Here is a 144,179-nt window from a genome sequence, read left to right as displayed (position 1 = left end):
GTCTGGTGAGAGAATTCTTTAGCACTGAAATGATTTAATTGGAAATTGTTTGAATGTTTAATTATTATGAACGCAAGGTATCCAAAGAGAACAAAGGTGACATATTTAGATGGGAAAACCCTCATGACTATGCCTGTCAACTGAGGATTGTTAGGCTAGATCCAAGAGTATCCCCCGAACTATACACTTAATTCAGATGTAGTGCAAGTCCTTTCAGAGTAGGTCATCCACCAACAGAAGAAATGTTTGACAGTGCTATTTAGATCCATCCAACTTTTCCTTAGACCTCAGTCAGTTCCAGTGAGATTCTAGAGCATGGGACACTTATCTTCATAGTGTAGATTTAGGAATCATAAGCAACACTGTTTCCATTTACATAACAGATAAGCAACTTGGTACCCTCCAAATACTGGAGTTGGTGGATGGCCTACTTGCATAGTTTGTTGTACAGTACAAAGTTTTGGTACTACAGCTGATGATACACTCCAGTGAGTGGCAAAGGCTATCCCTTAATGCCAGAATTGAGATACTACTGTATTAGCCCTAGAGACCCTAGCAATAAATCCCATTCTGTGCAGATATTATATGGTAGAGAGCCAGTGTGGTGAAGTGATTTGAACCTTTGACTGACTCTGGAGATCAAGGTTCAAATCCCTGCTTGCTCATGGAAATCCACTGAGTGACCTTGAGCAAGTCCCATTCTCTCAGCCTCAGAGGAAGGCAAAGGCAAACCCTCTCTGAAAAGATATGGTCAAGAAAACCCTGCCACAGTGTCGCCATATGGTCACCATAAATCAGAAATGAGCTGAAGGCACACATCAATCACAAGAGCTCAGTACCAGGCTGTCAATGTGCAACAATAAAGCAACATCAGACATTATTTTTAAAGAAAGAAATTAGTTATAGAAAGAAATTTACTCACAATTCATTTTCGCTTTTGTGATTTAGTGCTATTATGTTCAATAGCTGATATGCAAAGTTTTTTGCTTTGTCACACAATCCTTGCTTGAGGTCTTCACACTCTAAACGCACCAAGGGGAAATGAGCTATCATTGGCAAGCTCATTATTTCCTTTGCAAGAGTGAAGAATTCATCTATAAACTGCAAAGCAAAATTGTATTTCTTAATGTGGGGTTCAATCTTTAAAATTTGAGCACTCTTGTAATCCTCTACACACTTACCTGGGAATAAGTCCTACTGAACTCAGTGGGTCTTACCTGTGAGCAGAATTCTTAAATTATTTATATTAAACTGGTTAATGTATATAACCAGATTAATGTACGTACATTCAGAAGCTGCCTTAACAGAACATCTATTTTCATGTCATTTTAAAAATTCAAGGTCTTACAACAATGGGTAACATGTACCATTTTATGGGCAGTCTCCTTTCATGTAAGTGACAGAAAAATAAGATGTCTCTGCATGCTATGACATGAAGTACAGACCCTGAGATATCATTTTGGATACAGTAAGTAACATATTGATTGATTAAATAAAAATAAACATTCTAAAAGCAAAAACCCTTATTTTCCCCAAAAATATTTATTGTTTTCATCCTATGTATATTTATGCATTAACTGCTCATAAAATTAATCAGCTATTATTTGAAATTAAGAGCTGTATAATGACTATAACCTATAAAATAATTTAGCTACAAATATAAACATCCCCAAATATTGAAAATAGTAGTCATAACTGACAGATATATGGTTTGGTTAAAAAAAAGAAAGGGGGGGAGGCTAAGTCTAGTATCACAAAACTGACACATATAACATTGTGTTTAGAGAAGGCAATACAAAGAATGAGGAGGCTTGACAGACCGTCCCGAAAGGGCAAGCTGGAGCCGTCCATTTTTGCTCCTGAGGGAACCCGCAGCAACCAAACCGTGCGGGCTACCTCTGCACCCAAAGGAACCTGCTAAAAGCAGGTTCTTCTTAGTGTGCGTGGCTGCCACACCAGGAAACATGTCTTCCTAACAAAGCTTCAATTCTCCCTCAACGCATGCAAACACTGTTTCTTATGCTACTTTTTCTTCTGCTACCTTTTTTCTCAGCCTGTCCAATAAAAGAAAGCAGCAGCATGGATCCAACCTGCCAGTCAAACCTCAGTAAAGCTTACAAAGCTTAAGCAGAGGCCCGTATCTGAAAGCTCATTTTTACAGCTGCTTCTCTTGTTCTTGCACATGCTCCAGTCAGTCAGCCTATGCCAAAATGGTGCTGCTCTGAGCTACAGAAGCAATACCCTGCACCAAAGCTATGTGAGAGTTTTCCAGCCACCACTGCCACTACATTTGGTCACCACATCCAAGACCTGTATACCCAAATTGCTACAGATATCCGAAAATATTTTTTTTAGTTTTAACAGTAAAAAAAACTCAATAAATTACACTTCTCTCCTAAAAGAATCAAGCACTGAATGAGCCAAACCACAATTAAAACAGAACATGGTATTGTAGAGATTTTGCACTGTCCTTAATCTCAATTAAGCTTGCAATGTGGAGGGATCAGGACTCAAAGAGTAGCCAAGAGATTTTATGCATGGTTCTGTGATGCTTGCCAGATTTACTTGAACATTATACTTGAAAATTACCTCTGCATATTCATCAAAGCTGTGCTCTTCTGCTACAAATGTTCTTATTCGGTCATCTGCAGCACCATCTACAAGCCAGCCATACTTCTCTACTGCAAGTCAACAATCACAACAGAAGTTCACCAATGTTAGATACTTGTCAACATTATTAAAGAAGGTTATCTTGGAAGGCTACTTTAAACACATGGAAAGCTTTTAAACTACTCACCATAAAAATCAAAATGTGCTTTTGCACCTTTCAAGTTTTCTTGAACGGCTTTCTTCAGTACAGATGATGCCCATGCTATAACATGTTCAGGAAGTTCAGTATCAATAGCCGTGACTGTAGTTGTACCTCCTAGCCAAGAATGTATAGTCTGGACATGCTGTTCAAAACACACAGAAGTTACCCATATCTTTAAGATCTCATAACAAATAATAACATATATATTTTCCTGAGATTCCTAAAAACAAATTTGACAGGAAAAATAACCAGCTCTGTGAAACTTTATTGTGCCTTGTTCTGATTAATGTGTTACTTCTCTGACTCAGGATTTCTCCCTCTCTGCAATCTTATGTACACTAAATGAATACAGTTGAACTGCTACTAAGGAAGCATGCATAAGATCGTTTTGTGTATCTTTTATTTTTAAGAAATTATCCTCCTCTAATTTGCTTTGGAATTATTACAATTTGTTTGGAATCTGACTCAGTCAATTATTTTACTTTCTCTACCAATTCTACCATTTCCCCCTTATTCTCTTTCTTGTGTATATATTCAACTGTGGAGTTCCAAATCAGTCCTCTGAAGATTCAGTTATGAGTAATGAATTTAACTACTTTCCAATAGCTATTACACATCGAAATACTCTGGGATGGATCCATCCTCCTCTGTATACTTCATACCAATATCATCATCATTCCACCCAGCACCAAGACCAAAATGTGTCCTACAAAATGAGGGGTGCCAGGTATCACTTCAGGGTTGTTAGGGAGGACATGAACAACTAAACCACTCTCATACTGCATGTGAAAAGTACTTTCATGAATGGATAAAGTACAACATATTCTTCCAGTAGCCACTGCACCTCATGCAATCTTGTTCTGAAGAGGCATCTAGCAATGGAAGGAGGGAACTTTCAAAGAGCAATGTTCTAAAAAGGAGTTTGAATTTACTCAGACATGAATGAAGAACCCAAATCCAGTGGTTTGGATCCCAGTGGCTACAAAACCTTTTTATCTGGATCAAATCTTTATTTAGACATAGATGGTATTCCATGCTTGATAGCCATTAGTTATATCAGGATGTGTTTATTTTTTTATCTCTTTTACATTTTTAGAGGATTCTTATAACATTTCCCTTTAGCTTTGCAATTGCCAGAAAAAGAGATATTTGGCCTTTTTCTAGTCATACAGCCACATCAGCTTTCTAGTAGTCTGGTGAATTGCAGATGATGAAACAATTAAACTAATAACTAAAGCAGTGTTAAAATCATTGACGGTCCAACTGATTATAGGAAAGAAATCAGTCTAGAATTCATTCTGAGCTGGACACCAAAGCTTTGACAGAGGCATATATGGATGCAGCCAGGATACTGTCTGGTCAGGTTGTGTCAGATACCTTTCAGTTTAGATAAACTACATTGAGGCTTGAAGCATTCTGCCCATACGCCTTGCCTCTCCTGATTTTGAAAGCTGTCAGGCTTCAGGTTGTTATTAAAAACAACAACACTGGAAATTAAGATATATTATAAAACTTCATTTATATAAATCTAATTTCCTGTATTATAAATTTTCTGATAGCCCAAACCTTGGGATAATCTCAAAGGGAACATTTGACATCTATGCTGACCAAAAAGGTGAGCTCTGAGGAACTCTAGCTAGATAGAGATGTATAATGTGATATACTGTATAAGGCAAAGTACTTCAATCTTCTGAAATAAACAGCAATGGAGGAATGACATCTGTGTCATACTAGTTTCATAGATCCCAGCAATTCTTCTTTGTTTTGTGGCCAACATCAGTACAAATTTTATGCCTCTCTCCAAATTTCTAACAACTGTAAAAAGCCATATTTATGAACACTTGCACAATCAGTGCAAGTAATGATGATTCACAAAGTAGTCCAAGTTGTGGGTTCTACAGAGACAGATGCAAATATCAGGTGCAGAAAATACCTTAAGAAATAAATTTAAAATAGTAAATAAAGCAACTTAATATTATGAAAGGCTTCCTGTAGTTTTTTTAAAATTACCCAGGATAAAAGCATACTGGTGCTTAATATATAAGTGTGCTCCATGAACCCTATAAGGTATAGATATGCCAAATTAGTATTTTTCTCTATACATACACTGCATCTCTGTCTATATACATACATATACAAAGTAATGACCTGATTCTTTTTAGTGGAGGCAACAGCCTTCCAACATATTTCCTGGTACACATAAAGCAACACTATTCATGAAATAAATAAGGTAGCCCATACACAAACTTGATGTGCATACTGCTGCACCTCAAATGGGATTTCTAAGGTTGTATGCAACATTGCCATGTTTTTCCTTCCATGGGAAAAGATCAGTTCCACTCAATATTTGAAATGTTTTAACAGATAAGCTTAAGAGAAAATAAATGCTAATTTTGCCCTGGAACACACGGGTCAAATAAAGTGGGTTCTGGCCTCTTTGGGGGTATAGCTTCCAAATTATGTAAGCTCCCTGGAAGCTGCTCTGATGCCATGTTCCAGTCAAAGAACTGGAGCAAAAAAGAACGGAAAAATCCGACTTCAGGCCGTGTGGCGTGGGACCTGTGGTGACATCCCACTTTGAGAGTGGGCTGTGTGGTCACCACGGTTCCAACACAATTGAGGCCAGAGGCCACTCGTTCCAGGCTGTCTGCTTCAGCCCTTAGTCTCTTGCTCCTTCCCCATCTTTTATGGAAGCTGTTCACTTTTTATTATTTTTAAAGCACAGTTTGCAAGATTACTCAACTGAACACTTCTCTGCTACTTTTCCAAGAAACAAATACCTTTAAAACTTCAAAACTGTGCAAAAGGACATGCTCTTTCATGACACAGGAGCCAGCCAATCAGCCTTGTGTATTGCAGTCTTGTGCATAAAGCTGACAGAATTGGTTTTCCTCAAGTATAATCTGGAATGCATGTTTGATCTGATTCCAAAATGGATTCATTATCCAAATAATGGATGTTTGCACCTATGTCTTCAGTTACAATAACCATATGACTACACTGGTGAAACAGCTTCATTGGCTACTGGCTTGTTTCTGGGCACAATTCAAAGTACTGATTATGACCTAAAAAGCTTAAATCCAGATTATGTGAAACACTGCATCTCTTAATATGATCCTTGGAGGAGAGATTTCTCATGGTCTGGCACCTGGTGAGAACATGTGAGGGAACTTTGGTGGCTGCTCCCAGACTAAGAGATTCCCTCCCACAGAGAGCTGGTCTGGCCCTTCTCTGGTTTCCTTTTGCCAGCAAGCAAAGACCCTTTCCTTTAAACAGGCATCTGATGATTAATGGGTTGACCAAAATGGGGTTTGTGCACTACATTTTTTCTTTATTGTCACATCTTTCAAGTGATTTTATACTGTTTTAAATTATAGGGTTTAGTGCAAGATTTCTAATTTAAGATTTATATCTTCAGGTTTCAAGGGTATCTTGTTTTAACCTTATTTAAGCTGCCTTTGATTCCTTGTTGACACAAAAGGGCAGTATATTAAATAATTAAATAAATAAATAAATAGTGACTGCCACTATTTATTCTAAAATTAAATATAATAAATTCTAAACCAGAGCAAGCAACAGTAAGTATCTTCAGTCTCCAACCTGTAACTAAGGGACAGTACCTGCTACATGTAAGAAAGTCACACTGATAATTTCACACTTGGATGAAAGTTTTTTGTGGGGTTTTCAGGCTGTCGCCATGTTCTAGAAGAGTTTGTTCCTGTCATGGCCAGCCAAGATCAGCTCTCGGAGGATGAGGAGGAGGATGAGCCTCCTCCAGAGCAAGGGCTGATTGAGGCAACGCCAGGTGCTGTTCCTGCCCTGCCAGGTCCCAGCTGTGATCCTCCAGCCCCAGAGGAGGAGATTCAACCAGGTCCTAGTGCCAAAGAGAGGCTTCCTTTGGTACCACAGCCTAGTGGTGAGTCTGGAGACGAAGCTTGCCTGCAGGTGCCTTCTTACAAAGAGAGAAGAGCCGAGAGTTCTTGCAGACGCAGATCACAGAGGATTGCCGAGAGGCAATTAGCCAACCAGCCTCAGGTGGCACGAGGGAGAGTTTCCCTTACTTAAGTGGGAGAGAGACTAATGCTGGTTGCTAGAGTTTATTGCATGATCCCTCGGCGTGATTGCTGCTAGCACTAGCTCCTAATATCTAGATTCTCTGTTACCTTGACTTCGGACCGGACTTCGTTATCTCTTGGCTGTTTTGACCCTGGACTGTTTGACTACGCTGTTTCCCGGTGTCCTGACTTCGGCTTGACTTTCGGAACGTTGGAATCTCTGGAATCCTGACTTCGGCTCGTATTCTTGACCTGCCCTCGGACTGCTTCTTTGCTGGGTCCGCTTTACTTCCACTGAACTAAAGGCTCTGTTATCAGCTACGGTCAGTGTTGCTGGCAGCTTTCCCGGACAGTTCCTGACGTTTCACCAGCATCTTCAGAAAATGCTAGCATGGAGGTGAGTGGGGTGTATATATATCTAAAATTTTATTTATATTTTCCCACCTCTTCCAGGTGGATCATAGTGGGATTACAACCCTGTTGTACAATAAAAGTACAACAGCAAGATATATAGCATTTAACAGTTAAAACAATTAAAACAATACAATCAAAGTGACGGTGGGATAGAGTGTTCTAATCCTAAACAGAGGAATGGAACAGTATTTCTTATAGTAGATTGAGTGGGCAGGCTCGCCAGAAGAGATCCGTCTTAAATGCCTTCTTAAAAGCCTCCAAGGAGGTAATAAGATGGATCTCTTCTGGGAGGCTGTTCCACAATTTAGGAGCCACTGCTGTGAAAGCTCTTAGAGAAGTTGAGACTAGTCTAGTTGAGTGTAATTAAAGTAGATTTTTCCCAGATATCCTGAGAGTACAGGGTGGATTATGAAGGGAGAAGCATTCCAATAAGTAACTCGGGCCCAAGTCATGTAGGGCTTTATAGGTAATAACCAACACCTTGTATTGTGCCCGGAAGCTAATTGGTAGCCAATGAAGATCTTTCAGGACTGGTGTTATATCGTCAAACCTTGAAGAACCAGTGACCAGTCTGGCTGCCATATTTTGGACTAATTTAAGCTTCGGAACTTGGTACAAGCATAGCCCCATGTAGAGCGCATTACAGAAATCAAGGCAAGAGATTACCAGAGAATGTACTACTGCTTCAATCTGCAAATTTAATTGAAGATTATGAGAGTTATTAAGATTTTGATATAAGTAAATTAACATCTAGCATTCTGAAACAATTTATGAAATAAATGAGTAGACTAAATTGAACCTGCAGAGTCTGTGCAATCAAAGTAACTATATACAAAATAGAATCTTCCAGATCTTGAAAGCTTGGATAGAAGTCCATCTTCTCATCATCAAAAGTCAGTTCCATCTTAAACAAAAGTAGCCATCGTTGGTCATCAAAATCAAATAGCTGAACATAGGCCTCAACAGTTCTTTTCAATAAATCTTTCAGCTAAAAAAGAGATCAAAGGTAGAGTTCATTACACATGATAAAAGAAATTCTTAAACTCATAGCGTACCTGTGTATATGCTTATGTTCATGCTTCATTAACTCTAGATACATTTTCTACTGCCCTAGGCTTAATATCTCTTCCCTTGACATCATCCTAGTATAATATGGAGTATGGACAGGTTGCTTACCTGTAACAGTATTTTTTTGAGTGGTTATCTGCAAATTCACACAAATGGGTTAATCTGTGCCTGCGCAGTAAAGCTTATAAACTTCTAGAATATCTGGGCAAACTTTAGATTGCGACTTTAGATTGCAACTGCCGATGTGGAGGTAGGCATCTTTGAGATTGAGTCACAAACCAGTAGCCCTTCTGTAAAAGTGGCAGAATGGAAGTAAGGGTTACCATTCGGAAGCAACGGTAGCTAATAAAAGAGTTTAACTGTCTTAAGTCCAGGATAGGTCTAAGATCAGAGTCCCATTTAGGGATGGTGAAGTATCGTGAAAAGAAACAATATCGGGCCCGTGAGGGATCTATGGGCTTGATGGCGCCCTTCGGTAATAGGATGTGCACTTCGTCGAGTAGGGTGTCTGAGCAGATGGTGGAAAAAAATGCCTCTGGTAGTAGGGAGCTCCTCGAACTCAAGGGCATAACAAAAGTAGCCAGCGCTGGTCATCAGATGATGCCTAAAACCCAAGAGTTGGAAGTGATGGAGACCCAGGTATTAAAATAGGGCCACAATCTATCCCCAAAGGGGATTAGGACGAAACCCTCCACTTGCCCTGCTGGGGTTCCTTTTTCTTGTAACCTTGGCCGTAGCGTGGTTGGGGTGCAGAGCAACAGCCAGATGAAGAGGAGGAAGATTGGGATGGATGGCATTGCCTCTGTTGGTTGGGCTGGAAGCGCTGGTCCTATGCCTGGTAGGACCTCTGTTAATACAGAGGAAACCAGGGACGGTGGGCACTGTACCAACGCCTCGGGGATTGCAAAGTGGAGGAAAACATGCTGTGTTTCTTGGCTGTGGCATTCATGCGGTAACAAAAGTTCAACTTCTCATCTGTCTCCTTATTAAAGAAACTGGAATCATGTCTTTGATTGCGGATCTAGCATGGTGAGTTCGATCTGAGCACTGCAATCAGGCATGTCTCCTCAAGGCTACCAAACCAGACAAGACGTTAGAGGCACAGTTCGTGGAGTGGCGGGCTGACAGAATTTGTTGGGCACTGATGGAGTGGTCCTCCATAGGGATAGCAGCAGCCAGTTTATTCCTATCTTCAGGCAGTTCATTAATGAAGGGCTCCAAGGGCTCCATTAGATGCTGGATGTATACACACTGTGTAATTGGCCACCTGCAAATCCAGAACAGCCAATGCATACATTTTTTTAGCAAGGCCATTTATCTTCTCGTTTTCATTATCAGAAGGCGAAGAAGAGGTTCTTGGAGTGAAGGAGAGTTGGGAGCCTTCAACAATAGCCGAGTTGAGCTTTGAGTGCTCAAAGAGCCAGCTCGGTACTGAGAAAGGGATCCTATAGAGGCTCTCGATCTTCCTCACAGTGGATGCAATAGTGGCCAGAGTCGCCCAGAAGCACTTGGCTATCTTCCCCAACGATGGTAGGTAGCCAATAGACGCCAGAGTCGGTAGCGAACCATGGACCTGACATTTGATAAGGTCCAGAGCCTCATCATCGTTCTGGTTGATTTCGAGCTAGAGAGCGCTTGCCATCCAAACCACACAGTCCGAGAAGGAGCGTACATCGTCTGTGGATGAGGTAGGTTCCAACTCAGCCAGACGCTGAGATGATGGAGGATCCTCAACATCAGAGGTAGGCGACTGGAAACGGACCGGGAGTGGTTGGAGTGTGGGGATCCCTCTGGGCACCTCAGAAGAGGCTTATCATAAAGGGAATCCTGACGAGCTGAAACTGGCGGAAGTTGAGGAGTTGAGAACCTGTTGACCTGAGCCTAAGTGGTGACTGTTGCAGCCATCTGAAGAAGCTTCTGATGGAGGGAGTCTGGATTCACAGGCAAGAAATAACGACCCGAGTCATGGTCAAAGACGAGGTCAGGATATTGTTGAAGGCGGTCATCAAGAAAAGACGACTGCACATCCACAATCCAGGCTCATCACCCTCGGCCCCGAGGCAAGCACAATCACATTGGAGCGAGAGAGTCACGGGCCATGGGCCAGGCTCCTCCACTCTCGGGGCCCAGTATGGTGGCAAAGACCAAGAGGAGACTTGTTCCTCGGGCTCAGAATCAGTTTCTAATTGGATGACACGGGACACATCAATGGCCAGCACAGTCCCAAGAGCAGTTGGGCCCGATGATGAGACTTTTGGGTTGATGCCAATCGGAACAGATGGGGCCTTGGCCAACATCAAGGGGTCTTTCTGACCAGATCTCATGGCTGGAGAGGCTGAATGAGCCCTTTTAGGAGAAGAACATTCAGGATGTTTGTCCCTTCCAGAACGAGAAGATTTCTCACTATGGGCAGACTTATCCTTGGAATAATAATAATAATAATAATAATAATGTTTTATTTGTATTTTCCCACTTCTCCCGATGGATCGAAGTGGCATTACATCAGGGAATGCTTGCGTTTAGAGGATTTCTTTTCTCCATCCTTGTCAGATCTCTTGTCCCCATCTTTATCAGATCTCTTTTCCTTATCAGACTGAGATGAACGGTCTTTTGAAGATTTTTCTTTGGCCTTTGGATTCTTCCTTACTGGAGGTAGAGAAGCAGGACGTGGTAGAGCCATGCAAGGCAGAGGCAGAGGAGCCTTCAGCAACCGGTGCAGAAGCAGGCCTCAAGGCCTGTTCATATAGAGAAGCCTTTAATTTAAGGTTTCTATTTTTCAGTGCTTGAGCCGTTATCAACTTGCAGAATGGATAAGCATTGAGGATATGGGACTCCCCCAGACACAACACAGATGACTAGTGTTGGTCAGATGTGGGGATCTTGGCCCCACACTTAACACAATCATTTTCCAAATTCAAACAGGTCAAAACAGTAAGAAGTAGAATGGTCAGAAACAGTCTTGAGGTCAAGCGATTCACAAACAAAGTCCAAGGGACGATCCAAGAATAGTCAAAGCCAAACCATAAGTCAAAAACGCTATAGGTCAAAATTGAAAGCAAGAGACTCTAGAGCCGAAGTTCCTTCGGGCTGCTAAGCGCGGCAGAATAAAGGAACTGAGGAAGAGCGGGACCAATAGGGGCAATATATAGGATAGGCAGAGCTACTGCCAAAAAGTTGCAATCTAAAGTTTGCCCAGAGATTCTAGAAGTTTCCAAGCTCTACTGTGCAGGCACTTTGTGTGATTCGCAGAAACCACGAAGAAGACATGTAATTACATTAAAACGCACATTCTGAAAATATGCATAAAAATGAAACTTTAGAGGAGCAACAGATGCACAGTAGACCAGATCTTGTTGGTCTACACAGTCAGTGGTAGTGAAAACTATCCCATAACCCTTTGGGGGTAAATGTTTATATAAACAAGGAAATACCAATGGAACTGTCTTCCCTGTTGATCTGGGAGATCTCCAGCCTCTAAGTTGTGGCTGGGTCTCACTAGTTCACAGCTACATTTATCAATTTACAGTAAATCATTTACAACCTGCTTATCAAAAATGTTCAAATTTTTAAAAATCCTGATTTATTTAATGAAAAATACTGATAATTGTATCTAAGTAATGTAATTGAATAGTATATCTTACGAACAATTATTGGGGGAAGATTTCTACATCAAATTTACTTCCAGTTGAAGGATAGTTAATGTGCTCTATAACAAGAGTTTCTTAGGCCCAATACACACCACCAGGACATATCATGTCCTGGTGACGATAGTAGGGCTCAGGACCGTGCACCAACTGCACGCTCTCGAGCTCTATGATGTGCAGGTGGTGCCATTATAGAACGGCACCGCCCACATGGGGGGCATAGGGATAATGTGTGGGTGTCTGAGCACCCACACATCTCAGCAAGGAAACAGTGTGCAGTCCTTACAACACCACAAAAAAGGAGCCACTCTAGGTGATTCCTTTTTTGCTGCGTTACCCCTTCGTTTGGTTGCTGTGGTAACGCTGCTCAGCCAAAAGCGGCAGCGTTTAAACACTAGTCTGTAGCGCCCCATATTTATACATAAGCCTCTACTTACTACTTATTTCAATACACTGTACCACAAACAACACATTCCTTTGTATATGTCCAAAATTACTTTTCCCTTGAAATGTCTGGACAAGGCAAGCATCTCACAATAATTTGAAAATTTGAAAAGTGTTACCTGGTTAGACATAAGTGTAGCCACACAGTTATAGAATGAGTCAATTTGGTCAGGCTTTACACCTTCCAATGCTTCTTTTCTTGTAAAGAGATTAATAACCCTTGGGTACCATGTGTTCAGTATCTTTTCTTCTGTTTTTAAGCAGATTATAGACACATCATTTTGAAGTGATTCATATTCAAGTGGACCTTTTGATCTAAAGTATAAAATTGATGTTATTGATATTTAATACATTTAAATAAATATGTTATCATGTTTTTAAATATGTATATTTTAATACATTTTACTGTACATGGCTTTGGAGCCCTGGGCAGGTAGAAAAGCAGTTAAAAGAGAATGGGGTAATATGAAAATTGAAACTGTTTTAAACAAAACTAATTATATAACTTATAAGAAAAAATGGCAATTAAGAAAATTAACATTTCAACATATAAGCATTAAAATGTTAGACATATATATTATTTATATAAAAGAAAGCTGAAGATGTTTAGGCACATTTGTTGAAAAACATTAAAACTCAAATTTAAAAAGTAAAATGCTACAATGTCAAATGTTCTCCTCAGGATTCCTTTCCAGACTGCCAGATAGTAACACCCTCTTCCAGTATACTACATATTACATTCACTCTGCTCCCTTGTTTTCTATTTTTCTCCCGGTTGGTTTGTCAACATCCTCGACCCACTTAGCATGCTCATTCTTTACTAAGCACATTCTATCTTTACTAAGTACACTCAGAGTGTGAAATAAAGCAGTTTGACACAATTTTAACAGCCATGACTCTATCCTACAGAATCCTAGGATCTGTAATTTGGTGAGGCATCAGAGTTCTGACAGACCAGGTTGAATCCCTCACCAAACTACAGGATGGAGCCATGATAGTTAAAGTGGTGCCAGACTGCTTTATTTCTGCAGTGTGGAAGAGCTGTAAGACTTCACTACACAATTTTGTAAATCTTTCCTCCATTTTTCTGAAGTTTTATTTGGTACTTCTGCAAACCTCAGTGGGGTGTGTGTGTGTGTGTGTGTGTGTGTGTGTGTGTAGTACGTTTTAGGTTATGTAAGGATCCCTACCTGGAAAGTGTGTTCACTGTTGGTATATAGAATAATGTGAATAGGATATAAGCAAATAAATCTTTTATTGTGGTTGCTTTATGCCTAGCTTGTTAAGAAATTAGGCTGCAAATCTTAAACTCATTTATAAAGAAGTAAAATCTCAGAAAAACATAAGGATGGAAACTATAAGAAAATAAATCTCAGCAAACTATAAGAAAGTAAATTGCAGCAAACTCACTTGGAATTACTTACAAGTAAACACACAAAGAACTCTGCTGTCATGTGACACAATTATGTGAATGTTTGTTACATAAAATTACAAAGAAACACACCTGTTTAGAATTACACATACAGTATCTATTTAGGATATTAATTCAATAATTAAAATTTTACCTGAAACCTGATAGATCTACAACAAGTAACTTAGAAAAGGTTTTGTAACCAATATCCAGTAAAATTCTTAGAGTTGGGTGAAGAATATGTAAATTTTCAAGAATCTGTTTTCTTGCTTGTAAAAAGCTTGTGTGCCAAGGCCTGGAAAAATCTAGTCCACTGGAAAAAGTAATTAAATTAAGATATTAAATATATACATAAATGATTTCATACTTCTGATTAACTCATCATTAATAGCAGACAAAATGTTATGTTTATGCTTCAGGAGAATATTTATTTGTTTGTTTGTTTCATTTTATTTCATTTTTTACGCTGCCTTTCTCCCAAAAAGGGACAGAAGACGGCTTGCAAGATAAAAGCACTTTTAAAACTTTACAATGTTTTAAAATCCAATTTCCTTCCAAGATATGCTCTATATCAGGAGTGGGCAAGTGCAGCATACACACATAAGGCTAAACTATGTACAGTTCTCAGAGCGAACCAGCTCAAAGTCAATAATCATCCACAGCACAGTGGTGTACCCTGACTTGGTGTCACCTGGTGGGGGGGCTTCTGGGGGCAGAATTTCTGATGTGCATGCTGCACAAGAGCGTACATGCAAGCATGTGCACCGGGAAAATGCTTTTGCAGTCCTGCGGCAGCCCAGAAAACCTCACAGAAGCCAGAAGAACAAGCCCTGCACTCCCCTGTGGCTGCTGGAGAGCAGGTCCTGCACTCCCCTGGTGGCCCAGAAAGCCCAGCGGTAGCCGGGAGAATGGGCCCAAGGCACCCCCCCCCCCGTGACTTTACTACCACAGCAGCAGGATGTCTCAGATTTTGCATACATTCAACAGATGCTTTCCTGAAATGTTAATTAAGATAATTTACTCACACAGGTTCAACGGGCAAAGGTCCTTCTTTCTCATATTCAAGCAACTTTACATTGGGCTTCACAAGAACACTTCGCACTAGAGTTTGTAACAATATTATAAATCAGGAGACATGACTTCAGATTAGTACTTCAAAAACATCTTGTTTTTGTTATTTTCCAATTCATTGAGAATATCTGATTTTTTACAGTTTAAGAGGGAAACTATGGGCCTATTCAGTCCATAAGAGAGCTCAATCCAGATCTCAAAGAGTCCTGGGACACCCATTTTCTGCAAAGCTCCATCGCTGGGCATTCTAATCAATCTACTCACTCTCCCCTTTCGGAAGGAGGAATCCCAATGTTATCTTCAAACAGAGATTGGAGATAACAATGGGGATTCCCCTGTACCTGCTCCCTCAACCTTCATTGGGAAGACCAACAACACATGGTGAAAATTCTCTTTGGGTTTTTTTCCCAGACTAGAAGCAATAGTGGGGTGCATTCTTCACTAGGGTCTGCACGTAGCTTTGCTCCCACCTCCTTACCTTCTTCTGCACTGAAAGGTTGGAGACAGAGCAAGGCCAGGTCCCCAGTCACAGTACCAGCTGGAACCACATTTATTCCCGTTACATATGGAACATGGCTGTACCTCTTAACATCATCTGGCACACACAGAGTCAGAGAGTTGGGGATCCCAGTAGTTAAAACCACCTCCCTACTTATTTTAAAGAATTCCCTCATGTATTATTGGGAAATGACTGATATACTTTAGATAATTATACCTCTGGTATGCAAAAAGATCTATTTTAAAGAAAAATCCTTCAATTCTAGTAAACACTTTTCATATACAGTCTGCCCTTCCTTTACGCGGGGGATCCATTCTGGACTTCCCTGCCTAAAGGGAATTCCACCTATGCCTGAGCCCCATTACTCCTTATGGGACGCCATTATTCCTTATGGGATTCCTTATCTCCCAACATGGCTTTCAGCGTATGCTGTACTTTGAATAAAATTACAGCATGCCCATGTCATACGCGGGTGCGCCTTACACGGCTTGAGCATACGCACTCAAGCCACGGTGCGCGCGCAGGGCAGAAGGGGCGGCGCGTCCCATTCAATTGAATGGGTGCGCGTGCCCGTTGCGCCCTGTGCGCTGCCGTGCACAAGCCCCATTGTTTACAATGGGGCTTGAGCATAGGCGGAATTCGCCTTACGCGTCGGGATCCGGAACGGATCCCCGCGTAAGGTGAGGACTCACTGTAGTAGTAAAATGGTTATCTTGTTTTTGAAAACCTGGCATATGTCAGGAACTGGCATTGTCTAAAGGCTAAATGTGTTAGTGATTTTAAGCACAGAAATGTAAAGCAGAGCTTTGCTTGATTAAACTAGTATTCCATCTAATCTAGCATCCTTGTTACAATGGCCATCTAATACCTCTGTAAATCCCACAAACATGCAAGTCAATTTATCTGAGCCTCAGACCTTCCTACAATAAAAGACAATAATACTGATCTATTTTGTAAGGTAGTTGTAAATATTGAGATGATTACATAAAGTGCTTTACTAAAATAGAGACAATTGACACATTAGTATGCTTTGAGAAAATTAAAATAATGTTGAACCTATCTTGTTACATAGTTAGATAGCAGTGTTGTTATTAGATTTTGTGTAGTACAAAACTATGCTTTAAGCTATACAAAAGTGCTTGTAAAATTATATATAGAAAATAATGCTAGAGGATGTGTCACAGTATCAGTGGTAGAATTCAAAGATACAGCTGTGTTAGTTTGTAGAATCAGTGCGCAGAATGAAGTCTGCAAAAGCTCATACTGCCAACTTCTTTATTTCGGTAAGTCTCAAAGGTATTACAAGATCTCTCTACATATGCACAGTATCAGTGTATATATAGTATGGAATATACAACTGACAAATCAAATCTCAAAACCAACAATCATCTTTTCTCCTCTTTCATGTATAAATTGCAGGAACTGTTTATTCTTCCAAATTAATGGTAGAAGTACACATTACATTTGGGTGGTTAAGTGAAACGATGCCTGGCTACTACAGTGACACCAATTTTGGGAATGTGGGGAACAAAGTTTATGTTTAATGTTCCTTAATGTGGGTTTGGGGTGCATTTTAGATTTAATTAGATACAAATATTTATAGGATGTTTTGTATTTTTTATGTTTGCATATTGCTGGATTTGTATTGGGGGATATTTATAGTGATATGTTTATGTGTTATATATGTGTATTCCAGCTTGGGTGTTTGTTATTAATCATATATCAATTAAAACATTGATGATGATGATGATGATGATGATGATGATGATGATGATGATGATATAACTAGTACAGCCATGATACAGTACTACCAGTAGAACTTACCCATATATCTCTTCATGCTCATTTCGTAATCATTTGTTACCTCATCTAAGAGCTCTTCCACAAGTTTCTCTCTGTCCTTGCCTTCCATTAGATGCTGTGGTACCAAAGTGAGCATGGACTGTAACCATTCTTGCTGAATAGGCACCACTGGATTACTTTCTACACATTTCTTCAGAAAGAGGTAGTTGGTCTGAAAAAACACCATGATCAAAGTATATGTGTTACATGACATCAAACAATGGATTTTCCATTGTTCTGCTACTAAAAAGTTGGCTTCTTATTACACTTGTTTTCCTGGGGTCTTTAAAAATGTATGCAGAAAACTTTGTTTAGCTCAAATTAATATTCATATTAAATGCAGCAAATATGATATAGTGTATTTTCCAGTTTATAAGACGACTTTTTAATCCAGGAAAATCTTCTCAAAAGTCAGGAGTCATCTTATACGCCAGGTGTCATTCTGAGCTGGACTGGAGAATCTGCAGTCGCTGCATATGGTGGGGGGAGCTAAAAAACATTTCCCTGGCTCCCTGCCCCACTGTTGAGGCACATTGGGGCTTCCTCTCTCTCTCTCCCAGGCATTTGACGGCAGCTTCCCTTGCCTCCGTTTGGCACCATGGGCTCTCTGCCCTGCTTTGGCTGCACTGAGGGGCCTTTCTCCCTCCCTCCCTCCCTCCCTCAAGCACTCGGGCACCATTTTCGGGGCTCCGTTGGGCTCCATGGGCTCCCCGTCCCGTTTTGGCCGCTTTGAGGGGCTTTTCCACATTTAGTTGCCTCTCTCCCTCTCCCTCACAGGCGCTGGGGCTGAATTTTCCCTGCTCCCATTCGCCTGGGAGACTTTGGGAGTTCCTCTTAAATAAAAATAACCCCTTTACCATATAAGAGGGGTAGTCTTATACAGTGAGCATATCCCAAACTCTATATTTTAACGGGAAAATTTGGAGGTCGCCTTATACGCCCAGTCGTCTTATACGCTGGAAAATATGTTACATCAAGAAGTCTGACAAGCTATAGTTCTCAATATTGAAGTGTAATGCAAAAGTATGGAAATCAAGTTACTTTTTGTACTGACACACAGGCACACACACACAAACCCGAATTGATTAAAAAAGGCCAGTGGTTCAAGATATGATTTCATGATGCCTTTAAAAAGAATGTTAGACAATATAATTCCACAGGACAGCACCGTCAGTATAATGCAGGCTTGATCAACTTGAGCCCACAAAGCCAACTTCTCCCAAGCAAACAAAAATGTTCATCACAATTGCAGAAAAACAAAGATCACAACACAAGCACAAAGGCAGCGCTGGGGGGGGGATGGTGGATCTACCAAAAACTGAGGAGGGATGGTAAACATCCCTCTGCCATTAGTCCCTCCCCCCTCCACAATGATGCGATTCAGATCTGTCATTCCCACTTGTTGAACATGCTTTGGAATTGATTCTTTTCAAAAGAATCACCAAAGAACTAGTGTCAGGAAAGAGCAGGTTTTTTGCATTTGCCTTGCTTCATCACAATTGAAACCAATCACAGTAGCTCGGAACCAGTTTCAAATAGGAACGACAGTCATATAACATGATCAGCAATTCGCTTTAAATCATAGTGGGAATGCAGCCCAAGTCAAGTCAAACCAATCTGTGTAAAAAGCCAATTGAAAAGCCATGTCTTAGGGGTTGTCCACACAGGCTGAAAGAAACAGCCCTGCCTGGTTTCAGAACTCACTGTTTAGATGACACAAAACAGGAGGAAAATGAACCCAAGCCACACACTGGGGCTTTACACGGAATCAAAATACATTACAATTTGCTCCAGTTCAAGCCGGAAAGAGTGAACTGGTGTGTGGACTTACTGTCCATATTTGTTTGTTTGTTTGTTGCCTGTCTGCAAATAAATTGCACAAGTGCATGAGTGGTCAGCTGCACCATCAATCCATTGCACACGCAGTGGAGCAAAATGGGAACAAACATACCAGGTTACCAACAATACAATTTATTTAATAAAAACATTAACAAACTCGCTGGTCCAGTTTTTCGCAAATGCTCCATTATAGCATGCCCTTCCTTACAGTGGACAACACTCCCAGAGGGCAAATCTAAGTTTTATTAGGCAGTGCTACTTGCCCTCTCTTGGATACATATCAACTACATGGTCTGACCAGCTAATATACAAAAGGGTGAGGAAACACTACAGGGCTGGCTTTTTTAATTGGTTCAGAGAGCTGCAAGGAGAAAGAGGAAATAAGTATCTGACAACCTAGCAGGCACTACCAGCACACATGAAGATACTTCCACCCAGATCGCTGGATAACCTCATTCAGCACTTCCAAGTTAGTATTTAAAAGCTATAGGGCAGTGGTCCTCAAACTGTGCTCCTTAAGGGATTTTGAACTTCAGCTCCCAGAATTCGAGACTATTGGCCAACAAGGATGAGGTTTCCAGGATCTCTTAAAGGGCACCATTTGGGAACCACTGCTATAGGGCAAGATGAAATCTTGCACAACTCCAAGACCATAGCCAGAGCAGTAGCCCACAAAAACTTATTTAAAAGGGGTGGGGAAATTTCAGGAGAAAATTCTAAAATCTACCCTCCCAACAATAGAGGCCTTCCAATTTTTGCAGTGTGTCCCACAAGGAAAGAGGTTTAGCCTGAGCAATATATAGAACAATCCACAACCACAGAAATAAAAATAAAATAAATTTCCTATCTCAATCTGCTGAGGGATTAACCCAATGGTGGTGGATTGCTCCTTCAGTCATCCAAAGAAAGACTTAAGCAATTTACAAGCTGACAGAGGTTATATATATATCAGACTTCCAGCTCTTCTCAACATTAAATGGCATCTCTAAATTAATCCAGTGTACAAACTTCAAAATTAATAGTAATGCTTTTTCAAATAGGAATAAGTCCAAGATATTCCGCAAAATATTATAAATCCCATATTTTTTTTAAAAAAAATACAACACTAATGGTCATAGATCTTTTTCATGCTATTAGGCAAAGAATTTTTTTAAATTTCAGAACATTATATAAATTATTAAAGGTTTTCACAAAATATATTAGTTCTAGACCCATGAACAAGAACCTAAGGATTTCTGTTATTTGAGAATATAAAAACCAACAAATAAACCCTGGCCAGATTTTTAAACTTCCAGTTCCTTATCCACATATACTTCAGGCAGCATTTTACCATAAGAACCATGAAACAGGTCTTTAAAAAAATACTTAAATGCTTCACTTACTCTTATTTGTTTCTGCTCACTGTTCATCTGTTGAAAAATTACAATAAATATTAAGATCACAAAAGCAGGTGAGGAATAATTTGTTTGCAGCGGTAGTCATTAAGAGTTCATGGTACTAGGCAATTGGTGGTAGGGAGAAACAGACATAACTGTGACTGATATTTTCACAGAGTCATTTCAGTCAGCCCCATGCTATTATGCAGTTGTTGACTGACTCACAGAACAAGGGGAGATGTTGAATGCTGATGTTAACAGGGGCTTCTAGCAGTCACTAACTGCATGCTAACAACATACTGACTGAGACATTATGTGCCTCCATTGCCATTTATCATTGATAATCAATAATGGTTTCTCTTCCACCCTTGATTGCTCCACAATGGCACTGAGAAGTTTCTGCCAGGGACTTCACGGGAAGTGCTATTTTGTTTATAATCCAAACCTTTAAAGTTAAATATGAGGCTGTACAGATGGGCTGCTGGATGCCAACTCTTTTAGCCCTGAGTGCTGCAGCAGCCACACACAGCAGCACTGCTCTGCTCCCTGAAAGGGGCATCATAAGCGCCACAGAGTGGCATCATGATGCCCCTTCCATCCAGAGTCGGTTGGGCACTGCGCCCAGTGTGTGTCATCATGGCATATGCCGTGTGGATGGGCAGGTGTTATAATGGTGGCCAGGAGGCTCAGTAAGGACTTGAAGTATGTGTACGCTCAGCCCTCACCATATGTACAGGCTGGCACAAAGGCCGGCACAACTTCCTACTCTAACTGTGCAACTGTGAATACCCCTGATGTTTCCCACTACTTGTTAACTCTGCATCACTGTATTTAATTCAGACAGTATGGTTCTGCAAAGAGAAAAGGGCCTAAGCAAATTTAGTAAGATCAAGCAAGAACAAAGAAGGAGAAGGGATTGGGGCTGGGGGGAGAATACCAATTCAGTGCAGCAAGTCCCCAGATAATTTTACTATGAAAGTATTACTTTAATTTTATCTAAAATTACTATAGATCTTGCAGTGACTCCGTAAGAATTATTTTAAGGGGCAGAAAGCATATAGAAACAACAAGCTAATGCTTTTCCATAAAAGAGACAGTGGTTCATTTTTACTGCAAATTAGACACATAAGTGTAGCCAAAACTAAATCTCCAGAGGCAAAAAACATCAGTTGTCTATTTTAAAAAAAATAACTCAGCCAGATACAATTAAAATACGATACAAACATATATATGGTGGGACTGAGTACTCATCTGTGGCCAAAGTTGCCATCTAGGGTGGACAGCTGGAGAAAGGCAGCCTCCTTCATGGGAAGATGGAGCTGGCAGGTAGCCAGCCAATGATGTCTGGCCTGACCAGAACGAAGACTATGCCTGCAGTCTTCACTTAGTCAGGCATGGCAGCATATACTACCAAATGTTTCGCAAGCCAGGGCCAGTTTGTCTCAGGCTCTGGCCCACCATCCCACACTTCATTCCTTGGTACTGTCTGATTCTGCATGGTTCTGTCACACCTATGTAAGGCAAGGCATTGGCTTGGGATCTGAGGTTTTCAGAATCTTGGAAAGGGTATAGACGGGGGGGGGTCTCCTTATGGGAACTGGGGTGGGGTCTGCAGTGGAAATGGCGAGCCCAGGCATGTGCTGACATATTTCCAGCACCCCACTCCTCAAGGTGAGGCTTAGGGATTTTCGCTGTGCAGATGAGTCCCCACTGCACCACTTTCATTATCTGGCAGAGGCCGAAGGTTTGGTCTCATGGGGCAGTAGGCGGGATGGCCAATGCCCATGCATGTGCCAACTAACTGTAGGTATAATCAATAAATAGTTGTGGCTACTTTCATCCCAAAAGCCTGTGTAAGTGTCTTTATTTGGTGTAACAGACTTGTCCCTGGATGCACAAATTAAATCCCTTCAACACACAGCAGTTATGATTCAACAACAACTGTTTGTGCTAGTATGATTACTATGCTCTTTTTGCTGTAACCTCTGGTTCCCTCGTAAGAGAACTATATAGTCAAGTTGCCTGAGACTGTATGAATTTTGCAAACTACTCTGAGGCCACCCAGTCACTTTGAACAAGGACTGATTCTGACAATGTGTGCTTATCATGCAATTCTGTCCTGCTCTGAATTGGATTATGGGTTGCCTCTTGAAATTTGCCTACATAATTTAGGCTCTTGACAAGTGTTAATAATTTAGCTTATGAAAAACTCCTTGGCAAGGTTCTTAATGCAGGCCTACCATATGGCTTTCTTAGTACAGAAGAAGAGGGGAAGTTGAAAGTTTGAAGCCTGTGTTTTGCTCAAGGGGATAGTGAAGTTAATTCACTGTTCTGAATATAACACAGTTTGGGCAATAACAATCTCAAAAAAAGCCTATCAAAGAACAGAAAATGAATTATACCCTAAAATAGAGTAGAAACTTACAGTATAAGGCAATTGTGGAATAGGAGGTTGACGCTCTCTTCTAGCAAATTCTTCTAGGGCATCTGAGTACTCTTTTGTGGCTGTGTTCACTCTGAAGTAAAATTTATCATTAGAAAGGATACTACAAACAATAACTTGAAAAGAAATATAAGATACAGCAGGGAAAAGGGTCTCTAAACTTTTAGTCTCTAGCCCTCCAAAATTGTTTTCTCAGCAATCATCAAGTGCAGGCATTGCCTTGTTCTTAAAAGAGACCTTCCCATTAAGTCCGAGCAATGCACCAACTTGTGATACAACTGTTGTATTTACATTACCCTCTTTAAATCTAATAGCTTTATATGCTAAGAGCAAGATGTACTGTATGCCCTATATTCAGAACACTGATCATCAGGAGGCATCCCTCTTTTAAAACTGAGGGTGCCCAAAACAAAACCCACAGCCAGCCTCACTTTCATCTTTATCGCTTAATTAAGCAGGGAGGAGGATGCAAGCCTTAACCCTTGTAGTCTTCTTAATGGAATGGAAAAACACAGAGTTTAGGGGGAAATGAAGCTAAAAAAACTATAATTGGAACAATATGTTTAAAACTAAACAGAACTAAAACCAGCTGTGAGCTTATTCTGGCCTATAAACCACACGCTGAAAGTTAATAAGCAGAACTGGGCTTGGAAACTGCAATTCCCAAATAATACAAAACTGTAAGAATTCCTTGTGTCTCACACCATGTATGGAAACAAGTAAACAACAATATAATATAGTTTACAGAGTGCACAAAACAGAGGCTTGGATGAAAAGGGATATACAGTACGGCCCAAAACAATAAAAGTTCAAAAGTTTCAAAAAAAAACCAAAACGCGTTTCGACAATTGTTCCTCAGAGTGGTCCAAAGAATTAAGCCACCTGTCAGTTAGAGCAGAGTGGGACCACCCTGTATTTTTGGTAAGTGGAAGGTCACTAAGACCTTGAGCCGTGCCTAAGGCTGGGGTGTCCCACAAATACTTGTCAGCTATTTCAGTATTTGCAGTATTGTTTGGGCGTACTGTATATCCCTTTTCACCAAGCCTGTTGTTGCACTCTGTAACTATAGTAAATTGTGTTTTACTGTTCCAACATGTGTGAGGACACAGAGGACTTGGTTATAGTTTTGATTTTTGGGAATTGCAGTTCCAAGCCCAGTCTGCTATAACTTTCGAGTGTGGCTCTATAGGCCAGAATAAGCCGCACAGCTGGTTTTAGTTCTGGTTTAGTTTTTAACAATTGTTCCAATAAAATTATAGTTTTTTTAGCTTCATTTCCCCCTAAACTCTGTGTTTTTCCATTTGCTTCTTGGTTTAGGGCATCACCTCCCAGTTTGTCTTCTTAATGGAACCCATACAACACCACACAGACTCCTGAGTAAAGCTTTTTGTACTAATGTTATTCATAAATCACAATTCCCATATATCAATGAATTTAATGGTAACAGTTGCGATATAAATTATACTTTTAAACTACAACATCATACACACAATCTAAATCTATTTACATGTACATAGTTTAATGTGGTTAAAGTAAAAATTTGGTAAGTTGTGATTTTTTAAAAAGAAAATTTTAAAGGGATTAAAAATGTAATAATTTTTTTAAAAAATTTAAATGTTAATTTTTTTTAAACCTGGGGCCTCTCCTTTCTCCTCCCACTGAACCTTGCCCAACTCACACCATCTCTTCAATGTTTTAAAGGGATGCAGGTGAATTTCACAGCCCATTTCTGCCAACAGGCAGATGTTTGAGCAGTAGTGGTCACCCCCTTTAGGGTGTCACCTGGTGCAGCCTGCACCCCCACATCCCCTAGTGACACGCATGCCTAGGCCCAGAAGCAGATGAAGAACCATCCATCCATCCCAATTTCCACTGCCGTAACCTTGGAAGGAGAGAAGAAGAGGTTGTATCTGCTGGACTTAATCCCTCTCCCCCACTGCCATCAATTTTTTCTTTTGTGTCATTCTGAATTAGATTGAAAGCCTGAGGGCAGGGTACTGTTCTGTTATTCTTTTACTTGTAAAGTGCCATGTACATAGATGGCATTATATAAATAATTATAATGATAATACAGTCACCCCTCCGTTTTAGTGGACTTGGAATCTGCGTCCCTTGCCAGTTCGTGAACGGCAAATGGAGGTGGACAAAATGGGGCACGGACCGCCATTCAAGCCAATGGGGCTTTTGAATATTGGCAATTTCCCATTTTTGCAGGGTGGATGGGTCTGGAACAGATCCTCTGCAAAAACAGCCAGGCGACTGTAATAACAACAAAGACAAAATAGTTTACTTATACAGCATCATCATCATCATCGTCATCATCATCATCATTTCCCCCCATATCTTGAAGTCATCATAAAAGTCAATGAATTTCTTCAGAGGTACATGGCTATCAAGGAAGATTAGTTAATAAAGTACACTGAGCATGGAAACTGTACACATTATTTCAATAGTTTAAGAACTTATGAACCATATGTTAATAGCTGTTCTCCTTCATCTCCCTAATCTTAAACTAGTAAGAAGATGGAGCTTCTTCAAAACAATAAATTTGGTTGATAAGTACATTTCTAGTGAATTTGTGAGTGGGGGGAGGGAACTGTGCTAGCTTGTTTTGATTTTTTGCTTTCAACAGAAATCTGTAAGTAAAGCATTTCACAATACAGATTTTCCCCTGCTGATATCTGCATAGCCTGCTACTGCTAGCGACAGTGGTTACTTCAAATCTGGTAGCCCTGTCAGTAGGAGAGTACCACTATCACATGTGGATGATGAATACTTCTCTCTGACCCTGTAAAGAATAATGTGTTACCTGATAGAAAATATGTACAAAGATTGCACAGGAATACAATCACTGTCCTTTCTTGATGTTTTTGGTACATAATGTATAAGAGACAGAGAAAGGATTCTTACATGATCTTATTAAGCATCTTTTGCTGTTCCTTGACTCTTCTGTATTTCATCAGTTTTTTCTGCTTTTCCGTCAGCTCCTTGGATGTGGAAGGCACAGCAATAGGTGGTAATCGAATGCCCTGTGCATCATCATCAGGAGGATCTGACGATTTACTAGGAGCTGACATCTAAAATAACAATCAAACAGTTCTAAGTAGAAAGAAAAATGGCCAGATTATGAAAATGTACTACACAAAAAATAATCATATGGGATCATAGATTTCTTCAATGGAAAGCACTGTCATTTTATGACAGTATAAATAAATGTTTGTTGTATGCCTTTGTTTCCAACTTATGACGACCCTAAAGCAAACCTACTATGGGTTTTTCCTGGCAAGATTTGTTGAAAGTATTGCCATGGCCTCCCCCTGAGGCTGAGGGCATTTGACTTGTGCAAGATGACCCAGTGGGTTTCATGGCCAAGCAAGAATCCAACCCTGGTCTCCAGAATCGTAGTCCAACGCTAAAATCACTACGTCACACTGGCTCTCTATATAAGGACTAGAATGTATTATGTATCAAGAAGTATATTTAGAAGGCTCTCTAAATAAGGACTATTGTGCATTTAGAAGGCTTTCTAAATAAGGACTATTATGTATTGAGAAGTGAATCAAAGGCATCACTTAATTTAAGAGCATAGAGATCTAAAGTGTGAGGAAGGGCCTGAGATTTCTTGCCTGTGAAAACAAAGGCAACTGATCTTGATTGATTGTAAAAGCCAGTTCCTATCATTCCATCACTCTCTAGACATAGGGCCAAGACAAAGCGCCATTATGTGAAGAAGGGCTAGCCTGGCTCTCCGTGCCTCCTGCTGAGTCTGGGAAAAAAGGAGATATACTTCAGCCTGGGGTAGACCACACTGGAGATCTGAATGGTTATTATTTCAACAAGAAATGGATCCTTGTGTTGTTGTAGATAAAACTGAAAGTAAAACTGTCAACATTCTTGCATCGTCATACAGAGGCACATTGCCTTCTCCTTCTATTGGTTGCATTCATGTCCTACTCTCGGACCACCCAAAAGCAATTGGTAGTAGGCTACCAAGTGAACAAAAAGTGCAATGTTCCAGCTGCACTGGGGCTGGAGTGCAAAACACACTGCAGAAATAATCCAGTTGGAGAACGCTTTAACTGCCCTGGCGCAATGCTAGGGGATCCTGGGGATTGTAACGTATTGTGGCCCCAGAGCTCTCTGACAGAGGCGGCTAAATGTCTCACAAAACCAGTTCCCAGAATTCCCTAGCATTGAGCCAAGGCAAGCAAAACATTCTCAGACTGGATTATTTCTGCCTTGTGTTTTGGACCTCAGTCCCAGAACCTGGTCTTGGTTAGTGCCACTCCGGTGACACACGGGTATTAATTAATATTAATACAAAGTCTTCCAGTTGAAGAATTACACTCTGCACTCAGAAGACTGTCAGAGCTGCCAGGCCAGGGTTGGCCCTTTTACTAAATGAAAGCCACTTAAAACCATCCCTGGGTGCCTCTACAATGCAGTTTGACACCATTTTAACCGCCATTGCTTTGGACTCCTGGGATGTGTAGGTTTGTGAGGCATCTCTTTGGCAAAGAGGGCTCAACACCTTGTAAGACTACAGATCCCAGGAGTCCACAGGAGGAGCACTAGTTAAAGGTGGTGTCACACTGGTCCAAAACACACTGCAGGCAGGAATAATCCAGTTTGAGACTGCTTTAACTGCCCTGGCTCAATGCTAGGGAATTCTGGGGACTGTAGTTTTGTGAGACTTCTCTGTCAGAGAGAGAGAGAGAGAGAGAGACAATAAACTACAATTCCCAGGACTCCCTAGCACAGAGCCAGGGCAGTTAAAGCGGTCTCAAAGTGGATTATTTCTACAGTGTGTTTTGCACCCAAGAAGCATTCGTTTAGTAAAACCCAGGCATAGTTTATTTAAAATGAAAACCTAAGTTCCTACTCCTGAGGGGCCCCTTCAGGGCCATCCTCTCACCTCTCCCGGGGACAGGCGGGGGCAAAGGGACCCTCCTGGAAGAGAAAGGGACACAGGCAGAAGGTCTCAAAGCGGGAGGCGGACCCAGGAGGAACTGCCGCGGAGTCAACAACCTCGGTTGCCATGGCCACCGGGAACATGGCGGGCGGCTGGGCCTCTCACTCAGCCGCCTTTGGGCTTTGAACCGGCCAGGCTGCAGCTGGCTCAGGGTTTGTTTACTATGAAGACTGTCCCTGACCTTCCACAGCCCCAGGCCAAGGCCTTGCCATAGCCCTTCTATCAGGGACAATTATGGGGGGCTGCTACTTGATTGCAAGAGTATCTTAAGCAGCGGTCCCCAAACTCTGCCCTTTCAGAGATTTTGGACTTCAGTTCCCAGGAGCCTCAGCCACATTGGCAATAGTCTGGGATGCTGGGAGCTGAAGTCCAAATCCCCTTAAAGGGCACCGTTTGGGGACCACTGCCCTAAAGGCACCAGATCCAGCCTGATCTTGGGGACTAGGCAGGGTCAGCCCTGGTGGGTACTTGGGCGAGAGACTAGTGCCAAGGAACACCAGGCGCTGCTGAAGGCAGTCTTTCAGAGGAAGGAACTGGGAAAACCACTTGAATGTTCCTTCCTAAGAAAACCCTGATCATGGGTTTCATTAAATTCATGGGGTTGCCTAAGTGAACAGGTGGTTTGAAGACACACACACACACAGACTACTGCTACTTAGAGCTGGCAAAGACTGAGCCTGGGAATTTTAACATGATATAACCATCTACATCTACACTGAGTTCCTGTCATTGTCAGCTTGGGCAGAGGCACACAAAAGATCTGAGAGCACACAAAAACAATGTAGCCAGAGAGCCAGCTATCAGCTAGAGAGTGTTTCTAGTGGCTCCCCAAAGTGCAACCCTAGGAGTCCTAGGATGTTGCAGTGGCACTTAAAAGTGCAATTGTAGTGCTATAACTGTGTTGTGCGTAGGAGCCCAGGGTTTGGAGGATCCGCTACGGCTCTTAGTCCAAAAACTGTTTTATATTATTATTGTGATGCAGGGAAACACTTGAGGGGAGGGCAAAAGAGTCCAACCAGGAACGATCACCCTCAGTACTGGGCAATATTATCGCACTGCACCCTTATAGTGCTACCCTTCCACTTTAGCTGCTCTGGCCGCCTCCTGTGGAACTCTGGGATTTCAGTTTAGGGAAAGACATTGAGAATTCTCAGCCAGAGAGAGAGCTATGAGGCTTCTTCACTAAACCACAAACCCCAGAATTCCACAGAAGGCAGCCATAGCAGTTAAAGCAGAATGGTAGCACTATAACAGTGTAGTGTGATAACGGTTATAGCAACACTGGTTGAGTGCTGGAGGGGGAAATGAGTGGTGGGTGTGTGCTGGAAAAGTAAACTGCAGACCCCTCAAGCCCTGGATGCATTGCAATATCCGATTCTGCTGGAATTTGCTAAATACTGCTCCGGTGGTGAAAACCTAACCAGACTATTGTCTAGTTTACGATATGAAACGTCCTGCCCCTTCCGGACCCACGCTGGGCTCGCATCAATAGTCAGCTTCCTTGATTCCATTGCTCTAGTTTCTTGATCTTAAAAGATCGCAAGGGATACTGGGGACCTTTTGAAGAAAAGTAAGTGTATTGCTCTTTTACCACATGCACAGCATGGAGGCCCCTTTCCCTACATCCCAGCCTTCCATCCCATCCAGGAGGGATCCCAAAAGGCTTGCCGTTTTGAGCAAGACTCAGAAGCATGAACTTGTATCTATGAGTGTTTTGAGCTCTTATTTTGGCCTCCATTTCGCAGTGCCTAGCTGCCCTCCTTTGAGCTGAGGGTGACCAGAGGCCCTCTTTTCCCAAGGCCTGTCCATTTCAGCCTTTAGTCCAGAATGCCAAAAGGCCCTCCATTTTGAGTCTGGCTAAGGAGCGTGAGTCACATTGATACGAGCGTTTCTTGGGCCACGTCCTCCATGTCTAGGCAAGAAGAGCGCGAAGGCCAACAGAAACCCAACATGATTTGTGGAGACTTCGTTTAGGCCCTGACCCTTCAAACGGCGCGAACTTCACTTCCCAGCAGGCCTTGCGCTCTTCCCCAAGCCTCCATTTCCCTCCCGCTCGCACCACATTTATTCATCCCCCTTCCCGGCTTTTCCCATCGGCCCTTGCGAGCGAGGCCTCAGTCCCTTTTTGCCGCTGAGAGGAGGAAGTGATGAATGGCGGGTGGCGACCACATGTTTTCCCGTCGGCCCTTGCGGCGGGGCGAGGCCTCCCAACTGACGCTAAATGAAAAGGGAGGGAGGGAGGCCAGGATGAATAGTGGCGGCCATTTTTCCCATCGGCCCTTGCGGGGCGAGGCCACCAATTGCCGCTGAGACTGGAAGGAGGAGGAGGAGGGATGAATGGAGTTGGCTGCGGCGGCCATTTTCTCCCGTCGTGCCTCGCGGGGCCCGTCCCAACAAGTTCCCAACCGCCGCGGAGCGAGAGGGAAGCGAGGGATGAGCGCTGCCGGTGCGGCCTCCTTGGGTTCATGTGGCGCTGGCTGCGGGGCGCGCTGAGAGGCGTCCCTGGCCTGAGGCAGAGGCCCCGGCGCGGGTCCAAGGGCGGCGGCGGCGGCGCCATGGAGCGCTCGGCCGTGGTGCGTTGCGTGCCGGCGGAGGCGAAGCTGAGCGTGTCGTTCGTGCTGGGCGACGGCAGCGCCCGCCACATGCAGCGCGACCAGTCGGAGCCCCTGGGCCGGGCCTTGGCCCGCATCGCCAACAACGCCGGCAAGGGCCACGGCAAGGCGGCCGCCAAGAAGAGCAAGAAGGCCAGGGCCGAGGCCGAGGCGGCAGTGGCGGGGACCACCGCCCCGACTCCTCCTCCTCCTCCGCCGCCGCCGCCGGTGCGTCTGTTCTCGCGGGAGGGGCTGGCGGTGCCGGAGGACGTGCCCAACGCCGAGGCCTGGCAGGACGGCGCCGTGCTCCAGATCGGCGAGGCCCGCTACCGGGTGGAGCGCAACCCGCCGGCGCTGACGGAGCTGCAGCTGCCGCGCTCGCTGCTGGCCGGCTTCCCGGTGTGCCCCAAGGTCCGCACGGAGTTCGGGGCGCCGGGGCAGTGCCTTTTCCGCTGGTTCCAGGAGGCGGCGGAGGGGGAGTCGGGCGGGGGGTGGTCGGAGGTTCCCGGCGGGACGGAGCGGGTGCTGACGCCGAGCAACGCGCAGGTGGGGCGGCGTCTGAAGCTGTGGTGCCGCCCGGGGGACGGAGCGGGGCGGCTGGGGGCGGCGCGGGAGGCGGAGAGCGCGGTCCCCGTGGAGGCCGGCCCCGGCGCCTGCACCTTCGACGGGCGCCACCTCTACACGCAGCGCGTCTCCGGGGAAGGGCTGCTCCGCGCCGTCACCTACAACGTCTTGGCCGACGCCTACGCGCAGACGGAGCTCTCCCGCACCGTCCTCTACCCCTACTGCGCCCCCTACTCCCTGGAGCTGGACTACCGGCAGAACCTGCTCAAGAAGGAGCTGGCCGGCTACAACGCCGACGTGGTCTGCCTGCAGGAGGTGGACAAGGGCGTCTTCGGGGAGAGCCTGGCCCCGGCCCTGGAGGCCTTTGGGCTGGAGGGCCTCTTCCGCCTCAAGGAGAAGCAGCACGAGGGGCTGGCCACCTTCTACCGCAGGGACAAGCTGGGCCTCCTCGCCCGCCACGACCTGGCCCTGGGGCGCGCCCTCCAGGAGGACCCCCGGCACGCGGCCCTCAGGGAGAGGCTGGACGCCTGCCCCCGGCTCCGGGAGAAGGTCCTCCAGCGCTCCTCCGTCCTCCAGGTGGGCAGCGCTTCTCACCCTGCCTCACAAACACACCGCACCAATACACGCCTCCCTCCGTAGTTGGGGCGGGTTTATTAATACGTTCTCTCTAGGAACATCTGGGTCCTCCTCCAGTGCAACTCTGTGGCCAGCGCTAAGAGTTGCACCAAAAGGCCTAGAGATTCCTAGAGAGGATGCTCTACTGGGCATCTGTATCTCCTCCAGGGCAGTTCTGTGCTCAGGGTCTGTTGCCCTGGAGGACCTAGAGATTCCTAGAGAAAGGCCTCTTGGGTAAAAACATGGTGTCTTTGTTGTTTGTGGTTTTTCCATATTCACAGAGTTCTTGTGCCCCTAACCCTAGCAAATATGGAAGGACAAGTGTAATAACCTAGTTTCAGGTTTGCTCCACTAACTAGTGCCAGGGGATCCAAGGAATTGTAGTGTATTCTGGCTCCAGAGCTCTCTGTACTCAGTGATGGGGAACGCAATGACTTTTACAAGTCTGAGCTTGAGTGCTCATATCATACAATTGGAAGAGGACGCAAGGGCCATCCAGTCCAACCCCATCCTGCCATGCAGGAACTCTCAATCAAAGCATCCCTGACAGATGGCCATCCAGCCTCTGTTTAAAGACCTCCAAGGAAGGAGACTCTCACCCTCCCAGGAAGGAGTGTCTTCCACTGTCGGACAGCCCTTACTGCCAGGAAGCTCTTCCTAATGTTGAGGTGGAATCCCTTTTCCTGCAGCTTGCATCCATTGTTCCGGGTCCTGTTCTCTGGAGCAGCAGAAAACAAGCTTGCTCCCTCCTCAGTATGACATCCCTTCAAATATTTAAACAGGGCTATCATATCATCCCTTAACCTTCTCTTCTCCAGGCTAAACATCGCCAGCTCCCTGAGTCGTTCCTCATAGGGCAAGGTTTCCAGACCCTTCACCATTTTAGTCGCCCTCCTCTGGACACGCTCCAGTTTCTCAATGTCCTTTTTGAAATGTGGTGCCCAGAACTGGACACAATATTCCAGGTGGGGCCTGACCAGAGCAGAATATAGTGGCACTATTACTTCTCTTGATCTAACACTATACTTTTATTGATGCAGCCTAAAATTGCATTGGCCTTTTTAGCTGCTGCATCACACTGTTGACTCAGGTTCATGCTCAGTTGTGCATCTTAGGGATGCAGTGGCTTAGTGGTTAAGATGCCAGTTCTGACAATCAGGAGATCAGCTAGTTGGCAGTTCAAGACCCAGGTGCTGCATGGATGGTGAGCTCCCATCACTAGTCCCAGCTTCTGCCAAACTAGCAGTTCAAAAGCATGCAAATGCAAGTAGATAAATATGTACCATTCCAGTGGGAAGGTAAACAGTGTTCTGTGCAGTCATGCTGACCCACATGATCACAGAGGAGTCTCTGACAACACTGGCTCTTTGGCTTAGTAACAGAGATCCTTTACAGTCGGTTACAACTAGACATTCATGTCAAGAGACCACCTTTACTTTTGTAAATCTTTACGCTTTAGCATCTTTTCTAGCTCTTTCGTGTCTGCCCTTCCCATTCCTAGTCTTCTTCTGATTTCTTGACTTCAGGTCCAAAACACTGCAGAAATAACCCAGTTTGAGACCGCTTTAACTGTCCAGGCTTAATGTTAAGGAATTCCAGGAACTCTAATTTTGTGAGACATTGGCCTGTTACAGACTGCCAAAATAAAACTGCTTTGGGTCTCTTTGGAGGCATGCTATTTAAATGATGCATGGGTCCTAAGAGTCCGGAGGTCGCGCCAAAGCCACACTCCATTCCTAAGCACTGGAGGGCAACTTTGGTGCAGCTTCCAGATTCTTAGGATGCATGCATCATTTAAATAGCATACCTCCAAAGAGACCCGAAGCAGCTTTATTTGGGCAGTCTGTAACAGGCCATTTAGACTTCTCTGGGGCCACAATAAACTGCAATTCCCAGGATTCCCTAGCACTGAACTAGGACAATTAAAGTGGTCTCAAACTGGATTATTTCTGCAGAGTTCAATTCCCCACTCGACCACAAAACCCATTGGGTAGCCTTGGGTGAGTCACATGTTCTCAGCCTCTGGGAAAGGCAATGGCAAACTTCCTCTGAACAGATCTGGCCAGGAAAACCCTAGGATAGGTTCGCCTTGTGTGTGTTGTGTGCCTTCGAGTCTATTCCATTTTATGGCAACCCTAAAGCAAGGTTTTCACACATTTTTCTTGGCAAGATTTGGTCAGGTGAGGATTGTTTTTGCTTTCCTCTGAGGTTGAGAGTGCGACTTGCCCAGGGTCACCCAGTGGGTTTCATTGCTAAGTTGGGATTGAACCCTGCTCTCCAGAGTGGCAATCCAGCACTCAAACCACTCTAGCTCTTGAGTCACCATAGGGTCACCCTTAAATTGGAACAACTCTGCATCTATCTTCAGATGGATGTAGTGCTCCCCCACTTGACATAATAAATAAGTAAAAATGTTTTTAGTGTACATATTTTCACCTGCAATGCAGATACATGTACATTCATGTTTTTTTCACATTTTGTAAGGGAATAGCATTGTTCAAAGTAGAAGAGTTTTATTTAAGTAAATTCAATATTTAACTCAACACATGTGTAAAATGTACACATAAAATAGTTTGGGAAGAGGAGGGGAGATTTGGATCTCCCAAGACTCACTCCTCCCTGAGCAGCGTTCATGTCCTCCCTGGGGGTCCCTCTCACCACTTGAGGACCACTGCCTTAAGAGAACAGTGATGCAGACTTTAATGAGAGGCAGGTGGAAAGAAGTTAAAGTGAATACATGACCAGATGCTGAGAGAGAGAGAGGACTTCTGTATCTTTGATCAAAATATAGCCAACAGGTACTTTCCTCTTAAAGGTACAAGGGTCTTACTTTACAAAGGATTCTACAGCTACTTAGGAGTGAAACAGAAAAAAAGACAAACACAAAAGGTGGTTTGTTAAGTGCATGTTACAACTTTCCAGGATGAGGTAGTCTTATTTGCCAGTCTGTCAAACAAAGAATTGGTCTTCTACTTGATTTAGAGCCGAAGTGTTTTTTTTTAAAGAGACCTTTAAATTGATGCCAGGATGAGAGAATAGTAACATTTGTTACAAGATGTTCAGCAGTGGGGGGGAAAGATGACATGCAGCCTCAGTTGGCGTAGTTTTACAATACTAGTTCATCCATAAAGGATCACAGATTGGTTCATGGAAGTCTCTTTTTACTTTTGATACTATATGAGAATTCATAAGAGTGTTTCTTCCAGGTTTCTGTTCTTCAGTCTATAAATGACCCTTCAAGAAAGATCTGTGTTGCCAACACTCATCTATACTGGCATCCAAAAGGTAATTTTCTTACTAATTTCTGTGTTTTAGGATACTGGGGCTGAATATAAACCCAGTAGTAGTAGTAGTAGTAGTAGTAATATAGTAGAGTAATGTAATTTTATAACATTGTGTGACTTCTGCCATAAGAAATAGCCAGTTATATTATTGTTGAATGAGGAAGTGGATAGTGCCAGTGGGGAAAGAATCTTCCTAGGCTAGGTGCTGGGTGCTTCTTCAAAGAGAAGAAGTACTATGGCTGCTGGTGCACTGTATAATTAATGCTGTTTGACACCGCTTTAACCTTCATGACTACATCCTATGCAGTTCTGGGATTTGTAGTTTATTGTGGCAAGAGAGCTCTGACGGAAAAGGCTGAATATCTTACTAAATTACAGTTCCAGGAATTGCATAGCATTGAGCCATGGCAGTTAAAGCAGTGTCAAACAACATTAATTATGCAGTGTAAAGAGGACCCATTTGTGGGAGAAAAGCCATTCTTAGCACCAATTGGGTTAAAAGCCTGTTAGGAGACAGGATACAGTACATTAAAAGTAAGCCTTAGACAGTGAATGAAATAACTGTTTTGTTTATTGGAGTTGCCTGTTGCACTTAAAGGTGGAAAGGAAAGAATTCCAGGTATAGTTAAAGACTGAATAAGCAGAGTGTTAAGTTTTTCTACTTTTCAATGTATTGGTGGAACACAACAGCAAAAGCAGTTGTTTTTTTGTCTTGCTGTCCTCAGGTGGAAACATCCGTCTAATCCAAGTTGCAATAGCTTTATCACATATTAGGCATGTAACACATGACCTGTATCCTGGTACACCTCTTGTATTCTGTGGTGATTTTAATAGCACACCATCTACTGGAACATACAGTTTTATCAATAGTGGCAGTATTGCTGAAGATCATGAGGACTGGAGATCAGATGGAGAAGAACCGTACTGCACTATATCTCTAACTCATCCATTCAGACTTAAAAGTGCCTGTGGAGAACCAGCCTATACTAATTATGTTGGAGGTTTTCATGGATGTTTGGACTACATATTCATTGATGCAAATGCTTTGGAGGTTGAACAAGTAATTCCACTGCCAAGTCATGAAGAGGTAACTACTCATCAGGCCTTACCGAGTGTTTCACATCCCTCTGATCACATAGCACTAATATGTGATTTAAAATGGAAGTAGACTTTAAAGTGGGGGGAGATGGCATCTGTAACTTGCCTTTCTGAAAGACATTTTGGCTATTTTTTGGATATTTGGTCGCAACATTTTACAAAGAATAAATATAAGAAGTGTTCATGTGTCCATCAGTAACTTAATGCCAGATTCTAAGTTCTTTGTAATTTCTCATGCTTCTCATGGCTGGAATGCTTTTAGTGAATACTTCATTTTTCTAATCTGATAAGAAAAGGTGTCAACAGTGAAATCTCTCCTGAAGGTGAAGTATACCATTCCCATTTTAGGTGGTTTTAAAATGATGATTAAATTGCCTTCTGGAATGAAGGTGTTCCTTGACAAGCTGCCAAAATATATGCTTCCCACAAAAAAAATATCCATATTAATTTAGCATTCCAAAAATTATTTGGCAGATTTACCTGCACTCAGGTGATCTGCTCTCAGGTGATATGTGGAAGGTGGGGTGGGAGTGGGGAATCTTGTCCATGTAAACCAAATTCATTGTGCTTAAATAAAAATCATGACTATGTTTGAGCAGTGTTTTTTTCTGAATAAGGAGCTGTGATCTGCAAATATTGGTAAAGAACTGAGCCTGGCCTTTGGCAGAGTACAGTAGTGTAAACCAAAATTTTAAAATACAGTGCTTGCTTAGTTTTTTCTAGCTCTCAGATTTAAAACAGCAGTGGGTAACTTCAAAGGCTCTGGGACTTAATTTTTGCCCAACTGTACGTCACACTGCCATTTCTCAATGAAACCAGTAGTGGCTGGAAGGCCATTTTATTTTTATGATAATGATATTGATTATCTTTAAATTACACTAAAAAGTTTCCAGGGATCAGCACAATATGATTTGGGGTTGATGCATACTTCCTACAGGTTGATTATTTTTATGTTGAAAGAAAATCAGGGGTGTATGGAGGCTTCGGAGATCACAAGCTGGTGGTAGGTGCTGTATACCATCCATATGTTACTCCTATTTGCTTTAAGACAATCAGTTTTTGAATTTCTGAACGCAAAGCAGTATGTATGTCTCACAGGATAAAAATGAGCCTACATCATAGTGCTTAAAATTGGTTTGTTCCAACAATTTATTATTTATTTATTTCATTTTTATCCCACGTTTCTCCCAAAAAGGGACCCAAGGAGGCTCACAATATTTATTTACTTATAAAAGAAGGTACAGAAATCATCACCTTTATTTTCTTTCAAATGAGCAAGTTGTCTGCAAGGACTTTTGTAGTTGATTTAATGGGTATGTTCTAGGTCAATCTGGCAACTAGATTTAGGCCCAGGTTTTTACAAGAGGGAAGAACACATGCTAGCATAGAAATAGTGGAGCTCCTAAAAGGAGAATCCTGTCTTCAGATTAAAAAGCATATGAAACATAATCTTACTATCCCTGCCTCTCTTCTTCCATGTTCAATGAATGTCTGGGGAAGGTACATCTAAAAATATATTTGTATTCATTCTCCTATCAACTATTGTGTGTTTACAAATGAAAACCACCTTCTGTTGCTTGTTAAGTAACAAAGCTGCAGCATTTTGGCTATTATTATTGGGTTATGATTTTGAATACCAAAGCAAGGATGTGGCAGTCAACATGAAGATTTGCACTTTAGCATACAAAGTTCCTTTTTTTAAGTCTCTGTGTTTATATCCGCTTCCATTCATTCACCTACTGATAAAAGCTGCCTAATCACCTATTTAAACCAGGGCAATTTCATCTTGCTGACCTTCTGCCATATTGTTTTCTTACTGTATAAGCCTATGACACTTACATACATTACAAAAATGGTAACCATTTTGGTCTATAGGAACCAAACAAAATGTTAAATCTACAGGTAAACACTTACTTTAATAGGACTAACTACAGTTCCACTATGCAGTACAATACTCTAAAACCATCAAAATACACTCATTCGAGTACATATACAAATTTAAAAGTCATGATTTTAAATTGACTAGGGCCTGGGACACATGAGCTAAAACAAGCGGCTTCCAGTTGCTTTTGAGGGTGTGGTGTTCAGATGACGCACGTCCTCTGGTAAACTACCAGTCTAATCCTGGCAGGTTAGAACAAACATTTCCCAGAGGACCTGAGTGCACAGGGCAGAATGGTAGAAAGTGATCCTTTAGGTAACCTGAACCCAAACCATGTAGAGAGATTTAATGGTAATAACCAATACTTTGTACTTTGACTAGAAACTAATTGGCAGCCAGTAGAGTGGATCTGTGTAATGTAATTACTCCTGGATGTACCAATAATCAGTCTGGCTGCCATATTCTGAACCAGGTGGCGTTTCCGGATTTGGTACAAAGGTAGCCCTATGTATAGTGCATTGCAGAGGTTACTAGCACAATATGTTTTAGCCACTAAGGTCCAAAATACATTGCAGAAATAATCCAGTTTGAGACCACTTTAAGTGCCCCAACTCGGTGGTAGGGAATTCTGGGAACTAGTTTTGTGGGACATTTAGTCTTCTCTGTCAGAGAGCTCTGGAGTCACAGCAAACTACAGTTCTCAGGATTCCCTAGCACTCGGCCAGGACAGTTAAAGCTTTCTCAAACTGAATTATTTCTACAGTACGTTTTGGACCTATGTTTACAGTAACTCACTGTGTGGAGTGCAGGCTTACTGAGTCACTGATAACTGGTTATGTTCAGCAGTCCCTTCTAGAATGGATAGAGGACTGGTCCCCCTTGGTTATGATGCATAAGCACATACAGGTTTTGCTGTTTTGATCTGATTACATTGCCCACATGTTTTACCTGTGAGATCTGTGTCTTGCACAACAGGCCATGCCAACTCAGTGTGGGATAGATTTTCCCGTTCATTAATCAGATTGCTTCTCTCTTCATGACCTCCTTTGGCTGCTTTCATCTTCATTACTTTCTTTGACAATTTGTTAAAATGTGAAGTCAAAGGCTTTCATGGCCGGCATCCATAGGTTTTGTGGGTTTTTTGGGCTATGTGGCCACGTTCTAGAAGAGTTTATTCCTGACATTTCGCCAGCATCTGTGGCTGGCATCTTCAGAGTATGCTAACCTGGAAGAGAGTAGAGGTTTGTGTGTGAGTGTGTGTGTGTGCGCGCATGCAGTGTGACCCTGGTGAGGAGAAGTGATTCCCATGTTAATCTGTGTATTGTTCTGTTGTTGATTGCCTCCTCAGGGTAGGAGGATATGCAAAAGAGGATTAATGTCTGCTAATTGGTGATCATTGTCTGATGGGAGAGCCTCTCACCCTGAGTGGTTAAATCATCCTGGGCACAAAATGCTGTTTGAAAACACTGACATTCTGGACCATGCCAACAATTATCAGGTCAGAATGAACAGGGAAGTCATTGAAATCCACAAACACTTGGACAACTTCAACAGGAAAGAAGAAACCCTCAAAGTAAATAAAGTTTGGCTACCAGTCCTGAAGAACACCAAAACCAGGACTCAGCAAATGCAAATGAGAAACCACCCAGGGTCAGGGGCTTTCTGATGTGATGCTTTTTGTCTTGTTTGTGATACTTAACTATACAGTGTTGGTGAATAATAAATAACAAAGCACTGTAATGCAAAAAACAAAACATAACAAGCCACCAACCCTACAAAGACTTCTTATTGCATGCTTTCCAAGTAGTTTGCGACTTAACGTGACCTAAGGCAAATCTATCAAGGAATTTCCTTGGTAAGATTTTTCGGAGGAGGTTTGCCTTGGCCTTCCTCTGTGACTGAGAACGCGTGACTTGCCCAAAGACACCTAGTGGGTTTCAATGGCTGTATTATTCAAACCCTGGTCTCCAGAGGCATAGTCCAGTGGTTAAACCACTACACTACACTGGCTCCTACAAAGACTATTTACATTATTCATCAATCAGAACACAGCTGTCTTCCCATTTCAGCTGTACTGCAAAATCTATATTGAATGAAGAAAAGTGTGAAATAACCTATTACTCCTGTAATATATGTGCAAAGGCAGCTAGTAGCACCTTTGAGACTAACTGAAAGACCTGGTGTACTTCCTCAGATGCAGAGAATCCACGCCATCCAAGGAAGTAGACCCAAGTCTACAAAAGCTTATGCTACAACCTCTTTCAAAGGTGCTATAAGATCCCTTTGCATACTGATATTCCAGACTAATATTGGGAGAGTATTACCAATACTTTTTCCTTTACAAGTTAGGATAAAGGGTTAAATATTCTGGTCACATTCTTAGACCACAATCCACTTGTGAAAATTGTAAGCGGGTAATAGCCATGGGTCTCAGAACAGTTGCCTTTCCATTCTATTTTGTAAACAGATCTTTGGAGTTATGGTTTTCCAACACTTCCTAGTAAATTATAGCATTTAGCAGTACTATGTTTACAGACCATCTTGAGAAATGGGTTGTTTGGCTTGAGGTTTGATTGTGGATTCCTGTTAGGTTAGGGAGATTTATTTCCCATTTTTTATTTGGCATTTATAAAAAATAACATCATGGGGAGGGGACAACTAGCTTACCCAAGCATTTCTATAATAAAGATCATATTTGCTTCATTCTGACTGAAAAACTTGCACCATGGAATTCTTGTACTGATGAAAATTTTGATTGAGTTAAATCCAGAGAAAGGTAAGCTGTATTCCACTTAGAACAGGGCTTTCCTGCCAACTCTTCCTCACTACAGCCCTTCCCCCATGCTTCCTACGCTTCAGATAACTCAGGATGGGATATCTGGGCTGCAGCAAACAAATGCTTTTCTTCTGGTATGGATCCAAGCTAGAATCACTGCCAGCTTTGCAGGCAGATGAGTGCATTTGTGCTCATTTTAAAGCATGCTATTACAACCCAAACTGCACATGCATGTAAAAGTGCATCCCCCCCCCCCATTGTGGTAGACTATTGCTGGAACCCTTGTCTCCATGCAATTAGCATAGTAGCTGCTAACTTTATACTTGTGGCTGGGGGGGGGGAACAGATCAGGCTTAGCACCATATTTTTAGGTTACTTCAGAGAACAAGGAGAAAGTTTTATCTCCTTATGTGCTTTTACAAGCAAGCAGTCACCCAAATAATATTTCATCTTGTACCAAGTTATTTGGATACCCATACATACAATGAAAAATGCTGTCATGTTGTGCAGAGCACATAGGAACTATGTTTTGTGTCTTACAGTGGTACCTTGGGATACGAAATACCCAGGTTACGAAATTTCCGGGATACGAAAAAATCCCATTGGAAATAATTGTTCCGAGTTACGAATTTATTTCGGGTTACGAAAAATTTTTTGGTGCTTTTCGGCGCTTTTTCGCACGAAACGCGGCTTTTCCCCATTAGCGCCTATGGCAATTCGGCTTACGAAGGCTTTTCGGGTTACGAAAGCGGCCGCGGAACGAATTAATTTCGTAACCCGAGGGAGCAGTGTACTATGAATGAACATTCCAAAGATATAGCAGTTAGTCATAGAATCAGTACTGAGAGATCTTATAGCACCTTTGAGACTAACTGAACTAAAGAAGTTGGTAGTACAGTATGAGCTTTCATAGACCAGTCTACTTCCCCCAACATCTAAGGAAGTAGACTGAAGGCTACGGAAGCTCATGCTGCCAGTTTTTCTTTCAGTTAGTCTCAAAGGTGCTAGAAGATCTCTGTACATATGAATGAAAAGGGTAAGCACAGAATACATGTTACCAGAGAGAAAATAATTTGTGCTAAAGCTATGCTCAGATATGTACAAATCTAGTGAAGATTATCTTTTAATTTTATCAAATTTCTCAAACTGGTTTTTTTTTCCACATCAGGTAGTATCAAGATGCCTCTCATCTTGTCCCTCCCCCCCCCAATGTTTCATCTCCCCATTTTATGATTACCAGCTACTTAAGATATGAGCCCCGGTGGCGCAGTGGTTAAATGGCTGTACTGCAGCCACTCACTCAAAACCACAGGGTTGCAAGTTCAATACCAATGAAAGGGCTCAAGCTCGACTCAGGCTTGCATCCTTCAGAGGTCGCTAAAATGAATACCCAGATTGTTGGGAGCAATTAGCTTACACCTTGTAAACTGCTTAGGGAGTGCTTAAGTGCACTGATAAGCGGTATAGAAATGTACCTGCTATTAAGATATTCCATCACAAATAGTTGCAAAGCACCAACTAACTTTGCAAGCTACTTGGGATTTCTTTCCCAAATGATTTATTTTTCCATTCTAACAAAACTTTTATCATTTTCTCCTTTATGGCTACATCTGCACTGAAGAAATAATGTAGTTTGATATCATCTTAACTACCATGGCTCAGTGCTATGTAATTATGGAATTTGTAGTTTTGAGATATTCAATCTGCCTGAGTACCTGCCTGGTACTACAAACTACAAATCCCAGGATTTCATATAGTTGAGGCATGGCAATTGAAGCGGTATCAAACTATTATTTCTGCAGTGCAGATACAGCCTATCTTATGTACTCCTTTAACTGATAACATTCTGGCTCAGAGCATTAACTTGACTGTTGTGTAACAATGCAGTCTGGCTATTCAATTACATTTATTTATAATGCAGAGCAGAATTAACTCTAATGACAAAGGAGAAAGTTGACAGCAAAAATAAAATGAAAACCGTGCAATGTCTGCAGTAGTGTAGCGAGCACAGCACCTGCCAAACATATAAGGAAATATTGACTTGATGGGAGCATCAATGAAAAGAAGCAGTTATTCATAGAATCAAGAGTTGGAAGACTAAAGCTCAAGAGGTAACAGCAAACTAACAGAAAAGGTGCACCATCCTTCAGAAGACTGCATGTTAAAATTATCTTCAGGCATTAAAAGGTAGCTATAAAAATACAACTTTGTAGGGTTTTCATGAGAATAAGATCTCAGAAATATGGTTCTCTGTATCTTGAAGGAAGTGCATGATTTAGATGTGATAAATAAAAACAGGTTGTCGCTTGGACACTTAGTACTGTACTCTAATGTTCTGTTGGTGCAGTGATTGATATTGCCCACATCAGACTGCATAGTCATGATATATTTCATTTTAAAGCATTAATGTATCAATAAATATCCAAGAAGCGTGAAAAGCAATAGAGCCTATCTTGTAAAAATGTTGATTCTTCATAAATACCATGATTGTTCTAAAGCTAATGATCCACAGAAGATTTTAAAATCCTTTATTATGTCATACGCTGTTTCAAGAGAAAACAGGTATTCAGAAAATCCCACGTGGCACTCAAAAATTAATTCAGTAAATTTCACATATTAAGATTCCAGGGCAGCATTTCCAAAGATGACTGGGGATAAATGAGTTCAAAGTAATCAGAAAATAGATTTTAGAAAATGGTTTATCTGAGTGAAGAAGTGATTTTTCCAACCCAAGCCACATTAGATTAGATGGTGTCAAAAATACAAATGTGAAACACAGGAATTACTGTTCTGTCAAACTAAGAATGAAACACACATTTTCTGGGCAGTTTGTACTTTATTACAATTTTAACCTGTTAGTATTGTCATATCTGGACATCTTAAAGGGATTTAGATTTACAGCTTCAAAACACTTTTACAGGATTTTTAGTCTTGAAGATAAACCAGTTACACTGTACACAAGTTTAACTGCCCATCTTGATTTTTTGCCAAATTCAAAACAATTCAAAGGCTATTCAGATCTGTATTTGTGTTCCAAGGTACAGAAAAAAACTCCTGTTTATTGAAAAAGAATCTGTCACACATTCATATTATCAGTTCCACAAACTTAAGATTCAAGGAGCATACACAAAGCTATACATCTGTATCATCTTTATTAGGAATAATTCTGAATAGGTTATGAAGAAATTAATCCATCGAGTCTGAAGAATTTCAAAAGTCTGCCTTCATGAAGATATGTTCACCAATAAACAATTAAACTTTAGCAGAACTATTATACACTGGGCAAAACAGGCTGATACCAAAAAGCAACATGCAATAAAAAAAATACAATAGAAAGGAAGACAATCTGCTGAATATTAAAAACTTCAAGGAGCTTGGTGCACAAAGCACAGAAGTATTCTACCAACCAGATTCAGTTGACACAAGGCCAAAGTGGGTCAACAGAATCCAAGGGGTTAATAAAATGTTCCTCAGCGCAGAAGATCTCAATAGTGTTTTAGACCATTTCCCCAACAAAACATATTAGGAAGGTTGTTGTTTTTTTTAACAAGGAAGAGAAATAAATATGAATGGAATGCTAGATTAACTCAGCAGAGTGTCTTACGGAATGAAATAATATCAGTAACTTAAAGAAAGGGTGAAAATTTTTTAAAACATACTTAATTTAATTGGGGCTCAAGAAGCATTCAAACAGATTTCAAAAGTCACAACTATATTCAGGCATTTAGGCTAACAATAGAAGTAAAAATCAGAAGATACACTTTTTTCCAAATTAAGGAGTTTTTTTAACCCAAGCTTATTGTTACCTTGGCAACATGGAGCTGGGTGAACAATAATTGGCAACAAAATAAGTCAAAAAGCTGTAATATCCTGCCCAAACCAGTTCCAGATACTGTATAGTAACCAAGATGCAAACTAATTTTGATGTAACAAGCCTAGACCACTTATATCAAACATGTCCCTGGTGTGAAAGTCATCCAGTTTCAGTTAGCGCTTTGATAGCTCATTTGACAGCCAGTCAAGTCCCTCATACAGACCAGTTCCTTGTGTAGCACAGGTAGCTTGAACATACCACTGTGGAGAAGGAAGAAGTGAAACATTTAATTTCATTACAATCCATCTTTTAAAATACTACAACCTGTTGAAATTGCTATGTACCATTGAGAAAGTATTTCCAGGCCATCTATTATATAACAAAACTCAAAATGTCTGTATTGCAAACAGGCTTCCAAAACACAGAATGGTCTCCTTAGCCAAGAAAGAGGTGGACTCACGGATTACAGGGCTACACAGAGGCAACTTTTATCTGAAAGCTCAAATAAAAAGCTCCTGTCACATAGCAAAAAGAATAAGTAGCAAGATGATGCAGCTGCTTAGACAGAAACACACAGGCATGATATTATTTCACCCCAGGAGTGGGCAACTATCTGAGTATCATAAGCAACACACAGCCTTCATGAGAATTTAGATGGGTGCACACCCCCCACCCACAACAGATCAACCTGATTTTCCCCCTCCCCCCATGTTTTTACTCAACACGCACCCCTTAACCCTCTAGGGGCAATTCTGCCATATGAAAGGTAGAGGCTGCACTGTTTTAGGCCCAGGTGAGTAAAAAGGAAATTTCATTCCCCCCCCCCTTTTTTTTTTTTTTGTTAACTGTGTTTAAGTTGACTTCCAACACATGGCAACTCTATGAATGAGAGACTTCCAAGTCATCCTAACCTCAACCGTCCTGCTCAGGTCCTGTAGACTCATTCCCATGGCTTCTCTGATTGAGTCTTTCCATCTGTAATGCAGTCTGCCTCTTTCTCTATAGCAGGGGTAGGCAACCTGCGGCCCGCGGGCCGGATGAGGCCCGGCGAGGCCTTGGGACCGGCCCCAGCCCGGTCCTGCCACCGATTGCTGCCGGGGCCTTTGGCCTCTCACGCGAAGGGGTATGGTGGGTCAATTGTCTAGAGAAGCCTCAGAAACATGCATTTATCTTAACATTTTTAAAAAATCAGCAATTTTTTTTCACATGTCCTCCATTTAAAAAAAAAAGTCCTCCATTTGAAAAAAATTGTCCTACATTTGTCCCGGTTTGTTTATTTATTTAAATTTTTTTTAAAAATATTTAGTTATTTATTTTTTGGCTTCGGCCCCCCAGTTGTCTGAGGGACAGCAACCCGGCCCCTGGCTCAAAAAGGTTGCCTACCCCTGCTCTATAGCCTAATACTTTCCCAAGCATTATAGTCTTTTCTAGTGAATCCTTTCTTCTCACGATATAGCCAAAATACAAGAACCTCGGTTGTTGACAACCACAGTTATTCTTTGCTGCCAGGCAGAATTCAGGTCTGATCTGCTCTAGGACCCATCCATTGGTCTTTTTAACAGTCCATGGTATTCTCAGAATTCTTCCCCATCTCAAGTGATTTTTCCCCTATTGGCTTTCCTACTGTCCAGCTTACACAACCATACACAGAAATGGAAAATATGATGACACAGACAATCCTAACTTTGGTACTGTATTTAATGATGTATCTTTATACTTCAGGATGTTCTTTCCTTCATAGCTGGGCTTCCAAATTTTAGTCTTCTAATTACTTGACTGCAACATCCACTCTGATTGATGACTGAATCCACATATCGAAAATCCTGAACTATTTTGATGTCTTCATCTTCTACTTTAAAATTATGTAGATCATCTGTGGTCATGATTTTGTTTTCTTGATGTTCAGCTGTAAATATGCCTTTGCACTTTCTGCCCTGACCTTCTGCAATAATCTTTACACATTGCTGATATTTTCTGCTACTATTATGGTGTCCTTTTTACCTATAAGGTAGCTTTTCATATATCCTGATACGGCACTTCAGCCAGACAAAGGTAGCACAACAGTAATTTCCCCAAAAATGTAGGGATAAAGGAACAGTACCAGGAGTCATTAATTTAAACTACTACAAGTTTTCAAGATTTAATACTAAAACAGAGAAACTCAGAATAGCTCTGTGAGTAGACAGATACTCCTAATAGGAGCAATCCCTCTAATTTTCTGAATAAGATGCAAATAGTTCCCCAACCTTCACAAGCTGTTTATAAGATCAGACAAACTAAATCAGGGATAAGGAACATGTGGGCCTCCCCGTGTTCCTGGGTTGCAATTCCCATCAACACTATTAGCTATGCATGCTATGGCTGAAGGGAGTTGGCAAATCAATAACATCTGAAAGACTATCCACTCATTCCCCTTGCACTACATATATCAGAAAAAGAACACTAAATATCAGCATGTTGTTCACAGAGAAGGCTGAGTGAATACAGACAACTTCAGTACTTACAGTTCTGTTACGCAGGGACTGAAGGCCTAGTTTATCTGTCATTTCACTGATTGCCATGGCATTTGGCAAGTCTTGTTTGTTTGCAAAGAGAAGGAGCACTGCATCTCTCAATTCGTCTTCCTGAAGCTGAAAGAAGAAAATCCCTCCATTTACAGCTGCTATAATCAAAACTGCAAATTAAGAAAATAGGGCTGGATACAGTTCTTCTGCATTCCCTAAATAGTTTTCAGTACCTGATTCAGTAATCATCAGTTCACCTAAGTAGCTCAGACAAGACTGAGCATGCTAAATTATAGTGACAGCTCCAAGAAAGGTTTTAATGAAACTCAACAACGACAAATAAAATTCAGGAAAGTATAATCTTACACGTTCAGGGCACAACATTGAAATTGGATATTTTGTACTTGGTTTTCCTGTGGGATCAGCTACTTTAGTAAATTCCCTCCCCTCTTCTATCTGTGGAAAACTCAGCTGGCAAATGATGCATGGATTCATGTTAAAAACAAGAGATTTACCATTTTCTGCAGTTCTTCTGCGGCTTCCTGGATTCTTTCTCTGTCATTGCTATCTACCACAAAAATGAGACCCTGAAAATAATTTATTAGACAACCTTGATGAGAAACAGATATGCAATACTATTAAAATAAATGCTAATGTCATCATCGCCAAAATAAAGTAACTTTATCTTGATCCAGGACAGACTGTAGTGTGAACACAGGCAAGAAAATGAAGTATCATGATACTTTGATACTCCTGACTTCAAAAATTGAAGTTCCATGTGAGCTATTCTATCATAATGGACCACCACTACAGGGAAGTTGGGAAGGTCATCAATACTATATATTGTAGATGACTCTGGAGACCAGGGTTTGAATCCCTGCTCTAGCCTTGGGCAAGTCACACTCTCTCAACCTCAAAGGAAGACTTGAGCATCCCCACAAATCTTGCCAAGAAAAATCCTGGGATAAGTTGTCTTGGGGTCGTCATAAGTTGAAAATAACATAGAAGGAACATAACAACAGCCTTCCAGATCCCAAAGCTTGCCCGGCCCTTTGTTATACAGATATGAATTTATTGCTGAAGAAACTTTTTCCCAGCAAAGCACAGGCTTAGAAGTGAATCCCATGCTGTGTTTAGTTATGTTTCATTCCTGTTTCCTACTACTTTTGCTCTTAAATAGTCTTGCGGTTTCACTGCTCATATTTTCTCACTAAATCACAGAGGAAAGTAGTTTACTGTCTGGTTGAATGCATATAGGATAAAATGCATCTGTAACTTGGGACAATGGGTCAAAGACAAGATGGGCTACAAATCCCCATCCTCAAGCACCCAGAAGTTGATAAGAACTAAACTGCAGGGATGTGGTGTTCTAGTTGATTTTTTTACTCTAGCCCAACCCAAAGATCTGCATCTTGACTAAAATGTGTCTGAAAAGGACAAAATAAACATAGCTCATAAATGTGACCTGCCTGTGGATCAACATTCACTTTGGTCCAAAACACAATGCATAAATAATCTAGTTTGAGACCACTTTAACTGCCCTGGCTCAATGCTAGGGAATTCTGGGAACTGTAGTTTTGTGAGACATTTAACCTTCCATATCAGAGAGCTCTGGTGCCACAATAACTACAAATCAGGGCAATTAAAGCATTCTCAAACTGGATTATTTCTGTAGTATGTTTTTGATCTTTGTTACATATGGAAGACTATTAAGGTTACTTTCTATGTCACTTTATAGCAAAAGGACTCCTGAAGCAGCATAAAGAACAATTAAAACATATTAAAAGCAAGAGAAAAAAGTGAAGACTGAGTAAGTTACAATCAATTTACATAGCAGTAAAGAAGCAGAGTGGGGGACACCAACATCCTAAGTTTCCTAAAATGCTAGTTGGAATAGTCTTCACTATCTGCTGAAAAACCAAGCAGAAGGGAGACACACACACACCTCTTAACTTGGTTATAAATCATTTGGAATTAGAGAAGAGGTAGGTGGCCAAGTCTGCTGATTATTTAGGGTAGTTAGAATCAAAACTGGACATTAAAATGGCAAATCAGATCCAAAACCAGCAAGTATAAAATGATGCACACTGAGAAAATTCCACTTCATATATACAATTATGGTATCTGATCTGACAGAGACAGACCAAGAAAGAAATATTGGGGATGTTATAAAGAGCTTAATAAAGATATAGATTCAGTGTATATCACTATATTGTGTCATTAAAAAAATTGAAAAGGAAACTATGATGTGACTACACTTGGAAAACTGTTATAATTCTGGTCATTCCACCTCAAATGAGATACTGTAAACTTAGAAAAGGTGCAGTTAAATCTGATGTCATGTAAAACTTGGGCTACAGAATACAAATAATCTGACAGATTATTCACTTTTAAATGGGAAAACCGTCTTCCTGAATATTATGTATACTACGTCACTATACTCCTGCTCCTTGTTGCTTAGCCCAAAAGAAACATCCCTTATTAGTTTTGTTTGGTGAACTGGTTACGACCCCTCTCCTCTAACAAGCATTTTTCTCATACCATAAATGCTTAGCTAAAATTCATATCCAATTTCTGTAATATGCTGCCTGTGGGCTGCCCTGAAGGATTATCAGGAAATACCAGCTAATTCAGAACTGTGCAGCTCATTTACTAAAGAGGAAGAGTTGTATACACCTCTGTCATTAATTCTGGCACTTTGTTGGTAGTTTCCTTCTAACCTCATCTTGGAGAGTTCTCATCTTGGAGAATTTTTTTAAGCTATCAAGCCCTAAAATTTTGAGCCCTTTGTACCTAACAGAATACTTCCTCCCTCCCCCTGTGTGACCCTACCAAGACTGGAGGGAAATGCCTTGTCTGAGTTCTGTACTAAGTTTGTATCTATGTACTGTTTTAAACATTTTTATCTATGCAGTGTTGCCTTGGGGCCCCTGAAGGCTGATGACATATAAATGCCTTAAATAAATAAAATAAATTATCCCTGAAAGCACAATAGATAGCAACACAGTGGAGACTTATTAGGGGATATACCTTTATATCAGTGTATTAAAAAGAGGGTTAAAAGATATTTTGCTTGGCAAATGTCAGAAGACGTACCTGTGTGTTCTGAAAATAATGCCTCCAGAGTGGTCTAATTTTATCTTGACCACCAACATCCCAAACAGTGAAACAGATGTTTTTATATTCTACTGTTTCCACATTAAAACCTGGAGAGAAGGTAACAAATTATTATTATGACAATGTAGACCACTGAGCATCTGATGTTGTAGCCTTGTTTAAGGTTGATTTTTATGAGCCCAATCACCAGTGACCAGATGCATGACAACTGGGGATGGCATCTCATTTTCTAGGGAGTGTCATATAAATCAATTGAACAGAAAATAATCACTACTGTTTGATTTGTTCATTTAGTCATGGTTTGAGTTCTAAAACCCCCCAGTATTTATAGAACTGTTTAACAAAACAAGAGTCATCTGTATAAGAATATCAGTTGGTTTTCATTTGTACACCAGTTCTGGTTTCTGCAGGATTCTTTTACCAGACTATCATTATAGACAGAGGAACATAATGGTCTTGGAAGCAACTAAATGCCAGACATTATTAAAACCTTATAGTATATGGCATTCTAGACATACATAGCTTAATATTATGGCATTACATTGGTTTCAGGATGGATTTTTTTTGTCTTTGCTACCATGCAAGCATCTCCCTCTCATGAAGGTTTGTGAGCCTGGCCACATGTATCATATGCATCACAAGGACAGTATGGGAAGAAATACTAGAAATTTCTATCCTATGGCAAACTGTTCTAATTACTTTAGTTCACAAACATCACCTTTAAAAAAGTTAACAAGATTGATGTTTTCAGAAGAACATTTACAAAATATATCTTTATTTTCTTACCAATTGTAGGAATTGTAGTGACAATCTCTCCTAGCTTCAGCTTATACAGAATTGTGGTTTTTCCAGCAGCATCCAAACCAACTAGAAACATGAATATTATTAGTTTAATACAAACTTTGGCCTTCACAAAATATTTACCAAAAATATGTAAGAAGGATTCTTACAGTTCTAAACCTGTTTAAAAATAGACTTTCTACCCTGAAAAACATTAAACCATTTCTCAGACATGGCTCAGATATATATACACATACATACACACATACACACATACATACACACACACATACACATACTCACCAAGACATAAAACCAAACCTTCCCTCCTGTACTTCTATTATCTCACTGGTTTTCCTGAGCCAACCCATATAAGAGCTAATGATTTTTATTCATCCATCCATTTTATGCCCCTGATCAAATATGGCTGTTTAGAACAGGTTTTCAGTATAGATCTCCATAGGTACCAGTAGTTCAACTGCCATTTCCACCTCTTATATTTTGATTCAAATATACTTTTCTCAAAACCCTTTTGATGTTATTGTGGATCTCTCACCGTTTTAAGCATTTTAATGTTTTGCAGAAATACAGTTGGAGGGCCAGAATCATGCTGGGGGGGGGGGGGGAGAGTTCCAGTAGCTTCCTTAATATAAGGCCAAAGAACCTAGAGTGTGTTGACAATTAATGTAACATAGAGCAATTAATATCTAAGAGATGTTAACATTTGGAAAACAGGAGAAAGAAAACCCAGTGTCTCCATTTCACTCAGTTCAATAGCAAACTCTATGATGAGTCAAAATTGCTGTGTGGCCAATACCAGGTAATTTAGAAACAAGAGACAGCTTATCAGCAAACACAGAGTAATTGCAAGTAGAGTTCCAAGTATCCCAATGAGCATGCACTTTAAATCAAGGGAATGTAAAAAAAAAAAAGGGGGGGGGGTAAAAAAAAAAAGGGAAAGGAAAGAGAGGATACTGGAGTAATGCATGGCTAGCTAGTATAGCAGCATTGTTTTTTTAAGATGACTATCTACAGCAATAGTTTATTGCAGATCCCCCTTGTCATAATTTGTTCTAGCTATTTCTTCAACAAACCCTCGGCCTTTGAACATTCAGAATAGCAATAATGAAAGTATGCCTGATAGCCACACCTCCAACTGCCCCTTTTACAGCCAGATTGGGGCTGCGGCAACCGCATGCTGCAGACCCAATTTGGCCTTTGTAGGGCACAAAACAGAGCCGCAAAAAGCAGCTCATTCTTGTGCCTTGCAAAGTGCAATAGCAGCTGGGCCATGACTTTATGGTGCTCCTTTGGTGTTGCATTGTGTGGACACAGCACCAGAGGAGCACCTTAAAGCTGTGCACTGTGTGGTGCAATGTGGCATCATGCCACCACGAGGTCAGAGCTGGGGCATGTGTCATGTGGACGCCATGCTCTGACTCTGCCCCCAAGCCAGCTTTTAAGGCCAGTTTGCACAGCCTCAAAGTTATTCCCAACATTCATGTTTTTACTCTCCAAAAGCTAAGAAAACCAGGAAAATGAGCCTCATACAGCTACTGCAGAATTTGCATCTGAACAAGAACCTTAGTCTATATTTGCAGCTGTTACCATAAAGCTCAAATTCACATGATTTGTCTTGTATGGTTGCAAACTAAGATTTGCTAGCCAGATCTCTCCAGAACAACATATTATTAACTGATTCCAAGTTCAGAAACTAATTTGCTTTCTTCTCCCAACCATAAAGTCAGTTTTTATATCCAAATAGTAATCAGATGACAATTTTCTATGAGTTAGTTAAAAATGCACTCTTAGAATTCATGTCTAACTGGTACAGCAGAGCACAATGTATCTCCTTTATTCAATCATTTTGGATTTAAAATCATTACAACTGTTTAATCCTTATTTTTGGAGACATTAAAATGCAAAGTCTGACCTAGAAAAAATAAACTTGAAGCAGCATTATACAATTTAGCCACTGCATAAATTATGAATACACTATGGGCCTGAACACAAACTCAATAAATAAAATTCCCATTAAAATAATGTTTCCTAAGGAGTTAAAACTTAAAAACACCAAGAACTTTGGCCCCACTCAACACAGCTTCAGTTGCTTGAATGATAAGACTATATTATGTGATCTTACACATTGAAATTAGCTTTCTTTTTTATATTTCTGTATTTTAGAAATACTGCCAAGCATCTTTCACATGATGTTTAACAATATCTACCATGTGGCTGCGATTCTGAAAAAATTGTCCTCCGCCTGTGGAGCATGGGCTTGAGACCTGGAGCAAAATCAGGTGGAGATGTTTTGCAGAATCCTATAGAGAAGCTTCTGAGGAAAACAAGGGGCTTCAAGGAAAAGAAGGGATTGGAAAATTCCCTTCCACTGGAGATCCTTGGCAATCAGGCATAAGACACCAGGCTATTAATGTTTTTAATCATGGAGAATACCGATTGACCAAAGTCCTCTCCTGCAGGGGAACGGCACATGCTCAAACTATGCCCCCAGGCAATAGGCCATTCCAGGCTATGGAAGGTTACTCAGAAACTGAATTCTGGGTGTGAACAAGAAACAGCCAAGCTGTTATGCCAAATGGTAGTACTTTATATACAGGGCACTGCATCTACACATGAAAAGGTTATGCATTTAGGACTTAAATGAATAGAGGTTTATAAGATACATACAAATCTTGAGTGTGGCCAGTTGTAATGCATTCATTTTACTTTCCTGCTTTTCCAGGTTAATGGTGTTGTATGGAGGAGGAGACTAAAATGTGTTAGTTTAATGATCTTTGATGTGCCAAGAAATCAAAAGTATTTTTATTAACTTTGTTTTGTATTTGTTTGGTCACTTTGGCCAAAGAAGGTTTATAAGAGAAAAAAATAATATGCAAATCCACAATCTAATTTTCAACTGCCTTATACACACTTAATTGCACAGTCCAAAAACAATGTTTCATATAGCGGACTCTTCCCATCTGATGTGGTGATTTGGTTCCTGGTCTCCGGGTGGACAAGAAAAAACATGGATGGTTGTGCCCCATATTATTCAGTGGGCCCATGTCCAACTCAGTGCATCTATGCACACACACACCACCACTGAATAATATGGTCTGTGCCAATCCGGGGATGGTTCACTAGCCCACTGATGCAGCGTGTCCATCGTAGCATCTTAATATGTGTCAAAACTCTGGAAATTCAAATTAGTACTCAAAGCACTAACGGTGAAGAAACTGGATATATGTTTCTTTTTAAAAAAGCTACCATAACTAAAAAGTGAAAGTATGGCTCTGCAACAAAAGATTAATTTAGTAACTTATGGACAACTTATGTAATGTCCTATGGAAAAAACATGAGCTACAGTCAATATGGAGACACCAGGCTTCCATCTTGTTTTTTGCTTCAAAGTGTGTATCTATGAGAACTGTAATACACAGCTGTGTGGGCTGAGTTAGAGCCAAGAAAAAAGACAAACTAAAAAAGTGTCTGACAAAGGATGTTTGATCTTAGTAGCCAAATGTGATTTTATTAGCAAAGAAGACCATAGTCAAAATACCTCTGAGGAGTGCCTTTCTTTATATGCAGCAAGTGGCAGCCTGCCCCTTGCAGAGTTAAAGAAAAAGACCAACAATGCAGGTGGCATTAATCTCATCATCCTAAATCAGTTCAAGTCTCTTTCTGAAAAATTAGCATGCTAGAGACAGTTGTTACCTTCTTTTTGAAGTCATCCATGCCAGATTTTTCTGCCTTCCCTATAACAGTTCATCTTAACAAGTTAGGTTTTTCCCCCTGTTGCTATATCTTTTTATAGCCCGCAGAGACAAAAGGAGTTGCTTTCCCCCTCTCCCTTTTTCTGGTGTGGAAAAGGGGGAGTAAGAGATCCCTCAATTGCAAGTGAATCTGGGCAATTGGGGGGGGGGAGAGGGGGCTGAGAATATCAAAAGGGATACTTTAAGTTCCCAGTTAGCTTTTGACATCCAGTCAGTTAATCCATTCACAGAGCAAACCTGCAGTGACACATGTAAGTCTTGCTGGAGAAGTATTTGGAATGAATATTTTCTTAGGGTGAGAGACAGAGCCTGGAGTTAGCTACTAGTGCTCTGTTCCAGAATGACAGTGCTGAAGACAGGGACAGCAGGGGTTTTGTGATAGAGGCAGTTTTGCACACAGAGAGGGAAACAAACAAACAGAGGAGCAATGGAGAAAAACTGAAAATGATGTGGCAATGCCTCACTCCCCTTAAAACAGCACTAAATGTATGCCACGACTAAATTTATGCCAAGCCTAAATTTATGCCAAGTAGGCTTTAATGCTTGACCTTTGAAGACATTATCCTAGAAACTAACAAAAAATAATAGAACATATATCAGCTTTCTGAAAATCTGCTTACATTAATAGTATTCAGAAAATGTCAAAAACTGACATTCAATCTCTCTTATGCACATCCAGATTTGTGAACTGAAGAAGTTTAATTCTTTCAAACATTCTGAAATCTAAAATTACTAGGAGGAAGAGCAACAGATGTTTATAGCCACAATCAGAAAGATACATCTGTGTGTTTTCTTCACAAAATGTATGTTTTGTAACCATAATCCATTTCAGGTCTCTCACTAGCTTCAGTAGGACTATGAAGCAAAGTCAAAGGAAGGGATTGATCAAGGAAAGATCCCTTGTGCATTATGCAAAAGTAAAGAATTCAGAAAATTCAGGGCTGTTTCTAGACTAAGAAACATAAGAAAATGGCATGACATTTCCTTAACTAAATGGGGGATGGGCAAGGGTAAGACATTCCTAGTTTCAAAACCAGAACTATGACTTCATGGGGTTATTGATTCAGCCACTGGGAACACACATGCTCCATTAAGTTTACTGCCCTAGAGAAACAGCATGCAAAAACAATGATATTTTGAAACAGTCACCATGTAATTAGGGCAAAATCCTAACCTAACTTTCAAAAGCTATCAGTTGCTCAAAGTTAATCAATCTATATATATTTCAGTGACCTCCAGTGTTGATTTGTATAGTGCTGAACATTAGCTACATAAAATAAAAACAAAAACTCTTTCCACCTAATGAATTGCCACCAACAGGTGACATTCCCTGCTGAAGGCCCTGCCAGTCCCCTATGGACTACTAGTGCTATGAAGCAATGTGGATCTCTGCACAGCACAGATGGACTTTGAGAGGATGAGAGAGATGAGGCGGGCAAGAACATTCATTCAGTGGCCTCACAAGGTAACTTGGGAACAGTCTTGGAGAGCAACCTCTCTTTATGTTTTCACTGCAACTATTACTACAACTCACCTTGCCCAATTGATTTGGAAGGAAAATGAAACTTTTGTGTTAGAAGTCAAAATGTTTATGTGTTTAGAGTAGAGTACACATACATATGTACATATATCATCTTAAATTGTATTAAGTAAAGCTGTATTTGTTATTCATCATAACTGTGTCTACTGTGTGGTCACTATTCCCAGTGTGAAAGCAAAATACAGAGGGCCCTTGGTATTTGCTGAGGTTTGGTTCCAGGACCCCCCGTGGATACCAAAATCTGTGGATGCTCAACTCCCATCAAATACAATAGATAATAAAATGGTATCCCTTATATAAAATGGCAAAATCAAGGTTTTCTTTTCGGAATTTAGATATTTTTGAATCTGTGAATAAAAAATCCGTGGATAAGGAGAACTGACTGTAACACCATTAATGAATTCAAAGACATAGCAGGTGGGCAAGGATATTAATTCAATGGTCTGGGAACAGTCTTAGGAGCTTATCGCAAGGACAAAAACTCGACTGCACCCTAATGAGATGCAGGTGGGAATTATTGCACATAATTCACCACTGATTCCATGGGGCGAGTGCAACCCGGCTGCATCCTGGGTCCCAGGCACGCTTTGGAGGCCGCTTTTCAAAATCAGAAAGCTCCCAGGTATGAAAATCAGCTTCTGAAGCACACCTGGGACCAAGAATGCAGCCGGGTTGCACTTGCCTGACGGAATTGGTGGTGAATTATATGCGGCAATTCCCGCCTGTATTGCTCAACCCGGCTGCATCCCAGTGAGGTGCAGTCAGGCTTTTTGTCCATGCGATAAGCTCCTTGGAGAGAAACCTCTCTTCACATTTTCATTGCAATTATCACTATAACTCACCTCACCCTCTCGATTAGGAAGGAAAATGAGACATTTGCATTAGAAATCAAAAACGTAGCTGTGCTAGTTTGGAAAGTCAGTATGCAAAGGAGTCTTGTAGCACCCTTGAGACCAGGGTCCTCTTTTTCCAGGATATGTCCTACATTTCCACCTTCTGTCCAGGAGAAACTCCAAAGCATTCTCCATTCTGTGCATGACTAAGAAGCAGGAATTTACGTTTCTATGTGTCTGTTTAACTTTTATTGCGTCATGTCCTCCATTTCCCCAGAATGCCCTACATTTTTGCAGTGACTGGTTGTCCTCCTCTGTGGTTATGTGACCAAAAGGCCATCCTGTTTGAGACTCACTGAAAGAAAGAAGCGGGAAGCATGACCTTTCCTAGACTTAAGCCTATTTAATAATAATGATGATGATTATTATTATTATTTATATCCTGCCCTTTCCCCAAAACTGGGACTTAGGTTAAAAACAGTACAATTAAAAACACAGAAGTGTTACACCAAAAACATTAAATGAATTAAGCCTACGTCTGTGTGTGTTGAGGAGGACTGTTTGCGTATTTGTACTCCAATGAGTGTGTTTGATGGTGTTATAGTATTGTGGGTTTATGTGTTTTGTATTTGAGCATGCCGTATCCCACCCTTGAACCTCGAGGAGAGGCAGAGCAAAGAAAGAATTATTACTGTTATTATTACTTTTTTAAAAGCACATGAAGCCCCCCAACAACCAGGGAGCCCCCAAAGGGCCAGGGCTCCTTTTCAAAAGGCAGGAAGAAGCAGCAGGCGGGGAAAGGAAGCCACATCCTGGAAGGCAGCCAGGAGCAGGAAGAGGGGCCCTGAGGCAGATGGAAGGCCACAGCAAGCCCCTCTGCCTTCTTCCCAGAGGAAGGAAGGAAGGAAGGAAGGAAGGGGGGCTCCAAGGCTCCCAATTATCAGCATCATCACTATCATTCATACTAGGAAGAGTAAATGCTGGGCATGAATCCTGGGCTTCCAGGTGACATGAGAGTTGGCCATTGGTATCCACTGCTTCTTTATCCTCGGGGTCAATTATCCTGGGCTTGGAAAAGGTTCCAAACACACACAGATAGATAGATAGATAGATAGATATAATATCCCCAAACAAACCTTGATCTTGCCATTTTATATAAGGGGCACCATTTTACTCCGCCGTTGCGCTCAAGGGGACTTGAGCATCCACGGATTCCGGCATCCACAGGGGGGGGTCCTGGGACCAAATGTATCATCATCATCATTCCTGGGAGCCCCACCGAGGAGGGGGCCTGAGGGGCCTCCTATCATCCCCATCACCAATGTACCCCTGGGAGCCTGGGGGCTCCCTCCCAGGCCCAGCGGCCTTTCCTGCCTCTCTCCCTCGGCCCTCTTTCCTGAGGCGGGCGGGGTCGCCGAGGGGGAAGGAGAGAAGCCGAGGCCCGAGAAGCCCTCCTTCCCTTCCCTTCCCTTCCCTTCCCTCACCCATAAGGATGCGCATCTGCTTCTTGCCGAAGAGGCGCGAGAAGAGCGAGGAAATGGTGAGGCCCATGGCGAAGGCGAAGGCGGCGGCGGCAGCAGAGGCGGACTTGGGCCCGGTTCCTCCCTTCCTCTCGCTCGCCTGTCTCTCTGCCTCTGTCTCCTCCTCCTCCTCCTCTTCCCGGCTTCGGTGGCTGAGCGGAGGCCGAGGGGCCCTTCTGGCGGAGGGAGGGATGGAGGGATAGCGCTAGGGCTGTAGTGCCGACGGCGAGCCTCCTTCGCTCTGCCTGGCTCTCCTCCTCCTTCCTCCGCTCGCTCTGCCACGTCACAGCCGCCCCGGCTCCAACGCGGACACAGGCGCGTCACGACCGCCACATCCTCAGCGCCGCGCTGGGAAGGAAGGAGGCCGCGCTACAGCTGCAGACTACAGCTCCCAGGCGCCACCGCGACGGCAGCCGCCTTCAGGGCTTAAGGGTGAGCTCCGCGAGGCGCGGCGGGAAACGTAGTCCCCGAGCGAGAGGAGGAGGAAGCTCTCCCCCCTCCCCGAAAGGAGCGCCGCGGAGTATGCCGGGAAATGTAGTAGCCTCGCCCTTCCCTCCACATACACTTCGCTCTGTCTTGGAACTTCGCTTCCGCCTCTTCTAGATGCCGCAAGGGCTTCTGGGGGGCGTAGGCTACTCTAGGCAAGGCTGAGGCCTAGTCGCCTGTGTACTGAAAGGGTTTTGTAGGCCTAGCAGGTCCCATAAACGGGACAAGGGGGTTCCTGGACTGTACCACTTCAGACTGCACTGGAGGGGGGCTCTTGCAGCTATGCTCCTCTCTCGTTTTTATTGGTTCCTGCTGCCTTTGGCATTTTTTTTTCTTGTTGGATACTTTTAAAAAATGCATGAAGCTATGAACCAAGGAAGCATAGGCCCCATACACACTGCAGAAATAACCCACTCTGATACCGCTGTAACTGCCCTGGCTCAGTGCTAGGGAATCATGGGAACTGTAGTTTTTGTGAGACATTGAGCCTTCCCTGTCAGAGAGAGCTCTAGTGCCACAAATAAAGTACAGTTCCCAGGATTCCCTAGCGCTGAGGGAATACTGGAGGGAACTGGAGTGTTTAGACCCCAAAATTATATCCTAAGGGCTAAAATCTTTACAAATCCTGCCTCCCATAGAATCCTAGAGTTGGAACTTGGAAGAGACCCCTAGAAGGGCCCTGATCCAGTCCAACTCCATTCTGCCATGCAGGAACTCTCAGTCAAAGCATCCCCAGTGACAGATGGCCATCCAGCCTCTGCTTAAAGACCTCTAGGAAGGGATGTTCATAACTCACCTATATGTTTTTCCTGACTGCTAATAGGAGAGCAGATGGCAATGATTGCACATTGCATGCCTTTGAGGAAGTGGCACTTAACTCACGTTTCAAATAATTCTCCCTTTTATGGCCTGGAAATGTTAAAGGAGAATTTTTCTATATTCATTTGTCCCTCCACTTTCACTGGGGTTAGGGGCACAGGACCCACATGAATGTGGAAAAACCACAAATAACAAAAACACTATGTTTTTACCTGAGAGAAACACCTCTCTAGGAATCTCTAGGTCCTCCAGTGCAACTCTGTGGTCAAATCTGCCAGACACTGACCATAGAATTGCACTGGAGGAGCTACAAATGCCTAGTACAGTATAGTATTCTCTCTAGGAATCTCTAGGTCCTTCAATATGGTCCTTGGTTAAAGTTGACCATAGAGTTGTGCTGGAGGACCTAAGTACTGTATTCCTAGAGGGAACATATTAATAAAATCTGTGAATAGTCATATCTGCAAAAGTCAAAGCGGGTTTTTCGGGCCCATGGACTCATGGACAGACGAGTGTAATAAAACCACTCCCAAGCTGTGAATATCCAGATTTGTTCCTCTATAGAGAGTGAAACAAAGGCAAGTTGAAATCTGCTTAATTATCTAAAATTCTGAATAAAAGAGCCCATCAGCAATTAGGCTAGATTGGGAGTTGCTTGGAATTAATTTTTGTAACTGACTAATATTAAGTACTCAACTCTAGGTACTGAAGAATAATATTAATAACAGCTCAGTTCAAACCAGTTTTATCCAGAAATGCTAGCACATTTGGGTGTTCACAAAAAATGTCAGCTTGTTGCACTGAAAAGCAGGAGCATGTGTCTATGCATTGCTTGCCTTCAAGTCATTTTCTGATTTATGGTGACCCTAAGGCAATCCTATCACGGTTTCTTCAGAGGTGGTTTGCCATGGCCATCCTCTGAGGCTGTGACTTGCCCAAGTTAACTCAGTAGGTTTCTATGGTCCGGTTTCCCAGTGTCCTTATTCAATGCTCAGCTCAGTGCACTACTACACCACAACTAAAAAAGCTATAGTTTGCTTAGCCTGATGGCCAACTCCAGTGATTCAGCTTGGTTTTCTTCCAAAAAAGACAGAGGAAGAATCACAATAGTTTTTGCATTTGTATGCGGGAGGAGACATGATAGTTTGAGTTCATAAATAAAAGGGCTTTAGTTGTGGGACAGTTGAGACAAAACCCATTTCTCACTCCAAGGGTGCATCTACACTAGAAATAATGTAGTTTGATATCACTTTTAAATACTATAGTGCCATCTTGTCTGTGGAATACTGGGAGTTGTAGTTTTACAAGGCCTTTAGTGCCAGAGTGCCTCACAAAACTACACATCCCAGGAATCTGTAGGATGGAATGGCATGGCAGTGAAGGTGGTGTCAAGCTGCATTATTTCTACGGTGTGGATGCACTCCAGATGGTCCATCTATGTCTACCAAAACCTATGATAGAGATTTTGTGTCTCCTTTTTCCTGTCAGAATACCTCATTCTAAATACGTTTGTGTGTGAAGAACATTAAATTCTGAATTTGGGAAACAGAATTACAGAAGTGGCAAACTCTACTCCACAATGCTGGCAGTCTCTCCTGTGGAAATCTAGCTTGTGGTGTTTCTTTTCATCAGGATGAAGCACTTGGTGGGATGTACTTGCCAGTGCTGCAGCCAGAGCGTTTTCTACATTGTTTGCTTTGGGTCACTATTCTGGTAGTGTAGTATTACACAGGGTTACCAGACAGCCTCTTATTCCAGGACATGTCCTCTTTTTCAGAGCTAAAATTTCTGTCTGGAGAGATTTTTTTTTAATGTCCAGGTTTTTGTACACTATCCAGACTGAAGGAAGCAAGTGATCAGGTAGCAGGGCTCTGAGGAGAAGACAGACATGCCAGGTGAAAGCAGGGTGAGGTAAGCCTCCAAATCACCCAGCCTCAGCCCTTATGGGGGTTACCAAGTGGCTCACTGGCTTCCAGAACTTGGGGCAACCCCTGCAGTTGTGGTTGTTGGAGTTGCCATCCTCCTCCATCCTGAGGGGAAGGGCCCTCAGGGAGGAATACAGTGGAGAGGAGCAAAGTGCCCACCATTGTCTCCAGGACGGTGCCCAGCTGCAAGGAAGGTCTCTTGTCTCTGGTCTGATGCAACTGGGAAGTGGTGGCTTCACTTGCAACTGCATGGAACTTGTGAGGTATTTATAGTGAAAGTCATCATAGCAATTGGTGGTTTGAGGTAGTCAGTTGATAAATGTGTCTTTTTGTTTTCAAAGTACAGGATGTGTCTCCCTTATCTGGGATTCCGAAATATTGCAAAATCCAAAATTGTCCTACATGGGTGGCAGAGATAATGAGACCTTTGCTTTCTGATGGTTCAGTGTACACAAACTTTGTTTCCTGAACGCAATTATTAAAAATGTTTTGTATAAAATCAGGCTATGTGTATAAGGTGTATATGAAATATAAATGAATGTCATGTTTAGACTTAGACATCTCCAAGAAATCTCATTGTTGTTACTTCTTGTCAAGTTGACCATTACTCGTGGTGACCTTGTGGATGAGACATCTCTAAGACCCCTTGTCCTCCACTGTTCTGCTCAGATTCAGGGCTGCGACCTCTCTGAGTCTATCCATCTGGTGTGTGGTCTTCCTCTTTTTCTGCCTTCCATCTTCTCTAACATTATTGTTTTCTCTAGTGTCATGCCTTCTCATCTCATTATGTATATGTGAATCATCCAAAATCTGAAAACCTCTGAGATTGAAAACGTGTCTTGCGTCAAGCGTACAGTAACCCTGTATTATAGTAACTTAACAGGGCAATGGGGATAATGGAGCAGGAAGAGAATCACAGCAGTACTTTTACATTTGGCAGTCAAGGAGAAAAAGAGATAGGCAAGCATGCCCCACTATCAGAAGAAAATTATTCACTTGAATTCAGTTCTGGTATTCCTCTCCTTTGTCTAGTGATGGCCTTTTCCTAATATTTTATTAATATTGTAATGTTGATAAAATAATTACCCTGAGATACATATTTTAAAAGTTTTAGTAAAACAACTATCCATTTGGAAAATAGGCGCTGTTCACATTCCTTTTCAAACACAATAGAGAATATGTAGACCTGCAGGGATATTTGGGCCCAAAAAGACAGGCCAAAATAAAGCTGCTTCGGGTCAGTTTGGAAGTACGCTGTTTAAATAAAATGTGCATCCTAAGAGGCCAAATGCCATACCAAAGCCACACTCCAGTCATAAGGACTAAAGCGCAGTTTTGGTGCAGCTTCTGGCCTCTTAAGATGCGTATTTCATTTAAACATCATACCTCCAAAGTGACCTGAAGCAGCTGCCTGTCTGTTCGGGCCCATTTGTCTCCATTATAAGAAAGGGGCCTAAGTTGCGTAAAGGCACCAGATCCCATCTGATCTTTGAAGCTAGGCAGGGTCACCCCTCTTTAGTACTTGGATCGGAGATAGCCAATGAATACCAGGTGCTGTAGACTGTACTTCAGAGGAATGAAATGGCAAATGGATATTTTGTGGCTAGGAAAACCCTGTGAAATTAACAAGGTTGCTGTAAGTTGACCGGTGACTTGAAGGCATATATACATCAATCACATCAGCATCCATACCAAAAATTTTCCATAGTTTGCACTTCAAGTGCTTTATTAAAGAATTTAGAAATCTAGCAAAAAGGTTGGATAGACTTCTAATATTTGTCAGCATAGAATCATAGAGCTGGAAGAGACCTCAAGGGCCATCCAGTCCAACACTTTGCCATGCAGGAACTCATGATCAAAGCATCCTGGACAGTTGGCCATCCAGCCTGTTTAAAAACCTCCAAAGAAGGAGACTCCACCACTCACTGAGGGAGTGTGTTCCACTGTCAAACAACTCTTACTGTCAGGAAGTTCTTCCTAATGTTGAGTTCTATGACAATGTCTAGACATTGGCAGATTGTCAACTTCACTTATCTATAATGCCGGACTTTTTTTTTTTTTTTTGCTTCATTTCTATAACTGCATCATTTTTATTTGTCCTCATTAATGAAAATGTCTTACAAATTCATCATCTCATCCAAGGGAAGTGGTATGATCATTTGTTAAACAGCTAACCCACATCAGTATCATGCCATCAGCTCCCCCACCCATCCAATAACCCACCTACTCCCTGTCTTTTTTCCTTCCAAAATGAAGTCAATTTATTGGATGGTGTGTGGGTTCTGTTAACCAGGAGATGAGAAATATGTATGCCAGGGCCAAAAATCAGTCTAAGTGTGCTTTCAGAAGAAAATAAAAAACATCCAATTAGTATCTGGACTAGAAGAGGCAAAAATGAAAGTAAGCATAATGAAAGTGCTGGTGTAGATTTGTTGTTGTTATATGCCTTCAAGTTGTTTCTAACTTTTGGTGACCCTATAATTGAGTTTTCTGGAGCTGAGAGTGTGTGATTCACCCAAGGTCACTCAGTGGGTTTCTACTGTGGAGCGGGGTTTCAAACTTTAATTTTCAGATTCATAATCCATTGCTCAAACCACTACACTACGCTGGCTGTCATGATGCTGTAGGTATAACCTTACAAAAGTAGTATTGACCCTCCTAACAAATTTTGGTGCTGCTTCATGATTTCCCTTACTTTAACATTATAGTCTTCATGTTGTGGTTAAGTACCTGAAAAGAACTGCAATTAAATTGTTTTAAATTGATTTTATCTTCACACATTTTGGGAAAAATTGCATTCTGAAAGATGTCTTCTTAAATATGTATCCTACTAAGTCATACATACTCTCACAGCTACCGTGGACAACAGTGGTTCACAATCTTGAGTGCCAAGGTGCTGGACCAGAGCTGCTGTGCTGATTCATTCCTGCCCCTTTCCCAAAATAAGGCTTGTTATTTTTGTGTGCCTTCAAGTTATTTCCAACTTATGGTGACCCTATCATGGGCTTTTCTTGGCAAAATTGGTTCAGAGGTAGTTTGCCTTTGCCTTCCCGTGAAGCTGAAAATGTGCAACTTGCCCAAGTGGGTTTCATGCCTGAGCTGGGAATCGAACCCTGGTCTCCAGACTTGCAATCCAACACTCAAACCACAATGCCACACTGGCTTAAAGCTTAACTAGTTAATTTGTTGGTTAGCAGCATTTGCTAATACAGTCGCCGCTCTTAACTCGTGGATTTGAGATGTGCAACCTTGAATATCTGCTGAGGGGTGGCTTCTTTTATTTTCAATGGTGCACACGCCTGGGCTGCACACATGGGCGTGCTCCATTCAAGCCTAATGGGCTTGAATATATGCAAGCCTCCGTTTTTGCAGGGTGTGCGTGTCTGGAATGGATCCCCTGCGAAAACGGAGGGCCAACTGTAGCTTGGAAAATTAAACTAGCTTTGTGTCTGCCTTCCTGCAGGACCTATATTGTTTGATTAATAGCACTCATATATGGTACAATGAGCAAGATATTTTGCTGTTGCTTTATTCATATTCTGTCTTCCTTCTGGAATATGGGCTCATAGGGACTTGCTACATTATCAATTTTATGGGGTGGTCTCAAGAAGACAATATTGGCCAATGAGTTTAGGACTCTTGACCCTTGCCCACAAGATATGTGTTCTAGAGTTGTTCTTTGCAGGCTGCTTCTTGATACTGAATGAGTGAAGAAGAGGATGCGATTGTTCAGTAATACAAAAAGATATTCTGCACATTCTCAGATGCATTTTGACTTAAGAATTCTCCACATCGGATTCAGTAACTTGCTCATTGTGTTGGTGCACATTAGTACTGTAGAGGACAGTGTCCTATCAGTGGAATAAGCACAAAATTATTTGTCAATCCTTTCCAATCAAGAGAATCCAAGTTATGCGGCAAACTCATACATATTTATGTGGAGGGGTCAGAATGGAGTTGTTGATCAGTGAGAATGTCATGTACACAGACTGTTGGATCCTATGCTTCAGGACAACCTTGCCCAACCTGACAGTTCCCGGATGAATTCATTGCACTACAAATCACATCATCCCAATCAGATTTCTAAAAAGTACCAGGCTGAGCATATTTAGATGTCACTATTACTTCCTAGTAGCACATTCTGTTATTAGCTCCTTCATAACTGCTACTTTTATAATTTTTAATAGTCTACTCCAGCCTGGCTCTTTGTAAATGCATTGGATTACAAATCCTACAGTTTGATAGCTGATGGTTTGAAGAGTGCCATTGGCATTTTTTTTAAAAGTACTTCCCCTCCCTTTTGGAGCAAAGAATGAGACTGATAAGCAAGAATGAACGTCTCAAAGGTAATGAACCGTTTCATGAATTCCACAGTATTTGCATTGTATTTCATGTGATTTACTGAATAAACAAAAACAAAGTTTCTGTAAAAGTGAATTTATTTCCTTTAAAAAAATACATTTTTAAAAATAAGCTAATGTAGCTAGTTCAAATGTACTATGTAATGCTTCAGTTAATGAAGATTTAGTGACCATATTTTTAAAATGCTACTTATCAGCTGTGCAAAACTATGTGTGTTACATATTAATGCAATAGTGGCATAATTGCAGAAGTCAGCTTTTATAGCATTCAAGTTCAGCTTCTTATCTGGAGTTCATGTAAGTGAATATTAAAAATACATCTTAAAAATACAAATGGCAGTTTATAGCTAAAATTAAGGACTCCAAATAATGATACAAAATATTGAACAAAGGCATTTTTTTCACAACAAGCCTGCAATACATGTCTCTCATCAAATGAATAAAACATCTGCTGTTAATGAACACAGTGAAATCCTGACCATGTTCTTGCATTCACATTCTTAACAGTGATGTACACAAGCTTGGTACACAGTAAAACTGGTATTCTTGAAATGATTCTTTCAAATCCTATTTCCTATAGAGCTATAAAATTCTTATGTTTGTGTTCTAAAGTTTCAGATGTAGCAACAGTAATTTATTACCAATGAGAAATGGCTGATTATGCATAATTGAAAATACACACATTGACTGGACTCCTTTGGGTGCTCTATGGTAATAGCTGCACTTTCCCCTGGACTTCACAGCAGTAACTTGGGAAGACAGGCAAAATCTGCCAGCTCTGAGCAGCCTTTCCCAATGCCTGACTTCCTTCACCAAAAAATTGTCTACGGCAGTTTTCCTCTGGCTGCCACCTTAGCTGGGATTTGCAAAAGTCCTGTCTGTAGAAATGTAAGCCTCTTCCTTCTTGAACTATACTTCAAAAATAATGTTTCTGTGTATCCCCTGCTCTTAAGGTCAGCCACAAAATAGTGGAATAAACATGTTTGATATTTAGCATGCAAGGCAGATGGGTGGCCCAATAATAATAAAAACCTTCACATAACAGCAAACTGCCCTTGAGTCATCCCACCTTAAATCTTTACTAGTGATATCATATGAGACCACCCACACTCTCTTCTACTCCCTTATGCCAAATGAATGCTTCAGTGCAGCAGTCTGTTCTGCTCACAGGAATCGTGTTAGTAAATCTGATTAGTCCACGCTGTGTTTATTTCTATAGTGCCATCACTGCGCATGGCTCTATACAAAGAATGAGTATGAAAAATCCCTATTCTAAAGCAGTGATTCTCACACTATCTGGTCTGGGAGACAAGCAATCCCTCCCCCTTCTGTGCCAGGCACTGGCACCATATCTGTGCCTACAACTGCTTTTTGGCAGCTCCCTAGGAACCAGCAGCCAGTGGCTCAGGAACAAGCACAAGCACCAGGGATGAGCACTTTGAATAACATTGTTCTAAAGGACTTGCAGTCTATAACAGACACACAGAATTAGAGGAAGAGGGGAAATGGAGTAATGGTAAAACATGGAAAGAATATCTTGTTACTTCAATTAAATGTGAAATAAGGTACAAGGATCCAAATGCTCCTTAGAGAAGGTAACTTTCAAGGAAGCATAAAAGAGAGGAAGAGAGGCAGCTGCATGAAGACATTTGGGGAGGAAGCTTACTATATCGAAAATGTCACTTCATGAATGTCTGACATTTTAGTTTTAGTACTGCTATTTAAAGTTAGATTTACCATGATAATGTGAGCTTAAGACATTTGATGAGAAACCCCCACTTAATATGATTCTAAACTTTTTAAAAGGTCTGCATGTTAGGGTACCCCACCATCCCAAAGAATGTGCTTTCCCAACTAGTATGGGAACACACAGATTCTCAATTAAAAAAAAAAGCATAGAAGATAGTAAATACTTGATACATAAGCTCATCTAGAAATAAATTTGTGACCAAAAGAAATAATGGCTCTATTGTACATTGAAAATTTCAAGCCACTCACCTCACTGAGGCATCATCAAGAGCAGCTTCACAGGCACCCACACCTCCTCCTACTCCTTTGTGTACACGTATCACAATCCAACCCTACCAGCTAAGATAATAGTAGCCTGCTGTGAGGTCTGAATCTGGAAAACTATGGTTACTAAGTTTTAGATCCAGGTTTCAGCCAATGATATGGAGAAAAATGGCTAGCAGCAATTATTTCCTCCGTTGACATACCATACCAGATTATAGCTAGTGCTGAGATCCAAGACAGCAAGAGGAAAAGAGTGAAGAATATGGAAGCCCACACAATTGTGTCCCAGACTACTAAACTGTGATTTGGCAATTAGTTCTGTGGTATCAAAACTCAACTGCAACACTAGTAGACTGGCTTTTGAGATCTTCATAACAGATAAAATAAAGGTTTGCACTGGAAAGCTATTAGCAATTACTTTAAGTGGGATAGTCTTTGAAAACAATAGGAGTCTTGATTCCCCTGAGTTTAACAGAATTGGGCAGAGCACCACCAGTTTACTAAGCTCTGCAATACCTGTATCATGTTACAGGCCTGCATGTAAAAGTACAAGATGCATGCAGATATTACAATAAGAGCACTTAGTTTTTAACATAATTGACAAACAAAAATAGTTTAGTTCCTTCTATAGTCAAGCTGAAGTTAAGGACTGCTTTAAAATAATTATTAACATGGTTTGCTTCCATTACAGTAATTTTTTTACATCCACTGATTCTCTGAACATCTCCTTTATACATTTGAGAGGTTTGATACAATGCATCTGGCTTCTTAAAAATCCAGTCATGTTGAGCCAGTTTTGGTCAAAATACCCTGTAAATCTTCTGGCTGTGCAAGTATAATTGAATCAATGTGCCTCTGTAACTTTTCCATAGTGCCAGGCTTCACTGGTAAGTTCTCTCCATCAGCCTATAACCACAGAAAGTGCAGGTAAGCATTTACAGTGATTTTGAAGGCTCCATGAGCATTCAGCATTCAGGACAGCCTGCATGCCAACAGCACACAGGGTAACATCACTTATGGACACAATCATCTATAGGTAGTGATAATATGCTAACTACAGATACCTCCCCAAATAGTATTTTTTTAAATTGAAACCTATTATTTGGGAAAGTGTCACAACAAAGTGGCACAGCACATGCTTTGCATACAAAAGGTGTCTGGCTAAATCCCCCACATCTATAGAAAGCTTTGGGAAAGAATCCTGTCTGAGACATTGAAGAGCCACTACCGCCACTACCAATCACTGTATACCATATCGAACTATGTGGCCCAAAGGTCTGGTTTTGTGTTAAGCAACTTCCATATTTTGCTATTCCAATCAACCGAAGTTGACTCCCTTCTCTACACTTCCTCAATGGAAGTGACAGCAGCTTTAAGTTAAACAAGGAAACCCCCAACAACGATATGTCCTACAAGAATATTTATCCAGTAAACTTTGTGGGACCAGCAGAGGGAGCTACAAACAAGCATAATATTCTGGAAACACCTTTCTTGAATCTCACAACTGGGAGAAAATGCTAATGGTAGAGGGAACACAACACCCTCACAGTTTAGGATAGCAGAGGTATATACAGTAGGTAAGGGAATAATAATACCAAATTGGATGAGGTATGACACTTCCAGGATATGGATGATCAGACCCCTTGTAGAAATACAGCAGAAATTCTCAGGGCGCTACCTACTCAAAACATCCTTTTCTGATAAGGGGCCAGAACAAACACCAGCCCTATCCCTATGTACTTCTCCTAGTCATTCTGGGCATATGAGTTTTTTCTCTCATCATCTGGATAGTTGAAAGGGAAAGCATGCATGGACAGTTGCCCTAATAACAAAATATTTCTGTTTCCCACCCAAGAGGAAGGCAAGTAAGGTCCACATTAGAGATTTAAAATAGGTGGAAATTTTGAAGCTATGGTTGGAAACCCCACTGTTTTCCTACTTTTTTCTTGGGAAAACACACACATTTTTAGAAAAACTTCTGATTGGCCCCAAGCTTGCACCAAGTGTCTGAACTGACAAAACTGGTTCATAAGCACACATTCTGAAGCAAAAAGTACAGAAATACAAAATGTTTGTTCAGGAGGTAAGCAAAGTAATTGACAGATCAAACCTAAAACCTCACTACAATCTTTATTTTGGTGTCATCAAATAACACACCAAGTTTGGTGACTCTGATCATGAATGTAGACAAAAACAATTTAAATTCAGGTATAAGTATATGTAATAACCTACCAATTTATCCTTTAATTTTAAGACTAGGTCCACTGTTTCAACCTCAGTATGTTTCTGACTCCAGAAAAGCAAATCCTGTTAATAAAAAGGGGGAAATATAATTTTAAGGAACTGTTTAGATACACAACATATACTTAAGGCAAAACAAAACAAAAATATTTTACAGTTGTATCTTCATCAAGGTGGCATCACTAAGGTTGGGTGCCAAGAAAGGGCTGTCTGTGTGGTGATAGTGGAAGCCTGCTCCACCATCCCTTGCCTGCACCCTCTACCTGGCTGGACCCAGAAAGTCTGCCTCCTCTGCCTTGCCTTCCCTCCTGTAGTCTCACTCACTCACCTAGTCAGGGCCGCTGGGGGGCTGCCAGGCAAGTAAGGCAGCAGGAGATGATGGAAGGGGTACATTCGTCCCTCCTTCTCCACTGTCTTGGCTTCCTCCCCACGGAGAGAGCCAGGGCAGGGACATGCTCACCTTTCCTTCTTTGCTGCCTTGGCTGCCTCCTCAGCAGAGAGAGCCAGGGCAGCGGAGAAGGGGAGGGCACTGGGTGCAACACACACACACACACACACACACACACCCTGCAGTATGAGGAGGGCCCAAACAGGTGTCATCTAGTATGGTCCATGCCTCTTGCACCCCCCTCAAGACGGCACTGCTTTATTGGAATATCTAAATTGCCTAATGTCGTAACTGGACTTAAGCAAGCCAATGTGTTTTATCACAGCAGCCATTAAAATGGTCAAAGTGAAAATCTTTGAGTCTCAAGATATCATTGTATTTACTTGTACTTCTTATTTCTAAAATGCTTTTCAGAATTATTTATCCTAGAGTCCCAGTGGTTCAAAATGTAATTTAAAATGCAAACACAATAAAATACAAAATGAAACATTATTTTAAAGAAATAAAATAACACACAGTAAAACAATAAAACCAAGAAAAGATCTGAAATGCCTAATGTTTACCATATAAATAATATTTACAATATAAACTGAGAAAGGCCTAAGATACCTTAGTTATCATTACTTGGTACAGTATATCCACTTTACGTAGACATTTTTCTTGTAGGAATGACCCTTCACCCTGCAAGTTAAACTATACTTTAAAAAGATAAATTGAGCTTTGTATTTTAAAAACCCACAGAGAGAACAGGAAAGAACTGGCTTAAGGCAAAGCCACTTTTCTAACCTCATTGCACAATACTTCTAAATGAAGTGCCTCCAGTTTCTGTGTCATTTCTTTCCGTCGTGTCCTGAACCAACCATCAAAGTTGGAAGATTTCAAAAAATGCCTTTATTACAAAAGGAGAAATTAGTTTTATTAGATTTAGCTCTGGAATCTCTGTGTCCTAAACCAAACACACTTAAAAATTAAATGTAACCAGTAGTGAATGTGGGACATTGTGGACAGTCTCAAAAATCCTCTATAAAAATAACTTAATGTACAACATGTCTATTTGCTCTTATGCCAACAGCTTGTTATTACACAGCCAACTGTTAATGTTAGATTTGCTACTTTCACTGCTGAACTATGTCTCTGCCAGGTACAGAATGAACTGATTTGTACCCAAATCTGTACTCCCCCCCCCCAGTTTGAGATGAAACTTTCTTACTGGCTATTACAGTAAGATGTATACAGAACCATGTTTCAAGTATGATGTATTAGTAGAGATGCATTCCACAGTCATGTTGACTGGCATAACTGTAGCAGCAGGATAAAATGTCCAAGGACCACCAGGGCAGATTTTTCTGATGTGGGATTGCTACCACTACACATCACTACAAAAAATGTGCTATGCCAGCATAATGAATCTTATTCTGATGTAGAATACCATGAGGTTTACAGCCTCAATGTTTTATTTTATGTTAGGAAACCTGTACTCAAAGTCAGCAATGGACGCAATCTATTTTCAATACAAAGTTACTTACAAATTCTGTTCCCAAACCATGCACTGGGCACTTACTCTATAAATGTGCAAAATGAGTTAAGCAAGTTTATAAATTCCTATGAGCTAGAAAAGTGATAACTGTAGCATTATTTTTGCATAACAGTTCGGCTGGCATTAGGGGCAAGGTTTTGCTGCAAACTGTTGCTTGAGTTTTAACATAAACTGTTTGGATTTAGCTCAGGCTGTATTTTATGTACATTTCAGCATAATAAAGTTACCGGTACAGTCCTATCCAATCTCCTTTTAATCTAGAGGTAAGCTGAGGTCCTGTTTTCTCAAGTGTTTTCATAAATTCCTCTTGGTTAAATGGTTTCAGCTGTGGTGGACTCTACAAAGGAAATGCAACTGTAAGTAAACAGAGCACAAGACTGTAGCTATTCACAGAATTAATGTTCAGTTTGAAGACATTCTCACCTTCCAAGGTGATATGCTCTTTTGCAGAGGCATCAAACTTGCTACATATCGTTCCTGGGAAAGAGAAAAAATACAAATGTAGTGCAAAAAAAACAAAACAAAAAAAATCCTTACACTTTCATATCTGAGCTGACCAATCCAAAATTATATTCTCTTTGGTTCAAAGCAAAGTTCTGAGAAAGAACACTGAAGGATTATGCTTTTGGCTTCTGCAGGACGAAGAACCATTTTCTAATAAAATGTACCCAACTGCCATCATGCTAATTAATTCCTAAGACCAAATTCCCACACAAGTGGTATCTCTAGATTTTTTTTCCTTTGTGGAAGATATCTTGTTCTTCATGGATTTCTCCCCCAAAGGGCTCCCAGCTTTCAAAATGATGTTATGGACACACAAATCATCATCATCATCATCTTGCCCTTCTCCCAAGACTGGGACTCAGGGCGGCTTACAACATTGAAACAATACAATTAAAAACATACAAAAATAGTAAATTAAAACAGAATAATTGCACATGCTACCCCGGATCGCACAATACCAAACCCCAAGTGATCTGATCCAGCATGCAGAAATCTGCAGCAGAAAATTATCACCTAAAGCCTGATATTTTTGTATCACACATGTATCATTTCAGGATAACCTAAGTACGTTCTTGATGGCCTGACTGTTTTCTGAGGCAACTTTACTACTGTGTTCAATATAGCTAACCACTATTAAAACTGAAAGGACACTTAACTACTGAGTTCTAGTAGAAAAATTCAAAGTCAAGGCAGTATAAAATCTGCTTAGCAAAGAATTAGCCTTGCCTGAATCTATCCTGCAGACAACTGCGAGAGCAGAAATCAAGGCAGTTCTATCAAGAAAGAAATATTTGGAGCATCACTGGTCAGCAGCCAGAATCCCTTGAAACAATTTTGCCTATTAAAAAGGGCAACTCCCTGGTAACCAGTGATGCTTCATGAGGAGCTTGCCTCATGCACACTTAAGTGGGGGAATTAGAAGACACAAATGAAAATTCTCAGATGTTGTGAATGATGGGTGGTGGAAGGAGGTGGGAAAGGGAGGCACCATGTAATACAGAAACAAAGAATGCAAAAGCAGATGCAGCATGTAAAAGAACTTGGAAAAGACTCATGCACTTCTCCAGTATTGGTGATTGTTATTATCTGAACAAAATATATTTATTTGCACACTATCTTAGATTATGCTACTGGAACTATATTACCAAAATAATTAATGAAATCATATTTGTAAAAATAATATATTAACACCCTAGACCTCTCTACAGTGTTTCAGTTACAAAGGTCTGAAAATTTCACAGAAGCTTACTAGTGGAATGATAAAGCTCTGGGTCAGTTCCAAGAAATAACGTCGAAGGATTATGCTTTGGGCTTCTGCAGGACGCTTTTGATATACTCCCTAGAAAATAAATAAAAGGCAAGTGCAATAAAATTAACCCAAGTTTGTTGATGACAATGAAGTAGAAACCATCTATAAATACATCTAACATTGAATATGATTTACACTAATGCACACTGCGCATTGTTATATGCATCAAACCATCTAAATTCAGCTGGTTATTTAAAGCTGGTTGCTGAAAGCAGGCCTGGGCATCTATAACAGGACCACACATGCTGCTGAACCTGGAAGGGCTACATCCTTGGTCCCCCAATGATTTTTTTCTTCTATTTATATTGAATTGCTAAATCTCAAGGCCCCATATAGACCATAGAGTAGGAGAGGGAATTTCACCATGTTTTGAAGGATTTCTTCCCTCTTTTAGGCCCAAGAAGTAATTTTTCCTCAACCAAGAAGTGATTAGAAATCACTTTTGGTTTGGAAAAAAGGCCTTTTTGACTTACATCTCAAGCCCCACACAACTGTGGCTGAACTGTTGTCCCTAGCTCTTAAGAGAATTCAAGGTAGGGGGGAGGCTTCTGTGGTAATTTTTTAGACCGCAAAAAAACTAAGAGGTGTGGGGGCATCAGGGTCCCATTTTCCCTGCACCTGATTTGAAGCCATGAACTAGCTAAAGTTATATGTACCTAGAACTCAACAGAAAAGACTCAACACAAAACATAGCCCAACAGAAGTTGCAAGACAGTAAACCAGAAGCCATTTGGTTTAAATTATCCCGCTCACCTTGCCATGACAAAAGTGTAGGACTCAGAGCACACAACCACTACAACAAGAGAAAGAAAAATCCCTATGCCATGCATCCTGTTACCTGACTTGTGCACCGCTTGACTTGTGCTCTCTCTCTCTGGCACTATATTGTGCAGAGTTTGCAGTTTATAAGATGGAACATGGGAAGGGGGAGCTATAGAAAAAGAACTCTACATAAAAAGGGAAAGGAGGAAGAATAATGTTTCTTTTAAGGAATGGCACAAATGATGTGTGTTCTGTTTTTCAGGACTACGTTTTTCTCACTTTCCTGCCCCTTCCCAAGATCCGTCAAACCAGATGTGAGCAATTGCTGTAAGGCCAAGGGCCAAATCAGGCAAGAGCATGAGGAATGCATGCCCAAGGCCCAAGGGTTGTGGCCTAAAGGGAGAAGTGTGAAGTTTAAAAAATGCTTAACATAAAGAAAACTGGAATTGCTTTTCTAATTATTTTTTATATTTGAATTTAATTATTAAGAAATAACATTCACCCTTTATTTATTAACTAATAAAATACATCCTCCAAATAAACACATAATTAGGATTTGGAAATATTATTTCATTATTAACAAGTAAAATTATTTTCCATAAATAAAATTCTCTTCCACTTATACTTAATATTACATTTATATAAATGTATATGTATATGAACCTTAAATATACTTAAACTAATTTTAATATTACCTTTACTGTAACACTGAATATGATATTGTCTATGATACTGATTTGACAATATCATATTCAATTTTACAGTAAAGAAAGTAATAAAATTAGTTTAAGTATATTTAAGTTTCGTATACATATACATTTATATAAGTTTATATAATTCTCTATTATACTGATTAAGGGGACGTGGTGGTTCAGTGGTTAAGACGCTGACTGTTGATTGCAAGATTGGCAGGTTGGCAGTTCAAGGCCCAAGCACTGTTGGATGCGGTGAGCGCCCATCACTAGTCCCAGCTTCTCCCAACCTATCAGTATGAAAGCATGCAAATGCAAGTAGATACATATGTACCACTCCGGTGGGAAGGTAAACAGAGTTCTGTGCAGTTATGCTGACCACATGACCACAGAGCAGTCTTTGACAAAGCTGGCTCTTCAGCTTAGTAACTGAGATGAGCACTGCCCCCTACAGTCAGACACGACTTGAAACCTTTTCAAAGGGGAATACCTTTACCTTTATGATACTGATTATCCCAGTGACTACAATATATAGGGTAATTCATAGCTTAATAGCATTAAATAGTGCATATGGAAGTGTGGCGTAACGTTTTGAGCATTGGACTATGATTCTGCAGATCAGGCTTCAAGTCCTCGCTCGGCCACAGAAACTCACTGGGTGACCTTGGGCATGTCACACTCTCGCAGCCTCAGAGGATGGCAATGGCAAATCCCCTTTGAAAAAACTTGCCAAGAAAACCCTGTGGTTTTAGGGTTTCCATAAATCGGGAACGGCTTATAACAACAAAATAATGGATATAACAACAAAATAATGCATTTGACTGGACTAAATACCCTAACTCATACCCTAAATGCGTGGGGTCACCAGAGTGGTCTGCACAAAAGGCCTTGGGAATATCCACACCTTGCACTCCCCTTCAACATAATGCTTCAACAACTAGGCTGTAATACTACCTTTTGCAACTGTTTTATGATTTCTTCATCTCTGTTCAAGTATGGCTTATAAGATGTATAGACGCCTACAAGGAGAAGAACACATTTAAGTTTTTTTCTGATTTTCTTCACAAAAATATATACTACAATCAGTAAGTTTAGAAGGCTGAAACTTGTTACCAGGTTTAGAATCCAATGTCTTTAGATTCTTCAGCTTTTTCACTTTCACCGGCTTTGGGACTTCACCTGCCAAAATAAGGATCATCTTCTGAGTATGTCCAGTTAAACACCAGGATCTTTAACAATCTAAGGCACACTACTAGAAGTATGAGCTTAATGTGGTTCAGTATATCCATGGGGACTTTGACATTGTTTTACTTCTGAGTGCTCAATCTCAGGTAGCATCAAAAGTCCCAATGTTCTCAGGGACTGCAGGACACTCTATTGGTGGCTGATGGCTTCCATGTTAGTGAGATGGTAATTCCATTCTTAGTTTTCACCTAAACTTTGAAGGAATTATCCAATATACTGTACCTCTTTTGGTGACTGGATTTAGTACCTTGGACAGCTCCCTTAAACATCACACTAAAATCCAGAGTAGACTCACTAGCTGACTGATACAGAAACCACATTCCACCACTGGGCAAATTTCTTCTCTGGTAAGAAGGGCTAAAACATGCCACTAATCATATAACACAGTTCATAATTCTGCTTGCTGCAAATATTCTGTCAAAGGTAAAAAGAAGAAGTCCATCTTCTCTCTCTCAAGCCTGGAGTTGGAAATGGGATGGGGAAATCTCCTGCAATTGTGCTATACTTTGGAGGAAACAATGCAACAGAAGGCAAGATCCCTCCACCTCCCACTCCAAGATGGTGATGATGATTGTTTTGGCACTCAGAACACCACTGCTGTTCAGTACCCAACTTTTCCCTTCAGCTCAAGAGGAGAAAGATAATAATCAGAGCAATGGATGGCAGAGGCAGTCCAACTACTGCCAGATTTAGAGTTTGGGGGGAGATTCATCCTTGAACTTGCATTGTGTTTCCAATAAGCTTTGAAACCTAACAGAACCATAGAATTCTTTCTCACTTCCCAATAAGCTTTAAATTTAGGGCTGGTAAGGGGTAATTTCTCTTCACAGTGACTGCTCATGTAGAGAATTCCAGTGCAAAATCAAGAAACAGCAGCCCAATCATGTGCATGCCAACACAGAAGTAAATCCCACTGACTTCAATGGGACATTAAATCCTATACAATGATTCAGATAAATAGACTGCCAAACAATGTGGCCAGAAACACTTCAGATCAATTCAGTTCAAAATCAAAGTCAGTATGCTGATGACACCCAAATATGCTTCTCTGTGTCTCCGACTGATGCAGTGACCAGGGATGGCATCTCCCCTCTAGATGCCTGTCTGGAGTCAGTAATGGGCTGGATGAGGGAAAACAGACTCAGCTTGAATCCAGAGAAAACGGAAGTACTCGTGATAGGTTCCCCGGGCCTGGGGATGGATATTTGTCCACCTGTCCTGAATGGGGTCACGCTCCCCCTGAAGGACTCAGTTCGCAGTCTGGGGGTGCTTCTGGACTCGTCGCTCCACCTTACACCTCAGGTGGATGTGACAGTCAGGAGCACTTGTTATCAGTTTCGGCTGCTACGCCAGCTGCGACCCTACCTGGGCCGGGGGGACCTTGAAACGGTGGTACATGCTCTGGTGACCTCTCGGTTGGATTTCTGTAACGCATTCTACATGGGGTAACCCTTGTACCAAACCCGGAAGCTTCAATTAGTGCAGAACATGGCAGCAAGGTTGGTCACTGGATGTTCCAGGACCAGCCATATAACACCTGTCCTACAAGATCTACATTGGCTGCCCATTCACTTCCGGGCGCAATACAAGGTGTTGGTTATTACCTATAAAGCCCTAAATGGCTTGGGCCCAGGGTACTTGGAGGACCGCCTCTCCCCATATAATCCGCCCCGCACTCTCAGGTCGGCCGGGAAGCAACTGTTGAGGGTTCCAGACACGAAGTATTCTGTGACTGCACAGAGGGCGTTCTCTATCTCGGCCCTGCAGCTTTGGAACTCTCTTCCCGGTGAGCTCCGCTCGGCTACCTCCCTTGACCTATTTAGGAAGAGGTTAAAAACCTTCCTCTTCCAACAGGCTTTCCCCCAGATGTTGTAAGATCTGCTCTCTCCCTGCTGCACTCGTTGCACCAGCACTTTAAGCTAGTTTTTGTATGGTTTTAATCTTGTAATTTTAATATTGTTTTTAATAGTTTATACTGTATATCGATTTGGATGCTTATGTGATTACTGTTTGTAAAGTGTACATTTGTGTACTTCTGTGTAACCCGCTTTGATCTGCCAAGGAAAAGCGGACTATAAATAAACAGATTATTATTATTATTATTATTATTATTATTATTTGCCACTTTATATGCAAATTATAAAAAGTTATTTTAAAAATGTGTAAAGCAAATGAAAGACTGCCCTTAATGGTGTTTTCTAAATCAATATTGGAAAAGACAGTACTTACTGTGGTAATCTAAAACATATAGCCCCAATTTGTTAGCTTTAGAGAGTGCAACCTTGCATAACTGCTCTTTACTTTTATTCAGAAGGGCAATGTACTAATGTGTTCTGATATATGTGCCTTCTCCATGGTTTAGAAATCTAAGCCTGACAGTATGACAACATGAACTTGGCTGTCCCTGCCATTAAAAAATATTGTTGCAAATATCACAAATACCACCTTTTTCAATGGCAGGGCACATGTCTTGTGTCCATGGATAGACCAGCCTAATCCTAGATTATTTCCAAGTTGAGGAATCTAGTAGCAGGGCTAGGAAAAACCCCTGCCTTAGAACTTTTGAGAGCTGCTCCCTGACAAAGTTGATCAAGTGTAATCTTTCCTTGACTATGCAAGTTTGGGATGATATGAATTGTAATCTAATGTATCTGAAGGCCCCCAAGGTGAGGACTGCTGGCACATACTATACTTGGCTAGAAGGTCCAATGATCTCATGCAACATAAGGCAGCCTCCTGTGCAGGTGCCAGGAAATTATCACAAGGCTAAGTCAACTGCTTTCTTTGTCTGTACTGCTAGAATAGGATAACAAAGGGAAAGAACACCGGGGGGGAAGACAACATGGTTCTACAGTGGTACCCCGGGTTACGAATTTAATTCGTTCCGCGGCGCCGTTCGTAACCCGAAAGATTTCGCAACCCGAAAAAGCCATAGCCGCTAGCGCTGGAAAGCCGCGATTTCGTGCGAAAAAGCGCCGAAAAGCACCAACATTTTTTTCGTAAGCCGGAAAAAAAAAACCGTAACCCGAAACAGTTTTTTCCTATCTAATTTTTTCGTATCCCGGAAATTTCGTAACGCGGTCATTTCGTATCCCGGGGTACCACTGTACTTGCTAATGGGGAATTGAAGGTAATTCAAGAGGATTTCATCATTCCAGAATTCTGCACACGAACAGACAATGCCTTGGTTGCATCTTTCCCTACTTCAGGGATGACCGCACACAGTGTTGACATTGGGAAAACCTGTGAGCCACATTCCCTCTGTTGATGGCAAGCAGCAGCAAGCCTGTTCAGGGCTATGGAGTACATTCATGCAGTTCTGTCAGTGGAATGATGGGAGTGGGGGACATACAGTCCCTGTGTGCCCTCTATATGACTTCTCCCCCTCAGCTTTCCATGATATTGAAAACTCCACTTTGGAGATTTTTCCAGCTCTCTAGAGAAGATAACAAGGTGCACAGGAGCTGTATAGGAAAGAAGCACCCCTCCTTCCTGGTTCTGCTGAAAGAATGGATGTATGAATATTTTGCTTCATCAGATTTTGGCTAAGATACAGTTGTGTCATAAAAAAAGCATGGGGAAAATAGCAAGTCCTGGAGAGTGAAGTAGAGGAGAAGACAGAGACAGTTTGGTACTGATCACACCTCTGTTTTGCCTCTTCTACTATCTCCTCCATCAGCAAAGCCCTACACATGTTTTAGGATGATCAAGACACTTTGGTTTTCTGAACACAAGTTTAACATAATGAGAATAATACAATCATAGAATCTTAGAGTTGGAAGAGACCACAAGGGCCATCCAGTCCAACCCCCTGCCATGCAGCAAATCCAAATCAAAGCATCCCCAACAGATGGCCATCTAGCCTCTGCTTAAAGACCTCCAAGGAAGGAGACTCCACTACACTCCGGGGGAGTTTGTTCCACTGTCGAACAGCCCTTACTGTCAGGAAGTACTTCCTAATGTTGAGGTGGAATCTCTTTTCCTGTAGCTTGCATCCATTGTTCCGGGTCCTGTTCTCTGGAACAGCAGAAAACAAGCTTGCTCCCTCCTCAATGTGACATCCTTTCAAACATTTAAACAGGGCTATCATATCGCCTCTTAACCTTCTCTTCTCCAGGCTAAACATCCCCAGCTCCCTGAGTTGTTCCTCATAGGGCAAGGTTTCCAAACCTTTCACCATTTTAGTCGCTCTCCTCTGGACACGCCCCAGTTTCTCAATGTCCTTTTTGAATTGTGGTACCCAGAACTGGACACAATATTCCAGGTGGGGCCTGACCAGAGCAGAATACAGTGGCACTATTACTTCTCTTGATCTAGACCAGGGGTAGGCAACCTGCGACCCGTGGGCCGGATGCGGCCCGGCGAGGCCTTGGGACCGGCCCCATCCCAGTCCTGCTGTCGATTGCCGCCGGGGCCTTTGGCGTCTCGTTCAAGGGGCATGGTGGGACAATTGTCTATAGAAGCCTCAGAAACAAACATTTATCTTAACATTTTTTTAAAAATCAGCAAATTTTTTCGCGTGTCCTCCATTTTTAATTTAAAAAGTGCCCTCCATTTGAAAATTTTGTCCTACATTTGTCCCAGTTTATTTATTTAATTTTTTTAATTTTTTAATTATTTATTTTTTTGCTTCGGCCCCCCAGTTGTCTGAGGGACAACAACCCGGCCCCCGGCTCAAAAGGATTGCCTACCCCTGATCTAGACACTATACTTTTATTGATGCAGCCTAGAATTGCATTGGCCTTTTTAGCTGCCGCATCATTCTGTTGACTCATGTTCAACTTATGGTCTTACTTGGACTCCTAGATCTCTTTCACATGTACTTTCATTCAGCAATGTGTCTCCCATCCTATATCTGTGCATTTCATTTTTCTGCCCTAAGTGCAGTACCTTACATTTCTCTGTTTTGAATTTCATTTTGTTAGCTTTGGCCCAGCTTTCTAGTCTATTCAGATCATTTTGAATGTTGGTCCTGTCCTCTGGAGTATTGACTATTCCTCCTAATTTGGTATCATCTGCAAATTTGATAAGTATGCTCCCAATTCTGTCATCCAGGTCATTGATAAAGATGTTGAATAACACTGGGCCCAGGACAGAGCCCTGTGGGACCCCACTGGTCACTTCCCTCCAGGAGGAAAAAGAGCCATTGTTGAGCACCCTTTGGGTTCGGCCGGTCAACCAATTACAGATCCATTTAACAGTTACTTTGTCTAGCCCACATTTTACAAGCTTGTTTGCAAGAATATCATGGGAAACCTTGTCAAAGACGTTACTGAAATCAAGATATACTATATCCACAGCATTCCCTTCATCTACAAAGCTGGTAATTTTATCAAAGAAAGAGATTAGGTTTGTCTGGCATGACTTGTTTCTCTGAAACCCATGTTGACTTTTTGTGATTATGGCATTGCTTTCTAGATGTTCACAGACTCTCTGTTTAATGATCTGCTCTAGAATCTTTCCTGGTACTGATGTCAGACTGACTGGACGATAATTGTTGGGATCCTCTTTTTCCCCCTTTTTGAAGATGGGGACAACGTTTGCCCTCCTCCAGTCTGCTGGGACTTCTCCTGTTCTCCAGGAGTTCTCAAAGATTATTGCCAATGGCTCCGATATTACATTTGCCAGTTCTTTTAATACTCTTGGATGTAGTTCATCTGGTCCTGGAGACTTATATTCATTTAGATTAACAAGGTATTCCTCTACTATCTCTTTACTTATTCTGTGCTGAAATTCCCCTGTTCTGTCCTCTGCTCCGTTATCCTCAGGTTGAGCACCCTTTGCCTTTTCTGAGAAGACTGAGGCAAAGAAGGTGTTGAGTAATTCTGCCTTTTCTCTGTCTTCTGTTAGCATTTTGCCATCTTCTCCACACAGTGGCCCTACCGTTTCCTTCTTCTTCCTTTTGCTGCGGACATATCCAAAAAAGCCCTTTTTGTTGTTCTTAACCTCTCTAGCAAGCCTGAGTTCATTCTGCGCTTTAGCTTTTCTGACTTTACCCCTACACATGCCTGCTATTTCTTTGAATTCCTTTTTTGTGATTTCCCCCTTTTTCCATTTCTTATACATGTTCTGTTTCAAACTTAGCTCGGTTGAAAGTTCTTTAGTCATCCATCCTGGTTTCTTGAGACACCTCCCATTTTTCTTTCTCACTGGAACTGTTTGAAATTGTGCCTTCAGTATCTCTCTTTTGAGAAACTCCCATCCGGTCTGAACTCCCTTCTCTTTTAGTATTTCTGACCATGGGATCACCCTCAATACTTCTCTAAGTTTACTGAAATCCGCTCTCCTGAAGTCTAGAATGCGTGTTTGACTATGCCTGGCTTCTCTTCTCCATTGTATAACAAACTTCAGGAGAACATGGTCACTTCCACCTAAGGATCCCACCACTTGCACCCCATTAACCAAGTCATCCTTGTTGGTTAGGATCAGATCCAAAATAGCTGACCCCCTTGTTGCCTCTTCCACCTTTTGGACCATGAAATTGTCTTCCAGGCAAGTGAGGAATTTGCTAGACCTTGAGGATCTGGCTGAGTTTGACTTCCAACAAATATCAGGGTAGTTGAAGTCACCCATCACTACTACATCTCTCTTTTCTGACTGTGTGGTCATCTGTTCTAGAAAGGCATCATCCAATTCCTCCGTCTGACTTGGGGGTCTGTAGTAGACTCCCACCGTAACATCCTTGTTGTTTCCCTCCCCTTTGATTCTTACCCAGATGCTCTCCACCTGGCTTCCATGACTGATGTCCTGGATCTCTTCACTGGTGTAAATATCTCTGACATATAGTGCTATTCCTCCTCCTTTCCTGTTTAGCCTATTTCTCTTAATAAGGTTATACCCCTCTATTTCCACATTCCAATCATGAGACTCATCCCACCAGGTTTCAGTGATGCCTATTATATCATATTTGCTTTGCTGTACTAGGAGTTCAAGTTCATCTTGCTTTTTTCCCATGCTCTGTGCATTAGTGTAGAGGCATCGCAGACCACGAGTCCCATTTACTTTTTGCTTGTGCAAGTTTATTTGCCTCCCACTGTTGGATCCTTGCACTTTTTTTCTTGTTACCTCTATGTCTGTTTGACTATTTTCTCCAGCCCTTTCGCCTTCCTTAATATTGTCTCCCTTCCCCACGGAACTCAGTTTAAAGCCCTCCTGATCAAGTTCTTGAGACTGTTGGCAAAAACATTTCTTCCAACTGGCGTGAGATGCAACCCATCCGTTGCAAGAAGTCCCTCCTCATGGAACCGCAGCCCATGATCGAAGAATCCAAATTGTTCTTGGCGGCACCATCTGCGAAGCCAGTTGTTCACATCTGCTATTTTCCTCTCCCTTTCTGGACTGTGCCCTTCAACTGGCAGAAGAGACGAGATGACAACCTGTACATCCATTCCTTTCAGCTTCCTACCAAGCGCCTCGTAATCCCTTTTGATGTTCTGCATCATTCCACTGACAGAACAACCTTTGCTATATAAAAGCTCAAAACCTGTCCATTAATATCTGAAATTGAGTATACCTTGCATAAATACATTCCCTTACATTACAAAGAAGTCACTCTGGCGGAAGACTGTAACTTCTATATCATCTGTCACAACTTCTGTCTATTATATTCTGCCAATCTCACTTTGAAATCCTACTCAGCGTTGATTGCATACCAGCAAATTGATTATTTGGTCTGATCCATTAATTCATCACTTGAGAGATGCAGTGGCTTAGTGGTTAAGATGCCAATTCTGACAATCAGAAGATCAGAGGGTTGGCAGTTCGAGGCCCAAGTGCTGCATGATGGGATGAGCTCCTATCACTAGTCCCAGCTTCTGCCAACTTAGCAGTTCGAAAGCATACAAATGCAAGCAGATAGACAGGTACTATTTCAGTGGGAAGGTAACAGCATTCGGTGCCATCATGCTGGCCACATGACCACCAAATTCATCTTTGGACAATGCTGGCTCTTTGGCTTAGTAATGGAGATGAGCATTGCCCCTTACAATCAGTTACGACCAGACCTTCATGTCAAGGGACTACCTTTACCTTTACTTCCATTACTTCAGCTTCAATCCAGGTTCAGTTTTTTAAGATTTCAGTCTATAAAGTGTTTCAAATCAATCAGTAGTATAAATAAGTTGTAATATTCTGTACACGTCAAAACAAAAATGCATTCTATTTAAAGACCTTACCTGATAGTTTAATGTCTCCTATTCGGATGATGTGTGGCCAATGTTGTAGTGTTTTAGCAAAAAATGGATTTGTCACTCCTAGTATGACAGAAGGCCTGAAATGTAGAAGATCCTTCAGTGAGATCAGCAAGTTTCTCACAGATTCAAAGTTATCTACATGAAAGAATAGCCATGTAGGAAGAGTAACTCTTTAGGAAGAGTAACCAGAAGAGAACCTATGGCACACTGAAGGCTAGGATATTCCCAGCATAGGTATGTAAAGAGGTATGATCCAGAAAAGGAAAGAGATTTTTTGCTAGATCGTCCCATAGCCTCTAGCACCACCTACCATGCTGTGCCAGAAGGTCTCCTAATGCTCTAGAGAAAATTTCTGGAGACAAGGCGGAGGGGGGGATTGGGGAGGAAATGCCCTCTCTCCATTTCTGTGAGTTTATTCTGCTGAAGAAATATACAGGACTGAATCCTGTTAATGAGGCAAAAGTTAAACTACGCTTCATAAACCAGTGTAAATGCTTCCACAACACCCAGGGAAAGTTGCAGTTGATATGAACTGCAGGGGATGCTTACAGATGTACAGCCAAGACTAATGAAAAAAACAAACAAAAACAACAATTCACATACATACATGAAGCAGACAGATATCTAGCTGATCCAATTTCAAACTGCTGACAGTATCACTTAGAAACAAAACAAAATACCTATTGTTTTAAACTCTATATTGGGAAATAGTAAGATTATAGCATGGCATCAGCTGTTTTCTATTTTCTATCCCTTAAGTACTAAATTCAATTAAAATGGTTAATTAGTGTACAGCTTCAAAAATGAAGGCTAAAGCTATCTATTAAGATTTCAAAGCAGAGGCCTCTTGTCTATACTTAGCCCCTTTAAGGCTGGAACTCTACACACAACTGCCTAGCAGAAAGTCCCACTACCCAAAGGGAGTTATTTCTGAGCGTGTTGCACAGATACGTCTCTCGTTCCAGAATTATGATCAAGGTATTACTCTAAATGACAGCCACTGTGGTGTAGTAGTTTGGGTGTTGGACTAATGACCTTGGAAACTGGGGTTCAAATCCCTGTTTAGCCATGGAAACCCACTGGATGACTTTGAGCAAGTCACACTGTCTCAGCCTCAGAGGAAGGCAAAGGCAAATTCCCTCTTAACAAATCTTGCCAAGCAAACCCCATGACAGATTTACTTTAGGGCCACCATAAGTCAGAATGAGCAGAAGGCACACAACAATTACTCCAAATAACATTTTGTAAGCGAAATTCATTTTACTTACGGAGTCTGTGTACGAGTGGTATATTCTTTGAATTCACTGTCATGTATTGTAAAATAAGGTCTAAAATCACTGTAGTATTTTAGTGGTGAAATACAACTGCAAAAGCAAACACAGAGAAGGTTAAATATAAGTACACATGTGATATTTATGCCTTTTATTTGGTGATGAATCTAAATAATCTCTGTTATTTTCTCAGTCAACTGTAACAATATTTGCTGCTGAACTAATAATCTCATTCTCAAAATGGAGAACCTTGTGTAGCATGAAAATACACTTCTATGAACTATGGGAGGTTTATTAGTCATCTTGTGAGAACCAAGATTTGCAGAAGTGTAAAAAAAATGTGTAGAAAATAACTGAAGGGGGGAACCCCTTCCTTCCTGAAAACAGCTAACTGAAGCCATAAACATTTGGTTGTTTTGAGGAAGGGATTCCCGCCTTCAGTTTTTTCCTGCTTTTTTACACCTCTGCAAAGCTTGGCTCTCTCAGACTCAGTGGCCACAGAATATGACTGATGGTGGGGGTAGAGAGTCTTAAGGTGGGGGAATGTTTACATGTAATGGAGCTGGAGTGTCCTGAAAAACTGCATGGCTGGACAATGGGAACCCTGAACAGGAGTAATCCACACCATCAAACTTGGTTGAAAACCTCACATGTAATTAATTTAATTTTAATTTTTGAACACTATTCTTAAAAGGAGGAGGTAAAATACTTGTAAATAAAAATTAAGCAATTAATCAACAGGAGAAAAATTTAATTTGTGGAAACTGAGATTTAAAGATACAACTATGTCTTTTTGCACGGTGTTCTGATGAATAAGATTACTAAAGTAATGAAAAATAAAACATTCATGGTAGCCTTTCCTTCTTACAATGGCCAGTAACTTTTGTTCATTAAGTCAGAAATATCAAACTTCAATAGTTTGAAAAAATAATTGAGATTCTCAGGTGATGTATTAGATGAAGTAATTAATTTGTTGGTTAAAAATCAAATGAAACCATTTTAATTGACTGTGAAGTTAAACATACATAATTCCCTCAAATTCCTCAGTCCTTCATTTCCACCCTCTTTTGGTTACATCCCAGCTTGTCAATTTTCTTTTTAATAATCACAATAATCAGGTGAGATATGATCAAAGAAGGATTTACCATACATCCCTAGATCTGGACATTATATTTCTGCTGATGCAGCCTAGAACTGAACTAGTTATATCAAATTGTTGCATTTATTTATTTATTTATTTATTTATTTTCCTAGATTGCCTTTCACCCAAAAAGAGACCCAAGGCTGCTTATAGATAACAATTATTTTAAAACTTTACAATAAAAATTTAAAAAACAATTAAAACCATCTACCTAAAAACAGTAGAAAATTACATAAAACATATAAAAGTTTTAAAAACAAAACGCAACTAGAACACACATCCCATATAAATGCCTCCCTGACATGATTATATATGTAGATACTTTCCATGCGTACTACCAAGAAAGAAAAAGGTAGAGTGAGGGAGAAGCTGCCAGGCATAAGGATTTGGAGACACTCTTTTGGAAATCCCTGCAGGTCAGTTTTCAAATTTCTTTCTTTCTTTCTTTCACTTACATCCCACCTTCCTCTCAAAATGGAATCCAAGGCAGCTTTCCCCTGAAGAAGGCCATACAAATATTTCTTGCCCAAAATGTGGTGGACTAATTTGAGGAATAAACTGCACTGTTCCATGGTGGACTGCATCCAAATATGGGAAAAATCTTGAAGCCTGCCACATACACATATAGCAGGAACTCTGGCATCATGATGATTATTTGGGAGCGGTTTTGTTATGCTGTTGCTGCCAGAGATATTCTTTTGGATATCTGCCTTGCTGAATGCCTGTTTATGGCACTGCCCAAACTGGAAAAATCTCTCACACTACTAAGAGCAGGTAGAAAGCCAATGTGGTATAATGGCTTGCCCCTGGAAATCAGGATCCGAATCCCTGCTCTGCCATGAAAGTGAATGGGTGATCTTGGGCAAGTCACAGTCTCAGCCTCAGAGGATGGCAATGGCAAACACCTTCTTTAGAAACATGCCAAAAAAACCACATGATAGGTTTGCCTTAGGATTGCCATAAGTCAGAAATGACTTGAAGGCACAACAGAACAACAACAACAACCAAGATCCTCTCTAGTTTTCTATCTGATGAACAAAAATAAGTAAGAGAAGGCCTCTGATTAGGACATTTTTTTTCTTGTTCTATTTCAGTTATTCACAGAATCATAGAATCGTAGAGTTGGAAGAGACCACTAGGGCCATCCAGTCCAACCCCCTGCCATGCAGGAAATCCAAATCAAAGCTCCCTGACAGATGGCCATCCAGCCTTTGTTTAAGTACCTCCAAGGAGGGAGACTCCACTACACTCCGAGGAAGTGTGTTCCACTGTCGAACAACCCTTACTGTCAGGAAGTTCCTCCTAATATGCCATGTTTTTGCCAAAACTGGGACTCAAGATGGCTTATAAAATTAATACCAACAAAAGCAATGCAAGACATAAATAAAATCAAAACAAGTTATTACTTAAAAGCATTTAAACTATCCATAAAATTAAAACTGTGTAAAACAAATCTATAAAAAGATAAAAACCAGCAAACATTACAAAAGCCTTGGAACAGAAAAATCCACAGTGTCAAGCAGACATAATACATTCATTCCCATTAAAAAGAACTGAAAAGGAGAAACTAAAACCAGGAATTATAAGGATCTGATATAGTATACAGACTTACATAAAAGTCTTTCTCTTATAGAGTTTTTGGGAAATGATTTGAATGATTTCAAATCATTTCCAAAAGAGAGATATTTTTATATAAGTCTGTGTACCATACCAGATCCTTACAATTCCTGGTTTTAGTTTCCCCTTTTCAGTTCTTTTTAATGGGAAATAGTGTATTATGTCTGTTTGACACAGTGGACCTTTCTGTTCCAAGGCTGTTTGCTTATTTTTAGATTAAACACCTTAAGCATTTCATTTGTCATTCTAAAAGAAAATATTCCATTATCCATTTTGTTTTTCAAATTTCTCTAGGGAAGAAAGGCCTTGGGGAAATTGGGGAAACGTTTTTTCATGATGGGGGGGGGTGTCTTACACATCTTTATGCAGGGATGACCATAATTCTCTTCCAAGCATTGGCTTGGAGAGAGGGCATTGATGCAGGTGGGACTCTGGGATTTGATGGTTTTCTTTCTGACAGTGATGACAGAGCTGGGGCTGGATTTACACAATCAGTAGCATTTTTAATTGTTTGGACTCTGAAGTGGAGGCTTCCCTGTTTTTTTTTCAATTCTCTCACTACAGAGCCAGAATAACTGTGTCTAGCAACTATGGTCCTCCCAGGGACGTAGCCGGGAGGGGGGCGGGGTCTTGGGGTCCGGACCCCCCCCTCCATTAGAAAAATGAATGGTGTGTGCTGATGCACCGCCGTGCCCAAGCCCCATTATAATGGTGGCACTTAGTCTGGACCCCCCTTCCTAAAATCCTGGCTACGTCCCTGGTCCTACTCCCCCATTGAAATGGCAGACTGCTTTAATGGCAACAAAGATGGAGGAGAGGATGAGGCTAGCCCAGTTCTGTCCCCTAGGGGCCCTGAACCATAGAAGTCCTAGTAATCATCATAGATATAGCAGGAACATTTCCTCCATCTCCATTAAAGGGGCTATAGTGTTAACCAATGAATCTGTCCATCCCTGACAATTACTCCAATCGCACTGTGGACACTGTGGAGGGTACTGGAACTTTTAAAATTATATCATCTGTCTGACCCAGATATCCTGAAGGCATCAGATCCCATCTGACCAAGGAAGTTAAGCAACGTCAGGCCTGGTTAGTAATTGAATGGTTGACCACCAAGTAATACCCGTAGAATACCAGGAAGGAACTGGCAGATAGCCCCTGAGTATTCCTTGCATAAGAAATCTCTATGAAATCCATGGGTTCACCATAAGTCAATGGATGACTTGAAGGTGAACACACACACATCTAGTGGAGAAAATCAGGATGAAGGGATTGCCTATCTCTCATTCATGTAGAAGAGGGGAGGCAGGGCCCATTCCTCAGATGTCCTTGGTTATCCACAAAACCCAGAATGGGCCAGTGGAAGTGACAGTGCTCAGGACACCTAGATGTAACTGGGTCCTGTGAGGTGTGTCAGACTGAATATCAGTATGGATCTGTCCTCCCATATACTTCCTTGGAGTCCTCAGCTGATAAGACTGTGAGTTTGACAACATGTCAAGTTATTCTCCTGCCAGTGACCCACCAACATACTGGTAAAGGATCCATGAATATGGCAGTCAATTGTGAGAAAATGTAGAAGGTGAAAATAGAAATAATAAGGTAACAAATGAATAAAGAGAGCCTTTTTTTTTTAAAAGGCAACTGAGGGCTGAAACAGATGACTGTAAAGGGGCAGCTCTATGCAACTGCATGCTGCGGCCCCAGTCCAGCATTTATCAGGCCCCCAAAAAAGTGGCAAAATGCCATTCCTATTTGGGCTGGGGAAAAAGTGCCCTTTCTACCACAGTGGTGGCTTTTCAGTGTTTCTGCAGCGCAGTGCAGCATGTGTAAACGTCACACTGCAGAAACTCCGTGACACCACCCGCTGTGTCGTTAGCAGGGTGGCATGATGCTAGATTGGGGGCCTTGTCGGGGCGTGCGCCATACATACGCCACGCCCCACATCACACCGGTGTCGGTGTTTTATGCTGGTCTGTCTTGGCCCTGATTCAAGGAAAGTGAGGAATAAAGAATGGAGTATGGAAATTCAAATAAAGAGAAAAATGGCTGGCTGAAAGGAGAAGCACACAATGAAAAACCTAGGAAGTTCCAGCACAAACTGTGCAAAACGATCTCCTACATGAGGGGGAACTTCAGGTAAATCTTACTGGTTAAAATACCTGCTTGTCAGAGTAAATTGGGAGGAGCAACCCATTGAGAGGATGTCTTCTTCCACTATAGGAAAAGTTTGATTTTACGCAATTCCTGATCTCATAGTAGAGCAGTGGATATAAAAAGGTAGCATAAACCATTCTGGGACACGCAACAAGTAGAGACCAAGACTGGAATCCTCTGGCTATAAGAGAACATAAGGAACACCATGCTGGATCAGACCAAAGGATCTTGTAGTCCAATATTCTGTTCACACAGTGGCCCATCAGGTCCCTACAGAAAGTTTGCCAGCAAGGCATGAACACAACTACACTAGAATATAAACACAACTGCACAATCTTTCTCACATTCCCTACAACTTATACACAGAGGCATACTCCTTATAGCACTGGAACTGATACATGGCCATCCTGACTAGTAGCCACTGATGGCTCTTATAGCCATCAGTATATCAGTAACTCTCTCCCCAAAACACAAACCTCCTACAAGCACTTAGCTTACCTGACTGTTTAAGTTTTCTTTACTCGTGCGTTTTTATTTTTGCTAAGCAAAAGACAAGAGATTAAAGATTCTGCTAAAGCCTTCACATTTTGTGATTCATAGTGAGATCACAGTCATGCAGCTTTTAAAACTCCTCCATATGTTTACCTTACAAGTGCCAACACAGTTTCTGAAGACTCTGATGGAGATGGTGCCATGACAACAAGCGGTTCCCCTAACAACACAAGCTCCCACAGCATCTGGATGTGGAAGAACACTGGCAGGAAACATCTGAAACAGATTTACAAGAACAGTATTTTTAAAAAAAATCTCACCCTGCTCCTGCTCTCTCCAGTACAAGTAAAGGAAGAGCAAATAAAATGAAGGGAAAAATGCAACTGAAAAAATGTGACCTTGAGTAATATCATCTTGTGAGTCTAAAATATGCAGATTATTGAGCCTTTTTGAAGGGGGGGTGGTGGTGGTAAAGTTGTGGAGACAAAATGTGGGCAGAATTGTAAGCAGAGACCAGACAATGGGCACCTCTCCAGCTTTGGCCAGGCCATGGAAAGGCAGTTGCCACAAATAGAATTGCTTCACTGTGTGGCATCCAGTGCAAGAAAATATAATCTGGGATGACTCAGGGATTATGAACAAGAAGGAAGAAGAGAGTGTAAACACACTGCAGCTTCTACATCCTCTCTCCTTGCAGACTCTACTCAGAATCTTCCTGAGATGCAACAAACAATATATCCCACATTAAGGCAGCAACGGAGAACTGAAAAAGGTGCTTATTTTCCAATTAGTTGCTCAAGCCTGCTTTCAATACTTTGGGGCATCTCCTTGCCTTCTCATCTCACTCAAGAAAGAAAACTCTTCTTAGTAACAATAATTTTAAGTTAATTCTTATAGTACTACCATGAACATAAACCCCATCTTGTAACTTCCACAAGTTATGGATTACCAGCAAAGATGACTCATACGCTCAATATCTTTTTACCAGTAAATCAATTAAAACTTTACAAGTTTCCATGAATGGAATGTATCAGCTTCAGGACTTCAGAAACTTAAGCCAGTATATTTTTTAAGATTTTACCTGAAGAGATCTATTTCATGTACTGTAGGCAAAGAAATGGAGATTTGTGTATCTTCCTAAAAAGACAAAGACGTTTGATCAAAGAAGCGATACAAATGGCATAAAAGTTGTGTGTACTAGGAGTGGAAAGAGAGTTAGAATGTGGTCTACTGATACATTTATTTATTTATTTATTTATTTATTTTGTATGCAGCCTTTCTCCCAGAAGGGACCGAAGACGGCTCAGATAAAAACATTTTAAAAAATTACAATAAAATTTAAAACAATTAAAATAATCTAAAAACAGTATAAAAGTACATAAAAATATACAAAAGTTAAAAGCACGACTAAAACACACTTACTCCATAAAAACCATCCTGATTTGATTATATATCAAATGCCTGCTTAAATAAAAATGCCTTGCCAACAAAAAGTAAGCAGAGAGGGGGCCAACCTAGCTTCCCATAGAAGGGCATTCCAGACATGGGAGCAGCCAGCGAGAAGGCTCTCTCTCATGTCCTCACCAAGTGAGCCTGCAATGGTGGTGGGACCAAGAGAAAACCTTCCCCAGATCTTAGTGTTCTGGCAGGTTCTTATGGGGAGATATAGTTTTTTTAAATAGTCTCTGAGCAATATGAAGTAGATTACCAAGGATTTCTAAACTTCCAAGTGCTTGACAACAGCAAAATAAATAAATAAATAAATGCAATGAGTGTTTCTCACACATATACATGTTACTAAATTTAAGCAACCTTGGATAACTAGGGGGTGGATTCTTGCATGGGGTAACTTTTTGTATGGCAGGAACTATGAGCTCCATTCAGTTCTGGTGCTCAAATCCACTCCTGGGGTCAAAATTCTTATGTATATATCATTTACACCATGCTGTGGCTGGTAAATACAGTGCGTCTGCACCAACCGCAGGCTTGCCATCTGCAGTTTGAGCTTCTGCGGATGGCAAGCCCTGGGTTTTCCAATGGGCACATGCATGTGGTGGCACAAGTGGGTGCATGCACTCATTGAAAAGAACGGGACTTAAGCTCCCACACATAGCAAGGGACAACTGTTTGAGGATTAAAAAAAAGTAGATCCCACAAGTCGTAAGTCCGCAACCCCTATATACACTAGGCAATATTTACAAGAATAGCAACCTCATATTAAATCACAAGTGTAATGACTGGGCCTTCATTCATTTGAAGACTTCTGTCAGGCAATAAAGAGTTAAGCTGGGAGGGAGGTACATGCAAATGAGTAATTACATCACAGCTGATGAAAGGCCCACTTGGCCAATCAATGAGGAGGATCAAGAGTTTCTTCTGGAAGCTTCCAACAGAGGGATATAAAAGGCCTCTGAATTCAGTTGGAGGAGCTTCTGCAGTAGGGAGTCTGAAGTGAGAGTATCTCACTTGATGTGGGTCTTGCCGGTTGGGAAAACTGCAGTATTGAGCCTGTGTCAAGAAAGCATACTTCAGGAAGGTAGTATGTGCTAGGCCAAGGCTAGTAACTACACCTCAGACCCATCTAGTTCAGAAGATTCCATCTCTGTATCAGTACTTAGGGATGTGTCAGTTAGAATGCTTAGGCCTTATTAATTTTGTTTCTGTTGGGTTGCTTGAAATGAATATCTGATAACTATACGTATTGTACCTGCAAGGTCAAAAGACCTTGTATGATTTATATTATTTTGGTTAATAGAATAAATATTTTCTTTAAAAGTATCTATTATTCCTACACTTCTTTACACATGCCTTAGTTTAGTTATCGCTTGCTTAGTTTAGAAAGGGAAGGGAAATAAAAATCCTTAACAAGTCCCAGTGTGTATTAAGGAAAGATTATTATAAATTCACTGGATGGTGGCACCGTGATTTGAAGTTCTCCAAGAGTCTCATTCAACTTCACAGGGAGTGTGAACTGAGAACAGGAGACTCAGGGGAAAAAATAAAGGATCTGCTGGGACTAAGTGCCAAGACAGGGCCATTGTTTAGGTTGCTTGGACCACAGGGATCATCACAATGGGTGAGAATCATGTGCCCCTCCAGCAGCCTTAGCCAACACAGTCAAGGAATGAGAAAAGCTACAGTCCAGCAAGAGCTGGAACACCACGTGATTCCCATCCCTGTACTAAACCTATGGCACAGAACATTAGGTGGCCACTCACTACCCTTGCCCACTGAGAATAATGCTTGCTTGTAAGAACTGCTACTTGGCTCACCATTGGGGTAGGCACTTGTGGAGGTGCAAGGATAATCCACTTTACAGTTTTCATTTTACATTTTGCTAACTGTAGTTTTATTCCTACTTTACAAAATATACATTCCTTTATAATTGTGAATTTGAAATTTGACAATCAGCCCTTTGTTTTGAATGATCATTTAAGTGGCTGGTGAACTACCTGGTATGTGGATTGTAATACTTGGGTTGTTCCAGGCTTGTCATGACAGGTAGGAATCCGTACCTTAATAAAGAGATACAATATGCCTTAGAATACAACAAGCTTTGAATACTAAACTTAAAATTAGCTTATAAATTAGAGGTGATCATCTCTTCTGAAAGCAATTCATCAACAGCTTTACATTTGTACAAATATACTGTGATGAATGGTTCTTCCCTAAAACCAAAGAGTTTTAAAAAGAATGCTACTGAAATAATTTGACAAACCACACATCACTAATTGGAAAAGTTACTTTTCGATATATGCTGGCTGTGGATTCTGAGAGTTCAAGTGAAAACAAGTTCTGTTCTTGCTATTCCATCCTTTTAGGTGTTAGCCCTATGAGCAGTATTCAGAAAAGACAACTAAGGATAAAAGTTCAGGGAAACAGATAGGAAAAAAGCTACTGAGTTCAATGAACTACCCAAACTGCTATTCCAGTGACTGACAAACTTTGGTTCTCCAAAGCCCTAGCCAACTTGGCCAACAGTTGGGAAATGGGAGCTGAAGTCCAAAAACATCTGGAGGACCAAAGTTTGGGAAACATGTTTGTTTTTGTTTTTATTTATATACCGCTATTCCAAAGATCATAGCGGTGAACAGCAAGTAAGCTAATTTGCCCCCAACAGTCTGGGTACTCATTTTAGCGACCTTGGAAGGATGCAAGCCTGAGTTGAGCTTGGGCCCTTTTTCTGGTCTTGAACTCGCAACCTTGTGGTTTTGAGTGAATAGCTGCAGTACAGGCATTTAACCACTGCACCACCAGGGCTCCTATGGCACTATCCTAAGCAGGATATAGTCTAGATCAGGGTCTCTGAGATCACAATGCTCTGTTAATGAGAATAGGACTGACCCCTAATAAATGAACAACCATATTTAAAGGCACTACAACCAAAGGACATCTATGCACATGATCCAGCCAATGTTAAGGACTCTTCAGTGTTATGGATTTCAACAGAAGAGTACAAAGCATGACCTTAAATCTTTCCTAATCTTATCAACTGAGATTAAAGATGCTCCTCACTGGCTAGCCCTACATTTTCCATACAGGAAAGAGATGGTACTTTTAGCTGGGAAGTCCACACACACAAACAAAAATCAAGCTATAGAATACTTTCCCCTTACATATTTTCACTTCTTTTGAGAACTTGCCTTTTCCACTTGATGTGAGCATAAGATCAGATATACAAGTTCTGGTTCTAATTTTTTTACATGGTTACATACAAGGAATAACAACAACAAAAATCAAAGAACATGACAAGACTTAAACAACAAGAAAACACGTGAAGTCAAAGGCTTTCACAGTGGGCATCCATAGTTTTTTTGTGGGTTTTTCAGGCTATGTGGCCGTATTCTGGAAGAGTTTATTCCTGACATTTCGCCAGCATCTGTGGCTGGCATCTTCTGAGAACCAAAAAACAAACAAACCCCCAATTGTTTTAAATTACCTTTATTACAATTCCCATAATAGGCAAATGTAGAGTTTTCCCTGGGACAGGCGGTGGCCATCGATCAACATCATTGCAAGCTGAAAATGGACAATAAAAATAATCAGCCTCAACCATAAAACACAAAGCAAATAAGTTATAATAATACTTCTAAAAACTTTAGAGACCAACCAACATAATTTATTTTTAAAAATTCTAAGCCACTTTCAAAATAAAATCCCTTCCAAGGTCTGAGCTTGGTAGTTAAGCAAAGTCAGACCTAGTTAGTATTTGCATGAAAGAATGTCACTAGATACCAGGTGCTGAAGGCTATATTTCAGAGGAAGGAACTTGAAAAACCACCTCTGAGAATTCTTTGCCTAAGAAAACCCTATGAAAATTAATGGGGTTACCATAAGTCAACAGGCAATTTGAAGACCAATCATAGAGCCATAGAATCGTAGAGTTGGAAGAGACAGCAAGGGCCATCCAGTCCAACCCCCTGCCATGCAGGAAATCTCAATCAAAGCATCCCCGACAGATGGCCATCCAGCCTCTGCTTAAAAACCTCCAAAGAAGAAGACTCCACCACACTTTGAGAGACATTAGGAGGAACTTCCTGACATTAAGGGCTGTTTGACAGTGGAACACACTCCCTCGGATTGTGGTGGAGTCTCTTTCCTTGGAGGTCTTTAAACAGAGGCTGGATGGCCATCTGTAAGGGATGCTTTGATTGAGCGTTCCTGCATAGCAGGGGGTTGGGCTGGATGCCCTTGTGGTCTCTTTCAACTCTATGATTCTATAATTCTATGAAATAACTTGCAAGTTTCAGGGAACCACTGCATAAAAATTACTGTATCTACAGCTCAAAAAGAGCTGGGTTTCTCTGCACCAATCATAATCTCTCATGGAACCCAGATGACAAACTTTGGGTTAGACAATAAAAGTCATCAACCAGGACAATCAAGTCAGTTTTCATTACATAACCAGGCCTGAAATCTGACTGGATCCAATTAATCAGTAGCATCCAACACTACCAATAGCTGAGAGGCCACGACATATTCCACAGCTTGCTCAAGAATAGTGAATTTGACACTTTATAGTAGTTATCGGAAGCCATAGACTCTAAGTTTGGTTTCTTCAACAAAAGCCTTACCACAGTTTCCTTCAAAGCTGCGGTGACCTCACCATCCTTTAAGGAAGCAGAGACCATCTTACTCATTTTGAATTCTTATCCTGTCCACTAGGGTATTAGTTATTCTTCTTAATTTGATGCCATCTCCAAATTTAATAAGCATGCCCTCTACTCCACCATCCAAGTGTTTAATTAATATGTTAAACAATGGGCCCAGGACCAAGCCCTGTGGCACCCTACTATTTTTCTCCAGGATGAAGAGGAACCATTGCTGAGTATTCTTTGGGTTTGGTCCCTCAACCAAAGCAAGATTTTTTTTATCACTATCATTATCAAAGATTAAGACCACAAATGAATTTTTATTCAGTATCATCTGACTGTATCACTCTTGAACCAATCTTCCCAAGCTGACAAGCTGGGTACCTATGCAAAAGCACCTAAAACCTACCAATTTTCTTTGACATGGCCTTCTGGAACTCAAATATTCACAGAGAACTTCTATTTTACTAGAATCATGCAACTATTCAATTTACATTAATTTGCATCTTTAAACACATATAAACCATTAGAATTACCAACCTGCTTCCAAGTAAGGGTCATTCTTGTCAAAATATTCAGGTGCAATTTGTCCAAGCACAGTGTGAAAGAAGTGGATATAAGGCAGCTTGCTGATCAGAACCAAGGACTGGCACAGAAGAAACAAAATAATTCTTGTTTAGCCTATGTCAAAACCTCCAATGGTATTCAGAATAAATGTTATTAATTAACCAGTTTATTTCTAAATGCGCAGACACTCTCTCTCACACACAATTTGAACATTTAGGGGTTTTTTAAAATCCCCTTATAGAAAAACAGTATCATCTGTGATGCACCCTAACACATCTGCTACATGAACTAGATGCTACACCTATTTGCCTGCAAAAATGCCTGATGGGCTTATTTGGGATATAAGACAAGGGAATAACCTTAGGAAGAATCTGATTTAGTGCAAAGAGATGTTTAATCTTTACCTCACTCATTATATCCTCACGCCAAATTGTAAATGTACACATACACACAGTGTGACTTTTCCACCTGTTGTATTCTCAACATTCTACTAACATGTCTCTGGCCCCCTGTATGTCGCAGACTCTGCAAGGGATAATTACCAGTATAACCTGCAAACTAAAGAGACAATCTTCATTTCACTTTATTTTTTTCTGCTTACTTTTTTCCAAGACAGTTTAATAATTTCTATGCAGATGGTCATTACAAGCACTGAATTTGATTCCCGCCCCTGCCATCACTTTTCCCTATGTGTCATGTCTTAAGTACAGATTGCAATCTTGAAGACAGATACAGCAAAAATATATTAAATAAATAAATGAAGAAATAACCTGAGTAATTGTGTACTACACAATTGCTCTTAAGGGTTGGCTGTACAGGCTGAAAGAAAGGGTCCTGCCCCATTTCAGAACTCACCTGTATAGATGATACAGCTAAACTGGGACTCTACACGTGAGCAAAATAAGTCCCAGTATGCTCTGGTTCAAGCTGGAAAAAGAAAACTTGTGCACAGGCTTGTGAACTGCGCACTATTGCAGAGACAGGAAAAATGGCGGAAGTGACCAGGAGCAGGCACCCTGGGCCAATCAAGCCACTGGTGCTATTGCTGGCCATAATTTTTTGTCACCCACCCACAAAGCTAGTGCACATGTGCACAAGTGGTCAGCTGTACCATCGAGCCATTGCTCACCCCATGGAGAAAAATGGTAACACACACATCAGGCTCCAAGCAATACAATGGATTTTATATAAACATTAACAAACTGGCTGGTCCAACAGACAACCATGGGGGTAGAAAGGGGGTATATACAGGGGGGACACCATGATCATGCTTTGCCAATGTATCACTGGGTGCACTGGATGTGGTGCAGCTCATAGCCATGAACGCTCCATTCTGGTAGGTCCTTCCTCACAGCATGAGATGGGAGGTGCAGACTGCACGACAGGTGTTGGGCTGTTGTGGGAGCTGGTGCTGTGATCAGTGTGTGCCTTCCACAAATTGGGAAACCCCCGGGGTAAGCCAGCTTTCCCCTCTGTCTGTTCACAGACTCAGTCTAAGAATTAAAAGCCTAATGCTACAGGATATTCAGTCTTTCATCTCCAACACATTACATGGTATATATTTTATTGATTTCTATCAAAAAAATCTGTACTAAATGCATTTAGGATAGCAACCATAAACTATCTTCCTAAAAATAAAATTACCTTCTGGAAGTAGCCTCTTTTCAACGTTTTGTCTTGTACTTGTCTGAAATACACATAGCCATAATAATATGCAGGATCCCTCTAAAAACCAAAGCAAAACATTTCACAATGCTTCATACTTTTTAGGTGCACCAGAAAACTTAGAGAACAACATATTTCAACCTAACAGATGTCTTCGTAATGTACTTCCTTAAAAATATCAGTTCAGTGTATTTACAATTTCACTTTATCTATGTTGCTGTGAACTATTTAAACAGTTCTTCCACAGTTCCACTGAACCCAACTGGGCACTGCACTGAATAAATAAATTATAAATGAAAGAAACTGCTTTCACTTATACTGTCTTGTACAAAGTTTATGAATCTAAAACTTCCGATAGAGAACTTTCTCCATAATGATCAAGCAGTTCTTTGACAGATAAACAAAGAGTTAAATGAAGAGAGGAAGTCTGAATAAAATTGAATGCAGCAACTTTCAGATCAATTTCCAAAAGAACTGACAGAATCTGGACAAATGTTTAGTAGTCTCAATTTATTACCTCCACTCCAGCACAAAGGATAATTAACATAGTATTATATATTAGAACAGTGGTTCCCAACCTGTGTTCCGAGGTGCCTTTAGGGTTCCGCATGCACTTCCATCTAACCCTAACCCTACCCCCTCCCTGTAACACTACTCCTACACACCATTAACTTGTAAGACATAGGGTATGCCTCTTAGGAGCTCCAACACAGAAATTGATTCTTAAAAGGGCTCTGCAAATCAAAAGGGTTGGGAACCCCAACCTTAGAATGCTTTGCTGTTTTACTTGTCACATGATCTAAAACAGTATTAGAAATCTGCTGAGCAATGACTTTGAAGAACAATCTTTAAAGTGAACTTTGAAATATTCTTATGAAATGATAGTCAATGCCTGCTGTAAATAAAAAACAATGCCATGTTTGGCGAAGAAAAAACAGCCTACTTTCCAACCTTTAAGTAAATGGGTAGGTCTCTGTCAAACTGGTCCAGCAGACAATGCCATGAAAGCTTTCTGTTAGAAGACTGCCGAAATCTAAAACAAAACTGTGTGTCTCCAAGGCAACCTAGGTCAAGAAGGAAAGAAAGAAAAAATAAAAACACCAAGTACTATATTCAATTGGAAATATGTCTAAAGAAAATATGTAACTATAACATTATTAGGAGGCACTTGCCTGGCCCTATTATGGAAGTAAAAACACCAGCAGAAGGCCAAATGTAACTTCCAAGCAGAGCAACCACAGTGTTCAGCTGAATTAAGACTGAGGCACATTGCAGCTGGCTTCTGATGCTTAGCAAACACTACAAAATCCCATGGCTACAGAAAATATTACCCTTTTCTAACTTGACAGAAAAAGTGCTTGTCAGTTCACAAGTAATGATAAGCCAGAATTTTGAAGAATTCTTGTCAGTAATAAGCAAGCAAACAATGGTGTGTTAAGACTATGGGTTCTTAGGACAGCAATCTGGTCCATAATCCTGGTCCAATTTGAGTAAGGGGGCAAGAATCCATAACCACTGCACCACAATAAGGCCCAGAAAAATGAATTTTACTATTCAAAGTGCTATATATGAGTATAGTATTTAGAAACAAAAGCAAGGTTGCGTAAGAAAAATGTATATATAAGATCTAAATGCTGATTGTGTAAATCTATGTTTAACACCATCTGATCCCTAAATTTCCATCTCTAAGATTCTCTTCTGAACACTATATCCTAACACTACTAAAAATCAGTAAGTTAAAATAAGGCCACATCAGGCTTTCCCCCCTTCAGCATAAAGCTGACACACATCCAGTTCTTATCCATCTGTTAAAGATCCAGCATAAATGGCTTGACTGGGGGGGGGGGGGGAAGCAAAAAAGCAAACCCCAGCTGCATCCAACTGATTTTTTTTTTTTGCAAGACTGAAATAATCAGCTTTAACTGCCTCCTCTGATAAATTTTCTCAGAAAGAAGACGTGACTGTAAGTTGAATAGGAGAGTCTATACATAATATGATTAGGTTTTCCCAGAATATCATTAAGCCATTATCTTTAAGCTGACAAATGTGTCATACAGATCCATATCTATGCAATAAAACAACCTCAGGACTTTAGGGCATATAAAAATGTACTTCTAAAACATTCCTAGTGAAGGAATGCTGAATCATACATGGTATCTGAAATATAGTATATGTTGTTGTTAACTGCCTTTGAGTCGACCTCGACTCACGGCCACTCTGTGAATGAGACAGCTTGAAGATAACCATATTCTCAACCTCTCTGCTTCATATTCTGCAAGTTCAGGCCCATGACCTCCCTGATTTGAGTCTAGTCATCTGGCAATTCTATATGAAGCATAAAATTATGAATTTTAATTAATACTGTACGTTGAAAAGAGCAGACTCTTGTTAGGGATGTTCTACCCTCTTTCCCTTACATGTTATTGTTGTTTTTGTTGTTATTTGTGTTCTTCATCATCATTATCACCACCAACAACACATTGTTATAAGGTTTGACACTTTACTTACAAATAAAAAGAAGCAAGCAGTCTGTGCTCTACCAAATTACTCCCTCAAAGAGGGAACTTAGTCTCTGGTATTCCAGAGAGGAATGCAAGGGCACTAGGATAATTGAAAGGCACTGTGATTTTATTTATTCATATAATCAATAATCAAATTAATACATGTATTAACTTTATTTTGAGTACAGTAGTCTTGTATTTATTAATTTTTTGTGCAGGTTAATTTGTTGTTGTGTGTGTTCAAGTCATTTCTGACTTATGGAAACTCTAAGGTAAACCTATCACAGGGTTTTCTAGGTCTGAGCGTGTGTGACTCACCACTGAATGTCCATGGCTGAGTCAAGAATTGAAGCCTGATGTCCAGAGTGGTAGTCTGACTTTCAAATCACAGTACATCACATTGCAAGTGCAATACTTGCTAATACTTTTGCCCAGACCCCATCCTAGCTGCATGAACATGCCCAAAGTGATCACACAGCTAGTGGATGAAATCTGAAAGTGTTGTATGAAGTTATACTGGAAGGACATAAAAGTGGAACTGCTCAAAACTGAGGTTAAAGAATCTTGCTTGTGTAACATTCCCTAATGATTCCTTCTTCTCACTATAGCCCATAACATGCAGTCTATAACATTCAAGTTTCCCCAAAAGTTGTTTGGAAAGGATACACAGTGTTTAAAGGGGACCTGAGTCTCAGCAGCTCTTTATAAGTAGCTGTCTACTTCATTCATAACCATTTTCATAGGATTCATTCGTGTTTGTTAAGGATTTTGAGTTCCTCAGGTAGGAAAAAAATATTTACTATCATATACCTCATATTTCATTAATAAAACTGAACTTTAACTAGAATAAATATAGCACAATTCTATCCTAAAACAAAAGTACTTTATTGTACATATGTATACAACATGCAGATATAATAAATAATTACCTGAATTAGAATCTGGGAAAGACAAATAGCAAATATTGGTTTTCTAGGGGAGAAAAATAAAAGTTACATTTTGGAGGGGAAAAGGTATTTTATAAATGTCTTTTAAAGCTTTTACTCACCTCTTTATCTGTAAGTTTTGCATGTTGAGGGTATATTACCTGCGAATGACAAACTCTGAATTAGTTGGGAAAACGGTAAGATAATTTACTAGGACTGCAAGTTGGGTGCAGTGGTATGCACGATCCTGTATGTGTACACATTATTCTCAGACAGTAGCACATACCGTTCAGGTAAGCAGCTGTAATCCAGAGATTTTAGGCTTTATTCTAAATAGCTTTCAGAAGGTTTATGTATATCTATCAGAATCCCACCCCCCCCCCAACCAATGATTCCCCAACTTTATACTATGAGCAGATATATAAAACAGAAAATTTCAAAACCTGATCTGAAGTAGAAGAATATACCATGGTTAAGCAACTTCGAGAACAAGTCCCATGGATTTCTCTATAATATTTGACTCACAGAAAGCTGTTCGTTCCTGCGTGATCAGCCATTTCAAAGATTAATAAATCAATAATCATAACTAGTACCATATCAGGTACTACCCGAAACACAAATTACCCTAATGGACTATGGCATTGTAGATACAAACTGATCTTGTTAAATGATGGCATCAACTAACTCCTTTATATTGTTATTTACCTTAAGGTAATACATATTGCACTTGCATGTGTCAAACCTAGGAAACTGCCTTATGCTGAAGCAGAACACTAGTCCATCTATCCTACGAGTAGTACAGTAATGTAAACTTTGAGTGGCTGCAGCTATCCAGGATTATATACAGTAATCTCTCCCAGCCTGGTTGTCTCAAGTCTAAGTACTAACCAGACACAACATTCCAAAATAAGATGGAGGGACATGTGTTCAAGATGGTTACACTGAAGCAGTTGTGGGGAAGGTGTGGTCTATAGACTGCACATGGTACTCCAGATCATTTTTGCAGCTTTTTCAAGGGTCCCAACAAACCTGAAAATATTTGGGGGTCCAAATATTTTTGCTTCAGTAAAGCATACATGAACCATAATGGCCAAGAGACCATGAGGCTTTCATGCACACCCTTCCTTTCTTCTTTCAATGCTGCTTGGACAAAGTATTGAGGTACTTCCAATTAACGGAAGTTATCAAATAAATATGGCTGATTTTTTAAAAAGACAACTTCAAACCATCATTTGTGGCTAAGGGAGGGTACAGACAGGCAGGAAAAAACGGCTTCAAGCAGCCTTTTCTGAAGCTGGATTGAGTCCTGCCAAACACATTGCTGGCCCTGAAGCTAGCCCCAATGTGGATGAATCATCCACCCAGGCAGATAACACAGCTTCAAGCCACAGTGCTCGCTCTGTTAATATTTTTTCACTTCTGTTCTGTGCCTGGACATGATCGTAGAGCCACAGAAACAGTGTGACAAAGACCATGTTCCCACCGACATCTCTATGGCCCTACGTATCGTCACAGTGATGCCATTCACAATAGTACCAGGAGCTAACCGATATCATGGATGCCATGTCAGCTGTGTGGTCTGCACTGGCACTAAACCTGCAATCTACAGGCAAAGCGGTCAGCGCTACACTACTCTATTATGCCCAACACAAAGAAATGCCAATGGTGGACAGTTAATGATGCACAGGAGCAAGGAGAAAATGGTGCTGGAAATTGAGTGGGAATCCAGCTGGAAGTACAAGTCAAATTTATCACTTTCCACTGATGTAACATCCAGTAGGTGAACGTTCAGCGTCCTTTTATTCATACTGCACATGCTCTTCCTCTCATTATATAGCCACACCTCTTAAAGCATGTCCTTGCAACGATTAATTCAGGGAAATATGATCCTTTTTATCTTAAGAAGCATCTTTCTAGTTTGTGCATTCAGACGTATCTACAAAGATGCACATTTTTCAGGGAGGAGCGGACAAAATCAGTTTGTTTGTTTTCCCCCCCTGTTCTTTCCATTTTAAATTCTGTTAGTCTCCTTTGTCCTTAACACCACCTCTCTATCACTTTCCCCCATTTCTTTTCGTAATCTTGCTTTGTTTCCCCTGCAATATACATCGACATTTTATCCATCTCCTTAAATTCCAATACTTTTATTTTCCATTCTGTTAGTTCTGGAGTCCTTTTTTGTTTCCAGTGTCTGGCATAAACCATGCGTGCAGCCGTTATTAGATACAATATCATACTGGTTTGTGTTTTATCTAATTTTTTCTGCGGTATATTTATCATATTAAGTAAAAATATTTCTGGGGATAAAGGTATTTTTATTTCCATTATTTCTTGTAATTCTTTATGTATTTGCTTCCAAAAATTTTTTATTTCTTCACACTGCCACCATACATGATACATTGTTCCCCACTTCTCTCTGCACTTCCAACATTTTCCGTCTATATTTTTTTTCATTTTTGCCAGTCTAGAGGGAGTCAGGTACCATCTGTATATAATTTTATAATAATTTTCTTTCAAAGTATTTCCTTTTGTAAATTTTTGAGTATTCTTCCAGGATCTTTCCCATATTTCTAAAGGAATTGTTTTCCCTATGTTTTTCATCCAGTTAACCATAGAAACCTTAATCGTTTCTTCTTCCTGATCTAATTCTAGCAACGTTTTATAGATTTTTCTAATTATACCTTTTTCCTTGCCCATTATGATTTTGTCAAATTCTGTTTTCTCCATTTCTATACCCTTCTCTTTTATATCTTTCTTTATTTCTGTTTTTAGTTGTTCATATTTTAACCAATTAAACTTTTTCCCTTCTCTTTTTAGATCTTCCTTATTTTTTATTTCTGTCTTTCCATTTATATTTACCACACAATCTTCATGTTTTATCCATTTATGATTCACGTGGTATTCTCCTTTATGAAAGGCCTCTTGTGGCGAGGACCATTTTGGGAATTTAGTATAAAGGAAATTCTTATATTTTTTCCAAATTTTAAGTATTCCCTTCCTGATACTATGTGTATTAAATCTCGCATCTTTGTGGTCGTATATTAGAAAGGCGTGCCAACCTGCAGTCAAACCCACTGCTTCTATTTCTAGTTGTTTCTTATTTTCTAGAAGTATCCATTCTTTGGCCCATATAAGTGCACAAGCGTCATGGTATAACTCAAGGTTAGGTAGGCCTAAACCACCTTTTTCCTTTCTACCTTGCAAAACCTTTGATTTCACTCTGGGTTTCCTTCCTCGCCATATAAACCTTGATATATCTTTATTCCATTGTGTGAAGGGATGTTTATTTTCTAAGATTGGAAGTGTTTGAAACAAGAATAACATTTTAGGTAGGACCTGCATTTGTATTGTTGCTATCCTTCCCATGAGTGAGAGGCACTTATTGGACCAGTTATCTAACTCTTCTTTTATTTTTTTCCACGTACTTTCGTAATTATTTTTATAAAGTTCCTTATTATTGTTAGTTATTATTATCCCCAAGTATTTAGTTCTATCGATTAATTTAAATTCAGATTCCTTTTTTAATTTTACTAATTCTTTTAAATTTAAGTTTTTAGTTATTATTCCACTTTTACCTTTGTTTATTTTAACCCCTGCTATGTTACCAAAATTTACCAGGATATTTTCCACTCTTTTTATGCTCTTTACCGGATCATCAAGAAATATTACTACATCATCTGCGTATGCACGTAGATGATATTGAAAATTCTCTGTTTTCGGAACCTTGATCTTTTTTTCCATTTTTAACTTCTTGCAAAGTGTTTCCATTATCATGATAAATAATAATGGAGAAAGTGGACATCCCTGTCGGGTCCCTTTAGATATTATGCACCTATTTGTTTTTTCTCCGTTAACTATTATTTGAGTTTCTTGATTTCTGTAAATTTTTTGTATCCCTTGTAGAATTTTCCCTTGTATTCCACATTCTTCCATTAGTATCATTAGGAAATCCCAATTTACATTGTCGAATGCCTTTTCTAGGTCCAAAAAGAGTAAACCCAATTTTAAGTCCTTATGATTATTATAATATTCAATTATGTCCACAACCGTGCGTATGTTGTTTCTTAGGTATCTCCCTGGAAGAAAACCTGTTTGCTCTTCCGAGATCCATTCTCTTAGAAATTTTTTTAATCTCTCTGCTAGTATAAACGCGTATATCTTATAATCGATATTCAGGAGTGTGATTGGACGATAATTTGCTATATCCTCAGTGTTTTTTTCCTTCTTTGGGGATCAACACCGTTAATGATTGTTTCCAAGTTTCGGGTATATCCCCTATATCGATTTGTTTTATGGTTCTATGCAACCACGGGGAGATCTCAGCTTTAAATGTTTTATAATATTTTGCCGTGAACCCGTCTGGGCCTGGCGCTTTATCAACTTTAAGCCTCTCAATTGCTATTTCAACCTCGGACAAAGATATGGGTGAGTTTAAATTTTCCAATTGGTGTTTAGATATTTTTTGGAGATGGCATTCTTTAATATATTCCCTTTTTTTTCCTTTCTCATTTTCATCCTCCTTAACTTTGTTAAACAATTTTTTGTAATATTGTTCCGTAATCCTAATTAAGTCTTTTTGCTGTGTAAATATTTTGTTTTTTTCTGTTAATTTCAATATTGTTTTTCCTGCCTTGTCTTTTTTTAGTTTATTGGCCAGCCATTTGCCTACCTTATTTGCATTCTCAAAATGGTAATGTTTACAATCTTTTATATTATTTAGAATCTCTTTTGTCATTTTTTGTTCTAATTGTGTTCTAATTAATTGTATTTCCTCTTTTAATCTGTTGTTACTAGGGTTCCTTGTGTGTTCTTTTTCTTTACATTTTAGTTTTTCTGTTAACTCTTTTTCTTCCTTTTTCTGAATTTTCCTTTGTCTTATTTCTTGCTGAATAAAGTGCCCTCTGATTACTGCCTTTGATGCATCCCATATGACATCTATTGGTGTTTCTTGATTATCATTTTGTTCAAAATATGCTTTGATTTCTTTTTTAACCTTTTCTATTATCCTCTCATCCGCTAAAAGAGATTCCTGAAGTCGCCAAGAGTATTCTTTTTTCCCTTCATTCAGCTGCAGTAAAATCGGACTGTGATCGGAAATGATCCTAGGCATTATTTCTGTTTTTGTTACAAATTTGCATAAAGATTTGGATACCACTGTAAAGTCAATTCTGGACCAAGAGTTAAATCGTCCCGAATAATATGTAAAATCTTTTACCTTTTCGTTCTGCACTCTCCATATATCAACTAAATAATTATCCTTCATTAAATTATATGCTGCTTTTGGGAGTATCCCCTGTGTATTGTTTTTTTTAGCCTGGGTTAATCTGTCTATCTTAGGGTTCAGAACCCCGTTCCAGTCCCCTGTAATTATTATTTTGTCATAAGCATATTCTAATTCTTTTATCTTTTGTCTTATTTCATTAAAGAATTTAGCTTTTTTCTCCTGTGGGGTGTATATATTTAATATCAGTATTTTACCACATTGTACCCCACCTCCGTTGCCACATATAACCCATTTTTGGAGTCCTTAAAAATTTCTTTGGATTTAATGTTGTTTATATAAGTTACTACTCCTTTCTTTTTCGATTGAATACTAGAGGCGGAGTATAGGATACCTAAGCTTTTGTTCTGTATCAGTCTTATATCTTTCTGTCTTAGGTGTGTTTCTTGTAAACAAATTATATTCGCCTTTTGCTTCTTCAAAAAATAAAATACTTTATTTCTTTTTTCTTTAAAATTAAGACCATTTACATTCCATGACAATACTTTAAGTGTCATTTTGAATTATTTCCCTTTTCTACACCTTTCTCTACCTCTTATTTCTCCTCCTATTTTTCTTTTTCCTGACTGTCTCTGAGAATGGAGGACTGTCTTCTTCCTCCTTCTCTAAGTTTAAATGGGGCCTATTTCCTGCCAGTTTCCTTAATCTTGTTACTATATGTTCAGTTCTTGTATTGCTTTTCCCTTTCCCTCCTTCTTTCTTGTTTTCCTGTTCTTCAAAATCAGTTTCTTTTTAAGCTTGCTTCTTCTCCCCCCCATAAGTGCATTCTATCTGTATTCAATCCTGCTTCGAGACATGCATCTAAAGCGGGATTGAATCTAGCTTCTTTTGACTGTCTGTATCCCCCTTTCATTACTCAAAATTTTGATTCTAGCTTGGTTTAAATAAAAGCTGAAAATAAAAGCTTCCAAACCCTTCCTGTTGGCCACATGAAAGGAGGAAGAAAGAGGTATACAGGTCTGAACACTGCTGTGGATCATGTGCATTGCTTATGATTCAGGTCAGATATTCTACCACACTACAGTGTAGACTAGAACAGCCTTTCCAATGTGGGATCCTCCAGATGTTTTAGACTGGTACTATTCAAAGTGGTATTCCACAGAATGGTGCCAGGCCATGAGCCACTGACTGCCCATCTGCAGCACATTTTGAAGGTATTTTGTTTAAACCATACACTGTAAGCCACCTTGGATATGAACTACAAATTAAAATTTTAGAAAACTATGCAATCATCATCATCATCTGGCACAATTATGGTACCAGTCCCAATGGTTGGGAAAAAATGACAGTTTGTCACACCAGATATACAAAAAGCACTGTTTTACATTACTGTACAACTTCCACCATTCTCAGAGATTAGCTGTGCTGACTGGGGCTGACTATGGAGCTTTTAGTCCAAAACATTTGGAGGACTTCATGTTTGCAAGAATGGACCAGCGAATCAAGAATGGTCTGAAGGCTCTCTTCATGAGCCCATTCTCCTTTTTGTTTCCAAGCTGTCCAAACCAATTTGCAATGCTGTGCAGATCAGGTGATAACTGACACACTTACTCTCCAAATAATGCTTTGCATGCAGTTTAAACCATACTTTTAAAAATCATGATTTGGAGACTATAACTGAAGCATAACTTGCCTTAATTCAGGTTTCACAGCAAAATTCAGTTAAAATAACCAAGAAACAGGAAGGGAATCAGCACACAGGTATGAATGTATAAGTATGCTGCCGATTCACAATCATCCAAAATTTACAAGATTACCCAAACTATGCCAAAGCAATTCTATAAACTTTTAATATTTTTAGTATCTCAGCTTTTTTTCTTTTTTGTTTTTCAAACAAAGTTTTCATTACTTAGCAACGGTTAGAAACTCAAGCTAATAAACCAGATATGCATATGTTAGGTGTACCTAGAAGTATTTGCTTTAGAACAGTAACCTGTCAACTTTCCACTCTACCAAAGCATTATTTTTTAAAAAATCTCACAGTATTTAAAAGATCTATTGCTACAGAAAACGTCTGAAGCATCAAAAAACTAAGTCTGATTATTTACTTCAGTTTACCTTTTCTGCAAAAGTGTTTTACTGAAGCAATCAGTAGCGTGGAGAATTGGCAGTTTAAAATGCAGTCGGCCCTCTGTATCCATGGCTCCTGCATCCATAGATTGAATCATCCACAGCTTGAAAATATTCTCCAATAATTCCAAAAAGCAAACCTTGATTTTTGCCATTTTATACAAGGGAAACCATTTTGCATTCCCAGTGTATACAGTATAATGAGACTGTAGCATCCATAGATTTTGGTATCCATGGGGATAATGGAACCAAACTCCATTAGATACCAATGGCCCACTAATGTAGCACAGGGTGAAGACTAGCATTCTTCTACATCTTCCACAAAAATCACTATTATCAATTTGAATTAGAGAGCTTAGAACATACATTTCAAAACTGATATATTTTCCTCATTAAAATAAATGAAGTGAAGAAATAAAAGTCTGCCATTAGCAGTGAATTACCATATATACTCATGTATGTCTAGAAATTTTAGTCAAAAAATTGACCCCAAAAACCTGAGTTGATTTATCCATGGGTCAATGTAAGTGCCATACTGTAACTCTTACAAAAAAAAGAAACCAGCCTTTGATGAAAGGCAAGCGCTTAATCTGTCCTGGAAGCACTGAATCCCCTCTATTCTCTCATCCATCCAGTCTTTAGTGTGAGTACAGTGATGTCTGCTTGAATTTTGTAAGCTGTTTGGCATCGTTTCCCTTTGCTTCATTCTTTACATCCTTTGTCACATGCCCTTAAGTTTTACCCTTGACTTATCCACGAGTCATATCAAAAGCCATAATTTTGGCCCCAAAATCTGTCCTCGATTTATACATGAGGTTCACTTATAGTTGAGCATATATGATATAATATTAAGCAGTAAAGTGATTTAACAGTAAGTTTAGACCCATCTCTCTTAGGACAATCCTCACAGTTACTTGAGACTTGTCTACTTGAAAATGGACAGTGGCTTAACAGATATGGGTTAAGAATTGATATCATAATGAGGTTTTATAGGCTTGTTTCATTAATTTCCTACTGCAAAGTAAAATGCTATCTTAGGCATTAAAGTCACTACTCTACATACTTGTCTATAAGTTGAAGAATTTATGCCGAACAATTGTTGCCAAAATCCTGGATCGACTTATATACGGGTCAATATGATAATACTGTTCAGAAAGGTCCTAAAAGAAGTGCCCCTCCAACACTCCATTATCCATACTTTAGGGGCTGCTGCCCAGGCAGGAAGACAGACTGCATGTGTGTTTGTGTGTATGTGTGTGTTCCTGCTTTGTCAAGCGTGTGTGAGTGTGTGTGGTCATTGGTGCTTTGCTGATGTCTTTGCTTTGTCCTTTACATCCTTTGTTACATACATCTAAATTGTACCCTCATATCAAAATCCATAATTTTGGCCCCAAAACCAGGCCTCAGCTTATACACGAGGTTGGCTTATAGTCGGATATACACAGTAATTCTACAAATTCATGTCCATGGAATGTAATTTCTCTCATTATTTGTAAGTAAACTCTTAAAACTATTCTCACATATAGCGATGAACCTACATATAATTCTACATATAATGTAGAAAAGAACAATTTCAATTCAAATATGTGTTCCAGTCAACATATGTGCATGATACCAAGCCCAATTAATTTCTGTTTAGGGGAGAGCTGACATTTAAGATTTTGCACTAAAAATGTAATGGGAAGATTCAGTCTTAAATTCATAGTATTCTTAGCATAGGAACAGTACAGTCACCCCTCCTTTCTCGCAGACTTGAGATCCATGCTCTTGAGTATTCAGGGAGGGGCGATCTCCATTATTATCCATGGGGTGCACCCCCATGGTGCGTGCCCTGCACATATTCATGGGCACATGCCCCATTCAAGCCTATGGGGCTTGAATATCTGAGAGTCTCTGTTTTCGAGGGGGGGGGGTCCGGAACAGATCCTGCGCGAAAATGGAGGGCCAATTGTGTTTCCAATTATGTAACATACTTACACAGCAAAGAAAGATCCTACAGGCAAAAAGAGAAAGTGTTTCTTTTCATGGATTTCTCCTCCCTTCTTCAAGAAATTATGCCCCTGAAAATTTACTCAGAAGAGTTGGGAGGTTCTCCAGAGTGACATATAAGATTTAAAAGGAAGGTGTGATTGGGGAGCATCACTCAACTCTAGAGCAGGGAGTTTCACAGGATCCTATTTCCCACTCTCAAAAAAGGAGCCCTTTTGTTTGTAGAAAGGTGTCATTTTCTGTTTTGAGGTGAAGCCGGCAAAGGCTTCTGGGATACAATTTGCCAGGGGGAGATGACACCGTTGACCCATTTCATTCTTGCAATAGTCCTGTATGGAAGCTTAAACTGAGGTATGATGGACCTGAGTTTTCTCAAGGCTATCGAGTTTCACTTATATATTTCCTATTTTCAGTTATAACATTAACCACCACATTGACTTTTTAGAGTGGCAATATGATAGAAAATTCTTATAAGAAGCACATTTCTTTGCTTGCCTATCAAAGACTACTGAAAACAGAGTATGGCATGCATAGATTTGGTCTTTCCAACTGCAATATACATTCACAAGTTTGTTGTACTGGCTTATCATACTTGATACTGGATCACTTGATTTCAGTATTTGACTCTATAATACTTGTGAATGGGTTACAATTTTGTAATTGGCTATGGTAGGTCTTATATGACTAGAATTCAGACTATCACCAAACAGAACCAATAGTTCCTTCCTTGGGGCGCCTAGTCTATTGCTACGATGTAGTATTAACACAGAAAATCTCCACACCACTATGATGGATCACGTCACAAAAGCTGTAAAATTTTACTCATTCCCATGAGTAATACAAGTTGATACAGTAAAAGTGGAAGACAAGAACACACATGCACTAAAACACAAACCTAATTCCAGAAAACCTAACCTAACTTCACAAAAAACTGTTAGAGTTCACAAGCAAAAAACAAAGATTTAAGTCCTTTTAAAATTTAAGTCTTCCAGACACAAACACCAGTGTCATATAGCAAGCATACCTGGATTTAGATGTGGAAAGCTAATATGCACAGTAACACAGGTGTGATTTTTACATACTATATTTACAATCACCCCTCCAAGTCCACAGACTTGAAATCTGTGGACTTGGAAATCCACGGAGGAATGCATGCGCTTGAATATGCGCAAGATTTGGAACTCACAGGAGGTCTGGAACAGGTCCCCTGTGAGTTCCAAGGGGCGACTGTATTTAAAATACATGCTTTTTAAAATACAAACACATAGACACACACTTTTTTCCATCCAAAACTGCTAACAGAAAATAACTGAATTCATATACACAGAGTCTCTCATTCTCATTAACTCACAATCCCAGTACAACTTTGGACAGTAACATATGCATGTTAGAACACAGATTTAAAGCAATTAGCAATTTTTTTGTTTTCCATTCACTGCTAAAATATGATACCAGGGTCTTCGGAACTGGAAGCTTCTTCTAAATATCTACTTCACAAGTATCCTAGAGATCCTTCTCAGAATCATCCTTATGGATGTTGTACTTTAAAAAACATACCATATAACAAGTCTACTTTTAGAAAATATTCACTATCTGCCATATACCAGTCAAGGATTTTTACAAGAAACATCAAATTTTCCAGGACATGCCATATTCACAGCATAACCTGATGGAGGGAGTATTCAGTGACTCTGTCAGAAGCTGAAAGAGGTTTCAGCAAACTAGCACTCAAGAAAAACAGTAGGTTACCATCATCTTGCCTACTGAATGTGAACTTGTAGCAGAGATCGAATGGAGGAAGAAATTCATGATTTTGCAGTGAGAAAGGCCATAAAAACCATGATTTAAAGCTAACAGACCTAATGTTTATAGCCACTTTGGTCTATCTGAATTAAAAGGTCAATACATTCACAAGATACTGCTTTTATAAATAACCAAAAAGTTACAAAACAGCAAAATTCTAGGATTCCCCAGCTGGGAAAGAAAGAAACAAGATTTTCACAAATGTGGACAACGAAGCAGTACATTCAGAATAAAAACAAATGTTTCCATGGTCCTTGAAACTGCATTATGGGGTGAGAGGTTGGTGTGTCACTGTGGAAGGGGCTGCCTACTGTACAAGGTTCTGTTGTTGCTGCTGTTGTGTGCTTTAAAGTTGTTTCTGACTTATGGTGACCCTAAGGCTTAACTGTGATAGGGTTTTCTTGACAAGTTTGTTCAGAAGGGGTTTGTCACCACCGGCCTGAGGTTGAGAGAGTGTGACTTGCCCAGTGGGTTTCATGGTTGAGCTGAGGATAAAATTGTGGTCTCCAGAGTCCTAGTCCAACACTCAACCACGATGCCATGCTGGCTTTCTGCTAGTTTCTACAGGTACCAAAAAGTGAGGCTTGGATCCTACAACAGGAAAATATGTTTCCAAATTATTTACAGCGCAATCCAATAGCAACACTTCCAGACAAGGCCCCCAATGGTCTTCTTCCCCCTCCCCACCATTTAATCTTTCTGTCATACCTATCCATTAATGATGGATGAAAGTTTGAAAAAATATATGTGCAAAAATACAGAGATTTGTGGAAGAGAACCATTCACAAATTTCTATGTGTGTGTCCACTATGTGTTTAGTAAGTCTGAGGACACAAAACTTCTCTTCATAGTTTTCAGCCTTACTGAATACTAATGTAATACTGTACCTGTGATTCAGTTGCAGAACGGTCTTCAGCAACAAAGCACATGTGTATGTGGCCTTGTGCGGAGCAAGTCATCCTTTCTTTCAGCTTGACCCACCACCTTACAGCAATATAATTGGGTAACTGTACATGAACCACACAGGTCACACTCTCTCAGTGTTGCAATGGCAATGGTAAACTACCTCTGAAGAAACTTGCCAAGAAAACCCTATGACAGGGAGACCTTAGGGTCACCAGAAGTCAGAAACGACTCCAAGGCACACAACAAGAACAACATAAAGTGAATGATGCAATCAATAAACAGGCATATCTATTTAACAGTCCAAATATATTTTGAATTCTCTTTCTAATCATGTATTTTGCAAAAGTTGTGGTAGTTAAACCTATTTATGTTAAATTTACATCTGTGTCTTTTCATTCAAAAATGTGCTCAAGACGGTGCCCAAATCACAACTAAAGTCAATGCTAAAACTCATTAAGAAGAGATCAAATGAAAAGCTATGTATATGGGAGAGTTAATTGTCCAGACAGTTACTAGAAATGACTGTCTGTTCTGAGTTATACTATCACTTTCCTTATGAAAGTGATAGTAAATGCCATCATCACAATTTCTGCCTTCAAAAGCCTGGCCACTTCTTTGTCAAACCACACAGATTTCAAGGCAGGACATCTAATAAAGCCCTGAGCCTCTTCCTAAGCCCTTTCCCTTCTGGGGCTGGCATTCAAAGACACAGCCATGTTAGTCTGGGAAATCAATATCCCAGGGGACCTTGTAGCACCTTTCAGACCCACTGGAAGGAAGGAAGAAAGAAAGAAAGAAAGAAGCCAGGCGCATGGGTTTTCATAGACTTGACCCTGCTTCCTCAGCTGCATGCCTGGACATGGAGGACAGGTCCTGGGAAAGAAGGGTGAGGGAGGTGAAGGCAGCACACAATGGAGGACATGGCCGAAATAAAAGCTCGAAACACCTGATATAAATCCAGGCTTCTTGGCTGGGCTCAAAAGGTAAGACATCTGATCTTCCTCCCGGGGCAGAAGGTGGAAAGGGAGGAGGACCACTTCTGATCACCATGGCCATGCTCTGAATGGAGGACACCTGGGACTCCCTCCTCCTGGGCAGAAGGAAATGGAGGACAGATCCTAGCAAAGGAGAAGGATCACGCTCAAAATGGGAGTCCCTCCTGGGGGGAAAGTGGGGATGGAGGGGTAGAAGCTGCGGAAGACACTTGGGAGTCCCTCTTGGACAGAAGGGGGGAATGGGAGACAGGTCTCCCTGGTCATGCTCTAAATGGAGGACACCTGGGACTGACTCGCTGCTGGGCAGAAGGGGGAAGGGGGGAATGGGTCCTGGAGGAGGAGGGGGCCCTTGGGGCCGTTAGAGGCCGAAGAGGGCTGGGGGCGACAGGGCAAAGGGAGAAGGAGAGGGGGCGCCCTCCATTCCGTCTCCCAGCAGCAGCAGCATCAGCCTCACCTCCACCGCCTGCCCCAGCTCCAGGTCGAAGCCCACCACGCAGACGCAGTGGAGCCAGGCCGAGAAGCGGTCCCAGGGCAGCAGCGGAGGGGGAGCCGGAGGGGGAGGCGGCTGCAGCATTCCCGGGCCTCCGGGGGGTCCTCCTTCCTCCTCCTCCTCTTCAGGGCGCCCGCTTCCGCCTCCTTCTTCCTCCCTCAGCCTCCGCAACAAGGCCATGGCGCTCCCTCGGCCACCGGCTCCTCACCGGCACCAGCGCCCAGGGAGGGAGGGAGGGACCACGTGACGCAGGATGAACACCCCTCCCCCGTCGGAGGGGACTCCGCAGACACCGCCCCCTTTCCCGCCTCCGCCGCCAAGGGAGAGCAAGGAGGCGGAAGAGTCCAAATGGGCACCGCGGGGGGGGGAGGTAACATTCCACATCCAGGGAGAGGGAGGGAGAGAGGGTCGCTCCGTCTCCTGGGGGAAAGGCGACGCTCCCCAAGCTGTGCTCTGTGTGAGGGGTGTTTTGGACTTCAGCTCCCAGAATGCCAGGCTGTAGGCCAACGTGGCTGAGGCTCCTGGGAGATGAAGTCCAAAGTTCTCTTAAAGGGCACGGTTTGGGGGCCACTGCAGGAGGCCTTTCAGTTCGCAGCCCTGGCCCTGGCCCTGGCCCTGGGAGAGGGTTTGTGGTGGGGCTCGCTAAAAGGAAATAGATAAGTGAAAACCAATGGCAGCCCTTGCCCTGAACAGGGAGAACACGGTGCTTGCCCTGAGGGTCAGTGGGGAACACTTGCCCAGAGAGAATCATTGATGGACCTAGATAAAGATTTATTGTACCTGGGATCCAACATTGAACAGAATGGAGGCTTCAGCCAAGAGATAAGAAGAAGACTAGGAATGGGGAGGGCAGTCATGAAAGAGCTAGAAAACAAGCTGAAGTGCAAAGATATACAACTTAGAACAAAAGTTAGAATAGTCCAAGGCATTGTATTCCCTATTACCCCACAAATGGATGCAAGAGATGGATAGTGAAGAAGGCAGATAAGAAGAAAACCAATTCTCTTTGAGATGTGGTGCTGGAGAAGAGGGCTGGGGATAATACTGTTGATGGCCAAAAGGACAAACAAATGGGTCCTTGAACAGATCAACCCACAAATCTCCCTGGAAGCCAAGAGGACTAGACTAAGGCTGTCACACTTTGGTCATATCCCAAGAAGGCATGACTCATTTGAAAAGACACAAATGCTGGGAAAGGTTGAGCGTAGAAGGAACAGGAAGGCCACATGCCAGCTGGGTAGACTGACTGAGTCCATCCATCTGGCATGCGGTCTTCTTCTCTTTCTTCCACCCTCAGCCTTTCCCAGCATTATTCTCTTTTCTGATGGGCCTGAATCTGCAGGATCTGAGGAGAACAGTGGGGGGCAGGGGGTCTCGGAGGTGTCTCTTCCACAGGAGTGCCATGAGGAGAGAGACTTGAGGGCAGTTAACAACAATACCTTACTGCTGCCTAAACATGCCAAGAAAAACGCATGCCAGGGTCACCTTACTGTCATCATAAGCCATGGTGACCAGGTGTCATAATTGCAACGGAGGACAAGACACCACAAAATATCCATTCATGAAAAATGTATTACATTAGAAAATAAAAGCTAAAAACATACTGTATAAGTATAAATTCATTTCATATGGTTTATTTATACTGTAGTTATATTATATATTGTGTATATTATTATTATTATTATTATTATTATTATTATTATTATCCTTTCTTCACTGCAAATAAGGGGATAGAATGGATCCTTCTAAAATTCCTTTTTCCTAGGAGCAGGAGAGAAGACTTGTCCCCAGAGCTCAGGGTGCATTTGTTTCTCAGAGGGGAAAAGGACAGCAAACATGGTGTTACTCAATAAGGCTTCTTGGTCATGCTCAAAATGGAGGACATTTTGGAATTAATCCTGGACAGATGGTTGAAATGTAGAGCGTATCCTGAAAAATGAGAACATCCAGTCACCCTGCCACAAGCCAAAAATGACTTGGAGGCACACAACAACAATAACAACAACAAACTGTTGCCTAGCGAGCCAGCATGGCATAGTGTTTTGAGTGTTGGGCTGCAACTCTGGAAACCAGGGTTTGATTCCCCACTTAGACATGGAAACCCATTGGGTGACCTTGGGTGAGTCACACACACTCAGCCCCAGAAAAACCTATTAGGGTTGCCAGAAGTTGGAAATGACTTGAAGCCACATAACAACAAACCCTTGCCTTCCTCTTTTCCCCATGCATCTGAAGAAGTAGATCTAGTCTAGGAAAGCTTATACTACAACTTCTTTCACACAGTTAGTCTCAAAGGTGTTACAAGATCCCTTTGCATACTCATTTCTCCATAGTGTTTCACAGCTAGAGAGTCTTCCAGTTGCTTCCCTGGTTATATATAGCATGAGGTTCTTTTAAAAACAACAACACCCAAACCCAGAAGCTCAAGCCTGAAGGACTTGTAGGTCATGCCATTTGGCTCAGTCCCATGCACTGAGGCAAGCTTCTTTCTACACGCTGTTGTAACACTTCTAAAAGATTATGTGCATATACATTACTGAGAATTTCACTTTGCAATCCTTTTTTAAATATATGCAATAAGAACCAGACAAAAGGAAAAAGGAAAATCAACGCATTCAAGATGTGGTGCTGGAAAAGAGTGCTTAGAATACTACGGACAGCCAAAAAGTCAAACAAATGAGTCCTTATACAGATCAAGCCAGAACTCTCCTTGGAAGCCAAGATGATCAAATTGAGACTGTCATACTTTGGCCACATAATGAGAAGACATGGATCACTAGAAAAAACAATAATGCTAGGAAAGGTAGAGGGGAGAAGGAGGAGGGGAAGACTGCCAGCAACATGGATGGACTCAGCCAGAGGAGTCACAGGCATGGATTGTGTGGACTGAGCAGAGCAGAGGAGGATAGAAGTGTTGGAGGTGTCTCATCCAGAGGGTCACCATGAGCCAGGGCAGACTCGAGGGCAGTTAACAACAAAATGTTAATCAGCTGAACAGTGAAGACAGGAAGAAAATCAGCTCATTTGAAATGTGTTGGAGAAAACTTCTGCAAATATCACGGGCTGCTAAAAAGACAAATAAATGGGTCCTAGAGTAAATAAGTCTGAACTCTTCCTAGAAGCCAAGATGACTAAGAGGCTGTTGTACTTTGGCCATAACATCAGAAGGCATTACTCACTTCAAAGGTCCATAACGCTTGGTAAGGTAGAAGGCAGTAGGAAAAAAGAAAGACCACATTCCAGATGGATAGACTCAATCAAGGAAGCCACGACCCTGAGTCTGCAGGACCTGCACAGGTCTGTTGAAGATAGGGTGACTTGAAGGTCTCTAATTCCTAGGGTCGCCATAAGTTGATGGCAGTTAACAACAATGTTAATCAGAACAACACCCACATAATTTCACACACTGAAGATGACTCTGTGTGTTTGCAAAATTTCCATGCATTTCTTTCTTTAGAGTACCGGTATTTTAGTACACAGTTACTCAGTTGCCCAAATCACTGCTCCCAGCAGAAAATAAAGAGGCATGGGTTTTTGGGGTTTTTTTTAAAGAAAAATAGAGTACATTTTTTAATATTGCTCTGTAAGTTTCCTGAGAAATTTATAATGGGGGCTTTTAGACATGTCACATCTTTAGATTGCTAATGTTGTTATTAATTGCTGTTAAGTCAGCTTTGAGTTCATAGTGAATGCAACCTTCAAAAAACACTGTTACCAAGCATTATCAACTTTTCCAATGAGTTGTGTTGTCTCATAATATAACGAAGACAGAGTAGCTTCCGTTTGGTAATTTATCTATATTGATGCACCTTTGGGTATACATTGGTTTCTGTCCATGGGGCAATGAGCATCTTTGAAGCAACAATTTAGTTCAGTTAATGGCATGCAGGGCATTTCTCCTTCTATGGAATTATAGTTGCATTATATGTGATATGGATATTTTTCAAGAAAATATATCTGTCATAAGTCCTCTTCATCACCTGGTCTGTCATCAGAAGGAGCTTTCTCCTAGTTGGTAGAGGGACCCTAATATAGATTGGAACCACACGGAAATGGGAGAAAGACAAAGTTTCTCTACCCTTTTGAGACTACAATTCCTAGAACCTGCTGGGGTTCTGGGAGTTGTCCAAAAAAGTAAATATTCCAAGCTATGCTTTCTAACGGCATGTCTTGTGTCTCATGAAGTTTGAGTTTTCCTTTTTTTTCTTTTAAAACTTTATTGTCATGTTAAAAGAAAAGGAAAAGTCAGGCATTACACTATTCCACAAATGCCAATTTGCAAAGCTATACATAAACAGTAAAAATGAAACAACAACAACAAAACAAAGCAAAGTGGAAACTCCAATGTTCTTGAGGCTGGAAGTAGGAAATAATGGATTTGTATGTTAGCAGGTGAATTGGTCTTAGCAGAAGTCAGCATTTGTGGACAGAAAGGAGATGGATCATGAAATCATCTTTCCATTAGCAGATGCCTTTCCAGGATATGGACTGTGACTCTGGTAGATTGTCAACTTTACCATGTTCGTTCACAGACTGAAGAAAGGAGAGCCAAGCTTGAGCTCATTTTGCCTCTCAGATTTCACTGCCATTCACAAGCCAAAAGCCAAGACAAATACGAACAAGCATCTGAGATTTATAAAAAGGAGAAGTCTGGCAGAATCACTGTGTCTTCCTGGGATGAGAGAGGAGGTTTATGAGCTGTGAAGTCAAAGGCTTTCATGGCTGGCATCCATAGTTTTTGTGGGTTTTTCGGGCTATGTGGCCATGTTCTAGAAGAGTTTCTTCCTGACATTTATGAGCTCTTTTCCTGAATCTTGGCTTGCCTTAGGTGTGAGTCTCTTGATGGAGTCAATACTGCTGCACTTTAATTCTTGCTGAAGTCAAAATGTGGTCACTAGGTGCAGAAGAAGAGTTGTTAACCACATATAGATCTGGTCTTGGGTAGCTGGTTGGTTGTTGTGTGCCTTCAAGTAATTTCTGACTTATCGTAACCACACCATAGGATTTTCTTGGCAAGATTTGCTCAGAAGATGTTTGCTGTGGCCTTCCTTTGCAGTTGAGTGTGTCTTGCCACAGGTCACTCAATAGGTTTCCACAGCTGAGCAGGGATTTGAACTCTGGTAACACAGAGTCCTAGTCCAACACTTGGGTGCAAGTCCTTTGTGAATGGACTGATTCTTTAGGCTTCTTTCCCCTTTCCTTAACATGTAGCTGAAAGCACTGAAAGTGCTTTTTATCTATGTTAGCAAAAGGGATTTTAAATTCTATATTAGTTAATATAAGTGCTACTATTGCATTATACACTTTATTTGGAGCTTCAAAGATTAGCTATAGAACTTTTTAAACAAATATGTTGGGGGGAAAGCTAATCAAATAATTAAGCCACAAGAAAGAGTCAAAAAATGTCCAGAGGTTTGTTGGGAAGTGGGGCTGTATTTACATGTCATTGGTTGGCATGTTTCCCATGACCCAAAAATACACACAAGAAAACAGGAAATTGCCTGCATGCTATGATCTGCCTCTTAGCAGTTTCCTTTTCTCCTCTTTGTGGGACTGAGCTATTAGCAACCTCAAGCATCCTATAAATATTTATTACATTCTCATTCATTAGTGAGATAAAAACTAATTAGATTATGGATAGATTTGGTTTTCGTTAAAGTGCCTTCAAGCATAATTGAATATATTTTTCCTCTGTAATCTAGATTTATATAATATATCATATGGGCAGTTTCATGAATGGGGCTAATTAGGTCTTTTAATCTGGAATGTGCCCCTTGTGGAAGCTGTTATTAATGGACATAAGGAGAGAAGTGAGGGATTTCAGTATGTACATTTTAACCAATTTAGATTTAGATTCAAATTGTTCTTGTGTTCATTCAAGTAATTTCCAACTTATCATGGGGGTTTCTTGGCAAGATTGGTTCAGAGGGGGTTGCCTTTGCCTTCCTCTGAGGTTGAGAGAGTGTGACTTGCCTAGGGTCACCTATTGGGTTTCTATTCAAATTACTAATGTAAACAAATGAAACGTCAAATGAAATTACCTATGGGGGCTACTGATCACTTTGGAGTAAGTTTTGCCAGTTGGGAAGGTTTGACTACAATGGTAGATAAACACAGAAAACACCCACATTTAGGAAATGAAAGGAAGGTTTTATATAAAGATCTAAAAATAATTATGTAAATCCAACAGAATTCCACATAGCTTATTCCAAATGCCCATTAACATGTTGAAATGGTAGATGAAGGAAAAGCTAGATATAGCACATTTTGATTTCAGTAAGACCTTTGACAAAGTCCCCTAAAGTATTCTGGCAAATAAGCTAGTAAAATGTGTGCTAGACAATGCAACCGCTAGGTAGATTTGTCATTGGTTGACTGGCCAAACCCAAAGGGTACTCAGCAATGGCTCCTCTTCATCTTGGAAGTGAGCAGTGGGGTGCCACAGGGTTCTGTCCTGGGCCCAGTTCTACTCAACATCTTTATCAATGACATGGATGAAAGAATAGAAGACATGCTTATCAAATTTGCACACAACACCAAATTAGGAGGAGTGGCTAATACCCCAGACGACAGGATCAAAATTCAAAATGACCTGAATAGATTAGAAAGCTGGGCCAAAACTAACAAAATGAATTTCAACAGCAAAAAATGTAAGGTATTTCACTTAGCCAGAAAAAAATTAAATGCATATATATAGGATGGGGGACACCTGGCTTGATACAATGACATGTGAAAAGGATCTAGGAGTCCTAGTAGACCACAAGTTGAACATGAGTCAACAGTGTGATATGGCAGCTAACAAGGCCAATGCAATTTTAGGCTGCTTCAATGGAAGTATAGTGTCTAGATCAAGAGAAGTAATAGTGCTATTCTATTCTGCTTTGGTCAGGCCCTGCCTGGAATATTGTGTCCAATTCTGGGCACCACAATTAGCAATAGCACGTACATTTCTATACCGCTTATCAGTGCACTTAAGCTCTCCTAAGCAGTTTACAAAGTGTAAGCTAAGCTCATTGCCTCCAACAAGCTGGGTACTCATTTTAGTGACCTCGGAATGTTGTGGGATTCTACGGTGGGGATATTAATATTAAAAATCCATCCATCTCAGGAAGGATGCAAGCCTGAGTGAGCTTGAGCCCTTTAGCTGGTATTGAACTCGCAACTTTATGGTTTTGAGTGAGTGGCTGCAGTACAGGCATTTAACCATTGCGCCACCAGGGCTCATTTCAAAAAGGACACTGGTGCGTGTCCAAAGGAGGGTGACTAACATGGTGAAGGGCCTGGAAACCATGCCCTATGAGAAACAACTTAGGGAGCTGAGGATGTTTAGCCTGGAGAAGGTTAAGAGGTGATATGATAGCCCTGTTTAAGTATTTGAAGGACTGTCACATTGGAGATGGAACAAGCTTGTTTTCTGCTGCTTCAGAGAATAGGACACAGAACAATAGATTCAAACTACAGGAAAAGAGATTCTACTTCAACATTAGGAGGAACGTCCTGACAGTAAGAGCTGCTCGACAGTGGAATACACTCCGTCAGAGTGTAGTGGAGTCTTCTTCCTTGGAGGTCTTTAAACAGAGGCTGGATGGCCATCTGTTGGGGGTGCTGTGATTGTAAGTGCCTGCATGGCAGGGGTTGGACTGGATGGCCCTTGGGGTCTCTTCCAGCTCTATGTTTCTATTATTTCATTTCCAAAATAACAACTGTATTGCTTTATAGCAATAATCTTTTAAAATGGTGCTACTCATAATGGTAGTCAATGGACCAATACAGGTCCATGATTCATTGGTTGTTTGTCCTTTTCAAGTTTAGAGTAAAGAAACAATTGTAGCCAGTGTGCACAAATATGGTACCAGTTCTTGGCTGGTCTTTCACATCAGACAGCTTGAGATGGATTGTTTAAAACAAAGAATTTTAAAGCAGGTTGTGAGACAGCATTGTAATTTGCTATTCAGATTTTTTTTTTAAAAAAAAAAGACTGATTTTACACAAGCTCTTTGGTAAACCAAACATTGGTTCTGGAATTACACGGCATAAACCAGCATTATCCTTTAGAACAGAAGAAACTAACATGTAAAAGCTCATAAAATGAACATCCCAACAGGATGATGCAAAGAGCAGCAGTGTATTCAACTTTTTAAAAAACAATACATGAAGCTGCTGGGTGAGATCATCCGGAGACATGGGGTGAGGTGTTATCAGTACGCTGATGACACTCAAATATATTTCTCTGTGTCTCAGACTGATGCAGTGACTAAGGATGGCATCTCTCCTCTAAATGCCTGTCTTAATGCGGTAATGGACTGGATGAGGGAAAACAAACTCAAGTTGAATCCAGGTAAGACGGAGGTACTTGCAATGGGGACCCCCTAATCCGGGAATGGAGTTATGTCAGCCAGTTCTGGACAAGGTCACACTTCCCCTGAAGGATTCTGTTCGCAGCCTGGGGGTGCTCCTAGACTTGTCTCTCCATCTGATGGCTCAGGTGGATGCCACAGTCAGGAGCACTTGCTTTCAATTTCAGCTGATATGCCAGCTGCGACCCTTCCTGGAGTGGGAAGACCTTGAAACATTGGTACATGCGCTGGTAACCTCTCAGCTTGACTTCTGTAATGCGCTCTACATGGGGCTACCTTTGTGTCAAGTTTGGAAACTTCAATTGGTACAGAATATGTCAGCCAGGCTGGTTACTGGCACACCTAGATCTGCCCATATCACTCCTATTTTAAAATCCCTTTACTGGCTGCCTATCAGTTTCCGGGCAAGATACAAAGTATTGGTTTTAACCTTTAAAGCCCTAATTGGCCTGGGTTTCTGACTTCTTGCGGGAGCGCCTTCTCCCTTATCATCCTCCCTGCACTCTCTGCTCCACTGGGAAGAATCTCCTTCAACCGAAGAGGACTAGACTTTCTGCAGTGACCCAGCATTCCTTTTCTGCAGCTGCTCCTAGACTCTGGAATGACCTGCCGGATGAGATCCATCAGATTACTACCTTGGAAACCTTTAAGAAGGCTATTAAGAACGATATCTTCTGGCAGGTCTTTCTGGCTTAAAACATCCTTGTTTACTTCATAGAGGTTGGATAACCATTCTTTCTTGTCTGGGATCTCTCCATTCTTCCATTTTTGAGCTAGCAGGATTCTTGCTGTGGTAATCGAGTAAAACAAAATTATACCAAAATCTTTTTCCAGATTTACATCAATCATATTAAGTAAATACAGTTCCGGTTTTTTCTGTAATGGGATTTTTAACATTTCTGATAGTGTTGAATTAATCATGTCCCAATACTTCCCCACCTTCACGCAAGACCACCAACAATGGAAGAAAGTGCCAGGCTCTTTTTTACATTTCCAGCAGAAATTGCTGCTGTTTTTATAAATTTTAGAGATGATGTCGGGAGTCAAGTACCATCGAAAAAAAAGTTTATAACAATTTTCTCTGATTTGTTGTGAAACGGTGTATTTCCTAATGTTCCGCCATGATTTTTCCCATTCTGCCAATTTTATGTCATGACCAATATTCCTGGCCCATTTGACCATCACTTCCTTTACCGTTTCTGATTCTAGATCTTCTCTCAGTAATAAATCATATGTTCTCCGAATCATACCTTTCTTCTCCGCCAAAATAATTTTAAAAATTTCAGGGCTCTTATTCTTCCCATTAAATCCCCAGTGTTTTTTGTCTAAATAAAATCTCTCATGAATTTGTCTGTAAGGGAACCAGTCAATCTTAAATCCTTCCATTTCTAATTCTTCTTTGGATTTTAGTTTTATTTCTCTCCCCTTGAATTTTAACAATGTATTGTATGTGAGCCATTTTTCGTTCTGGATGGTATCTCTTCTCTGAAAGGCCTCTGTGGGGGACACCCAGTCTGGCAATTTAGTTATCCAGCGCTTCTTGTACTTTTTCCAGACCTCTAATAAGGACCTTCTGATACAGTGGTTGTTTACATCAGGGTTAATTTTCACTTTATCATAAATTAGATAGGCGTGCCATCCAAATCGGAGGCCTACACCTTCGATAGCTAACAGATTGGTATTTTCCAAAGTGATCCAATCTCGTAACCACATTAAACAGCAGGAGTCGTAATATAATTCAAAATTTGGAATAGCCAGACTGCCTCTTTGTTTTGCATCTTGTAATATTTTTAATCGGGATCTAGGTTTTTTCCCTTGCCAAATGAAAGATGAAATTTCTTTATGCCAATTCTTGAATATTTTTTTCTTTATCATGATTGGGATCGTTTGGAAATAAAAGATCAATCTAGGGAGTATTGAGAGTTTAATTGCTTCCATCCTTCCAAAAAGAGATAGCCTAGTCCTACTCCATCTCCTCATATCTCCCATTATTCTTTCCCATGTTGGCTTATAATTTTTTTCGAATAAATTTCTGTTGTCATTAGAGAGGTTTATTCCTAAATATTTCACAAATCTCTGGGACTGTATGCCTGTCCGGTCCGCTAACTCTTTTTCTTCCACAGGTGTTAAATTTTTGGTTAAGAAAGCTGATTTATCTCTGTTTATTTTACATCCCACAATTGCCCCGAATTTATCAAACTTTGACATCACTCTTTCTACACCTGTATGAAGTAATAGAGATGGACAAGCTAACGCAAATTTTAAGAGGAAAACCAGCAGACATGATAGATGAAAATTGGAAACCTGTAACAGAGTATTTACAAAAGATCTGGTCAGCTTAAGGATTGGACGATGCAACGAGGGGCTGTAATTGGGTGTTATTTAGAATGTAAGAGAACTGTTACTTAAATATAGCAGATAAAGGATTGTTATGATATGTTGGAATAATTCGAAACAGATATGACTGCCGAGATTTGAAACTGAAGTGATTACTTAGTATTAGCGGATTAAGTCAAGGTAATCTCAACAACTCTTTTTATTCATATATTTTAGTCTTATATATATGGGTGAAGTTACAAATGATATACTGGAGAATAGAAAGTCACTATTGGTTATACATGATACAAACAGTGGGAAAAGGAAAGGAAGTTGTATGAATGTTAGGATGGATGAAGAAGATTGGAAGGGGGGGTAAGTAGTGCAGAAGATAAAAGCTGGGGAAGTTTTTTAAGGTATAGGAAGTAAGGAAGAAGTTAGAAATACTAGGTTTAGAAGAGGTTATGTATGCCATAATGCTTACGTCTGGATTGTAATTAGGTTGCTTCCAGTAGTTAGGGTATAGATGTTTGATATGTCTGATATGCGATAACGTAAAAAAAAAAACATCCTTGTTTACCTGCCTCCCCTCTCCCCCTCTCCCATTATTTTCCATCTTTACCTCTTACTATACCTGGTCTCCGCTTGAAATTTTATCTCATTTTCATTGTTATTGTACACTATTGTTTTAAAGCTCTTTTTTGGTTTAATCTCTTTTTAGCGTTTATTATGCTTTTATGACGGGGGGATGGGGATCTTGGAACTTTTAATGCTTTTTTTCTTTTAATTGTATCTTCTTTTATTGCTGTAATCTGCTTGAATTCCTCGAGATTAAACAGAATTTATTATTATTATTATTATTATTATTATTATTATTATTAATTATCATCATCACACATAGGACTGCAATCTTTTATGAGCAAGCCTGTAGATAAAAGTGCACAGGATTAGCTCCAAGTGCCATAAAAACTATAAATCTAATTAACTGTGCTAAGCCCAAATTGATTTATTTGGATGGTGTGGGATATATTGTACCCTTATAAATGCCAATGTAAGTATGCGATACAAAAGCTCATGCTGCAATGCTTTTCATTTTTTAATGTGCCACCAAAACACAATACAGAAATGTTACTTAGATCCTTTTCACATGTACTGCTTTTCATTCATCCTATATTTGTGCATTTCTTTCTTCCTGCTTGACTGCAATAGTCTAAATTTATCAGTGCTGAAATTCATTTTGTTAGTTTTGGCTCAGCTTTCCAACCTGTCAAGATCACTTTTAATTCTTATTGTGTCCTCTGGGGTATTAACTATCCCTTCTAATTTGGTCTCATCACCAAATTTGATAAATATGCTTTTCTCTTCCTTCAAGTAATTTAGAAAGTTGTTGACCACCACCAGGACCAGGACAGAACCCTGTGGCACTTTATTAGTAACTCTTTCCAGGATGAAAAGCAACCATTAATGAATACTCTTTGGACTGGCCTAATTCCACCTAACAATAACAAGTCTAGACCACATTTTACAGCTTGATAGAGTCTGGACTCAAACTGGAAAGGAAACCAAGGCTTTTAAGAGCACTAAATAATACAAACAATTTTAAATCAGTGTGGTATAACTTTATTGTTTTTGTGAATAGAATACGTTCTCCATTTAGTTCCCCCAACCATCTGAAAAAATATGGAGGCAATCCTTTTTGATCAACATAGATTATGAATTATACATTCCCTCTCTTTTTTGAACTGATTAATTTGTTGTTTAACTATTCATTTGTAATGTTTGGTGTGTTACAGTTTTAATAAAGTTTTCTTAAGGGCAAGAGAGGGCACTCTATGCGCTTGAATACATTTGGGACTGCACTTACACAACCGTGTGCGACAGTTTTTATCCAAGCATGGTGCTCCAACAGGATTGCAGCCAAAGCCTTTAACATATATTATTTACAGCTCATAATTATATATTATTGTGGCTTGTGCTGGTGTTTTTTGCTGGTTTAGCCTGCCCTTTTTAAATGTGATTGTTGTTGACTTGGGTTCTAAGATAACTTAATTGCAGGAAGTAAACTGCAAGAACGTCTCCCATATTCTCCTCCTGACTATAGCCAGCTGATAACTAAACAAGTTTTAACATGCAGTTTCAGATAACTTGCTTTCAAACAAGTGTTTAATGACCAATCTGGATTGGATCCATCACATATGGGGAAGGGTTTCAACCTCTGTCCCCAGCAATTTCTCCTGAAATTCATCTTCTCATCCTGGGCAAGGGAGGAGAAAACGATGGTGAGTGGGGTGGTATCATAAACTGATGGATAGGAAATGCCTTCAGAAGCCCCTCTAGAAGTTCAGGGTTATGAACAATATGGGATAGAGTGACTGGGGTTGCTTGGAGAGGGGTGGATCATGGCAAGTTAACTGGAGGATGCTAAGAGAAGGAAAATTTATAATCGTTTACTCCTCAAAACAGCCTGTTATTGTGAAGTCGAAAGCTTTCATGACTGGAATCCATATTTTTTGTGGGTTTTTCAGGCTATGTGGCCATGTTCTAGAAGAATTTATTTCTGACGTTTAGCCTGAATCTGTGACTGGCATCTTCAGAGAATGTATCCCGAAAAACCCACACAAACTACAGGATGTTATTATTTAGTAATCCAATCAAACTCAATAGCACAGCTAACATCACTACATTGCTACCTTTTAATTTTGGATTTGAGGTATTTCTAGCAGCAATCATTCTGTATAACAAGATTTGTTTAAAACACTGTTCTTCAAAAATAACTCATCATCCTGAAAGAGAAAACATTTCTCTATAATAATTTTCTAACCCCTACCCCCACACACCTATTTATAATTGTTCTATTTCAGACCCCAGCAACTTTGTACTCGCAGAAAGAGCGCAAGAGTGCCACAGCAGCCAGGCATTTCCAGACATTTTACAAATCTAGACAGTTTTGTCTCTCTTCTAAAGCATTTTTACACATGCATTTTATCTAGCTTGTTTTTATGAAAGGATGATGGGAGGCATTCTGGCAAAAATGCTGATAATCAGTGGCAATGTTCCAGGGAGCAGCAAAGCCTAAGTAGATTAATGCAGTCAGAACTGGCTGCCTGTATTGCATAACTTTCCATAAATTATTTTCTAAATTTAATGTTCCATTCTTGGCCACTGATTTGCCTCAAGTCTTATGCAAGATTGTTCTGCAACTTAAATATGATTCATACTTTTTGTTGTTGAAATAAATCTTTTGAAATGTGTTCATGACTTTAACCACTGAGTACTATTAAAACAATGAGTTTCTATTCTATTTGTTAAATAACTTACATTTTGATCATACATTTTCTTGCAATTCCAGTTGATTTTAGCTGAAATTAAATTCTAAATTTCCTTAGATGCAAAAGTATATATTGATTATATTTTCATATGTACAGTGTAAACCTTGTTTGTATCATTTAGGAAAGGAATAGGGAAATATTTTAACCCATGGTTTACATTAAATTGTTTACATTTTGAGAGGCATTTCAGTGATGGCAATTAGTGGCCAAAGTGGACCAAAATTGGGCAAGGACAAAATAACATTGTTGCTAGCAAAATGTGGAAAGTTACAATAAAAATTTAATTAAATAATGAGCAATTAATTACAATGGGCATTACAGTCAAGACTAGGATTTGGAAGGGCAGCTGTGATGGCACTTGATAAACTACAGCAACAAGCAATGTAACAAGTTGAAATAGGATGCCATGACAGAGAAGGCCCTCTTCCATGTCTTTCCTTAAGGCATAGTTCCAACTAATAGTGTCTCTCTCTCTCTCTCTCATTCCTTGGGCAGACATATATACATAGATGGGCTCTTTCACATATGAAGATCCCAAGCTATTTAAGGCTAAATGTGGGCTGTCTATAGCTCCATGGTCCCACTTTAAAAAACCACAAAAACAGAACGTGGATGGGGATTATGCAGCTCTCATGCTGCTATCAAATTGCAATTCCTAGCATGCCTGGCAGGTCTAACCCCATGATAAGGAAAATTGGGAGCTGCACTCCAACAACATCTGGAGGGCTACATGATTCATACCCTGAAAGTAAAAGCATAAAGTCAGTGTCCCACAAGATTCCAGACAATGCAGGTCCAGTGAGTGTACATACTTCGTTTTATGGTATTTTGCTTTATTTTTTAAAAATTTGTTTTTAACTTTGGGAAAGTGATAGAAAGATAGGAAGACAGACAGGAAATTTAAAATAAATATATTAAATAGTAAATATGTTCATAAAAACATCTAATTATTCTGAAACTTAATTTATATGGTATTTATATCCCATCCTATCATCCAAAAACAGCTTACACATCAGTAGTTAAACAGGTTCCTGCCCTTAGGCACACAGTCTAAAGAAGCCTTAAGGACATGGGGGGGGGGGGATTAAGTCCAGCAGATACTACCTCCTCTTCGTTTCTCACAGAGGCCACAGTGATGGCAAATGGAATGGAGGGAGGGCTTCTCAGCTGAGGCCAAGGCACAATGAAGCTGTGCCTGGCTGCGCTGAGACTTTATTTGATAGGGATACATTCTCTAAACTAACATGTTCAATTAACTGTCTTCTTGCCATTACATATTATGGCTTGCATATTATTATTGAGATGTGTGGTAACGTCTCCTATCTCTATGGTAGTAACTTCACATAAGCAGTTATCTATCAGTCAACTAACCATGAAAAACAGCTTCCAGGGATACGAAAGAGAACATCTATTGTACAACATCCACCTGTTTTCCTCCAAATTGAAATAAGAATTTTTGCAAATTAAAATTACAAAGGCAATCTGAAACATTTTCAATTTACTTCACTAGGCTAAAGGCTTTAGACACCACATTATTTTAATTCCATCATTTCTTTCATTGCCTAATGTGTAAAAAATTATTTATAACATTTTACTTTGCTCACAATACAAAGTTAAAAGTTACTACTTACATAACAAAGCTGTGTAATTGTGTCATATCAAGGGAAGAACTGCATGAAGTCAGAGTCAGGCAATTTAGCGTGCATGTATCTGCAGAACTGGCCTCTCAGTTATCCATACACAGAAACACACCTATGTTTACACATGATGACATCTTTAGGTAAGCCAGAAATGAATGCATAATATGGAAACATACAGTGCAAAATACACCATCATGGCACATTCTCTAGCAACTGCTTGAGAATAAGGACAATGAGATTGTTAACATATTATTTAAGTATTTGAAAGCAGAAGCAGATATACAAATAGAAAACTGAAGGCAATACACTCCCACTGAAGATTGAAATCATAGATCATTGTTGTCATCTTGGAGCCAGCACATTTTGCATTAAATAACAGCCCTTAAAGCTAGAACAGTGGCAGGAAACAGCAGAATGAGAAGGGAAGAGTGATCCTAAATTATTTGAGATTCACGATGTATTGCCTATATAGTGTAATAGTGTAAAGTGAGGAGCCCGGGGGGCGCAGAGGTTAAATGCCTGTACAAGGTTGCGAGTTCAGTTCCAGCCAGGGGCTTAGGGTTAACTCAGCCTTGCATCCTTCCGAGTTTGCTAAAATGAATACCCAGCTAGTTGGGGGCAATTAGCTTACACACATTGTAAACCACTTAGGTACTGCTTAGGCGGTATGAAACGGTATATAAATGAAGCTTCTATTGCTATATATAATATATAGTATATTATAATATATAGTGGCAGAAGTAAAGACTACATTACCATGTATATAACTTCGAGAAAAACATGAGGGAAAATAACAGTGCATTGTGCTCTGACACAGGTATAGTGAAAGATACCAACGTGGATAGCTTTAAAAGGAGATTAGACAAATCAATGGAAGATAATATTATCAACATCTACAGATCATGAGGGCTATATATTACCCCTATTGTTACAAGCAGTTTGCCTCTGAAGACCATTTGTTGGAGAAAATAAATAAGAGAGTGTTATTATTTTCATACTTTGCTTGTGGGCTTCCCATAGTGTAAGATAAGAATGCAGAATTAGAAGACAGGATATTGATCCAATCTAACAGAATCCTCATGTTCTTATGAACTAGTGAAGTAGAATGTAATATAATTCAAAAACATTCCAACTATTCAGGGAAACGTTCACCCAATTTTTGTAAAGTACTGGAAAGTGATTGATAAGAAAACCTCTTTAAGACCTAGAGATACAAGAAGCCCTAAGGACTAAAGTAAGCAAGTGGGAACAGAGGGGAAAACATAGTGAAAGAGGCATGAGGAAAATGGAATCATGATATTAAGAAGCTGGGGGGGGGGGGGGGGAGTAACAGAAAGGCCTGATGCTCTGGGAAGTGGGGACATGAAATATGAAAGAACCTGCAATTAACTATTTTCCCCTCCCACAGCAGGGTTTCATAATTGCCTCAGGAACCAGACCTGCAAATTAAGCTCTGATTACATTCCAATGATCTGTCATAAACAAGGCATGCTAAGTATAAAATATATAGGTGAGGAAAATTATGTCCTATATGACAAAGGAAATATGACAAACTAGCTTACAGGATTTAAACTGAAAAGCAGGCAATGAGATAGCCCTGGAGAACAGAGAGCTGAGAAAACGTGTTAGGCCTTGGAGAATATACAGCTGTGTGTATGCAGCGAAGAGTAAGGATAGCTGAAAGGAGCAAATGTAATGGAAATTTAACAGGGGCTATTAGACACAGAGGCAGAGAATTGGTAGGCTGAAAACAGGTATGGGCAACTATGCTCCTGTTAGTTTTTTTTTCTGCAACTCTCACAACCCATGGTCAATATAATGTCAATATCACAATATGCTGTTATAGCCCTATTATTCCACATTAACTGCTATGTCTACTTCCTGTAGAATTGTGGGGTTTGTAGTTTCTGGGGTTCTGGGGAATTGTGGGGTTTGTAGGCTCAAGAGCTCCATGACTGAGAACTCTAAATACCCCTCCCTAAACTGCAAATTCCAGGATTTCACAAGAGGCAGACATAGCAGGTTAAGTAATAGTGCCATGGCAGGGTAGTGTTATTTTGTCCTTAGTTAGGTGTGAGGGAGTTGTAAGCTGAATACATGTGGGTGCCCACAATTGCCAGTATAAGGTAGAATGGCCCAGTGAAGTCTATATGCCAATAAGATTACTTCACTACTGTAGGGATTCTCCACTTGTTACTTCTGCTGTCACTGCAACATTGTGACCACCAGCGATAAAGGACAGCAATAGTTATTGATCATGAAAACTAAATGGAGCCTCCCTGCTGAGGAGCATTATACTCCTGAATACCAGTAAAAGATGTAATACAGGATGATTAGGTAATTAGTAATATCCTATTTTACCCCCAAATAAGCCCTGGTAGCGCAGTGGTTACATGCCTATACTGCAGCCACTCACTCACAAACCATAAGGTTGCAAGTTCAATACCAGCAAAAGGGCTCAAGCTCGACTCAGGCTTGCATCCTTCCGAGGTGGCTAAAATGAGTACCCAGCTTGTTAGGGACAATTAGCTTACACACACTGTAAAGTACTTAATGTACTTGATATTGCTTTTGCTAATATGCATTATTGCTTTTGTCCTCCTTTTAGGTTTCTTAGAAACACCTGGAAGCTGCCACTCTTCCTGCACTCCAGTCAGTATGTGACCCAGGAAACAACTGGTTGGAGTGCAAGAGCTGTCAAGTATCCAGTACAGTCAGTCACTGGTTATCCAAGAGGAAGGGAGAAGCAAGAAGATGGCTGTCAGCTGGTCCAGAAGCTACGACAGCAAGTCAGTAGTCCTGATACATGAAGCCAGCAAGGAATAAACAGAGTTACCAAATTGTAGCCAGTGCAAGGTCTACAAAACTGAAGAATACTGCCAGTCATCTAGATAAGACAGTTGGAAGCAGCAAAGAAGCCAGCTAGCTGCTGGGAGATTTATAGGCAGCTGTCTCAAAACACCAGGTGTCTAATCAGCATTCCCTGTTTAAGAGCCACTGAGACGGGAGCAGTGTACTTTCTCTTTACCCATCTGCTGTGTCTGCCACCTCCTGCTGGGTATGTAGTGCCCCCGCTTTGCCCCCAGGTCCTCAGACTTGGAAATACCACTGTCATCAGGAGCAGTACATTTTTGGACATCTGACTCTGTATCTGAATCTTCCGAGTCCAGAAGATGAGTTATGACAACACCCTTTCAAGCACAGATGTGAAAATCTTAGTTTTTGATTACTTTTTTCTGAATCCAACCTTCATTTTTTCCCTTTATCTTTTTCTTTTGGTATTAAGTTGTGTGCTCTTGTTTTTTTCTTCTTGCATGGAAATTCCTATCTATTCTACTTTGCACTTAGAGATGGATTTACTTTCCTACACATTTTTCTTAATTTACACTTTTGAATGTGTTATTTTCTCATGACTAAGGTGTCTATGTACATACGCTGAAAAAATATTCTTTGTGAGTTTTCTGCATGTTTTTACTCATTTGTTGAAAAGGTTAAAAAGAATCTAGTTTCTTCCCAATGATGGGAAAATGAAAGATACATGGATGTATGTGGCAGACCACCAATTGGCTAATTCATTTAACAAAGCCAATCAAGAGTCAAGATAACTGCCTTTTCCGTTTTTAGTTGCAAATGGAATGGTAGATTTGTTCTGATCCATGGAGAGGAAGGGGAGTGAAAGATAGATATTTTCATCTTTTAAGCTAAGTTTATTTCCCCCCAATGTTCAAAAAAGGTGACATGCTATTAAGAGTGCAGTCCATTACACACTCAACCTGGACTTAACCCTATTTAATTCAATGGGACTTGGTTCTGTGCAGGTGAATGTGCTTCAGAAATGTCAGATAGCCAACAACATTTAGCAAAAAGTATTACTTTTCACTGCAGAACATCACATTTTAATGGTACGCCACTCTTGAGTCAATATGATATGAATTGTTATATTACTGTTTTCATCATCATCTCTTCCACCATCACATACGGTTTTCTTTTTTAAAAAGTCCATTTTAATATAACAGTATTGATTGTTTTTACTATTGATTAAATGTACAATGTGGGTAAAAAGAACTTTCTCTCCCTATCAGGTTGTTCTAACACAGAACAAAATATTACAAAAGTAACAGCATAAAGGTTAAGCAAAAAGAAAAACAATCTGGCACTCCTTGGTTATGTAAGTATTCACCTTACTGAGTCAGTACTTGGTAGAAGCACCTTTGATAGCTGTGAGTCTTCTTGGGTGTTCTTCACTATCAGCTTGGTACATCTGGCTCAAGTAATTTTTGCCATTTTTCTTGGCAAAATTGCTCCAGCTCTGGTTGCCTAGCTGGGAACCATTTGTGAAAACTTTAAAGTCTTTCCATAGACTCTCAGTTGAATTGAGCTCTGGGCTTTGTCTGGGCCATTCTAAGGCACTAAAGTTCTTGTTTATAAGCCACTCCAGTATTACTTAAGCTGTGGGTTTAAAAGGTGAACCTCTGCCCAGTCTTTGGTTTCTCACAGACTTAAACAGGTTGTTCTCTAGAATTGGCATGTCTTTGCTTCCATCCATCTTGCCTTCAATTCTGATCAGGTTTCCAGTCCCTGAAGAAAAGTATCCCAACAACATGATGCTCTTACTTCCATTTTTCATTGCGGGGATGGTGTTCTTGGGACAATAAACACTTTGGCTTTTAGCCACACATAGGCCTGGAACAGAGGCCTTTGCGGCACCCTCGTCACATGCGAGGGTTGCCTGGTGGGCGGAGTGCCCACACACCCGGCAACCCTCACACGTGACGAGGGCGCTGCAGCTGCGGCGCACCCACCAGATGGAGTGCATAATGATGATGTCGCAGCTGCGCTGCTTCCAGATGGGGCAGTGCAGCTGCAATGTCACTGTGCTGGCTCTGGCGCTTTGCGGCATCACACACAAAAGGAGCTGCTTGATGCAGCACTCCTGTGAGCAAAGAGAGGCGCTGGGGATGCCCTCTTCTGGCGGTTTGTACCCTGCCACTGATAGCATTTTGAATCAAGTTCAGAAAGTTACATTTTTACTCATCAGATAATTCCCCTCTACATTTTGATGCATGTCCCACGTGCTTTTTTTTTTTGTTGCAAACTCCAAATGGACTTTAATATAGGTTTGTTTTCAGCATTGTGTTTCTTCTCACTACTCTCCATTAAGACTCATTTTGTAGTAACATCTGTGATAGCTGTCTATTCACAGTTTCTCCATTTAGCTGCAGATCTCTCTAGCAACTTCAGAGTGTCTATTGGACCTGTTTCTCTGACTAGTGTCTTCTTCACCAGTCACTTAGGCTGTTTACAGACTGCCAAATAAGCTGCTTCGGGTCTCTTTGGAGGTATGCTGTTTAATGCTGCATGCTCCTAAGAATCGGAAGTTGCACCAAAGCTGCACTCAGTGCTTAGGAATGGAGTGTGGCTTTGGCATGACCTCCGGACTCTTAGGACCATGCATCATTTAAATAGCAATCCCCAAAGAGACTGGAGCAGCTTTATTTTGGCAGTCTGTAACAGGCCATAGTTTGGATGGATAGCCTTCTCTAGCCAGAGCAGTGGAAGAACCATATTATCTCGTTTTGTAGTATAGATTTGAATAATAGAATCATAGAGTTGGAAGATTTTAAAAAAATCTTGCTGGTCATTAACCGAATAAAACATGTTATGTATGTATGTATGTATGTAGAGCTTGAAGAGATTTCAAGAGTCAACAGTTTCCAACCCGCCTAACATGCAGAATACACAAACAAAACACCCCAAACAGATGGCTATCCAACCTCTGTTTAAAGACCTCCAAAGAGGGAGACTTCACCACTCTCCAAAGGACTGTGTTCCACTGTTGAACAGCTCTTACTGTCAGGAAGGTTCTCCTAATGTTGAGATGGAATCTCTTTTCCTGTAGCTTGCATCCATTGCTCTGTGTCTAAGGAGTTTATCATACACCAAATAAACCCAACTCACCTCTCCTGAGTTAGATTTGATTATAGGATGCAATTGGGTATTATCGCAAGGAAAATGTCACCATTGCCACTGCCCAACTGCATTCCACCTAAAACCCGGCTATAAGTCGAGCTCAGATGGCCAATTTGCAAAGTCAGGAAGCTCCTGACTTTGGATATCAGCCATCTGAGTGCAGCTTGTAGTCAGTTTTTAGGTGGGATGCAGTCAGGTGGCAGCATTTTCCCTGTGATAATACCCGACTGCATCCTGTAATCAAATCTAACCTGGGAGAGGTGAGTTGGGTTTCTTTGGGGTGCAATAAACTCACTAGTCTGTGGATTTAATGGTGGCCTGTGAGTTGTTCATATTTTGGGATTTAAAAAAATAATCCAACATGACATGACCTTGCCCTTCTGTACTACTTTATCCTGAACTTGGAAGATATCACACAACTGAATTGGAAGTATAATCCAATGTCATCCTGAACGCAATCATGCATATTCACGTTATTGCACGAAAGGTTACCACATGTGATTGCTGGCAGTCTGAACGCACTCTGAACGCAATCATGCGTCAATCCACAGTTAAGTAAATTCGATGAACTAGCAAAGTCACAAACCCTATTCCTAGGCAACTTTGCGCTCAGTGCGCTGTTGTTTGGTGTGATGTGCATGTCTCCTTTGGTTCCCCCGTCCCAATCTGGAAGGGGGTGTTTCCCATGAAGCCATGCTGCAATTCCACTTCAATTTTGCTTCCAGTTGTCCTTCAGCATTGCTGGGGGGGGGGGGGCTGCTGCCTGCTAATTAAGAGGCATGGACCAGGAGCTATTGGATAACCATTATATTCACATTTTAACATAAGAATGAATATATGCTCATTTTAACGTGAATAGCGCATGTTCTTTCAACCATTCTTCCTGCCCCCTCCAACCTCTTTTGTAAATTGTGGGGTTTCTTGGTTCCTCTCTCTCACTCGCCTAAATATGCTATGCTCCAGTCTCACTAAGCATGCGAAAGTGTGCCCATTCGCAATTAAGAACCCACCGATGTGATGGCTTACTTTGCACAGAATCTGGGTTGCATTCGGGAAGGCCATTACAGTGAATTTAAGGTGTTATAAGTAATCACGTAATTGCATGCATTTTCGAATTGACCTCACTATCTTCTCTTTCAAAATTGAGAGCCTCCCGTCCATTTGATAAACTCCCTTGTCTTCATAGTTTCTTGGCCACCATCAATCTGTTTTAAAAACTATTTTCCATGACAAATTTTGAGGCCTTCCATAAACAAGTGTATTCAATCTGAAATCAAGTGGCATTCTGCATGCCATTCCAGTACAGTACTTAATGTGTCTCTTAGAGGCATGGGTTGCACCAGCTTATTTAGGTAAGTGCTTATGCAACTAAGACATGGTAGCTGTTTTTCTTTAGTTGGTTTGTGTTACAGCAACAATATTTTGCAGCTTCAGCATTGAGTATCTTGTGTTGTAACAATGCCAGCTAAATCCATTTCAGTTCCAAATTGTAACACAACAAAATGTGGAATGAAAGCATTGTGCTTCTGTAATTTATATGCATGGGGTACAATTGGTGTATTTTATCATGCTTGGGGGAAAAAGAAAGCTCTGTCTTGGCTCCTTGTTGTCTTTCTGCATCTGATTAAGTACACTGAGTCAGTAAAAGCTTATGCTACAGCCTTCTTTATCTCAGTCTCAAAGATGCTACAGGATCTCTTTGTATGCTGTATTTTTGGGTGCATCATTTCCATTTGAGTGTGAATCTGACCCGCATTGCTCTGAAATTGTTCCCATTGAGATTCAAATCTGATTTGATTTATCTAGGAAAACTCGAATTATAGGTCGATAAATCGGTTTTAAAAAACAATGGTTTTAAAGCGAGTTTTCCTGTGCCTCCTGAGTCTGATTCTGGGCAAATGAATGGGAACAAAAGGGTGTCTGATTTGGGAACCTGGAGATGGGAGGAACAGTGCTCAAGGGGCTCGCCTGGGGCTGTCACCCTCTTTATTCTCTTTCTGCATCGCCAGCGCCATTTTCTTCCATTCGCATAACCTTTCCCCCAGTGGACTAGGAAGCAGCAGGGTAAGGTGATTGCGCTACACTGAGCTCCAAATGCAGTAAACACATTACTCCTCCTGCAACCTCCCCTCTGCTCCTCATTCATAGACCGATGTGTGAGGAGAGCCATTGAACACCATTTTAAACTATTGTTTTTTTCTTTTTTTGCCTCTGCTTGAGCGCTTGAGCAGCAGATGGGCTTTGCAGGACATGCCTGCTTGATCACTCCCCAGACAGCCCAGGGAGCAATGGGGGAGGCAAAGGGATTTGGGTTGATTAGAGGCTCCTTCTCTCTTTCCCAGAGGAACTATGGGAAGACACAGAAGAGCCTGGACGCCAAGGGATTTGAGGGGAATAGAGGCTCCTCTTCTCTCTTTCTTAGAGGGAGTCTGGGGAGACACAGAAGAGCCTCGGATGCAAGGGGTTTAGGAGGAATAGAGGCTCCTTCTCTCTTTCCCAGAGGAACTATGGGAAGACACAGAAGAGGCTGGATGCCAAGGGATTGGGGGCAAAGAGAGGCTCCTCTTCTCTCTTTCCCAGAGGAACTATGGGGAGACACAGAAGAGCCTGGGACCCAAAGGGATTTGGGGTGAATAGAGGCTCCCTTTTCCCTTTCCTGGAAGGGAAAAGCGCCTAAGCAGCTGATTGGCTGTGATGTCAAACGCTTAAGTGATTGGTTGACAGCTGCTTTTAAAAAAAGAGGTTCCAGAAGGGCAATGGGAACGGGGAGCAAAATAAACCGCTTCAAATTACCCCAGGGAAAATACCAATGGGAATGAAAACAGGGGTAAAAAAGTCCGGGTCTGTTTGCACCTGTTTTTTAATAGGAACGATGGGTCAGATTCGAGTCAGAATCTGAGTCAGAATCACAGCGAAATAAGCCACTGTTTTTGCCCAGTGGGAATGGGGCCTAAAAGTAAATATGTGGGACATACACTTGAACTATGCATGCATTTTTAACTCAGAGCATGCTTTATTTATCAGAACTACAGGGACACCTTCCTAACACCTCGTCTGTTTTGAGATGCCTTCTCAATCTTGTATCCATCCCTCAAGAATATACTGATCTATACTCTCCCTCCTTCTGATTTGTTTTACTTTGGATGATGCAGTGCCCAAGCATAATTTTTCTGGTCACAGCAAGATGTAAATATCTTTCCCCAATTATAGAAGAGCAGCAGGGGTTTGGGCGGGCAGGGCAGCACCTTCCCACCAATGTCTGCCCATCTCCCCATTCCCTTTATCTATTCTCCTAGAGAGCTTTCCCATATTACAACTGTCTCACAGACGTTGTTCCGGCTGTTGCACATATGATCTCTCCACTGTTGTCTGCTCATCTCTCTGCTCTTTCCTTGTCCTCTTTGCACATGCATGCTCACCTCTTCCACACATATTTCAAGGAACAAGGAGCAGTCCCATCAGATGCTCAGTCTTTATGCTATGTTAAAATAACCACCACAACATTAATACTGTATATGAATGAATGAATGAGTCTCTCTATAATTAGTGATACTACTTGTAATATAAATATTGCAATCAAAAATCATCTTGGTGACCACCCACAGACAACTCATTTTTTGAAAAATGTCTTCCTGTGCCAATGCATTATGCCAAAACAGTCATCTAGCTCTCTTGCTCTCCTTGAGGTCAGAACGTAGAAAAGAAAATACAACTGCAGCCTTTGAACCACACAGGACAATGAGAGAGAGAGAGAGAGAGTGAAAAGGGGTAGTGAGAGTGGATGGTGGTGCCTGTAGTTCTCTATGACTCTACATGTGTGATGAGTTCTGCAGGAGTAACAGCTCACAGTCAGTCATCAGCTTGTGGTTTGAAGTTCAGAGGGACTGAAGTGAACAGAAGTTTGTAGGCATGTTGCTTTGGGTTTCCACCCTGCAGCTCCCATTTTAATAACCTAATCCAGATGTCATGAAAGTAATGGTGTAGCTGTTTGAGAGATAAAAGTAGGACTGAGAGGGACAGTTATCTTGAGAGTCCCTGAAAAACCATTTTCTTATTTGTAGCCCTAGCATTTTGGATGTGCAGATTGATCATGAAAGGTTGTGGGTGTCCAATGAGCTCTATTCCTCTTTAAGGTCCAAAAACACACTGCAGAAATAATCCAGTTTGAGACCGCTTTAACTGCCCTAGCTCAGTGTTAGGTATTCCTGGGAATTGTAGTTTATTGTGGCAAAAGAGGTCTCTGACAAGAAGACAGGGCGAAGAAGACCGCTCCAAAGCCCCGTTGAGTGCTGGGCTGGGGCTGCAGCAACCGCACACTGTGGCCCTGATCTGGCATTTTCTTGCCCCAAAAGAGGTGGCAAAATCCTGCTCCTTTTGGGAGTGGGAAAAGGGCACCTTTGCCACCGTGTCGGCATGCTGCATTTGAACGCTGCGCCAAAGGAGCACCGTAACACTACCTGCCGTGTTGTCAGGCATGTAGTGTGGCAGAAGCTTGGGGTTGGAGTCAGGGCATGCGGTGTGTGGCCGCCACACCCCCACTCCACCCCGATGCCAGCCCGTTTGGCCGGTCTGTTTAGCCTTTCAATGTCTTACAAAACTACAGCTCCCAGAATTCCCTAGCACTGAGCCAGGGCAGTTAAAGCAGTCTCAAACTGGATTATTTCTCCAGTATGTTTTGGACCTGTTATTTTTCAAATTTTCAAATTGCTATTGTTGTTGTTTCAAGTGTAACTTTAAAAAAAAACAGCCTCAGCTCCTGTTTCTGTGCAGTGAGGTCCTTCTGGAATATATAATGATAGCTTCAAAGAGTATTTTTTTGTAGCACATGGGTTTTTCCCTTCCCTCCTTTGTAAAACAATTCCAGGTTAAGCTGATTCCACCTATTGTTGGTTATGTCTATCATGAAATCCACTGTTAACTGCCCTATTTCCTTGCTAGCCCTACTGGGCAGTATGTACTCCTCCCCAAGGCCTTGTCCATTCTGAAACACTAGAGCACACATTGCTGCCAAGTACTGGCCTCTTTGCATTGTGTTATTCTCCAGCCTTAGAAATAAACAGTCTGTTAATATAATCTGATAAACTGATTTGGACCTTTATTGAGTCCACTCTGGCATTTTAGCTGTGTTTTGCATCAATATGTTGGAAGTCCCCTTGATTCCCATATTGAGAGAAAGACAGAATACAAATTAATTAATTAAATAGAGCAGAAAATCCATTGAGGAGAAAAACACAGAATAGCTGTACGTTTCCTTCCAGCTGCTAGCGTGAGAAGTGCTCCGTCAAGGAATGCCTGAAGCGCTGTGTAGTGCTTCCATTGCTCCTTAATGTATTCCATGTGGTAGAGATGATGTAAGAAGCAACAGAAAACCAGAGAAGGGTTAGAAGAATAACAGCCTCTGCAACCCCTGCAAAATTCAATGAAAGAGGGAGGACTACATGAACGGGTGCTGAAAAGTTCTTGGCCCAATCCACTTCCCAAAATCTGAGTGTATAGTCATATTTTAACAATTTATAAAGAAATAGCAATTCAAATTGGAATGTTTTATC

At 40.8% G+C, this 144,179-nt stretch overlaps 4 protein-coding genes across 5 annotated transcripts in view; 1 reads left to right on the top strand and 3 right to left on the bottom strand.

Moving 5' to 3' along the window:
- The window catches only part of DNAH12 (dynein axonemal heavy chain 12), a 155,537-nt gene extending 125,408 nt beyond the window's left edge, over window positions 1–30,129 (bottom strand). The window contains 12 exon segments of the mRNA XM_042451361.1: window positions 923–1,101; window positions 2,590–2,681; window positions 2,798–2,954; window positions 8,081–8,269; window positions 12,557–12,752; window positions 14,003–14,161; window positions 14,874–14,949; window positions 17,243–17,432; window positions 20,482–20,508; window positions 22,901–22,991; window positions 25,829–25,995; window positions 29,482–30,129. Of these exon segments, the coding sequence (XP_042307295.1) occupies window positions 923–1,101; window positions 2,590–2,681; window positions 2,798–2,954; window positions 8,081–8,269; window positions 12,557–12,752; window positions 14,003–14,161; window positions 14,874–14,949; window positions 17,243–17,432; window positions 20,482–20,508; window positions 22,901–22,991; window positions 25,829–25,995; window positions 29,482–29,628 (1,670 nt within the window). The 5' untranslated portion in view covers window positions 29,629–30,129.
- Window positions 30,130–30,214: 85 nt separating this feature from the next.
- On the top strand, window positions 30,215–36,632 carry PDE12 (phosphodiesterase 12). The gene is made up of 3 exons (XM_042451360.1): window positions 30,215–31,621; window positions 34,867–34,945; window positions 35,670–36,632. The coding sequence occupies exons 1-3, from the start codon at window positions 30,224–30,226 to the stop codon at window positions 36,110–36,112; spliced, it is 1,920 nt and encodes a 639-aa protein (XP_042307294.1). The 5' UTR covers window positions 30,215–30,223; the 3' UTR covers window positions 36,113–36,632.
- A 6,884-nt stretch (window positions 36,633–43,516) lies between these two features.
- ARF4 (ADP ribosylation factor 4) lies at window positions 43,517–58,958 on the bottom strand. Its single transcript, XM_042452170.1, has 6 exons — window positions 58,546–58,958; window positions 50,922–51,002; window positions 50,115–50,224; window positions 47,534–47,605; window positions 47,019–47,144; window positions 43,517–44,774 (listed from the first exon to the last, which is right to left on the bottom strand). The coding sequence occupies exons 1-6, from the start codon at window positions 58,610–58,612 to the stop codon at window positions 44,688–44,690; spliced, it is 543 nt and encodes a 180-aa protein (XP_042308104.1). The 5' UTR covers window positions 58,613–58,958; the 3' UTR covers window positions 43,517–44,687.
- Window positions 58,959–66,232: 7,274 nt separating this feature from the next.
- On the bottom strand, window positions 66,233–117,247 carry DENND6A (DENN domain containing 6A). Of its 2 annotated transcripts, XM_042451535.1 has the most exons (20): window positions 116,983–117,247; window positions 103,607–103,645; window positions 103,488–103,530; window positions 101,009–101,121; window positions 100,037–100,117; window positions 98,366–98,471; window positions 96,673–96,752; window positions 95,186–95,248; window positions 92,815–92,870; window positions 91,887–92,009; window positions 86,324–86,419; window positions 85,038–85,132; window positions 76,732–76,797; window positions 76,573–76,637; window positions 74,105–74,194; window positions 72,775–72,828; window positions 72,579–72,688; window positions 71,601–71,703; window positions 70,418–70,492; window positions 66,233–69,091 (listed from the first exon to the last, which is right to left on the bottom strand). In XM_042451535.1, exons 1-20 carry the CDS (start codon window positions 117,196–117,198, stop codon window positions 68,966–68,968), a joined length of 1,800 nt encoding a protein of 599 aa, XP_042307469.1. In that variant the 5' UTR covers window positions 117,199–117,247; the 3' UTR covers window positions 66,233–68,965. The 2 variants fall into 2 exon arrangements, with proteins under 2 accessions (XP_042307469.1, XP_042307470.1); XM_042451536.1 differs by lacking the exons at window positions 71,601–71,703; window positions 72,579–72,688.
- Between the last annotated feature and the right edge of the window lie 26,932 nt (window positions 117,248–144,179).

Source organism: Sceloporus undulatus, chromosome 2, assembly GCF_019175285.1.
Source record: "Sceloporus undulatus isolate JIND9_A2432 ecotype Alabama chromosome 2, SceUnd_v1.1, whole genome shotgun sequence".
In the NCBI taxonomy this organism is placed as follows: domain Eukaryota; kingdom Metazoa; phylum Chordata; class Lepidosauria; order Squamata; family Phrynosomatidae; genus Sceloporus; species Sceloporus undulatus.
Note: the sequence above shows the minus strand (reverse complement) of the source record. Positions and strands in the feature narration are given on the sequence as shown.

What these genes read in the sequence shown, in the direction of transcription:
- PDE12 (XM_042451360.1), top strand. Translation starts at nt 30,224, where the DNA reads ATGAATGGAGTTGGCTGCGGCGGCCATTTTCTCCCGTCGTGCCTCGCG. An exon ending in AGCGCTCCTCCGTCCTCCAG is followed by an intron (nt 31,622 to 34,866) that starts GTGGGCAGCGCT and finishes TGTTTCTTCCAG; the next exon opens with GTTTCTGTTCTTCAGTCTAT. An exon ending in TCTATACTGGCATCCAAAAG is followed by an intron (nt 34,946 to 35,669) that starts GTAATTTTCTTA and finishes TGCTGTCCTCAG; the next exon opens with GTGGAAACATCCGTCTAATC.
- ARF4 (XM_042452170.1), bottom strand. Translation starts at nt 58,612, where the DNA reads ATGGGCCTCACCATTTCCTCGCTCTTCTCGCGCCTCTTCGGCAAGAAG. An exon ending in CACTACAATTCCTACAATTG is followed by an intron (nt 50,225 to 50,921) that starts GTAAGAAAATAA and finishes CCTTCTCTCCAG; the next exon opens with GTTTTAATGTGGAAACAGTA. An exon ending in CAGAAGAACTGCAGAAAATG is followed by an intron (nt 47,145 to 47,533) that starts GTAAATCTCTTG and finishes TTCTTCTTTCAG; the next exon opens with CTTCAGGAAGACGAATTGAG.
- DENND6A (XM_042451535.1), bottom strand. Translation starts at nt 117,198, where the DNA reads ATGGCCTTGTTGCGGAGGCTGAGGGAGGAAGAAGGAGGCGGAAGCGGG. An exon ending in AGAGCTTTATCATTCCACTA is followed by an intron (nt 72,829 to 74,104) that starts GTAAGCTTCTGT and finishes TCTCTTTCCCAG; the next exon opens with GAACGATATGTAGCAAGTTT. An exon ending in AGAGCATATCACCTTGGAAG is followed by an intron (nt 72,689 to 72,774) that starts GTGAGAATGTCT and finishes TTTCCTTTGTAG; the next exon opens with AGTCCACCACAGCTGAAACC.